A 144179-nucleotide genomic window follows, 5' to 3' on the forward strand; every position below is an offset into this window, starting at 1 on the left:
GAGAGTCTTTGTGCTGGGCTGCTTGAAACATGACATTAACTTTCAAGCTTTGCACATCCCTGGTGTGGACAATGACATAGCGGATGCTTTGTCTCGTTCGCAGTGGGGGAGATTCCGTGGACTGGCCAGGGAGGCGGACAGATCACCGACCCCGATGCCGATACATCTGTGGCACGTAGGCAACGTCGGGTCTTACAACTGGTGGTAGGTTCTTTATCTGTGTCTACGAGTTCTGCTTATTCTTTGGCTTGGAGGGAGTTTTTAGAATCTGGAGCCTGTAGGCGTGAGGAGGTTTGGCGCCTTTCGGAGGATGTAGTCAAATTCATCTTGGACCTCATGGACAAACGCCTGTCAAGAGTGACTATTTCAGGAAAGTTGGCGGGTGTTTCCTTCATGGGTAAATTATTTTGGGGTTATTCCCCCTCTGCTGGTGAGATTGGCAGGAGAATGCTTGAGGGTTGGGCCAGAGAACAGGGTAGTAATAGAAGGCTGCGGGCTCCACTACCTTAGCAGACACTAGCGCGTTTATTGTCGATTTTGCCCCCTCTGTTTGTACAGATGACTTTGAGGCTTGTTTGTTTGCCATGTTGATGGCATTCATGTTCTTCACTGCTTTTCGGGTTTCTGAGTTGTTGGGTTCTAAATCCAAGGGTGGGATTTAGTGGCGAGATGTTTTTTGCTCAGAGGAGGGTGTGCATGTGTGGCTGGCTAGCTCTAAAACTGATCAGAGGAAATTGGGTAAAGGAGTGTGGTTGGAGGCGAGTTCCCCCAGAGTTACATGTCCATTGCTGTTGGCTCGCCGCTGGCGTTCTTTATCTGGGGGTGGTGATGATGATCCTGTTTTTCAACATATTACTAAATCTCCTGTTACAGCCTATCAATTTCGCATGGTTTTGCGTAAGGCTTTACAGCGCATTGGTTTGGATGGGGAGCTATACGGTACGCACTCTTTTAGGATCGGCGCTGCGACTGAAGCGTTTAATAGGGGTTGGTTGCAGGGGGACATCATGAGGTTGGGGTGCTGGTCATCAAGGTGCTTTCAGCGATACGTGAGAGGTGACGCGGAGGAGGCGCATGCATCATCTTCCTTTACATGAGTATTTACTGTTTTTTCTTTTTCAGGTTCAGTTGCAGGGCCCCGATCTCAAGTGGTGACGGTGTGGATTGTGGGGCACTCGTTCGTGAAATGGGCCCGGGTTCAAGCGGCTCAAAGTTATTTTGGAGAAGCATTGGGTTTTAATGTCAGAATGTTTAATATTGTTTGGAAAGGTAAAGGGGGAATGCTCTGGAGGGAACTGATTCCATGTCTCAACAACGGTATGGTTGGGGGTTGCTGCCCGGATATCTTAGTGATCCATTTGGGTGAGAACTATCTTTGCGCAACTAAGGGTGTGGTTCTGTTGCGGGCCATCAAGAAGGATTTGGCGTTTATTAAGGAGCATTGGGCTGGTTGCCATGTTTTCTGGACGGAATTGGTTCCACGTAGGAGCGGTTGATCGAGGAAGAAGGTGAATGCTGAGGTTTCTAGATTTTGCCGTCAGCTTGGTTTTGGGAGTGTCTCATAGAGAGATACGTTTTGAGTCGGTAGAATTCTTCAGGGATGATGGGGTCCACCTTTCCAGAGTAGGCATGGATTTGTATCTGTTGGAGTTACGAGAAGTTTTAGCGAGGTCTTTGACTATGCAGCGGTGATTTCGCAGGTTTTTTCCCTTTCCTTTTTTCCTACTGGGGGGGCAGGAAGGGGAGGGGGTAGTTCCCCCCCCCCCCCCCCCCACCCACCTTCCTGGGTGGCGGGGTCTAGTTGTTTCAGGGCTGTTTGTGTCAGATTTTGGTGATTAATGGTCAGGTTTGTTTTATCGTCTGGGAAAGGATGAGTTGGTCATTGGTTGACCGTTTAGACGTTTTGGGGGGGTTTTGACAGGGGTGATGGGTCAGGCAGGTGATTGGTTATGGAGGGCCTGGTATTCATAATGTTATTGGGGTTGTTGATGACGTAATGTTTTATATGATGACGTATGTTTTATAATGATGACGTCAGGTTTTATAATAATGACGTAATGTTTATATGATGATGTAATGTTTTATAATGTTGATTGTAATGTTTGATATGTTGTATTGTATGGGTGGGGGAGGGGCCATGAAATTTTAGGGGAGGGGGTGGGGGGCGGGTTTAGGTTTATTTATTTATTTAGTGAGGTTTAGTTTTGGAAGGCTTTGCCAAGGTTTGTTAATTTGTGATGTGCACCTGTTCATAATAAAGCGGCCTTTTCCACATTCAGGATTCTTTTGGGCTGCTTTTACCCCCCCCCCCTCGCCCTCCCTCCCAATGAGTAGTAGCCGCTTGTTGCAGAGGGAGAGCAGGTGCAAGTTCTACCCACTTCCTGGTTGTCTGTTTACGGGCGCCATTTGGAAGTTAGCAGGTTAGTTGTTTTTCCAGTTCGGAGCAACTACTTAAGCCGCATGAGTGCGTGGACGTACAGCTAATTCTCGCTTACAATTCTGGGAACTGTGATTTTGCTCTGCTCCTGCGTCTGTGGGTAGGCATGCTCCAGAATCAAAGGCAGGTTTTGTTTACATGGCCGGGCTGACTGGAGATACCAAAAGGCCTGTTAGATTGGAAGCTGTGTAACTGTGGGTCCACCACAGTAGTCCTATCGATCCCTGCGTAAAAAGGCACTGGTCTCGGTGATCTGAGATACGCAATTGCGGTAACTACAGGGGGGCTTCGAGGCGTGTGTGACGACTCCGAGAGCCTTCGATACCTAAAAGGAAAGAAAGCGCCTAGAAGTCTCTACCTGTGCAGGGATCGGAAACACAGAGGGGGGAGGGGCGAGATGCCCAGATCTTTAATGTCGGATAGTCCGACTTACATTTTTTGAGGGGGTTTCTTATGAATAAATGTATTTTTTATTTAATACTTGTACTCAATCATGTCGGAGGATGATGATGAAGTTAAAATGTTGCCCCCCCCCGAAAGATTTCTGCGGTCGCCCATGCTACTACTATCCAGCTGTGGCAGGCCAAAGAGACGGAAAGCAATTTGAGTTTAAAACCAAAATTGCGGTGCAAAGCAAAAGTAACTAACTGCCTAACAGAGGAGTTTTTAAAACCATACAATAATTTCTCTCAGCACTCACACCGCTCTCCCTCCGCAACAACCCGCTACTATCCAGCTGTGGCAGACCAAGAAAACTGTAGGTGATTTAAGTTTTAAAAACAATAGTTGCGGCGCAAAACTACATTTTGGTCTGCATTCCTCAGGGGCGCTCTTCTAAGAACTGCTCCACTCACACTCTCATCCCTGCTTGATCGTCCGTGTTGCATTTTATTATTTCGATGGGTTCAAAGCCCCCCTGCCTTCCAGTGCGATTTCTTTGGACCAAAACATCACATTTTAGCATTGTGTGGTCACTTGGCAGAGTTGGAACCACTTCAAACTTGATTATGCACTCGAAGTGGGCTAGAAGCGCGAGCAGTGGGTGTAGCTAGCTGGTGTATCTGTTATAAACCTGCTGTTTAGAATGCGTAAGCCCAGGTTATTTAAGGTGTTGCTAGGACCCTGTGTGTCAGGCCTTTGATGCAGCTTATGGATCCGTGGGATGGCCCAGATTACATCTTCAAGATCCTGGTGCATATCATTTGTCCTGGCAACATTAGGTTGGTATGAAAAACTTCCATAATGAGCTACATTGATTCTGAGTGGGATGATTTTACCCTGCTTAATGCCAGGAGAAGTGATGCTAATGTTAAATCCCCTTTGTCCTTAGCGGGGTGTAGATAGATTCTCCCTATAATAAGTGATAAAATAGTACTCTCGTTCGATTTGACTTGGGTTGCCAAAACAATCATAAAGTCGCCCTTCCCTTTTGCGACTGCTGTTATTACAGCCAGCTCGTTTTTCACATATGTTGAAGCTCCCCCTGAGGCATGTCCCCCTGCCTATGATTCAATCGTGGGTGTTCCATAAGCTGTAAAGTCATGCCAGGGGGATGAGTCGAGGGTGCATATTTCTTGGAGAGCGATGATGTCAGTGACACTCAGTTGCACTATTAACCCCTTTATTTCAGAATCAATTGGGTCTCTTATGTTCCATGAGCATATTCTTAGAGTGGTCCTCATGGTGTTGCTCTGTGTGGGTATGCCCAGACGTGGGCCCCTTGCTCACTTTGCCACTGGATTCAAACTAGCCTGGCTGATGAGGGGTGTTACATCGAAACCGGTCCCAGGACGCTTGTTTCCGGTTCAGGGAAGACCTGGCTTGGCAGTTCTGGCTGGACTGTTCCCATGAGGCACAGGGTCAGACTGATTTGCCTTTAGCTGGGTCTGAACTGAGGTGGTGAAGTGAGCTAAAGAATGATGTTGGATTCAACCCAGATCTGTGACTGGGGGTGAGTGTTTGAAAAGTTTCAGCGCTCCGTCCATCATCTCGTGTTTGCTCGGTGTGCTAGGGCCACGCACCTAACACTCCTGGTACCATGCCCAGTGCGTGACCTTTGTTTGCTGGGTGACAAAGGAGTGGCCTTTCTCAAGGCGGCTCATGCTTATTATTAGCTCGCTTTCTGAGACCGCAGGGGATCTGCTTGCCGTTTTATCACCCTTTAATACTAATGCCTATGTGTTCTCTATTGAAACCATCTGCTGCTCTGCCTGATCTTTTGCTAGTTGTCGTCTCCTTGGAAATATACATTACCGGGTATTTTTACCAATACTGAATTTATTATTTGTATCCTCCATTGTTCAAGCTGGGCTTTATTCTCCTTCAAAGTCTGAACCAGGGCATGACTAGTGAAGGTGATTTGGGTGCATTCATTACCTTCCCACCAGCAGGAGGCAGGAAGGATACTGACTCAATATCCTTTGAGCTTATCATCTCCAGTCCCGGTAGGTTAACACAGAGCTTCAGGATATTCCCTCTATATAAGGCATCTCATTTGCCTCTGGAGATATATTCCGATAGAGCACAATCTTATTATTGGTTCCCGAGCCTTTTACTTTCCCATTGTTTTGGATCTTACTCCAGCTGACCTCCGGGCTTGTGCTACTTCGTAACGTATGCACATTTGCGGTTTGCTCAAGATCCCCCATAGTTGAGGGATATTTGCTTTCATCCCAGCCCTGACATTGATTCTGCCCAGGCTCCTTTCTTTAGCACTCAGCACTGTTGCACTTCCAATCCAAAGGTCAGAGATGCAGCTGTGAGTTCTTTTTTTGGATCCACTTTGAGGTGGCCATTCACTGGTGTGGGGGCCACAGAGGGCTCCTGGTCTAGGGGGTGTGGGCCGGCACAAATTAAGCACTGCATGTATCGCTTCAGGAGGTGGCTTGGAAATCGAGAATGAAGTTGGAACAAGGGGTCAGGTCCCAATCTCGCAGACCCTTGGGCGGGGTGCACTGTGCTCAACAGATCAGGTGGTCTTGGGCGGGGGTCAGTGTGGAAGGAGTTGAGTGTCTCTGTCGGACCAGATTGTGAATCACTCCCATATGTCTTCAGATGGGAGCAGTGGCATAAGGTCCCAGAAGGCAGGCAGTTGTTACTTGCAGAGAGTAACATCTTGTATTCAAGTCTTGATAGTGGGTGTGGGTTTCCTACCCCAGTTCACTGCCACCCTACGCATGGCGAGTAACAGCAGCATAGCGACGAGTCGACTGTCTGAGTAGGATATCCTTGACATACCCCAGTAGGCCAATCAAAGGAGAGGGAGCTGTTTTGTGACCAGTGATAGTTTTCACATGCGTTAGCACCTACCCCTAAAAAGAAGCCACCTTTGGGCACTGTCATGCAAGGTGAAGAAAGGAAGTTGTGTTGGTTTACAGCGTAAACATTTTGGATCAGAAACTAGACCCATTCGGAACAGTTGTTGGGGGGTGCAGTATATGCGATACAGGAATTTGAAGTGGATTAGCCACAATCAGTAGTTTGAGAAGAGAAACTATTATTGTCCACATCAATAGATACATTGTGCGTTAGTGATGGCAGTCAAAGTGTCAGGTTCCCAAAGTTCCCTATCTCCGGGTGTAGTGATGGGGGAAGAGCTTTGCATCATAGTATTGTAGAGGCGTGTTATCAATTTGTGTGGAGAAGGGGTAGTGAGTATGTTCTTGCCCTGGGAGTGCCAGGGGTGGAGTAGAAAAGGTGTTGTGTAGTGTGCGGCATGCAGCTCAGTTGATAGTATAGCAGGGTGTCTAAAAAAGTGGGAGGTGGGGTTGTGTTTGACCAGAAAGGTAAGAGGAAATGACCATCAGGGTAGAGGTCGGAGAATAATCTAAGCTTGTATCCGTGTGCACGTGTAGCAGATCCTTTATTCAGCAACAGCGGCAATGGGGGGGTTGTTAATCAGAGGCATGGAGGGAGCATAGAGAAGAGAGAGCTGCCTCCTGTTGAAAACGTTCCTGCTTGCACTATTACAATCTTTGGGCTGAGAGGGATTGTATTAAGTCTTAGTTGACAAATAGCTTTCATACTCTCTCACTCTATTGAGTGATTTACTTCATGCAGTAGCCCCTTGTTGTACGTGGTCCTATTGCTGCCTGAGTGACTAAATATAGGGGCCTTGGTGCTCCATTTGAGCTGGCTACATCGTTCTCACTCAACGTCCAAGCTATTCCAGTTCCTTATCTTGGTCTGGGCCCACTCTGGTCTATGCGTGATAATGGTTTACACTGGTTTTTATGCATGAAGCAAAGCACGCACCCTCCCATAACATTCTTCGGTTTATCGGGGGATAGAGATGCTTCCTATATGGGGGACTTCCTCTGCCAAGGTGACTCCCTCGTTGGTAAGGTCCAAGATATCCAGCATCTTCTGAGTGTGTACGTTCCCCCACTTACTAATATGGGTCTTTTTATATTTCTGTCTCTTTGCTAATTTTTGTGGCCATGGCTGCGCTTGAAGAACCAGTGCGCTTTGTGCCCTCATGCTCCGCGGGTAATTTCAGAGTAAATAGTGGTGTCAAGGCCCGCTGTTTTGAGAGTTTAGGGCTCAAGCTCAAATTCAAGGGTCCCATAGCACTTTGCGCCTGTTTCTTCTACTCCCTCAACCGCTACTTGTGGAATAGCGCAGTCGGCCCAGTAGCTGGATATTAATACCCCCAGCTCACCCGACTGAAGGAGAAAGAAGGATAAGAGATGCGGTCCTCTACTTCAGTACGCTGTCTGGGCTGATTAAACACAGTCCTGATAAAGGCGTTGTTGAGAAGCTGTTGTGTGTCATAGGACCAGCCACTCTGAAGGATGGCTCGGCGCCCCATGTCAAATTTCAGTGAGTCCCCCAAGAAGCCCTAAGAGCCCCCGGGAGGAAAGAAAGCAGGGTCTCGGGTTGGGGACCACCCCCTCCCGACTAATGGGGAGGCCCGCACTCCTCAGCCTTCCAGCACCACAGATGGCTACTGTTGTCCACAAGAGCCCACTGGTGTACATGAGCCTACAAGAGCAAGGAGGTGGATCAGAGGTAACCACAAGCCGCACTGAGTCCTAGTTTGGCTGCCTCCGCTGAAAACTGCTATCACCTACAGCCACCCCTGCAGCTAAGCTGCGAGGGGGCCTCACCCACCTTGTTTAATGCAGGGGGTTCCCACTGCCTGCACCCCAAGGCTCACCTGTTCCAACTCCACAGCTGCTTCACTCCTCTGCTTGGCAGTGGTGACCGGCACGGATCAGGGTGGTAAGGCGGAGGAGGAGGAAGGAAAATGATTTTAAAAAAAAGAAAAAACCTTATTGCTGCATCCCACATCTCTGCTCCTTCTCTCCTCCATTGGACTCAGGCCGAATAGCAACCAGGAAGCACACCCAGGCTCCCCTGACCAATCACATCGCTGCAGCTTTGTGATTGGTAAGCACCCAGGCTCCCCCGACCAATCACAAAACGGCGATGCAGCATTGTGATTAGTCTGAGCGCCGTGGTTCGGTGCTCAGACAGATTCTGGGGGCCGTCACATGTTGTCTACGCAGGCGGCAATGCAGCCTGCATAGAGAACAAGCAAAGTGCACAAGCATTCTTTTGTACTTGGAGTGGGCAAACCATTCCTCCCCTGATAATAACAAGTTATAATCATTTTATTTTTCCTTTGTCACACTGCTTAAAAGCAGTGGGGCGGTGCTCCTCTGCCTTAGCGGAAGAGCTGCCATTACTGCTTGGTCCTCTGACCGCATGCCGTTCTGACACTGATGCCGGGTGCTCAAAACTATCACAGAGCTGGCACCCCTCAGTGCAGGCAGGAGGCAGGTGAGGCAGACGGACACTAGGGGCGAAGCCAGCACCAGGGACGAGGTCAGTACCGGGGGCCGATCGCAGCAGCTGCAAGAATAAGACTGGATGGGAGGGGGAGGAAACAGGGTTGGATAAGAGTTGGCAGCCCCAGAGAGAGCCGGCTAGGAGCAGAGGGGGAGGAGAGCAATGGCACTGCTGTTTTGGATTGTTCATGGTTCCCTACGCACAGCAGCACTCAGCTCTTGGCGTCTTGAGCTCCCCCACTCAGTGTCTCACACTGCACCGCACCAGCTCTCGATGTTTGATGGCCCAATGTTCCGCTGCCCGCTTTTGGGCACCACCAAGCTTCCAGTTGCGGCTCATCCGCGAAGGTGTAGGAGTGTCGTCCCACTGCTCACAAAGAAATCGAAAATTATCATAACATATTGTTATTATCATTTTAGTATTCATATTGCAGTCAGTGGCTCTTAAGACGGGGTGTGATGGGGCTGATCAGAACAGGGAGAGGAGTGGGTTGCCCTCTTGAGCCGGCCAAACAGTCATGCGCCCTTTGCATCTTGCCCACCAGGCTGTAATGCACAGCCTGGTGACGAAAGTGCCCAGCCTCCCATTCCCCATCTGAGCGCCGAAACACGGTGCTCAGACCAATCACAATGCTTCCATGCAGGATTGTGTTTGGCTATGGGGAGCCTGGGTGCCTCCTGCTGTGGGACTGGAGACAACTAGAGGACGGAGGAGAGGTTGCGGCTGGCCGTTTTAAGGTACCTGTTTTTTTTTCTTTTTTAGTACCCCGCATCACCACCCGGGTCATGTAGCAGCCGCTACTGCAAGCTCCTCTTTTCCACTCCACCCACTCTCATCAGGAACGTTCAACATAATTGCAGTCTCATCTAGCCAAAGTATCGGCCCTTCTCAGCAACAAAGGTGGACTGATTAATATTAGTTGTGAAGGAGGGGTTACAAAACATGTCTCACCAATTAGGCCCTACGTTCCACTTGGAGACCAACATTTACATAAATACACTGTCAGCCCAACCTTCTCTAGCTTCAACTAAATTGACAGAGAGAATGAAAAATCACAAACACATGGTTGAGTTTCAAACCAGCTGAAATGAGATATATATTTCCTACCCATCAGTTGCTAAATTATTTAATTTGATGAAGGGGCAAACCTACAAATACACTGGGCCTATTCCATAAAAGTAAATTTACACGGGTAGATTATCTCGTGTAACATTACTTCTAGATGCAGATTCACGTGTCTCAACCCCCACAAAACGGGGTGAAACCTGCTAGTACAAGATTTATGAGTGTAAAGTTACTACTAGTAACTTTTCACACATAGGCAGCGGGCTCTGTTTGGGAGAGTATAAGGAAAAATAGTCAGATGTAATAATTATTTTAAAAATGCTAAAATTATTTTAATGTAAAATAAAAAAAAGTAAATTAACCTAATATATTTTATAAAATACCTTTACATTTTCTTTGTAAATATTGAAAGAAGGATGACAGGCATACAGCCCAGGGCTTGCTGTACGTTTAACAGCGACTACACTCCGCTATTACACAGAAGAGATTTGTTTGTGGATAGTCCTGCCTCTTAAAATTCATTGCTCTAATTACTAATCAGCAAAGTAGCAAATCAAACCATATAGGTCAGTCTATTACATACTCGAACACCACCAGTCCTCAAAATGGAAAGAGGTTTCAGTGGGTATGACAGCATTACACATAGCACCAGAACACACCCAGTTCAGAGGTCCTAATGGACACACTCGGTCACAAAGCACTAGCAGAATCATTCTTGATCCTAGAGAAACGTGTGAGCAGAGAGGCAAGTCTGTTGCAAAAGTATACTACACTGAGCCATCACCCCACAGAAACTTCTTAGTAAAGAAATGATTCATCACAAAGGAAACCGATCTGAGGATCTGGTAGTGTCATAAAACAGAACTATACTGAGCCACCACTACAGAGCGAAGTCTTAATGAACAGATGAGACTGTTGCAACGTGTCTACCATACATATAGATCACCAGGGGACACATGTCAGTGCACAGACTAGTCCACTGATAAATACTACACTCACTTTTAAGCAGAATTATACTTAATATACTACATGTCAAGAATACTAAAGCTCATTAGTACTACACAAAAATATTAATTTAATTATGCGCGCCAGGGAGGGGTGCAATGCTTACCTGAAGTAGGCGAATGACGGCGATGGTGCCGGGATAGGCCCTGCCGCGTGGATGACTCCACTGGAGAAGACCTGCGTCAGGAGGGGTCAGTTCGGGACATCCTGGCAGACAGCAGCTTCATGTGGCAAACGTCGCACTCCACTGAGTTATAGTGCTCTCCCAAGCACCATGTACAGAGTTCGTGAGGGCCGCCGCTGACATCTGTCGCGTGCCAGAGCCGGCACGGTTTGAAGCCCACAAGGGGCATCGAACACACTGTTCCTGGAAGCGAAAGGGCGTCGAAAAGGCCTGTAATAAACAACAGGCCTGAGGTATTACTTTCCTAGATCCGCGTTAGGACACGGAGAAGAAGAAAACTGACATCGCACGCCAGAAGGGGCTTGTATGGCTCAATTGACGTCTCTTCCGTGGACGACGTCAGGACGGAGCTGGGCGACGCCGCCTCCCGGCGTGCAGAGGTATTGCTGGGAAAAGAGATTTTCCGGTTTCAGTCTGGTGCCTGGGGGGGATATTCTAAGTTAAGGAATCTGCGGCTAGATGTCTCTATCAGATGCTAAAGTTAAATCCCCTTTGTCCTTAGTGTGGTGTAGAAAGATGCTCCCTATAATAAGTGATAAAATAGTACTCTGGTTTGATTTATTGACTTGGGGTATCAAAACAATAATAAAGCAGCCCTTCCCTTTTGCGGCAGCTCGTTTTTTCCCACATGTTGAAGCTCCCCGCTGAAGCATGTCCCCCTGCCTACGATTCAATCGCAGGTGTACCATAAGCTGTAAAGTCATGCCAGGGGGATGAGTCGAGGGCGCATATTTCTTGGAGAGCGATGATGTTGGCGCCACTCAGCTGCACTATTGCCCCCTATATTTCGGAATCAACTGGGTCTCTTAAGTTTCATGAGCATATTCTTAAAGTGGTCTGCATGGAGTGGCTCTCTGTGCTAGAGCCAAGCACTAAACACTCCTGGTACCCATGCCCAGTCCGTGACTTTTGTTTGCTGGGCGACACAGGAGCGGCCTTTCTCAAGGCGGCTCATGCTTATTATTAGCTCGCTTTCTGAGACCGCAGGGGATCTGCTTGGCGATTTATCACCCTTTAATACTAATGCCTATGTGTTCTCTATTGAAACCATCTGCTGCTCTGCCTGATCTTTTGCTAGTTGTCGTCTTCTTGGAAATAAACATTACCGGGTATTTTTACCAATACTGGATTTATTATTTTTATTCCCCATTGTTCCCAGGGGGGAAGAAAGCAGAGTCTTGGGCTGGGGAATCTCTCACACGCGGAGGGGAACTATTCCGTGATTGAGCGGAAGCCCTAGCTGCGGCCTGTGGTGCAGAATATTTTCCTGTGTACTTGTGGGGCGTGAGATTTGTTTTGAGGACAGATCATAATCCTTAGATCAAAATCTTATCTGCGGGGGTGTTGGCAAGGGGTCTGCGCGTTTGGCGAGATTCACAGACAAACTACAAGAATATCTGTACAACGTGGAGTTTAAACATGGGTGGAAGAATTTACAAGCAGACTGTCGCACATGTCTTTGAACTGGGGACAAGAATGCAGTGAAGAGTCTGGAGTCAGAATAGGCTGCTGCGTTGATGTGTGACGTGTTGGAGTGTGATCTTAGTACGTTTTCTAGGTCACAATGGGAGGAGGAAATGCATCCGGACACCGTCTTGAAGGAAGTAATTGCAATGATCAAGGAGAGAGCTCTTACAGAAAGTACGGTGTCTGTGGCTGCTAGGCCTTATTGGAAAGTATTGGATTAGTTGTCTATGATTGGGTTGGATGTGATCATGAGAGGCAATTGTTTTGTGCCTCCTGTTGGTTTAAGATTTCACATTTTTGGAATAGCTCATGAGGGGCATTTAGGCCAGGCCATGACCAGCAGGAAAATAAAGGAAGAGTTTTGGTGGCCTGTGATGGATGACCAGGTCAAAAGGTGGGTGGAAGGTTGTAGTCTTTTTAAAGAGAGTAAAAAAAAAAGTTTGAGGCTGGGCAGCCAGAGTGCCACTGCTCAGATCGTTGATCCTGGGAAGGCTTGGTGCACTACTAGTCTAGATTTTATAGGCCTTTTTCTGAACTTTCAGGTGCCATGCGATTTGCTGCTGCTATTGTGGACTTTCATTCCAGATGGATGATAGCTAAATTCATGAGAGATGTAATGACCAAGTCTACTTTTGCTGCTTTGAAGAATATCTTGGATGAGGTGGGCATTCCCCACACTTTGTTGACTGATAATGGCACACAATTGAATTCCAGTGAAATGCATTGTTTTCTCGAGACGTGTGGGACTAAACATTCTTGCGCCTCTTTACAATCCCATGGGCAAAGGAATGGTGGAGAGGGCCAACAGATTAGTAAAAGGCACAATTCAACTGGCGGTGTCGAATGGTCAATCTACCAAAAGACTTGTAGTAGAGAGGTTGTGGGCATATCGTTTTACCATTCATAGTGTCAATCGCAAATGCCCTTTTCAACTCATGAGAAGATGCCTGCCAGGTAATAGGCTGGTTCCTGCCTGGTTGAAAGATTGGATACTTCCCAATATTGGCTGGTATGCGGTTGCATTCCAATTTAAAGGAGTCCGGTTGATACTTATAAAACCAGAAGAGTCAGCGTGGGGAAGGCTGCTGGGCAAAATGGATATGATGGACAGCGGAGGAGGTGGAGACGCCTTTCTATAAAAGTTCGGGGCTCAGAGATATTTCAAACGAGTACACCTGAAGGTCCTTAGGGAAGGCTTGGAAACGTTGTATAAAGTGAGACGTTGATGGGGAAATCGGATACTATTCAAATTTTGCACATGGGATTCCCCTGGAACGCCTTTATGTCTCGGTGATAGCTTGGCTGTACCCATTAAGAAAGCGGGCATAACACCTGGTCTGACCTGGTAGATGCAGAGGGGGGATCTACCCTTGGGAGTTGCTAAGGGCCAAGATTGACACAGGGTTTTCCAGGTTTAAGTATTGACAACTGGTTTCCTGGTTGTAGGAAGGTGGATATCTGACTATATGGTTACCCCAACTTCTTGCCTAGTGTTTAGCTGGTTTTCGACTTAGTTGGCCTGGGATCCTGGTATTCAGGGCCCCAGGCTAACTGCTCTCTCTGTAAAATGGACTCCATGTACTTTAGGTACATATCTAAATGGGTATTGGGTCACCTTTGTGAGCCCCTGTATAGTGTACCATAGGTACCCAGGGCATAGGTGCATCCAAGGCCTACCAGGGGCTGCAGCATGTATTATGCCACCCCTGGCTGGCCATCCAAACTGACACCACAGGCTGATCACTCAGCTTGGGCAAGGTCGTGTAATCACCCCTTGCTTAGATATAGTATACCTATGTAAGTCACTCCTATGGCAGGCCTTAACAATCCTGGAGGCAGAGTGCTTGGTTTTATGTGAGATGGTGCTCTAGCATGAGCTGAGCCTGTCTGCAGCTTTTGGAACCATGTCCTTATAGCTGTTCTATGATATAGCCATACCATATACTCTTAAGTGCATTATATTCCTCGCGGTTATTGCTAACTTTGGTTTGGCTTTATCACAACATGTCGTGTAAGGTGTCATATGCTTTGGACTAACCCAGGAAGGGAGGCCTGGACAATAAGTTTCCTGCCTTGGGAGGTGCTGGCACCTCCCCAGACAGACTTTAGCGTATTGGGGCAGGGTGGGTTGAAAGAAATGAGACACTGCCTGGGGCACACAAGGTGTCCCATGCATAGTCCGGTTCAAACCGTTGCTGGGGCACTCCAGCCCCTGCTCTGGCGCGAAACTGCACAAAGGGAAAGGGGTGTAACCACCCCTTCGCAGGTTCCACCCACAGGAGGGACCTAGCAGGTAATCCAGCCCCTTAATTTGGTATAAAGATGGGAGCTGAGTCTAGAGACTTTAGATTTATCCTGGAAAGAAACTGACACAAACTCTTGGACCTTCGACATTCCATATCGACTAGAAGACTGAAGACATCTCCCTTGTGGTCAAGGAGTGACCACCCTGTGCAAACAGGTCCCAACAGTAACATTGACTAGAAGACTGAAGACATCTCCCTTGTGGTCAAGGAGTGACCACCCTGTGCAAACAGGTCCCAACAGTAACTTGCCGGTTTGCTTTGTCGACGCTCCAGCCGGATCCCGAAGACTTAGCAACGCAGCCTCTGGCCTTCCAGACTTCTGACTCCGATCCACATCCACAGCAAAGCTGAGACCCGTGGCGGACATGAGACACGTGGGACTGGACATCCTGCAGTACCTGCTTTTTACTACTTGTGCAGCTTCTGAGGCGTCCTCGAAGTTGTGCATTAGGGATTGAGAAGCCCCAGCCCCGAGCAGTAAGTGCACCGAAGCTCAGCCCTCCACGAGTGCCGCGTGGGGCCTGCGCCTGCATTTCTCTTAGACGCGTCTTCGCGGTTGCTAGTGGCCCTCCTGAAGACATCCTTTTGAAACCACAACGCTTGCCTGGTTGCTCCAGTCTTGCTCCTGCTTGCCTGTAAAGGGGAAGCTCCCCAGACCTTGCTGGTCTGAACAGAAGTCGATCTTACCTTCCTGCGTGGGTTGCCTTTGCCAAGGCTTGTTGGGTCCAATCTGGATACCGACACCGCCAACAGCTAGATCCTTCGTGGGATAGTCCGTATCCAGCTCCTAGTCATCTTCGACACCTCCTGGTCCACGTGGCTGCAGAGACAAGCTTCACATCCTCACCTGATTGCATCTAGACATCACCTGGATCCTTCCTGGTCACTGGCTAGTGACACAGACTCTGTCCCCTCTGCTTTCAGGTTCTTCACTGCTCGGATCCATCCGGACATCTTCCTCCTGGTCGCTTGCAGCACTTTCTTGCAGCTCTCCATAGGATTGATCGACGAAACCAGACACGAAAGAACACCTACGCACCCGGCTTCCCTGGGTGAGGTAACTCAAGTACTCCGGTGCTCCCGTGGGTAACCCAAGTGTCCTAGTTTAACAGGGTTTTCCCGTAGTCCACCCGGAAGTGTCTAAAATCAACTACTTTGTAACTTTTACATTCCCATTGATTCTCTATGGTAACTCGTGTGTGTTTACACACTGCACATGCATCCTGTGGGTCTCCTACTTCCAGTCCTTTGGTTGATCAGTGTAGCCCCAGGCCTACTCACCTTTCCCGAAGTGGTTCTTATACCACTTCTTTAGTATATAGTTCGTGAGGCCCCTAGGGAAGAATTGTATTTGTGCAACTTATAGTATGCTTATTGAGTAACTTGTGCTGTATCTCGAACTCTGACCTCAAAGAGTGCAGAGAGGTTGTGTTAGTAATACATATATATTTGATATATACCTTGTGTGGTGTCCTTTCATTTGGTATTCAAGGGATTATAATTGGTAAAACAATTGGCTTCACATGCTTTCTGAAGTATTAGCCTAAGACTGCTTTGTCCATGCTACCACTAGGATAGCTGGTCTATAAGGTTGACTTTACAACCATCACCATAAGGGTTGTTTGGACTGGTGCAAGGTGCTCACTAGAATAGTGAACATCATATACCAGGCCAACTTCTCACACTGGTTTGATGCAGAAAATTGAGATGCAAGAGGAAATTGGGAAATGGAGCGTTCTTTTCAATCAGTACACCCAATTAAGAAAGATAAGTTTTTAGAAGCTGAAGACTTGGAAATCCCACCACAATCCTCGGTTTGAAATCAATCCCCCCTTGAGCCCTCTATAGATGCCCTGTTCAAGCCTTCCCTGAAATTAATATACAAATTGATTAAACAAGCAAGTCTAAAAAAGTACAATTTTTTTGTCACCAACAGACTATACGCCAGCCAAGATCGCCCCACTACCTATCCCAAAATGCCCTAGATGCATGACCCCCAATGCCAACGATGTTCACATCTTCTTTGAGTGTCCCAAATTAAGAACTTTTTGGAAGAGGGTTGGTGATACTCTGTGGCATTTTTAAAGTTAACATCAAAGTCAAGCTGTCAGTGTTTTTTGCTGATGACGGTTTGGTCTGCCAGAATGCATCACAAATCCACACTGGGTTATTGTTATACTTGGTGCTACTTGCTTGCAGAGGTCTGTAAAAAGTGTAAAAACCCTCTACCCTCGAAGAGTGAGGATTGGCTTAAAGCCACTTGCTATGGCTCACTTAGACCAGGATGGAACAGGGGGAAGCTCGATAAACACCTGGCAGCCCCTTATGAGCTGGGTCCGTAACTTGATATTAGTTTAATCGGTCCTATGATTACACCAAGCCCCCATCAAATGGGGCTGTCTGGGCGACCTAAGCAAGTGCGGTAAGATGGAGGGCACACAGATCAAAACATCGGCTTCGTAAGATCCACAGAAGCTTATTGGTGCGATGAGGACAAAAAGATTGGATACTATTGGGTGGTGAGAATAGCTCTACCAAATTCAAGGTAGGTGATTGGGTCAAATTAAGATCTGGCATGGTGTTGGTGGATTAAGCAAATTCAAGAGACCTTTTCGTGTAGAGGGTAGGAAGGTATTTTGTGGTCATTGAAGGTGGGATTTGTGTAGAGTAGTTATGTATGGGAGGGGAGTGTGTTAAGAGTGAAAATGATGAAGGATGTTCTGGAGCCATGTTTATGCTGCATAATGAAGTTGCCTCCGATCCCAGCTCTGGGTATATAAATTTAGTGCAGGATCATCTGTCTGAGGGACGGGGAAGGTTACTGGAAAATGAGTGCGGATTGACAGTGATGTTCGAATCCGGAAGCCACCCTCTTATTTGCAGGATTATGTGAGAAGTGAAAGGTCTCCAGCCTGTGGTGCGTTAATGTTAACGATATGTTGCATGACATGCGTTTGTTTTATTGTATGTGAATATTTAAAACAAAATTGTTCTTTTTATGTGAAGGGAGAGTATGGGTTATGATGGAACTATACCGGTTTGCGTTTTTTTTTTTTAGAGCGCAAGGCTGATGACACTATTTGAGTCAGTTGCTGCTGGCTCCTCAAAGTGATCTGACGACAGGTTGTGCTTTGGCACAGGGGTGGGAGCTCACAGTTTCACCTCCCAGCAATGTTCGCCCCTGGCATTGTGGTAAATGCAGTTTTGGTTACTTGCTTAAAGAGTGTTTCACCACAGTTGGCGCAGATATTGTTGATCTCTAGACACGCGTTTCTGGTTCTTTAACTGTCAACAGTAGAGATTACAGGCTTTCAAATTTGGGGTTTGCCGAGTAGGCTGCCAACATCTTTCTCAGGTCCGGTACCTCTCACAGGTTGTGCTTTGACAGTAAATCTTAACTTTATTCTGAATCGTTGTCCTGTGGTCACTGGACAATTCATCACAATAAAGCACATGGGTGGAAAGAAACACTAGCTGACAAACACAAAAGGGCTTCATGGAAGAGGGAAGGGAGGAATCAAGGGCATCAGAAGTGAACACAAGCGAGAGCGGCAGCGAAGAGATGTAGACAAGGTAGGCAGCTGGAATATGCACTCTTGTAGAGTGCTTAAAAAAAACATAAAAGCAGCACCTCAGAGGAGAGGAAGGACATTAAGTAGTGGAAGGACACAATTAGTGGGTCCATGCTCCAGTTGAGGGACAAACCAAGAAGAGGAAGTAAGGTTGACACAGCTAACCATTTTCACCCAATTCAGTCCCTTGGGGTGAGGAGTCCAACAGGGAGGGGGAGTAAACAGCTCAATCGGCCCTCCTCATTGTCCAGTGGAAGAGAAAGGTTGTGGCCAGTGGAGTTCAGCGCTTTATAGATGACAAAGAGGGGGCACCGAATCACACTCTTCATAGTAGTGAGCTTTTTTTTTAAACTTTCCCTTGGTTGAGCTAGACTGTGGAGGGAAGGAGTCAAACCCAATTCCCAAGAGAAAGGCAAAAAAATGTGGGTGAAATCACTCATTCTGGGGTGAGAGCGCATTCCTCCCAACAAATCATTTGCGGGCTTCAGGTACTTGGGGTGCTCGATTCAGGGAGGTAACTGCCCCTTCAGGCAAAACCCAATTTTGCCAAAGAGAAAGAAAAAAAAATGAAATGGAAAAAAAAAAAGCTGCATGTGACCCTTCCCAAACAGTCTTAACCAACATTGCAATACGGACACAAATCAATGATAAATAATTCTTTCAAGAGAAGCACTGCTGGAAAAGGGAGTCCCTCTACCATTCCAAAAGCACCTGCTCCGTGCAAATCGGAGCCCAGAGAGGCCTCAAAGCCGTCAATGCGGGGACCATGATATCGAGGACCGCAAAATGTCCTCACTGGCCATCGACCTGCCAGAGAAGGCCATGGGACAGCAATGGAATTGAAAAAACAACTGTATTTTGAGGGTCAAGGGGACAATATTTACCGACCTCTCTAGTCAAAACCCCCACTAAGAACGTGAATAACAAGAAAAAAACTAGGAGGTCTTTTGAATGAAGGAAAGAGACCACAATGAATTGACCAACACTTCTATCACAACTAACGGTGAGGGTCCATCAGTGATGAAAGAGTCCTATCAGCCCACCCATTTGGCGGAACCTCGTCATCTAGGACCTTGTCAACAGGTGTTCATCTGGCCAAGCTCAGTTGTATTTGCTCGGTGCCAACAGTTCCCATGCTGAAAGAAGATGAGTCCTCACTGCGAGTGGTACTGATAGGGTGCAGTGCTCAAGAAAAAAGTGCATAGTTAAAATGGCGGTCAAGGTAGACAAAATTGTTTATTGGTATCTCCCTGGACGCCAGATTAAAACAGATGTGGCAACAGTGTGACAATATCACTGTCAAGGAAGCATCTATAAATAGGCCAACATGTTTCTGCCTTTCATGTATTGTTTTACAGGCATTCGTCAGGGCCAAGCTGTGAAATAGGCTACTGCAACATCTAGTAAATTCTCATTATGAAAAATTTAGAGAAAACAAAACAAGCTATAAAGCATGGTTGGGATGGTAAGTTTAGTCGTGTGGCCAAGTCAGCCATTTTTTAGTTGGGGCTTTAAGCCAGTAAGATTTAAAACCAAGTTTTGTGTGTGTTTGCACTACAATAGATACATTGAGCATGACATTTATCATTGCCAAAATTGTCTTTCTCTGTATGTTTCATAGAGCGGGGCCTCTCTATCCGAGCCGTTGCCGGGTGAGGTGAGGCTTGACTCGCACACAGTGTTGGGTGAGTTGTTATCCTTTTCCAATATTACATGATTTATCAGATTATCTGGTTTTTTACTCTCCTATAGTCATGATATTGTCTGGCTCTCGTTAGAGCAGTCACTAGAAGTGTTAGTAGACCACTAGAATTTTGACCTTCACAACATGTTGATATTCACAATTGTATAATGGATGCGATATCAGTGTGTTCCTTCTTTCTTTATTATTTTTTTTCAGGAAAGGATTGTACTCTGCATGGTTGCCTGACCTGAGACGGTAGGGTGGCTGACTTGGCCACACGACTAAACTTACCATCCCAACCATGCTTTATACCTTGTTTTGTTTTCTCTAAATTTTTCATAATGAGAATTTACTAGATGTTGCAGTAGCCTATTTCACAGCTTGGCCCTGACGAATGCCTGTAAAACAATACATGAAAGGCAAAAACATGTTGGCCTATTTATAGATGCTTCCTTGACAGTGATATTGTCACACTGTTGCCACATCTGTTTTAATCTGGCGTCCAGGGAGATACCAATAAACAATTTTGTCTACCTTGACCGCCATTTTAACTATGCACTTTTTTCTTGAGCACTGCACCCTATCAGTACCACTCGCAGTGAGGACTCATCTTCTTTCAGCATGGGAACTGTTGGCACCGAGCAAATACAACTGAGCTTGGCCAGATGAACACCTGCTGACAAGGTCCTAGATGACGAGGTTCCGCCAAATGGGTGGGCTGATAGGACTCTTTCATCACTGATGGACCCTCACCGTTAGTTGTGATAGAAGTGTTGGTCAATTCATTGTGGTCTCTTTCCTTCATTCAAAAGACCTCCTAGTTTTTTTCTTGTTATTCACAGCAATGGAATTACTTCCTTCAATACCAAGCAGGGAGAGAACGCTCTGAACAGCCTAGCGAGAGCTGCAGGTTTCCAGGTTCTTAGCTAAAAGGTGACGGTTACGTTAGATTGTACAAAAAAAAAAAAAAAAAACGCAGTGGCGTGGCATCAGTCTATGTCACTACAGATGTTGAATTATTACTGGGCACATGGGTTTTAAAAAACAGCCTTTCTACTTTGATATAAATAACCTCAATAGCACCCAAAATGGCCTTTTAACTTCGTACATCTGCCCTGTTCCAATCGGACAGTGGATTAACAGAGATATAGGGCTTTCTAGAGTAGGGTTGCTAAACACACTTTCAGGTCTGCCTTTCTAAAGGAAACACAGACAGGAGGAAAGTTCTCTCGATAAAGAACAATCGGCAGAAGGGTGACCCACCTCCAAACGTATCACACCTCCATTAACCGAAAGTAGCAAAATGGTAAGCTTCCTTCACGAAGCTGCTCAAGCAACAGCGCTATATTCTTTCACACACGCAGGAGACAACACAAAGGACCACCAGAGTAAGAGCCCAAATAGGGAGCCGGCGTCTGGCGTTGGCTGCGTTCGGTCTTGTAAGTTATTGGGATATTAGAGTAAAATGTGCACCCACAACAGAGACTGGACTAAACCTTCAGAGGCAATACATAAATAAGCATGCCCCTCTACGTGGAAGCATTTGGAGCCGGAAAGTTACGGTACTCTGATGACACGTCCTACTCTTAAGGACCCCCTTTACAGTTAGAGCCGAAGGTATTCGAGGACGGTGGATGGAGTGGTTGAATTGAACATGTACCGCTATCTCTTCTACAGTTACTTAAGGGAGTTTATAAAAACACTGCTTCAAAGTGTAGAAGTTAATTTCAAGTTACATTGGTGCGTTTTATTTGGTTTTAAATGGGTAACAAGCACACCTTTCAGGGAGGTCACCCTTTAGACATGAGGCATACTTTATGCACTCCGGAGAGGAGGCTCGACTACTGATAATGCTACAAGTGACTAGTAGCTACATGGTCCTATTTTTTTCCTTCATGAAATCCGCCATTCATGCTCAACGAAAGTCAGTTTGGTTTGCAGTATGTGCTTCCCATAGAGTAAGAAACAATAATACATATTTTTGATTAAATGGCAGTTTTTATTACTTGAATTGTGACACGCTTCCTTTATTTTCGACATGCAGTACCTAAGAAGAAACTTGTTAGAATGCTTTGAAGTCTTCTGTTCTAAACCTGCTACAATAAGAATTAAACAAACTCTTGGTTGTTCTGTTCAGGTTTAAATGGCTTCGCTGCTTAGGATAGTTGTACTCCATCCAAGTTGAAACTTACCACACAAGGAAGACCACAAAAACCATATATGAAAGGATGACTTCGTTTGAAAACATAGGCTACTGCCCAACACATTTGATTTTTTGGAATCTTAGAAAAAGCATTGGTCAACCACCAACAGGAAATTGCGTTATTTTTCACTTAGTGCATGTCCATGCATTTTTTTGAAAAGGTTGGTACTTGTCCACATTATTCCAAAAATGTTCACTTCAAACAAATGTGGGTAAATTGGCCCCAGATAAGACAAGCAACCTAATGCCCAGAAGGGCCTGTTGCATTCCTTGATCCAGCATTAGTGGTCTGAAGGTCACCATTAAGTGTTTCGACATAACAGTATTCTTGCTCCCGATGTACATGGCAAAGTTAACAATAATTCTCCAGAAGTTTGTCAACCATACAAACTAACCCTTTTCACTAATAGGTCAAAACCATTCCTAACACATAAGAGAAATAGCTGGCATGAAGTTCTACAATGCACTGGGCCAGTCTTGTAAGATCCAAACATCTAGAAAGCCTTCAGTTTTATGTTCTCTGTTTACTGTGTTACAGACCAGGCTGGCCAGAGACCCGAAAAGCCTTTTTAGCACACAGAATTGGTTAACTGCACTGAAGGTGTGTGTTTTTGATTTGTTTAACTGCAGCTGAACCCCCAATACCCCCTAGTTTAGTACTGCATAAAGAGTACTGTTCAATATACCACCTCAAGTAAGAGTTGGACATGTGAACTCTGGCTCTCCATCCAACTTCTCAAAGTGTGGGTCAGAGACGGTCAACAAATTAAACTTCTACGCCATTACCTAAAGCAAAGACGCAGTCTCCTACTCCACCACCATCCAGTAGCAGTTCTAGGGATACGCAAAACAAGTAAGTCTACCTGATCACTCCAGATCACCACCTATAACTATACAGGTAGAGTGATCACATTTTCCAGATTCTATATCAGTCAACTTTTTTTTTCCCCCTTAAAAACTGACCACAATACTTATTCCAGTAACTAATACTATTGCACCAGTAACTGGAGTGAATAAAATTATTATACCTATAAAAACAGTTATTAAAATAACAGATCAACAGCCGAACAGTTGCCCCAAAAACTGAGATCATGTAGTTGGAGTCAATATTGGAGGGCTTAGGTGGAGTTTCACAGGTCACATATGTACAAGTGCTTCGGCCGCCATTTCCTCAGTCTACAGCTGTTAAAGATACATCGATCTCAGGAGGGCAGAATCCCAAAGTGACAGAAAATGGAAACCGGGCCGCATGGCAATCAGGCAACTGTACAGATTAAAACAGTTCAAACGTCCTTGCCAAACAGTACAGAAACACGCAGCAGCAGGAATGGAAGCTTGGTACTACTGCCAGATCAGAGGTTGGTAACAGTCTGGCAACCTTCCGTATCTGCTGGCCACCTCTTTCACTCTGTCAAATGAAGTCAATCCATGCCTCGTCACCCGCAAATGTATGGGAACTCAGTCTTTGTACTCTGTGTACTTCTTGGCCGAGCCATTTACTTTGCCAGCTGGGTACTTTTGGGCATTAAGCGCCATCTTGATCAGAACAGCCCTAGGCAAGTCCACATGGCACTTCTCAGCAAGCTCCACAAGGTAGATGAGAACATCACTTAACTCGTGGGAGAGATCTTCCCTCTCCTTTTCTGTCCAGTCAGGGAGGCCTTCAGCAACCTCCCCTCTCCACTGGCTGCAAGAGAGGAAAAAACAACGAGTTAGCCAGGCCGTGAAGCATTAGCAAAACTGGTTACTCCCAGGTACCGAGATGGCCATTGCAGATTTATGCATGACGCTACAGCAGCAAACGTCCCTCTGCCCAAATAGTGGATAAAAGGAAAGAAGTGGAAAATACGTGATGGGAGAAAGAATAGAAAAAACTAAGTTTTGTAAAAGCAACTTTTATTTCTTTCAAAAATGAAATACTATACACAACCATGACAATAAATTGAGGGAATTTCCAAGCACGTCAGTTCAACATGAAGAACACAACTCATCTTTATCTGCAGTTAAGTGTCAGTGAGGAGACCGGTTTAATGGCCCACTGCAGATCACTCGCACGTTTTCATTCAATTGTAGGTACGCATGGCAAGAATCTATGAGGTTATCCAGCCCATAAGTGTTCCTGAGGCCCCAAAGTTTTCAGGCTCACCACACTACCTTAGGAATCTCTTTCCTCTTCAATGCACTAATGTATTCCCAATGACCACTTCGATTTAGTTGGGCACACAACAAACCCTTACACACCATTCAAAATGTACAATGGGGCACAAGGCCACCTGTTTAAAAAAAACACAACGGTCAAGACCATGATTAATTTAAACAGGCATGCACCTCAAAGGTTAAGCCAAGGGATTAGGCAACACCCACAGTCCAACTGGGATCCCAGTAACGGACAGTAAAATGTATGGTCAGTTTCAAGGGTGATTGTGTTTCCCTCGAGCATGGTTCCCGGCAATTCAAGTTTTACAAACCGGCAGTTTCAAACTTGCTCTTTACTCAGTAGAATCTGAAACCACGGCTGAAATAATTACTCAAATGTAAGTAAAATCATTGATACAAAAAAAAAAAAGTTAAATGTTTACAAAAAAAAACACACATTTCTATAAATACTAGTGGCATTAAAAATAATTTGGGCAACTGCCCCCAACACCCCCATTCAATATGAACAGTTCCAGTGGAAACTTTCAACATGCAGCCCATTAAACCCAAATTAAATTATGGAATATTTATCACAGTTGGAAATCCAGGTAAGACTGGTTCAAGCCTTTGCAACGCTTAGTGATTTATCCAAGATCTTGTTTTTACTTAAATTACTAACTAAAATGCCATTTGTGTTACAAAAAAAAAAAAAAAAAAAAGGCAGCTATTGCTGCTCTTCGGAAATTTATGTTCGATGATGATAACATGGGTTAGAGTTTCAGTCATGTAACTGCAGAGTCTGCAGCTTGCCATTGAGCCTCCTATACTTCAATTTTTACAGATGTTCTTCCAAGTCAAACAGTCTTAAGTGAATATAGTTCACCTTAATGTCTCACAAGTTCGAAAAAGCTTGGCACAGCTGGGGCTTTTTTTCTTCGTAGCTTTCAGAGACTAGCTATTAGGTCAGTCTAAAAGTTTAAGATCTTTTTCGTTGCATTTTAGATGAGCATACGCCTACATTTTTTTTTTTTTTTACTTTGATGGTTGTAATTCCACGGTGGCTCGATGCCAAGATCCTTCAGCATTAGGTCAATAATTCCCTACCATGATGTTTTAATGACGTGATTTAACAGTTTAATTACTTCTGGAGCCCTTCGAAAGCGGGTTTCATCATCGTTTTTCCAGTTTTAAACAACATCTTACTTAGTTCAGTTGTAAACTGTGCCAGAGACTATTTGGTGAGTTACAAATCCAGACAAACGTGTCTCGTGTGGGTAATCGAGAACTTAGCTAAATAGCTTGGTTTGAACCTGGTGAAGCAAGCTGTCATGGACTCCTAGAAATGCCTCTAAACATAGATTAAGGTAGGAAGAAATACTGTTCTTATTACATTAAGGAGTGAACTTCATGATGGGCATAAAGATGTCTGGATAGTTCCAAGACATACTTTAGCAGTTCGTTTTTTCCCCCCAAAGAATTTTGGATTAGTTGTAATATTCTTTTAACTTATAACCCTGGAAGGGCGAGATTTTGATCGATACCTTAGCACTATTGATCTAAACCTCGATCTGGTCGACTGAACCTTTGTTGCCTGTCTTTAAGGTACAAAGTACATCCATTTCCAAGTTAGTTCACCCAATAAAGGACTCTACTCCCAATGATCACAAACAACTTCTAGCTTTCAAAAGTTTATTGTAAGGATATGATAAGCTGCAAATACAGGCATCTCAGAATGAGATTCACGAGATACACAGGTCCAATTACATACATGTGCTCTCGGAAAGCCCTCAGACGAGCAACAGAAATCACTAACACAAGTTCTAAGAATAATAAAGCTATCAGCATTGACGCATATCTCTCCTTCATTTAAGTTGGAGGAAAACGCACAGGTTAGGCTGTCCCTACCCTGCTCTAGATGGTATCCCTACTTAACCAAGCCCCAACCTAACAAAGGTGTCAGCAGTGAATGACCCCCAAGGGAAGTCACTCACTCTAAGTCTCTTGGTGAAAACCTATAGTTCTCCAGTCATGACCCCTCTCTGCCTACCCAACCGCTCTCTAAAGGGTCCTCAGGTATCTGCTCTAACTCCACCCAGGGGTGCTGTCCCTAATACAAAACAGTCAACAACATTTGAGACGCCCCTTGCGAGACGCCCCTCACGTGGTGTAGCTTCTGGCTTTTTCCATGATGCCTTGTATTGGGCCTCGTACGTTAGAGTTGACCTTGCTTCTCAGACTCTTCTCCGGCCCGCTGATACCCCTCAAACATTCCGGAACCCTCCTCCATGTCTGGGCCGTCTACTGAACAGACCTCTATTCATTCATTTATAATTGGATCCCCCCTTTTTCCTTTGCAGACAGATATCTGCCGCCAAGAACCCAACTCTCATAGACTTCCAAAAAGAAAGGCTTGCAACATTTCTCAGCCCAGACATGTACGTGTAAATCAACGTTAAAGCATTTCAGGCCTACAATATTTCTCATAATGATTATAGCATTCAACTTCTTCCTTAATTAAAGCATGTTAATACTCTTATTCTATTATTCAGTAAACATTTTTATAAATCCTGGCCCATTAATGCAATGACCAAAACATTAATACAATCTGTGTCGTGTAAAGAAACACCTTCCCTTTTAGCTCCAGCTCTGGCCCTGAGGCCTACCACATTCTGCGTTTAACCACCTACCATCGTACATTTTAACAGTTACACGACATGGATTCCGAAATAATCACATCTAATAAAATCATATAGTGTCACACATTTCTGTATTAGTTCCACTTCTACTTAAATCTCTATATTAGCTATACATTTAGAATATAATTGCAGGTACTATTAGCACTCATGGCATTTCTCCTCATGATTTGTGCTTACTACAGGTAAGTGTGATGCACTCATACATTTAGGTCAGTTTGCGCTCTCTCAGTTCCCCCCTTTGATGACCTCTCGGGGTCATCACTAACATTTAAACTGCAGTTATTGGTATCATAACTTGTCTCTGCGCTTCCAGAGCCCTCAGACTCCTGTACTGATTATCTTGTATGGCAGCCAATCTCTGCAGCTGCTCTCTTTGGGCCCTTTCCGACCTTCTTGCTCTGTACCATTTGAATACCCTCACCAATCCCCACAATATGATCCCACAGATCAATATTATGATGACAGGTTTTAGAATATACCACACAAAGCTTTTGCCTAAGGTGGAAAACCACCCACCAACTGCACTCATTCCGTGGCCCACCTTTTCCCAGACATTTTCTCTACTCAAGTCTTCGATCTCCTTGTGAATATTAGTTATGTTCCTAATAACCTTCTCAAGGGGTTTTGAATTGTCTGGAATGTAAGTGCAACATTCCTGAACCTTCAAAGCCTTACAGACTCCGCCCTCTTTTGCTAATAGGACATCTAATGCAAGACGGTTCTGAAGAACCATAGCCCTTATCGATTGCATCTCTCCTTCTACCAGCATTAAGGACTGAGCAGTACTGGCAGACAACCTGTCGACGACTGTTGCCAGCCGTCTAATTTTAACATCATTAAGGATTAGACCTAAAAGAGGGAACATAGCTCCTAAGACATCTCCAACCATTTCTGCATCGCCTACATCCCTCTTTCCCCTCGATGATGTCTTGCCCTCAATGATCACTAAGTCTTGTGCATGATATATTTTGGGGAAGACAATTGCTAAGTAACATGATCCATACCAGTTGTCAGGTAGTCTCACGTAGGCATTTCTTCCACATACAAAATACACATTTGGAATCACTTGCATTCCCTTCAGAAAATCTTTAGTATAGTACTCTATATTGAAAGCATGTTCACAGTCGACTTCTCCAACGTATACATTTTCATAATACGTTTTGGCTCGGTGAAGACATAGCTTTCCTCTCTGCGTTTTATCTAAAGCTATTGGACCACTACTACCCTCTCTCTTGTGTGCCTTCTCTTCCTCGGTCCAATCTGTTTTCCATTGTCCTGATTTTTTCAAAATCTTTTGTCTCCTGTAACGATCATCCACCTGCCCTATGAACTTCTTCTCGACTTCTGACACCTTGCATGTCAGGTTATTTCTACGGGCATGTGAAGTATCTAAGGTAATCCAAGGAATGAAGAACTTGGCCAATCTGTCTTCACTCTTCCAGTAATCCCATTTGTTCATCTGCTTATAATTTGGGACTTCTGGCAACACTGAATCATAATTGGAGAAATAGTATTCAAAACTATCTCTCTCATAAAATATACTAAGCAATAAGCTACATGTAATGCCATATGTCAGAGGGAGGTGGTGATATCGAATTCCCTCATCTACAGACGCCGGCAACTGCATGCAGACGTAGCAATCCTTAACCTCCATGGCATCCACGTATTCATATAAGAGTTTAGCATAAGCATTAGACCTAAAGTCTCCTTGGGACTCATCTACGTGTAACCTGCGGGCTTCTGCAGCTAATAACGCTTTCTCTTGAGTGTTTTCCCCTTTTTCACCAGCAACAGTAGGTGTAAGCGTTTCTACAGATTTCACATCAGTTACCTTTGCCTCTTCCTCATGTCCCTTTACATAAGAAATTGTTACCACTAAAGCTATTAACATTATCACTCCTACTATTAGTGTACCTATTATACATTTAGCTCTGCGGTTCGGGGTGCCGGCCTCCATTTCGTCAGACAATATGGCTCTCTCTTATCTTAGCAAAAAGTTCTTTTCCTCTCGTTCCTTTACAGTCTCTTTTTAATCCTTTTGTCTTTAGAATCCACACAACTGGAGGCTGACAACCTTCTTCGCAAAAGTCCTTTAACAGTTCAAAAAGACAACCCTAGCCCTTCTCCATCAACTCAAGGGAAGTTCCCTAAAATTCTCTGCTTCCTGGGCGCTAGGTAATCTTCTTTTTCTGCTTGCTTTATTTACAAAGTCCTTAACAGTCTACTATCAGGTTTGTTGTTGCCGCTTCAATAGCATAGTTCAATATTTCCAAACGAAGATTGTGCTCTTCATGTGCTGTTATCGTTGTACCAAAGTCGGGGAATTGCAATTCTGAAAGAAACATGTGTTTTAACTTGCTGAGGCGGGGAGGTCTGGGGAGCATGAATGTTAGTGACCCTTCTTGTTCGACACCGGGTACCAACAGTCGTATTTCCACGGTGATAATGGGCTCAGAACTGGACACCACCACCGCTCGGATCCTCCCTGTCTCCGGTTTCACAGACATTTGTCGCCAGATATGTCCACTCAGGTGTGGAGTATCTTCTGTTAGGCACACGCACTCTTCTTGACCTTCTTCGGTCTGGTGCTTCAGCGCCCTGAGCACCTTCTTCCGGATCTGAGTCTTCTGATATCGGAGGAAGGGTTGCTTCTGGAGTTGACCTCAGGCTAGAGCTCCTTCTTTGCGGCCAATTAGCTTCTCCACGTGCCCTTCTACTCCTTCTCCTTCTTGTCTGTTCTCGCTCTCTCTCAGACCTGTCAGGGTCTGACTCGTACTCCCAGCTACTTTCTCCTTCTGTAGCGTCTTCTGTTTCGCTGTTGTACTGACCGTCCTCAGCTTGGTCAGACTCTTCCCCTGCTTCCGCTGGCACCTCTACAGCTTGGCTAGCCCCCTCTATGGCTTCTCGGTCCTCTGCTGGACGTCTATCCGAGAGAGGAGCTGTTTCTTCCAGAGGTGCTGGAACCCTTCGCGTATGTGACGCGTGGATCCAATTGGGCAGGCCTCCCACCTTCACAGCTGTGTTCGTGATCAGGATGATCTGGAAGGGCCCACGCCAACGAACATCCAGACAGCTTCTTCTCACGTGTTTTTTCACCAGGACCCAGTCCCCAGGATACAGGTCATGGCACGGGCCCTGGCACGATGGAACCTCGGCAGCCTGCACCTGAAGGGACACAGAACGAATGGCGTCAGACAGCCCCTTACAATAGTCCAGGATCATATCATCTGTGATATTTAACAGTGCAGCAGTTGGGACAGATGGCAGCCTCATCGCTCTCCCCATTAACACCTCATGTGGTGACAACCCTGTTCTTCTGTCTGGGGTACTACGAAGACTCATGAGGACCAATGGCAGAGCGTCAGGCCAACTCAGGGTCGTTGAGGAGCACACTTTCGCTATCCTGGCCTTGATTGTGCCATTGATCTGCTCCACAATCCCTGAAGCTTCTGGTCGGTAACTGCAATGCAACTTTTGATCTATGTTTAGTGCTACACAAATCATCTTCACAAGCTCGCTGTTAAAATGCGTTCCCCTATCTGATTCCAAAAAGGCCGGCACCCCGAAGCGAGGAATGAGTTCTCTAAGCAGTATCTTGGCCACTGTGAGGGTGTCGCACCTACGTGTAGGGTATGCCTCAACCCATCTGGAGAACACACAAACAACCACCAGGACATAGCGGAGGCGGTTGCATCTTGGCATTTCAATGAAATCTATCTGCATTCTGTTGAATGGACCTCCAGACCTTCCTATGTGACTCAGTGTAACTGGTGTTCTTTTTCCTACGTTCAGCTGCTGACAGGTCACACAACGCTGGCACACTGCTTCTGCTGCTATTCTAAACTTAGGATTGTACCAAGTCTGTCTAAACACTCTCAGCATAGCATCTCTCCCTAAGTGTACGGGACCATGTATGAGTCTGGCCATTGGACTCACCATCTCATTGGGCAACACTGCTCTGCCGTCTGCTGAGACCCAAAAATGGGACTCACCCATTACACATCCTGCCTTTTCCCATGTTTCCTTTTCAGAATCAGGAGCATTTTCTTGCATGTTTGACAGTTCATCCCAAGTATCAACAGTTTCCAATATCATGGCTAATTCAGTTCTTACATTTATTCCGCCCACTTCCACCTCTGTGAAAGAGTACCCTTGTTCCGCGCAATACCGCGCAACTTCATCTGCATATCTATTGCCTTTTGAAACAAAGTCCTCATTTCTGGTATGTGCGGTGCACTTTACAACTGCGATACCTGCTGGGCATTGCAACGCCTCTAACAACAGGCGCACAAACTCTCCATTGCGAATGGGAGAGCCTGAAGAGGTCATGAATCCTCTTTGAGACCATAACTGCCCGTAATCATGAACTACCCCATAACCATATTGGCTGTCGGTGTATATGGTGACTCGAATTCCATTGCTTGCCAAGCAAGCACGTGTCAGGGCAATAATCTCGGCTACCTGAGCGGAGTGTACTCCTTCCAGGCACCCAGCTTCCACAACTCCAGCAATTGTACAAACAGCGTAAGCCGCTCTCAACTGCCCAACTTCGTCTCTTACACATGAGCCATCGACAAAGAAAATTTCGTCTGGGTCGGTCAGTGGCTCATCTACGATGTCGGGTCTGGGTTTGGTGCATAGTTCAGTCACATCGAGACAGTCATGGTCTGTACATTCATCATCATCATCGATATCATTTGGAAGTGGCATCAATGTGGCAGGGTTCAAAACAGAGCATCTCTTGAGGGTCACATTCTCTGCAGCAAGAATAACTTGCTCATATCGCGTGAGCCTGCTGTTGGTCAGATGCTGTGTTTTGGTCCTGGTCATCAACAGTTCAACAGAATGGGGCACGCACACCTCTAACGGGTGCCCCATGACGATATTTTCACATCTCTCAATGCTGACACCCGTTGCAGCAACGGATTTGAGACATCCGGGCAACGCTGCGGCTACTGGGTCTAAAGTAGCCGAGAAATAAGCAACTGGTCTACGGGCATTCCCATGGATTTGGACCAACACAGACAACGCACAACCTTCCCTCTCACAACAGTAAAGAAAAAATTGTTTATTGTAATCAGGCATTCCCAATGCCGGAGCACGACACAGGTCCTCTCGCAGCTGTAAGAATGCCATCAAACAGTCTTTGTCCCATGGTACCGGATCGCTCACCTCCTTGTGCGTCAGTTTTTGCAAGGGTTTTGCTTTCAGTGAAAAGTTCGCGATCCACTGTCGGCAATAACCCACCATCCCTAGAAACATCCTGACCTCTCTCTGTGTCTTAGGCGCATTCATTTTCATGATCGCCTCTATCCTGTCTGGTGACACCTTTCGTTTGCCTTTCTCGATTCTGTGTCCTAAGTACTGCACTTCTGTCAGGCAGTACTGCAATTTTCCCGGGGACACCTTGTGCCCATTGGCAGCTAGGTGATTTAACAAAGCAATGGAGTCCTCCCTGCAAGCTTCTTCTGTTTGACGCCACGAGGAGGTCGTCTATGTACTGGACCAGAACTGACTTCTGGGGCAGCACTAGACTTTCAAGATTTTTCTTCAAAAGCTGGTTAAAGATCGATGGACTCTCTGTATACCCTTGAGGGATACGACACCATGTTAGGACGCGATTTTCCAGCTTAAATGCGAAAAGAAAATGGCTTTCTTCGTCCAGAGGGATCGAAAAGAAAGCCTGACAAAGATCGATCACTGTGAACCACTCTGCTTGGAATGGAATCTGAAACAGTATCACTGATGGATTCGGTACCACTGGACAACACGAAACGACTATGTTATTAATCTTTCGAAGGTCCTGCACTATCCGAAATTTCCCATTTGGTTTCTGCAGACCCATAATCGGGGAGTTGCATGGACTACCCACGATTTCTTTCAGTATTCCCTGTTTAATCATGGACTCGATCACGGGTTTTATGCCTGCAATCGTTTCTGGAGTCAATTTATATTGGGGTGTTCTTGGGAACTCAGCATGCGGTTTCACTACAATTTTCACTGGGTCCACCCCTTTGACCAAACCTATCTCTTCCCCAGTGAAATCCCATACTTCTGGTGCCACTGTCTCCCTCAAGTCCCAGGGGAGCTCATCTACTGTCAAAGTAGGGTACAGCTCCACGCATATTCTTGAGTTTGCAACCTTGAAATCTGCGTCATCATCATTGGTCAATACCTCCACTCCCTGAGGTGTACAATATATAGTACAATTCAATTTACACAACAGGTCTCTCCCTAGCAGACACACAGGGCTTGAATCGCAAACCACAAATTGGTGCTCATCGCTGTACTTCCCTATTTTCACCTGTACTGGTTCTGTCAACTGGCTGGTTATTCTCCTATTTGCGACCCCTACCACTTGTATGGTCTCTCCAGACATGGGCAGGTCTGGAACTGCAGCTGATCTGATCGTGGACCTAGTGGCTCCTGTGTCCACCAGAAATGTCGTAGGGCACCCTGCTACTTCTGCTTCGACATAGGGTCCCCTCTGATCCACCTCTAAGGCTGCCCCAAGGGTGCAGTCTTCTCTTTCCACTCTCTGTCCGGTTAATGGGTCCACATAATAGCACTCTTCACCTTCCACAAACAGGGGCATTTGTCTATAGGTCTTACCCACAGTCCCTACTCGAGGAGGCTGCGGGAACTGGGCTCGGGGAGGAGCCCCCCCCCCTTTGAGCACCTTTCCTTGGTATGGCGTCACCCCTCTTGTAGGTGTGCTCTGTACCTCTTCCTCCTCTATCTCTTGTTCTCCTATCTCTACATTGTAGGGACACTCGCGTTTCCAATGCCCCACCTCGTTACACTGGTGGCACCTAGTCGTTTTCTTTAAGGCAGCTATGTCTATTCTGGGTCTAAAGGTAGAACTCTCCTCATTGCCCTTGTTCTGACTGTACTGCTTCTTTCCTCCTGTACCTGTTCCTTGCTGCTGTTGCTGTTGTCCCCCCTTTCCTGCTGCCTGCATCTGTACCACCATCAACTTTTCTTTTAGTTTCTTAGCCTTGGAGTCTCTCATCACAGCAGTACCTGGCATATCTCAGTATTTCATCTAGGGGTTTACTTTGCCAACATATCGAGTGTTGCTGAATCATTAAACTAATATCCGGTCTCAGTCCCAGGACGAACTTGGACACAAATTGCCCTATGTCCTTTGGATCCATTACATCCAAGCCGCTATACTGTTTAAACGCCTTCAGCAATCTCTCGTAATATTCGTGGACTGTCTCTTTGGGTTCCTGTCTGGTTCGGTCTATTCTGACCCAATCTATGTCTTGCATTGGCACTTTCTCTTTCAGCCAAGTCATCACTCTCTCGAATTTTGCCATCACAATCTCGGACGGCCCATTAGTCTTAGCATCTCTCTCTGGCTCCGTTGTGGGCCACTCAGCGCTAACCTTGCATGCTGTCCACAGATCTCCTGGTACTACAATGTCAAACAGCGTGTTCAGATCTATCCATAGGACCTTTGAGATTTTTACAAACCTCTCGACTTGCTTGTACCACTCCACAGGGTTTTCCCGCAATTTGGGGAAGGAGGTGGTAAAAGCAGCTAAATCTCCCCTACTCCAAGGGACATGCACATAGTTCCCATTTGCGACTTCCCGCAAAGGGTATGCTTCTATTCCCTGCAGTCCTGGTGTCATACCAAGCGTGCTTCTCCTGCCGGTCCCTTTCTTGGACCACCTCTCTTCCCACTTATCTAGTGCCCTCCATGTCCTTATTCCAGCGATCAGTTCCCTTATGTGTGTTTTCAGCCCAATCGTTCTCCTCTCATCTAGGTCTCGATCTGTGTAATGTAGCCTGTGGTTACCCTGTAATGCTTTGGTTCTTGACAGATCCACCATATATTTGCCTGCTAGTTCGACTAACTTCTCATGGACTGCTCTCGCCTTTCGAGTGATGTCCTTTGCCATATACAGTATTTCATCCTGCTCATACATTTCCATTCTTTCTAAAGGCAGGGTACCATCTACCATGTCATCCAGGTCTGACCTTAAGCTGGCGACATCAAGTCTCTTGGCTTTTATTTCAGCTCGCAATATGTCTTTCGAAGGGGGCTCACTGGTCTCCCTACCATCCCAACTTCGAGCTCTGCGTTTGGGCTCGGGAGAGTTAATGGGTGCCCTCCCTTGCTCCCATCTCTCCAGGTCCCATGCTCGGCCATCCGATCTTGGAAGGTGATGGAACACGGGCCTGTTACCCCTACTCTTGCTCTGCCCACTCTCTTCTTCTTCTCTCCTCTCACCGTACACCTCTCTGTTATTTTCCCTCTGGTCGCTACTCTCCCTTTGCCTCGTATCGCTCAGTATCCGATACGATCCTTCCTGGTTCCCCATATTCCCTGGGCTGCGCTCATTTCCGTCATCACAGGGACTATGGTGCGACCTCTCACAACTCCCATTCAGTTCTCTGGTGCCAGGCACACAGTGGACACTTAAAGCTGTTTCTGTACTCTTGCGCTCTCTTCTCTTCTTCACTGAGTATTGGGCGCGCCACCCTCCCATTCCCGGGGCCCCCGTTTTCCAGGTCTGTTCTACCTCCACTCCGGGCCCAATGGGTGACTCCCCTACTCTCTCTCTCTCTACAGTCCCACTCCGGGCTGCTCTCCCCAGCCCCGCAGTGAGTCCGAGCTCGGCTGTCCTGACTTTCCCTTTCAGCTTCCGCAGCTATGATGCACTTTTGAGCCTTCACTGCCTCATCCCACTGCTTCATGTACTCATTTAGCTCTTGAAAGGATTTTCGTCCAGATCCCCTCAGATCCATTGGCCATCTAGGGCCCCCAGGATCTCCTCCTGGGTCCCCTGCTGTGTGCATCGGGGTACTCCACTCTCTGGGTATCGGCATCTGACTTGGGGAATTAATCGTATCGTTCCTCCTTGCCTTCTCTGCTCTTTCTCTGTCCTTCCGTACCCGTTCTTCCCCTCTTGCTCTCTTGGTCATATATCGATATTATAGGACCTATGGTAACAGGTACCTGTAGTGCATCTGGTAATGGGTAGGATGTGGCGCTTTCCGTTTCCGGCGCTCTTTGTACCACAAACCTCCCAACTACCTGTTGCACCTGACTAGGCTGGGACAGCTCTTTCTTTGCCTCAGGATCCCACTCTGAACTGGGAAGCGGTCTATGCTCTCCTGCATTGCCCCCCTTTTCTCCTTCTGTATTCTCGACCTCTCCCCCTGCTCTATTATACGGGGGTGGCCTGTCTGTCAATAATCTGTTTATCAGGCTGTCCTCTGTTTCGCTCTCATCATCTTCTTCTAGGGGGCTTTTATTTACGGGCACCTCTAACACTGGGTACAGTTTATTTACTTCCAAGTTATGCACTCTCCATCTTTTAGCATCCGCATCCCACCTGGCATCCTGCACTGCCCTTACCGATCGTTTCACCCTTTCTTGTCGTCTGTTCATATTCTTTTCATGCGCTGCCCTAATCCATGCTTCAAGGGCTTCAAACTGGGTCGGTCTAGGCAAGGGTCTAATTGAGGTCATGACTGATTTTAATCGATGTAACACCTCTAATCTGAACGTCCCGTACTTCGGGAACGTCAGTTCCTCATTTCCTTCCGTAATCTTACTCCACTCTGATATCCAGAGGATCGTATGCAACCCAACATTCACTGCCATGTAACGAGCTGGCGTACCCTCCGGCGGGGCTTCTTCCCCTTCATACGATCCCCGCTTCTCTTTTTTAAACACCGCTTTCAACCATTTAAAACACTTCATAATTATGCGCACAATATCCAGCCTCGCTACTCTGTTTACTTCCTGATGACAATCCACCAATCCTGTCGCGGCTTTGCTAGCTTGGCCTATCGCAGCGCGGTCTTTCTCCGGTCGGCCAATCACGTCGCGACCCTGTCTGACGTCTTTGCTAGCTGGCCTATCACAGCGCGGTCTTTCTCCGGTCGGCCAATCACGTCGCGACACTTTCTGACGTCACTTTTCTCCGCTTCGCAGCAGCACCCCTCCTTTCTCAACTCGTCTCCCGGTTATGCATGCGTCCCATTCATACACCGAAAAATGACTACTTCCGACCAAGCGGTCACTTCTCTCGACTGTACGTCCACAGTCTATCTGTAATTGTCAACACAACTGACGAAATGTCTATCGTCTCTGATAGGTTGCTTACACACACAGTAACTTCCGACCAGCGTCCGTTACTCACGCACTCACTCTTACGGTCCCCCTATCTCGGTCTTTCGGGTGATCAATGGTACCTCATGACCCCCTTCACACTAGTTGACAATTACTCTGGGTGTCCGATACACCCGAACCACTTAAGCTCTCCTTGAACTTAAGATTTCCACCGGTTGCGCGCGCTCACAACCTGTTCCAGTCACTCTACAGACATTCAACTCCGCCAGACATTACAACATAGATACAATACAAAACACCGCAATCTAACACGCATAACCCTTTATACTCACTCTCGACCGATACTGCTGCTGTTTCTGTCTCACGTCATCCGGATCTTCTTCGGCGGGCTGTTCTTCCGATCATCGATTTCTAGGGGCCTTGGGGTAAGCTAACCTGGCCTAGGTTACCGTCCTCAAGAAGGCAACCATCCTCTATAGCTACCAACTGGAAGGGCGAGATTTTGATCGATACCTTAGCACTATTGATCTAAACCTCGATCTGGTCGACTGAACCTTTGTTGCCTGTCTTTAAGGTACAAAGTACATCCATTTCCAAGTTAGTTCACCCAATAAAGGACTCTACTCCCAATGATCACAAACAACTTCTAGCTTTCAAAAGTTTATTGTAAGGATATGATAAGCTGCAAATACAGGCATCTCAGAATGAGATTCACGAGATACACAGGTCCAATTACATACATGTGCTCTCGGAAAGCCCTCAGACGAGCAACAGAAATCACTAACACAAGTTCTAAGAATAATAAAGCTATCAGCATTGACGCATATCTCTCCTTCATTTAAGTTGGAGGAAAACGCACAGGTTAGGCTGTCCCTACCCTGCTCTAGATGGTATCCCTACTTAACCAAGCCCCAACCTAACAAAGGTGTCAGCAGTGAATGACCCCCAAGGGAAGTCACTCACTCTAAGTCTCTTGGTGAAAACCTATAGTTCTCCAGTCATGACCCCTCTCTGCCTACCCAACCGCTCTCTAAAGGGTCCTCAGGTATCTGCTCTAACTCCACCCAGGGGTGCTGTCCCTAATACAAAACAGTCAACAACATTTGAGACGCCCCTTGCGAGACGCCCCTCACGTGGTGTAGCTTCTGGCTTTTTCCATGATGCCTTGTATTGGGCCTCGTACGTTAGAGTTGACCTTGCTTCTCAGACTCTTCTCCGGCCCGCTGATACCCCTCAAACATTCCGGAACCCTCCTCCATGTCTGGGCCGTCTACTGAACAGACCTCTATTCATTCATTTATAATTGGATCCCCCCTTTTTCCTTTGCAGACAGATATCTGCCGCCAAGAACCCAACTCTCATAGACTTCCAAAAAGAAAGGCTTGCAACATTTCTCAGCCCAGACATGTACGTGTAAATCAACGTTAAAGCATTTCAGGCCTACAATATTTCTCATAATGATTATAGCATTCAACTTCTTCCTTAATTAAAGCATGTTAATACTCTTATTCTATTATTCAGTAAACATTTTTATAAATCCTGGCCCATTAATGCAATGACCAAAACATTAATACAATCTGTGTCGTGTAAAGAAACACCTTCCCTTTTAGCTCCAGCTCTGGCCCTGAGGCCTACCACATTCTGCGTTTAACCACCTACCATCGTACATTTTAACAGTTACACGACATGGATTCCGAAATAATCACATCTAATAAAATCATATAGTGTCACACATTTCTGTATTAGTTCCACTTCTACTTAAATCTCTATATTAGCTATACATTTAGAATATAATTGCAGGTACTATTAGCACTCATGGCATTTCTCCTCATGATTTGTGCTTACTACAGGTAAGTGTGATGCACTCATACATTTAGGTCAGTTTGCGCTCTCTCAACCCCAAGTATTATATGATTGAGCGATCTCAATTGGTTTCCTTATAAAAACTAGTTGCATTTTGGCTTTTTAGAGCCAGAAAAGACAAATACTTGACTTTTCACAGTTAGCCTCTAGGTGGTTTAACCTTCAGTAGGAGTTAAACATCGTGTGTGTTGTTAAACGAATGCTGTTATGGTGTTACCGGTTTACGTAACACAGATAAGGCACACCTGACTAATTTTGGGGGCGGGACAAGACCTATAAACCATAGGTTAAGGTCACTCAAAGGCACATGGAAGCGGGTAATACATGTGTGGAATGATGCAGTTTTCAAGCTACAGTAACCCTCATTTCACCCCACAAGGATGCTACCGCCCTCAATGCCTTAAACACAAGACGGGTGGTATTACAATACTATTTCTTGAGTGTCATATGACCCAAATAAGGTAGCCAATCAAAGATTCAATAAAGCAAAAGGGAGAACAAGGGGCCTCATATATATGTCAATCCTCAACATAAAGACCAATCTTCATCCTTCATGAAGATGTAGGGAATGTATAGTATATTTTATTAGTTTAATATCATGTCAATTAGGTAATACAAACCACACATCTCATATCAAAAATAAATTAGTCAAGAAAATTCATAAAACATCAAAACAACTCATGCTCACATACAAATCAATACTTACAATGAAGGAGCTGCGAACCAGCACTCCAGAATTAAAAAATTGGAGTGCACACAAACCTTGAACAGGTATTTGCTATACCAACCCCATCCCCGGTATCGGTCACATGGCTGAATAAGCCACCCAGACCAAAAACCGAGAAATACAGGATATTATATAGATAAATTTGGCAATGATAAATATTGGACTTCTAAAAACAAGTTGTGCAAACGAGGCAAAGTGTGCAAATCGGCATAAAAATTCATGCTTCTGGATTTAAATTTTAGCAACAGAATAAAATGCTTAAATACCAACAGTCGGCAAAGAGCAAATCATTTTTTTTTAATGAGGACATAGTAGATAGCACCCAGCCTGACCATCAGGGCCCACCGCATAACAGATCTGCTCTTAACCCTCAGTAGGCTAGATTAGACCCTGTAATCTGCCTCCCATAGATGCTGCAAGTTTATTCTCTTACGAAGATCAGCAAAGTAGCTATTTAGAAAAACACTTACTACGCATTTTAGTGCTCGTTTCTGTTGGAGCGCTGAAATGTTTATTTAATGCGATTTTATATAGCGCAAACTTTACCCGAAGGTGTCAGAGCGCTTTACATAAGAACCAGTTGCAAAACATAAGGACTAAGGATTACATACGTTGCATAAAAGATACAAACAGAAACAATTGCAAATGTACAAGATGTAAAGTCACACAAAGAAGAGACTATTGGAGTTCTCTATATACATAGGGAAGGGCTATGGATGGATATACTACAACAGTCACATAGGAATGTTAGAGAGTACAAGGTCTACTGCATATACTAGTGATTAGAGTTCTCTATATATAGAAAAGCAGAGTTCCATTAAGTGGGGTCGGCGGGGGGATGCAGTCACAGCACCAAGGGAGGGTGGGATATAAGGGTATGGGGAAAAGGCAAATCAGAAAAAAAGGGAAGAAACATTTGAGTATCGTCAAGGGGGAAACGAGGGAAGAGGGTTAGAGGAAGAGGGAATGGGCAAGATGGCGGGTCAGGGCCCAGAGAAAAGTGGCCTAGAGCAGCAGCAAAATGGCGGCCAGGACAAAAGAAATAGTAAAGAAGTCCAGGAGAGTCCTTTGCGGGACAGGCCGCTCTCAGTTACTTGGCTACTTGGTGCCCTCTCTCCCCATATGGACGCTGAGGGTGAAGTACCCGTTGGGGCTCAGCCTGTAGGTCTGCACGGAGTTAACCCCCACATCAGGGTCCTGCGCGCTCTCGAGCAGGAAGCGCACCCCAGGGGCCACGGACTCGCTGATTGATGTCCAGCTGCATGTCCCCGGCCAGGAAGGCGGGGTCATTGTCGTCGATGTCCTGCACCTCCACCACGGCACTGTACAGCTCCAGGGGGTTCTCGGCCACCACCTGGGGTGGGTATGTTCCGGAAGGGGTTGCAGTGAGCCAAGCAATATAGGTCGGGACTGGAGGGTAGACTTGTCCAGGGTTAAAACGCAGGGCCGCCATCACTCACTGCAGGCTCCGGTTTCTGGAGTGTATGCTCAGAGTCCGGTGGCCATCTTGGGGTCAGGCAGCACTGGTAGAGGAGCAGCTGCAGCAAAGGAGAAGGCTTGGTGAATTCTGCCCCTGGCTGGGTGGCAAGTCAGTGCATAGGAACCTTGCTCACCTACTCCCCCACTGCCAGCAAAGCATAATCAGGGCCGGTTTCAGTAGCTCACCGAGGTGTGGGCGCCATTTTGAAGTCAGGCACCGCTATTCCAGACAGACCTCCCCGGATGAGTATGCTCACCGTGGCTCAGATCCCAACAGAAGGGCCGCTTCTTCCATGGACAACAAGCAGCATGTGTCCCCTATAAGTACTCACTGTTCCACAGGTAGCACCAATCGGCCTGCCTCTGATGGGTTAACTTCCCCGTAGCTCCTATGTATCGCCGCCGGGCACGACACGCGCTCCCCTCAAGGCATCAATCTGCGCGGCGATCATCAGGGGGTCTTCTCCCTGCACCCTCCGCACCGCCGCTCAAGCCGGCTAGGGAGCCTCGGGACTGGTCGCTGGCCCGCGCCCCTGCCTCGGTGGATGTGTTCACCCCACGCCTGGCGCCGGATCAGTCCTGCACCCTCCGATCAGTAGAGTGGTTCTAGGGGGAGCCGCCGCCCAGTCTCAGATGCAACTGACGTAGGTTTCTTCAGGGACTGAACCTGCTGTGATGCCTGACTAGCCTAAGTATGTCGTTTGAAATACTCCAGAAACCCTCTACGATGCCAGTGCACAAGGCAAAGACTCCCTTGTCCATAGCTTCACTCTTTGCCTCCACTTGATTTGCCACATGTCTTTCCTATGCTGCCTTATCAGACGGCCTTTTTGTTCCCCAATTAGTATAAACGCCTTTCTTAATGAGCGCCGCAATAGGCTTTGATTTTTCAAAACTCAGAGGGTCCTTTCCGACTGTTGGACCTGGCCCTTTTGGCAGGTTCACCCCTAAACTTTTTGCTTTTTCCTAGCCTGTTTCTGGAACCTGGTGTTGGTGATTTTAGGCCTCTGCGCACTTTTTCACTGTGGTACAGTGTAAAGTGCGTGAGCTCTGTGTATGTGTGGTGAGTGACCTGCCCTCCCATAGGAATGAATCGGGAATATGTATGCCCATGGTAGTTCCTGATGTGTGGGGAGTGCAGGGTCGAGTTTGATATGTGTGAACTCGTGAGATTGAATGCTGCGTAATGGTGTATGCGGCATGGTTGTGTCTAGTCTAGAAGTGCCACTTTTAGAAGTTGGCATATTTGTGTAGTGAGTCTGCTGGCACGGGATTGGCTGGTGAGCCTGGCCCAGGAGTGCCTGGGCCTGCTTGTGGATTGACTGTCTGGCTTGAGTGTGACAGGGGCTGCAGAGCCCCCAGGAGGTTGTCCGAGTCAGCCCGTGGATGAAAGGCAGCATCTGCTGCCAGGGAAGTGGGAGGAGATAGCACCTGATAGTGAAGGGCTGTGCCTGCCTGCCACAATGCTGGCTCCACCCCCCCCGCTGGGCAACTGTCACCTCTGTCCCTGATACTGACAGGACATCCCTATAACCAGTTCTAGCTGGTTCTCACACTGCCTGCACAAAGACTTCAAAGACTTTTCTGTGTATAAGAAGGGGCTGTGTCCCCTTCCAAAATGTTCTTGTTTCTAACTTGAATCTGCCAGGGGCGTGCTGCTGCTTGGGCCCAGGGGAATCCCTGGGCCCTGCCCAGCCCCTGATGGACTTTCCTGCTCTGGGAGCTGCTGGGCTCCACCTTATGCCCTGGACTATTGAGGTCCTGGACCCCTGAAGGACTTTGCAGGACTTTGTGTGCCTTTAGCGCTGGGAGCGCTTTATCCCTGCACTAAGCGCCTGGGAGCGCTTTTATTTCCACTGGGACCTTGTTGGTCCTCTAGCGCTTTTATTTTCGTTTATTTAGTTAATTTACGGGTGACACCCCGTTTTTATTTAATTATTTGGAGCCGGTGCCCACCCGGCATTTGCTTCCCATTCACCGCCGCTGCCCGGGGCTTGAAATCACCGAGAACCGAAGTAGCAGAGCCCTGATTGGTCAGAGCGACGAGCCCCCCTCAACAAATGCCGCGGTGTGATTGGCAGGCCGCGGGAGGCTCGCCCTCAAGGCCGCGCTGTGGTTGGTGCAGCGCTGGAGGCTGCACCGACTAGCCGCGCTGGGATTGGCCAGCGCCCGGTGATATCGGAAGAAGATGGCGGCCGTTGCGGGGCTCCCGTGACCGAGAGGGAGCCCAGAGAGAAGAAGCGTGGCCGGCTGCAGGGGCTCCCGTGTGCTGAGGGAGCCCCAAGTGAGGAGAGCGCGAGCCAGTGAAGGCCCGGTCCCAAGATGGGGGACCGGGTGTAGAGCGAAGCGGGCGTTCGTAAAGGCGGGGCTCCCATGAGGAGAGAGAGCCCCGCCGAGGAGAGATGCCTGCCTGCCCGCCTGAACCGAGGAGCCCCCGGTGAGTGAAGCCCGTAGTTGGGCATCAGTGAGGAGGGCGTCAGGGCACATTGCCGGTGCCCCCCCCCTCTACAGTGTGGAAAGCCTGGTGAGGCTCAGGGGGGCAGTGTGGTGATCGAGTCCCGAGAGGCTCAGGGCCCGGATTGTGTTTAGAGCCACGGAGGATCTAGGGGGCACATGGTTATTTAGAGCCCAGTGAGGCTCTTGAGGGCAGTTGTATTTACGAGCCCAGCGAGGCTCGAGAGGCCATGGTTTGCAGAGCCTGAGGGCCCCATGGGCCATAATTGTTTAAGAGTCTGTGAGGCTCTTGGGGGACACAAGTGTTATGCCAGAGCCTGTGTGGCTCCAACGCGTGTAGAGTGTTTGCAGAGCCTGTGTGGCTCCAGCAGTGGGCGCAGTTTGCGCCAAAGGGTCAGTGAGGGCCCTGCCACAGTTTTGCTGAGGATTCCCAGCTGCCCAGCAATTAGTGGGCAGCTGCACCGTTTAGGCGCTTGGGATTGCTCACAGGTGCCCAGCAAGTAGTGGGCACCTGCACCGTTTAGGCCCCCGACATTGAGACACAGGGCGTCTCAGCCCCAACAAGGCCAGTTGGCCTAGGGACTGCCACAGGTGGTGGCTTATGTAGGTTTTGCGCAATTGTGTGTTTTTTCCTTGCACCTCTGAATGTTTTAGGCATCATGTGTCTTTGCGCTATTGAGTTGTGTCCCTTTCCCTGCGCTGCACCTCTGAATGTTTTAGGCGTCATGTGTCTCCTAGCGCTGCACCTCTGAATGTGTTTGTGATGCATCATGTGCTTTGTTCTTAACACCGCTGAATGTGTAGGTTTATGCATCATGTGTTTCTTTACTACTCCTCTGAATGAGTTTCATGCATCATGGGTAATGTGTTCTTGTTTGTACCCCTAAAAGTATTTTATTCTTAGGTGGTTGTTCTTTCTAATATAGGTGGTCCTAGTGAGGCCCTGGTTCCCTGCGAGACATTCTCCTAAGGTGTTTAGGGTTGCGTAGGTGGTCCTTACCTGTTCCCAGTAGTTACTGGATGTGATTTATAACGGTTTTGTGCTTTACTGTTATTTTGTGCTATACTTATTCTAAGTTCTGACAGTAAAGTGTTGATGCTGACAGTGGCCCATGTGGCCCGGTCCTGTAAATAATCCCTTATGAATGTTGCCCGTGCCAGTTGGCACAATGTACATGTGTTATTTCTATCTGATGGGTGTTTACAATACAAAAGTTATTTTTAATATAATCTTGTGTGGAGTTTCTTTTGTGGTGTGCCTAGGATGTTGTTGCTGTTGTGTGCTGGCGCAAATGCTTAACACATTGCCTCAGAGTTTTTAGCCTCACTGCTCGTGCCAAGCTACCAAGGGGGTGAGCAGGGGTTATCATGGCGTGTGACTCCCTCGCCCTGACTAGGATGGTGGTATCTGCCTGGCTTTGGCGTCAGCCTTAGCCTACCAGAAATAGCCAGTTCTAACATTGTTGGCCAGCGGTGCGGATTAGGACTTGTGTTTGCGCAGTGCCACAGCGACAACTGGCTACATTACAAAACTCTGCAATCTTTTTCAGATAGTCACATGTTTGGGATTATTGTTTATGATTTTGTTTTTCCTCAAGAGTGTCATTTTCAGAAGGTGTTCCTGCGCTTTATGTTTAGTGGCAGATGAGAAAATGACAGGGCGGGACGCCAGTAGAGGGGGAGGTTCCCATAGATTAGGAATCCCTTGCTGGGTCCAGTGGCCAATCCTGTTCCTGTCCATGTGTGGGTAGATGGAAGAAAGGGAGTATGGAGGAGAAATGACTTGCTTGGGAGGGTGGTTATCCCCTGAGTGTAGTGTGCGTGTCTGGATTCCCCAGTATGGTGTGATCCAGTGGTGGCAGCTTAAATGTGTCCAGTGCGTGAAGTCCCATTTCCAGTTCCCAGAGTATGGTGCCTGGTGCTCAGTAAGAGGGTGACAGGTTGAGAGTCAGGGGCAGTGAGGAACTGTCTCACCAGTCTGGAGGGGGAGTGTGTGGATGAGTGTTGTGTTGAACTGGAGGAATTGGTGTGAGTTTTTTTTTTTAAGGAGCTTGCTCGTGAGGTGTACCTCTGGTGGTGTGCAGGAGGTCCTGCAGAGGCACTGGACAAGAAGGTGGATGTCTGGCGGTGTGCTAGATGTCTTGCAGAGGCATTAGGGAGTGATTGTAAAAGTAGTGGCTTGTGTATCTGATGATCCTGTGTAGGTGAAGAGGTTCATGTGTAGCCCAGCTAGGTCCCATTAGGATGGTAGGGGTGTAGGGGCTCACGTCCTGTCTCAGTGGAGGCGGAGTGAGTGTGGGACGCTGTGTCCCACGTTGGCCCGAAACCCTGTCTCAGGGCCTGGAGGGTTCCCTAAGGAGCGCCAGGTCAGGGGCCTAGGCTGTATTACAAGTCATTTGAGGAGGATCTTCCTGTGTCTAGAGGACGGGGAGTGTCTAATCAGAACTCCGGCGGTCCTGGTTCGTTGGGCATTTGACCGTCCAGAGTGCTTGACCATTTTTGGGGCCTCTGGAGGTCGTTCCCCGATGAGGGGAGGGGGGGGGGGGGGGGGGGGGAGGCCAGGTTCAGGTTCAGCCTGACCTGGAGGGAAGGGCATCTGTAATCAGTGTCCTGACCGGGTGTTTGGCTTTCAGGGGTGTAGGAAGGTGGATATCTGACTATGGTTGCCCCCCACCGTTTTGCCTAGTGTTTTGCTGGTTTCTGACTTAGTTGGCCTGGGATCCTGCTATTCCGGACCCCAGGCTTCCTGCTCTCTCTGTAAAATGGACTCCATGTACCGTAGGTACATATCTAATTGGATGCTGGGTCACCTTATCAGTCCCTGTACAAGTGTACCTTAGGTACCCAGGGCATAGGTGTACTCAGGGCCTACCAGGGGATGCAGCATGTATTATGCCACCCCTGGATGGCCATCCAAATCTGACAACTGGCTGCACGACAGCTGGGGCAAGGTGGTGTAATCACCCTTTGCTATAGATATAGTATACCTATATCTAAACCTAAAATGGACACATGTATTCCTATCAGTCACTCATATGGAAGGCCTTATCAATCCTGAGGCAGAGTGCTTGGAATTATGTGAGATGGCGCTCTGGCATGAGCTGAGCCCGTTTGCAGCTTGCGGAACCAAGTCCTAATAGCTGTTCCATGATAACGCTATACCATATACTCTTAACCCCTTCAACGCTCATGACGAGCTCAGCTCGTCCTGGAGTTTCCATTGACTTCAATGGAAATTACATTGGAGCACAAGCACAGGCTCAGCATCCAAGTGGTTAAGTGCATTATAATCCTCGCGGTTAAATGCTAACTCTGGTATAACATTATCAAAACATGTCGAGTAAGGTGTCATACGAATTGGAATACTACCCCCTCGCCAATTCTGGCGACGGGGGTAGCATGCCACCCTTCTAGAGGGACACGACATGTATGTAACTGAGAACCCCGGTTAAAGTTAACTCGAGCCTTGGCATCACAAAATGGATGCTGCCACCACAAACACAAGTCTGACCCCCTGCTGCTGGGAGTCCTTCCAGCGAGGGCGGCCTGGACAAAGGGTTTCCTGCCTCGGGAGGTGCTAGCACCACCGCAGACAGGATTTTGAGTATTGGGTAGGATAGGCCTGAAAGGAATGAGACATGCCCGGGGCACACAAGGTGTCCTGTGCATACACCGGTTCCAACCAGTTGCTGGGGCATCCCTGCCCCAGCTCTGGCGGGAAACCGGACAAAGGAGAGGGGGTGTAGCCACCCCCCTTCCTGGTCCCACCCAGGGGAGGGACCTAGTCAGTAGTGCAGCCCCCTTTAGCAGGATAAAGGTAGGAGCTGGTCCCATTCCAAATTTAGATTATCCTGAACTATTCAACAAGAAGAAACTCTGGCCTTCGACGTTCTGCTCCACAGAAGACTGAAGAATCTCCCTTGTGGAGAAGGAGTGTCCAACCTGCACAAGCAGGCACCACCAAGCGTCCAGCGGCTTCCCTTTGTCGTCTTCCCTCGAGGATCCAGACTTCAGAGCCCGACGAGACCCGGATTCCCAGACCTCAACTCACATCTGCCGCAAAGCTGAGACCCATGGGTGCGACGAGACACGTGGGACCGGCCATCTTGGAAGAAACTGCACTTTGCTTCCAGCACGACTCCCGAGGTAAACTCGACCAAGTGCTTTGGGGACTGAGAAGCCCCAGCCCCGAGCAGCCCCTGCACCGAAGATCAGCCCTCCAGCATCCACGAGATCTGCGTGGGGCCCTTCTGCTTGGTTCCTGCTCTACGCATTGTCTGGTCACTGCCGGCTGGCTAGTGGCCTCCTAGACGACGAACCGTTGAAACTTTTCTGCTGGTCTGGTTGCTTCAGACTGGCCCTTGCTCCCTTCCAAGAGGGGCACCCCGGACTCTCCTAGTCCGCACCAGACGCTTTCTTCACTCACCGCGTGGGTTGCCTTTGCCAAGGCCTGTTGACGCCGATTCTGGATCCAACACCGCCGACAGCAAGAGCCTGCGTGGGACAGCTCGTGCCTCCATCCTGGTCGTCGAAGACGCCTCCTGGTCCACGTGGCTGCAGAGTCAAGCGTCCACTCTTCACCTGATCGCGACAACGACATCTGGTTCCTTCCTGGTTCCACTCCAGTCACTGGCTAGTGACTGAACATTGTCCCCTCTGCTTTCAGGTCTCCTTCACCAATCCACCCTTGGATTGCACCGGACATCTTCCTCCTGGTCGCCTGCAGCATCTTTTCTTTCAGGCTCCATAGACTTCAACGCTAGAACCTGACACGACTTCGCACCTATGCACTCGCAGCCCGTGGGTGAGGTAACGAGAGCATTTCGGTGCTCAAGGGTAGTTTAACTGTCCAAGTGTCCAGTTCCACAGTCGTTTTAGTCCTACCTAGTCAGGATTGTCCGTACTCACCTTTAACTTGAACTGTACTGTCCATAGACGTTGTTACGCCTGGGAGCGCTTTTATTTCCACTGGGACCTTGTTGGTCCTCTAGCGCTTGGTAGCGCTTTTATTTTCATTTATTTAGTTAATTTACGGGTGCCACCCCGTTTTTATTTAATTATTTGGAGCCGGTGCCCACCCGGCATTCGCTTCCCATTCACCGCCGCTGCCAGGGGCTTGAAATCACCGAGAACCGAAGTAGCAGAGCCCTGATTGGTCAGAGCGACGAGCCCCCCTCAGCAAATGCCGCGCTGTGATTGGCGGGCCGCGGGAGGCTCGCCCTGAAGGCCGTGGTTGGTGCAGCACTGGAGGCTGCACCGACTAGCCACGCTGGGATTGGCCAGCGCCCGGTGATAGAGGAAGAAGATGGCGGCCGTTGCGGAGCTCCCGTGACCGTGAGGGAGCCCAGAGAGAAGAAGAGCGCAAGCCAGTGAAGGCCCGGTCCCGAGATGGGGGACCGGGTGTAGAGCGAAGCGGGCGTTCGTAAAGGCAGGGCTCCCATGAGGAGAGAGAGCCCCGCCGAGGAGAGATGCCTGCCTGACTACCCGCCTGCACCGAGGAGCCCCCGGTGAGTGAAGCCTGTAGTTGGGCATCGGTGAGGAGGGCGTCGGGGCACATTGCCGGTGCCCGCCCCTCCTCTACAGTGTGGAAAGCCTGGTGAGGCTCAGGGGGGCAGTGTGGTGATCGAGTCCCGAGAGGCTCAGGGCCCGGATTGTGTTTAGAGCCACGGAGGCTCTAGGGGGCACATCGTTATTTAGAGCCCTGTGAGGCTCTTGAGGGCAGTTGTATTTACGAGCCCAGCGAGGCTCGAGGGGCCATGGTTTGCAGAGCCTGAGGGCTCCATGGGTCATAATTGTTTTTAAGAGTCTGTGAGGCTCTTGGGGGACACAAGTGTTATGCCAGAGCCTGTGTGGCTCCAACGCGTGTAGAGTGTTTCCAGAGCCTGTGTGGCTCCAGCAGTGGGCGCAGTTTGCGCCAAAGGGTCAGTGAGGGCCCTGCCACAGTTTTGCTGATGATTCCCAGCTGCCCAGCAATTAGTGGGCAGCTGCACCGTTTAGGCCCCTGACATTGAGACACAGGGCATCTCAGCCCCAACAAGGCCAGTTGGCCTAGGGACTGCCACAGGTGGTGGCTTATGTAGGTTTTGCGCAATTGTGTGGTTTTTCCTTGCACCTCTGAATGTTTCAGGCATCATGTGTCTTTGCGCTATGGAGTTGTCTTTCTTTCCCTGCGCTGCACCTCTGAATGTTTTAGGCGTCATGTGTCTCCTAGCGCTGCACCTCTGAATGTGTTTGTGATGCATCATGTGCTTTGTTCTTAACACCGCTGAATGTGTAGGTTTATGCATCATGTGTTTTCCTTTACTACTCCTCTGAATGCGTTTCATGCATCATGGGTAATGTGTTCTTGTTTGTACCCCTAAAAGTATTTTATTCTTAGGTGGTTGTTCTTTCTAATACAGGTGGTCCTAGTGACGTCCTGGTTCCCTGCGTGACATTCTCCTAAGGTGTTTAGGGTTGCGTAGGTGGTCCTTACCTGTTCCCAGTAGTTACTGGATGTGATTTATAACTGTTATTTTGTGCTATACTTATTCTAAGTTCTGACAGTATTTCTATTTCTAAAAGTGTTGATGCTGACAGTGGCCCATGTGGCCCTGTCCTGTAAATAATCCCTTATGAATGTTGCCCGTGCCAGTTGGCACAATGTACATGTGTGATTTCAATCTGATGTGTGTTTACAATACAAAAGTTATTTTTAATATAACTGTGTGGAGTTTCTTTTGTGGTGTGCCTAGGATGTTGTTGCCGTTGTGTGCTGGCGCAAATGCTTAACACATTGCCTCAGAGTTTAGCATCATTGCTCGTGCCAAGCTACCAAGGGGGTGAGCAGGGGTTATCATGGCGTGTGACTCCCTCGCCCTGACTAGGATGGTGGTTTTTGCCTGGCTTTGGCGTCAGCCTTAGCCTACCAGAAATAGCCAGTTCTAACACCGACCCTACCCCTTTCCAGCCTGTGTAGGGAAGAACCAGTTGGAATACAAATTGCTTAACCTCTACCGCGTTTTCCCGCTGTGCGCTGGAATTTCGAAAATGCGCGGTTTGTGACAAAGCCAGCTCGTCATCCGCGTAGCGCAGGTAACGCCCATGACGAGCTGGCTTTGTCATCAGCGCTGAAGGGGTTAAAAGCCTATGCAAATCCTACTTAACCTAAAGATGAAAATTTTGGATTTCAGGTACCATTGTGGTACAAGCAGCCCACGATATACAGAAAAGTATTTGGGCCAAAAGAAGATCTGATTAAGACCACATGAAGTCATATGCCTAAACATGGCACAGGACACACTTTCCACTGATTTCATTCTAGTCCTTATGATATTCCACATACATCAATTTGTTTGACCTCAAACTTTTGCCGTGGTGGACCACAAGTATTCTTTTACTAGAGGATAGCCAAGCCATTTCGCCTCACAAGCTTCTGGGCTGCCACTACATAACAGACTCATTGTCCCAGTCTGTGCCAGACGCACCTTTTCAAAAGGTGCAACTGGTGCAGACCCGGACAATGTGCATTATTTTAATGAATTTGCTGCCCACAATGGTAGCCATGAACTCTGCTGTCATAGGGGTAGCGCATTCAGTGAAATACAGAGCAAGTGCTTACAATCGGTTCTACGTTTCTCTGCACAGGAACCAGCCCCCTGCACTTTAAAGGGAAGGCAAGAGATTCCTACCCTACAATATGGTGCTGTGACTAACTGCACTCATCTGAAGGGCGTCCCAGGGACCTGCTTTATACCCTCCAGAGGGCTTCCCTTAGACAGCACACTAACAATGCTCCATCTTTTTGTGGTGCACTGTCACTGTGCCTCCCAAACGCCAGTTTGCTGCTGCACTGTAGTTGTAATAGGGAACAGGTGCAGAGGCAAGGTAATATCCTAATTTGCCTCTGGTCCACACCCCCATGCAAAAGAGTAAACGTCCTTTCAAGACCGTGCTGGCACAACATGTGTCAGCACTATCAGTATTGCAGATGGGGCTGCACAAGCATCTACGACTCCCTCTATAGTACCAAAGGGACTCATAGGCAGTAAAAACCTGTGCACACACCCGCTGTGCCCCAATGCATAGCACTGACTCAGTTTTATCACTTCTTCAAAACATTGTTTACTAAAAGGGTCTGCTCAGTGGACAAAGTATGCAAGATGATTCGGGTTAACTTTCACCATAAGAACTACACAAGTAAAATAAATACATATTTAAGAAATACAGCAGAAATGTACTCACAAGTGCTCAGCACACTCTCCTACTTCACCCACCAGGGCGAGCAGCAGGTTTCGGGGCTTGTGAAACTGGTTCCAATCCCGTTCATCTGTGAAGGAGGCTTGTCGCTGTCTGCTGCAATAAGATACAAGGATTTGTTTTTAAATAGACCATATCCCTGCCTTTTTCTCATGCAAGCCCTCATTCCCAACCCCACATTTACTCTAGATTTTTCATGCTACTTTGCCTCTTATGGTGCTGGTCACTTTTTCCCCTCTAATGATGCCTTGTCAAAAGCCTTCAACTTATTTCATCACATACCTACAAACATAACTACCAGACCTGCAAAACCTGCCCCAACAGACATATCTACTTTGTTAGGAACATTACCGCACATTTGCTTCAAGTTGCCAAAAACGTTGTGTACTATGGCAAATTTCAGTGACATTGTCAAGAAGAAAAAAGAAAAAAAAAAAAAAAAAAAAGTTATTTGATGTCGCACTACAATTTTTAAAATGAAAGCTTCACTGGACGAAAACAATTAGAAACATTTTTGACTAGGCACATTATTGAGGAGGAAATACATCAACATTTAGGGGTCGCAGCTGCTACCCCTGGCTTGACTCCAGCGACCCTTGGTACTGTCCTTGCGACCCGGGGCCACAGAGGTGGGAAGGGCAGTTTCAGCAATAAACGTTAAACAAAGCTCTACTGAGCCTTGCTTCGTTTTGGAGTCCCTCAGCTACAATGTGCATCTGTGTCTCCTGGACCCCGAGGATGTGATTTGAGCACGAAATACGGGCTAACGAAAGATGGAGGAAAGGAAAAAGACAAAAAGGGTAAAATAATTAACGGAAAAACAGGAAGACAAACGTTTTTGTGTGTGAGAGAGGGATTAAAGAGGCACTGGAGAGATGACAGGTGTGGGAGATATAGAAAGGTGTGGAAGAAAGCGAGACAAGTAGGAGTATTAGGCACATCGACAGGTGACAGCTGAGAGGCAGAGAAAAGAGGACCAATGAGCAGGAATTCCTGTATGAGAGGTATAATGCAAATAGAGAAAAAGATTGCAAAGAGGGAGAGACCGGTGGTGATAAGATTACTGAGAGGCAAAGGGTGGGGGAGAGAGAAGAAAACATGGTGATATGACTAAGGATTACAATAGAAACAACGAAATGTGGGGAGATATGGAGACTATATTGAGACAGGACAGTGAGAACGATAGACAAGGGAGCAAAAGGGGTGGTAGACAGGTGAAAAAGCCGACAAGTAGACAGAGCAGGTGAGAAATGTAGGTGGAAAGGGGTAAGACCAGAGATATTAAAAAGAGATCAGTGAGAAAAAGGAGGAGACAGGAGGGGAGAAAAAGCGACAACAGGGGAGCGAAAATAAATATCATCATATGAGAAATTGACAGCTATGTCAAAGGTGATTTTATATAACTTCCTATGATCTCATTGGGGTAAAATGGCATAGGATGTCACATCTGCCACCCCTGACATTTTTGTGAATTGACGACCATGGGGAAATGTGGTGGTTTGATAATTTGCAAGAATGCTCACATTTCCTCCAAAGAGGGGGAGTCGCTGAAGGTGAATCGGTCTCGTCTAGGCTCCGTAGTATCATTCAGAGTTTCAGCTCCCTTTTCAATAACATCTCCATTCTGCATTATTCCGTTCAAGGATGTTTCTTTGTCCATTGTGCGGTACGCTTCCACTGCAATAAATACTACAATGCAAACCTGAAAATAAAAGGTTGAAGAGAAGTCACTGCATGGTCGTGGCACAACGCTGAAATGTGACTGAGGGAGCAAGGCTTTTTCCACATACTATTCGAGGAAAAGTCCCTTGAAAATGCAATTTTCCATCTGTGAAGCGATTCAGAAAAAAAAATAATCAACCTGCCATCACAGGTTCTACCGCCAATGTAGACCAGATATATGGGTTACAACCAAGTATGAAATGCAAACCTCTGTTGGATACACAGAATAAAGCCTACAACAACAGCATTCTGTGGTGTGAAGTTACAGAAATTGCAAAACAGAACGTTGAACTTTATGTCTTAGTAAACTTCTACTATATTCTGTTTAAACAGTTTTCCAGAAGACTTCTCAAACTGGACATTTCTATTTGGTGTGGGGTTTACATCCAATGTCCTACTCTGGACAACTGTTTAGGAACATAAACCCTAGCATGTGCTGGAAAATATGTGTTGCCACTTATCCCTTAAGAAGAATCTCAGCTGAGAACCATGGGCGGAATGAGCACATTAAGTCCCCATACTAGTGAGAGGAATGAACGCATAGCTCTACACTCACTATCTTTTGATTTGTCATCCTCCTAGCATTTACCTTAATTTAAAAAAAAGATTCCCACATACTTGAAGGTTAGTCAATCCGTTCCCCAAGCCACAAAAGAAAGATGCAACGATATAGCATCCTTCTTCCACAAAAAGTGACCGATATTTATGATAAATTCAGATCAATCCCGAAACCGGCGCTAGGGGAGGTAACTAAGGGCAGGGATCTGCCACCGCCTCCAATTCTAGTAAAATTCCATACACTTGACAAAGAGACAATCCATAATCTTATAAAGGCAACCAAATACGGCACTCCATTAGATCCAGCTCCCCCATGTACCCTATCCAAAGTGGCAGACGTCATATTACCGTCACTTATGGAGCTTTTTAATTTCTTAATAAATAAAGGCAGGCTTGGTCCCTAAGTAATGGAAGCACAGTAATTAGCCACTATTGAAAAAAAACATCAGCTAGATACAGAAATCCTTGCCAATCTACGATCCATCTCATTACTCTCTTTTCTAGGAAAAGTACTAGAGAAACACGTCAATCGGACATTAGCAAACTTTCTGGAAAATAAAAAAATCTTCATCCAACCCAGATTGGCTTCCGTACCCACCATAGCACAGAAGTAACACTTCTGGTGATCACAGAGGTGCTCAACGCTATACTGGATAACAGAGGCTCAGCTGCCATTCTACTACTGGATTTAAGTGCGGCATTCAACAAAGTGGATCACAAGATCCCAAGAGATAGACTTTGTGAGGTGGGAACTGAGGGCAAAGTATTAGATTGGCTCACCTTGTATCTGGAAAACAGATCCTACCCAGTCATAGACAAAGACTGCCTCTGAAAGCTTTCCAACGATTAGTTGTGTCCCTCCGGGATTGTCTCTCAGCCCTACATTGTTCAATATATATGTGGGCCAGCTTGCCACCTTAGTACAGGACTTTAACCGGTCAGCAGTCTCCTATGCAGATGGCACTAAAATGACTGCTTCTCCTACAGAAGGCCCTAATCCAGGAAATACACATTTGCCACCCTGTTTGGATAAACTGCCCCGTTGGGAATCTGGTTGGGCAATTGGTTAGCAATGGACCACCAAGCAAATAAACTGGCATCTGTTTCTCTTTACTTCGAATGCTCAGGAAGATACTGGTATTGATCCCAGAGCATCTAAGGAAACCCTCATTTTCCCCATCTGGATTATGGCAACTCGCTTTAAGTGGGCACACCCAAATACATAATAAAGAGCCTTCAGACTGTGAAATGCGGCAGCAAGGGTCCTTCTAAAGGTTCCTAGTTATGTCTCCGCAGGAGAACCTCTCAAACGGCTGCATTGGCTCCCAATTGAGGCATGGATTACGTTGAAATCCCTCTGTATTGCTCATAGGTCCATAAACGACAAGGGCCCAGTAATGCTCAGAGAGCTGGTAACCACTTATGTTCCAACTAAAAACCAGAGATCCTCACATCTTCCTTTCCTCAGTACAACCAAAGTAAAACAAGCATTGAAAATGCAATAGGTCTCGCAATAGAAGAGTTTAACATTTTTCGTTTTGCAAATGGATGAGTGGCGTTGCGTGGCTGAGTGGCGTTGCGTGGCTGAGTGGCGGTGCGTGGGTGAGTGGCGGTGCGTGGGTGAGTGGCGGTGCGTGGGTGAGTGGCGGTGCGTGGGTGAGTGTCTCGTCTTCATAAACGTTGGACAGAGTAGCGGATTGCCTCGTTGACAAAGGCCACATAAATTAGACAAACGGAAATCCAGGTAAGCACACACTGACACGGGAACTGAACAGAAAAAGACAAGCATGCACATGCATTAAAGGACATACACACAAGCCTATGAAAACACATACAATGCTAAACTAAAGCACTAGTTAGTCAGATGAGACGTTATGCAAACCTTCTTTACACAGTAATCCCGCACCAAAATTAAATAGCAGGGCTAGATTTTCCTAGAGGTTAGAGAAGCCATGTGGCCTTTAATTGAGATAGATGGCCGCGTATGACAACTCCATGTTTGTTCTGGAGTGGTTTATTGTCCCAGGAGAGCCGCAGTCTCATGTGAAGCAGAGGGTTGAGGAGTGTCCGCATTTTGGCAGCCCCTTTATAACAAGCATGAGATGGGACCCGAAAACACTGGAACGAGAAGGGGCTGAAAGGAGCTAGTAACAAGAGTTCAACTGGAGGAGAGGTGGGCAAAAACAATGAAAAGGTGGACAAGGGAGGAGAGAAGGAAAGGTGACAGAACTGCTGGAGGAGCAAAGAGGAGAAAAGAAATGCGACACGGCGGGCAGGGGAGGGGGCGGAGCGGGTAAAAAAACAAGTGGGAGGGAATAGCTCTCGGCATTGCTGGGTGGGCGGGGGAGCAGGAGTCTGTGGTGTGAGGCTGCCTTTCAAGTCGAGTGGGGGAGAAGGTAGTCTAAATGCGACAAATGGTAGTCTGGTGCGAGGAGGGGGAGCAGGGTAGCAAGCGGGAGTGGGAGAAATAAGTAGGGTCGGGGAGTTTGTTCGCATATTTGCAAAGGAAACTGCAATAATATATTTTCAGTAGTTTAATGTGAAAACAAAAATGGAGAAGAGAGAACAGAAATCATAGTTAGCTGCCCTATGGAAACAGATGGGCTTTCAGGTTGCATCAGAACACTGATAAACTACTTTCCTCGTGAAGAACAGAAGGGAGTTCATTCCATAATTTGGGGGTCCAAGAAGAATAAGTCACGACCTCTTACTCTAGTCCTGAGAATTTCAAGGAATAGATGAAAATTCTGAGCAGGTAAGCGTAATAATGCACACAGAAGAGTAGATCTGAAGTTTGTCTGGAATGTAATTCGGTCTAGTGCCATAGAAAGCTCGATGAGAGAATCAGAGGCCTTTAAATACAAACAGCAGCTAAAGCGGAAGCCAATGTAAGCAAGAAAAGACGTGCAGATGCTGGAGAATAACAAGGAAGTTTAAGCAGAAAGGCTGTTGTGCTCTGCGCAATTTGAAACTGTTTTACAACATAAGGAAGAGCACCCAAGTAAAGAGTTGCCATAGTCCAGGCCACGTGATAAACTAAGTGCGTTGACCACTGTTTTCTGACAGCTGAGAGGAAGGAGATGAGGGTTTTCGGAGGACCGGAACACAACAACAAGAATGGCAAAGAACAAATAAAGCAAAAAATAAAACGGACCCGACCAAGCTAAGATTTATGGAGGTAAATCTTTCGCGTCGTCAGTGATGAGGGAGGGAGGCGAGGGAGGGAGGAGAAATACGAGACGGCCTGCTGGCCGTGAGACGTGTGAAGCAGGGGGCGGGGGGAGCGGCGTTGGCTCAACAAGCTGTGATTATGGGCAAATCACTCAATCTCCGGAGAGAGAAAAAAAATAAACTCGTCTTTCTGTAATGTAACTGGTGCTCAGGTAAAGCGCCCCAATACCTTCGAGTCAGTTTCACGCTATATAAAAGGTCCCCAAAAAAGTCACATATTCTTATAATTCTTCAATGTCTTCTTTTCATCAAGTAACCTAAAGTCAAAAACTGCTTTTACGCCGACATCAATACAGCATTTCCACTACACTTAGAGTGCTGTTTACGGCGCTATTCCAGGTGTCGTTAAATCAAGCGGCAGCTATGGGAATATAAAACTACAGGCGATTAGAGCAGTCTCAAGCATTTGAAGCAGGACGCTTTAAAGTCAGCGGAGTTCACTTTTGCGTCTCTATGTACTTGCTCTAAAAAGACCAGGGGCTGAGCAAAAGTAAAATTACGCCGGTGTAATTTGGAAAAAATTGTAAAACTATACCATGTTGAGTAATTATGCAGCAGTTCGCTACAAAATTATATCACAGGAACAACATGAACAAACAGAACGCAAGCAGCTGTTCGCACCAAATTTATTTTTTCATCTTTTTTGTGCAAAATGTGTTCTTTCGCCAGAATTGACACCGGGATGCATTATGCAATAAAATAAAGCATCTGCATTTTGTGTAATCACGTATGGCTTTCTCAAAGTTTAGATTTCGAAACAAATATTCGGAATTGAATTAGTCCACTGACTACCATTAAAGTGGTTGATTTTGTAACAAGTGAAAGCACTGCCATTGCTAGAGTGAAGGCTAGCATACGAAGTGGGGAGAGGAAGGGCTCCTAATGGGAAGTGGAGACGGGGAGAAATTGAGAAGAAAGCTGAGCAGGGAGGGTGTTATTGCGGCTATCTGCTTGCCCGAGGGGAGGAGAAATGCCGTCCTGAGGCAGAGCACACGCCGAGAAATAATGTGATGGGGACCGAAAATAATGACCATAACCCTGCGATGAGGACAAGTACCCTTTACGACGAAGGAAGTCGGCAAAGCAATTCACCGGCCACAGTGTGTGACATGTGCCTTCATCCCGACATACACTGAGAGTGCAAGCGCTCGTGTATAGAGTAGCGGATGGTGTATGAATATGATAAAAGCGGATATGGAAGAACGCTACATCAAACAAGACGGAGGGATTAAACAAGACGGAGGGAGAGAAGGGGAGGGGGGAGGAGAAATGAGACACGGCGGGCAGGGGAGGGGGCGGAGCGGGGAGAGGGTGTTAAAGCAGCCGGCTGAGGGAACTGATGTGCACGAGCTTTTAAGCTCAATGCACATGCGCATTGAGCTTAAAAGTCACGGGCACTGCAAGGAATCGCCACGATTCCTTGCAAGTTAGTTAAAGAGTGGTTAAGCCCCAATAGTCTCGCAAGCTGCATGCGCATCGACAGGCGAGACCTAAAAAGATGAGATGGGGAGGAAGATCGTTTGCACACGTAGTACTGAAGTTGTGGAACGATCTTCCACACAGTCTCAGAACACTGGAAAATGAACTTTCCTTCAGGAAGAAACTAAAGACGTGGCTGTTTATCCATTAATGTACCAGAGGCCCTACTCTCAGCATAGTACTCACCAGCGCTGGGAAGCCTTTGGGTAGCCATGCGCTTTACAAAACAAACCTTCGCCCTGAAAACCTCCCTCACACTCTACAGAAGCCATCTCCATTTACTAAAACGGGATCCAAAGCCACTAGGCTTCACCCACTATCCGTTAAGACTCGAGAAGCTGAGAAGCTTGACCTCCTAGATTTACTCCCCAATGTCTCACCAGGAGGTGGGGGGGGGGGGCGGACTGTTACGAGTACCCAAGTATGCGTGAACACAAACTCCACCAAAACACTCAACAGCGAATGTGAATACCGCTCCAGAAGGCTGCAACGTCAGCCACACGTGCGCATGGATTCGTTAGAAATCCGTTTATATTTTATTCAGCTCCTAATGTTTTCGCATTGTCTGAGACGGGTATCAGCAATTTGTATAAGTCTACCTCGGCGAGCTATGTAGAACCCCACGTGCGACAAGCCCCTCCACTCAGGGCGGCGAAGCGAGTGACCCGTCCGCGTAAACAGACACTGAGATCTACCTTCTACAAATCATTTCGTTTGCCAGATCTACCTCAGTATTCCGCGACGTCGACAGCAAAATAACGGCCCTTTCCCGGTTCCAGAGAGGTACTCGCTGCCTCAATCACTTCTGCGCTTCTCTTATACTGCTTCGACCTGAAACGCTAGTGCGCGCCACTCTCTCGATTGCAGGATGTGACAAGTTTTTGGGCCAATCAGTGACAAAGCCGGGTACCCTGATGGCCAATCAGTAACTAGAAGTGGGAGTGACAAGTTGGCCACGTCCCCGCTGCCAAGAAACCAGCCAATACATTTAAGGCACCGTGATACCGGTTTTAAACCAACCAGAAATCAGAAGAGAAAACAGTTATCCATTCGAAGGCAATAGAAAAGTTCTGGTTGGGTACCATTTTTTTGGGACACCCAATACAGTTGGAGTAATGTGGACGTAGTGAGAACACCCTGTCTCCTATTTTCCAAACCTGTCTGTGTACAAAGTCCCTGGCGGACAAACTTTGAGCTCATGGCAGCCAACCAGAACCCGAGGCCAGTAAAATGGAGGGAGGGGGGAAGGAAATACCTGTGCCTAGCCCGTCCCCCAGGTTCCGTCTAGCTGTCTGGGAACTGGTTAATTTAGAGCCTACCTGGGTAGAGGCAGACGCAGGGGAATAGTGGGGTAAGAGTACCGTGTCTTAATGGGTACCGAGCTTTGGTAGTGGAGCTTTCTTAGTGAGGTTTGGTGATATTTTAATTAAACTATATCTCACTGCACGTTTTTGACTGGATTATGACGAACAAGGAGAAAAGGAACATTAACTAATAGTAGTGCAGTGAGAGCGCAGGTCTTTGTAGAGGTCTTACTTTTTATAGTTCTATGATAGAGTAGTTCCTCTACTCCATTACTTTTCTTTTAATTCTAGGACTTGTCCTGGTTTTATAGCTGGTGAGCGAGAACTACAAATCCAAGCGTGCAACGGAAAAAACCTCGACCGGGTGAGTTACTTGCGCACGGAACTGTTTTAACTGGACATCCATGCCTGTGTGCGGGCTGTAAAGGCCTTAACATAAGTGTAGGGGCGTTGTGGTGGTGTGTGGATGATTTGAAGGCTTGTTGATAATGTTGGAGCCATGTAGATGCATGGTGTTGAGCAGCCCTTAATTTGAACTGATGGGTACAGGTAGAGCCCACCAGCACTTCTTCAGACTTTGACTCAAAGCAAGAGAGTGAAAACAACCAAGAAAGAAAGGAGGGAGAGAAATACGGACAAAATCATATCAGAGGCAGAAAGCAGAAGCATGTGTGATAGAAAGGGCAGGGAGTGTCTGGTGGTGGATTAAAGAGACATGATGTGTAATCAAGACTACACACCTTTGGCTTTCGGCACGGCCACATTCATTAATGCCAGACGTGGGCTTCTTAGCAAAACTTTGGACTCTGGCATTTAAACCTTTATAAATTGAATCACTGGTCTTGGGATGCCAGGCAAGGGTGTAAGTAGACCTAGACTTTGGGGTGAGAGGGGGATAATATTTATTGTGAATCGTAGGGGGCAGAGTGATCTTCAGAGCCCGTGTCACAATTACTCATAGGGAACCCCCAATTAACACTGTAAAATGTTGCATTGTAATGCACATTGGGGCAGTAGAAGCCAGGATAGAGAATGCTGTGTTCTATTTGCTAGGATAGTCAATGGCAAATTAAATATTCAAAAACACACTTGGGTCATTTTGAACGAGTCTCCACATAATCCAGTATTTGTTTAGCAATTGCTCTTTCATACTGTGTTTCCAAGCATGCAATATTTGGAGGAGAGTATGTCAGTACACCAGACAACTCTATTGCTGTCAAGGGGAGACGGCTAATTTCCAGGCACTATTAGCACACTGGATACTTAAGCTGCAGTCCTTGGTAATGCACAGTAACCCTGAGTTCCAGCTCCTCAAGTAGTCTTGATTTTGACTCTCCCATGGTCTAAAATGCGACCCTCTATTTTATGCTCTCCTTCTTTCCCCTCTCAATGTATTGAGACTGAACTATTTTGTCTGACGTCCGATGGAGCTACCTGGTTTAGCTATAGAGGAGATGGGCCGTGGATTCCCTCCTTGGTCGTCACCTACCCAGTCGGTCTTTAGACAGACTTCTTTTCATCTCTCCTTATTGCCTCTTCCCTTATCCTCCCTTTCTCACCTCCCCTGCCCCCTCTACTATTTCTCCCTTTCCTTTCTTTCCCCTCCTAATTGTTTTGCTTATTTTTTGATGTATTGTGTAATTTGTTGAACTTGTTCTGTTACATTGTTAATTCTCATGTAAAGCGCTCTGATACCTTTGGGTCTAGCCAGCGCTATATAAAACTCTTTTAAATAAAAATAAAAGTAGTACAGTAACACGAAACACCCCCCAAAAAAGCAGAACATGTACGTATCCATGGTACTGGCACAGCAAAGAGCAGGTAGCCAAACGTGTAGCAAAACAATGAACATTAGAAGGAGCACAATATAAAATAGTAACACCTTTTGTGAAAATATCTGCCATCCTTCTGCTAACCTTTCCTTCTGCCTATGGCCTCCTCAAACCTGACATTTCAAACCCTGATGGTCTCTGGCCTTCCAACAGCTCCACTATCCCTCTCTCTCTAGCTGTCCCTCAGTAACTGTGGGCACAGCAAAATGTCCTAGGGAGGATTATGATGGGTCTCATTTTTGACACTCTGGGGAAGCAACTACAAAGCAAAATACATGAGACCCCGAGTACTTGAATGTCAGCTGGGACTCTCGGGACAACACTAGCAAAAACCAACCCTCGGAACAAGGAAAGAAGGTGTCACCTGCCAAAGGATACTTGTAGGACGTAACTACACCACAAACTGATAAGGGGGAAGTTTGAATCACCCAGGAAAGAAAAAATACGATTTATAAGATCCAGACAGCAGTGGATGCACAAGGAAAAATGAGGATAGCTATTTGTTTGGAAGTATAAACGTGGTTCAAAGATGTGGAATACAAATAATTTTTATTATATTTATTAGTCTTTTTTTACTTCTCATTACTGAGCACGGAGCAAAGGGAATAAAATACAAAATACACAATAATCAATTGAGCAAAGAATAATCGGGTAAAAAAGCATAACGTACATTTGTAAAGCGCACGTATCACCCGAAGGTCTCAAGGCGCTGAATAACAGATGTATATAGGTACATAAACATCAATTAAGAATCACCCACCCCACTGACATAGAGCTCTATTAAAACCATAGACTCAACAACATGAATATGTACTTCCAACAGTAAAACCTTCTCACACATTCCACATTCTCACATATCCAATAAAACAGATTACACACACAGATAATAAGAATAAGACAGAAACCAAATCAGGATTATGCAGTAGTAGTTGTAGATTGGCAAGAGTGCTTCCAGTTAGTACTTTCAGGAATATACCACCCTGTGGTTTCTGTCTTACACGGTATAATCCTGATTTGGTTTCTGTCTTATTCTTATTATCTGTGTGTGTCTCTCTTCAGGCCTTACCCTTACACAACCCATGTTTAATCTGTGCCAGTGGTAGCCGGTGGTGGGCACCATTCACTAAGATTCTGTGACGGGATTTATTTTTCATCACCAGACTTTGACTTCGAGCAAGAGACACCTAAGCAGAAAATGGAGAGCGAGCATAAGATAGGAAAAGAGTCACAAAAGGAGTACACAAGAATCAGGATTGCAGTGTGCAGTGCCACAGGTTACTAGGTGTCTCTCTGGAGTTCTAAAGGGACCTCTATTAGCCATATAAGGGACTGCACCCTACAATCCTGAAGAATCTGAAAGGAGGAACAGCGATGATTAAAAAGCCATGCAGTCTAAAACGAAATATAGATACTGTCTGGTGAGCCTTGTGTCAGGAAAAGAGAAACTCTTCTCGTTTTGTCATGGTTTTTTGTACAACTTTATTTTTGGGAGAGCCGCGTGGCAGTCTCCAATATATAACCAGCAATAGCCTAAGCAACAATAGAAAATCCATGAAGCAGGAAATTAGTGCCGGACCTTATGTGGCTAATAGAGGTCCCTTTAAAACTCCAGAGGGACACCTAGTAACAACCAGTGGTACTGCACTATTTCCCTGCTTTGTGGATTTTCTATTATTGCTTAGGATACGGCTGGTTATATATTGGCGATTGCCATGCATCTGTCCCAACAATAAAGTTTTACAAAACATCATAAGAAAGCAAAAGAAGCCTTGCCAAACGTCAGTGGAGACCGACAGACCTATTGGACTGATCTTGGTGCATTTTCCACACTATTAGGATATTTATCTTTACTCTATGGAGAGATGTGATAGTAAACCATGCCGGTGCATTATTTGGCTAAATAGGGCAACATGTGAACTGTAGAGGTGATTCTGTGTACACAGTTGGCTTTGCAATTCGAAACCAGTCGATGGCTTTCTTTGTTTCCATGAACAACACCTGCTCAGTCCCATACATGCCCCCTCCTTGTGAGCGCACACACAATGGGTAAGTCTTGAAAATACCATCATTCAAGAAAATAATGCACCGTGGGCCCCATGACCATGTCCCTCTTCGCAGGACTTGCTAAGCGAGTGGAACACCTGCGGACCGTTTCACGAGTTTCAAAACAAACCCACAGAAAAACCAGATGCAGCTGGAAAGTAAGCAAAACCTGTTAATGCCAAAAGTACTTCATATGCAGCTTGGAAACATCAATTACAGATATAGAGCTGGGTTTGTTGACAAGATAAAGGTAAAGTGCTCCCTATAAAGTGCATCCAAGAAGTCGTTTGGTACAGATGGCACCGGCCCCCATTAGCATCTGCCAAGCAAAAGGTGGCTGAAGGGCGACACCCTAAATTACTCACTAACAACTTATAGGAAGGGATGGCGCACCAAGCCATGAATGTACAAGTATGGAAATGAGTTCTGTGCCCAGATATCCTTATATAGCCCAATACAGGCATTTTAAACACATAAACTGGGGGTACTGCAATACCTGGTTGATTCTTAGAGTGGAACATGTTTAATGTGATTCTTATCAGCTGTTTTCCTTATTTTAGTTTATAAAATGTGACTGCAGCTCTGTGTTCTGGGATGTGGTTTTTTAAACCATTCTTATGTTTTAGTAAGGATTTAAGCAATTGACATTGAAGCGGGTCCCTTCCAGGCCCTGTAGTCATGTTCTTAACTTTAAAGGCAAAAACACTGATTGATTTCTTAATAAGTGTAAAAGCGTTAAAGTACCTATGTTGTGCTGCTTGTATTTCACATGCGTTACTTAACCTTGAGTGTTACTTTTTCCAGGATGATGTTACTTTTTTATTTTTCAGGCAGCATGTTACTCCTGTCTTCCCCTTCCTCATAACCTATTTCCCATTTTCTGGTTCTCCAGCGCAGTAAAGTCATACAAATGGCAATAGTGTCATACAAATATGATCACTCCACTGCAAATAAAAAAACAAAATGAAAAAACATTGTCATTTTCAACGCCAAGAGCTATAATTTTCCACAGATTCGAGACTGATTGCTTTGTAAATGCTTGCTGTGGTGTTTGTGCCCTGATGCGTTATGCCCGCTATTCCGCAGAAATGGGGATGTTTTGTTAAATAATTGTTATTCATATAGGGTGCAGCTAATAAGTGACCTCTTTTAGTGGCAGGCTGTCTAGGTGTTCTTGTCTGTCTGGTTGTGCCTTACTGCATAGTCTTGGGAGGTTTGCCTGATCTCTGAGGGGAGGTGGCTTAGCTATTTTTCCAAGGGTATGCCAGCGAAAATGCTGCTTACCGTGGTGGTTTGGAGGGAGGCAGTACAAGCACAGCAGAATAAATGTCTCCGGGGTGTTGAGAGTAACACTTTGATGGTTAAATGGTGTTATTTGCACTGTGTTGGTTGTACGCATAGAAGGGAATGCGATGGTGGTAGTCGAACCAGTTGCTTCATGCAGGTTTGATGGTAATAGGGCCACTGAATTATGTGGGAGAGGAGGCGCAAGTAATGCTTCAGAGTTGACTAAATTATGCGGTAAGAAATGCAAATCATACAACCTAACACAGCACATTTTGTGATAGTGTTACTTCATAATTCGTTTTTTTTGTGTGCATGTTATCACTGGGCAAAGTTTTCTCTTATTAGTACCAGTTTAACATTTAAATACAGTAATGAGCAACGGAAAGATGGTCTTAGACACAGCACAACAGTTCCTTGATGATCTGCCAGCACTGCTTACTTTCTTAAGGGGCAAAAGAGAAGTTACAGTTGATTGCATGATAGATTATTTAGCTTTCGGTAGGTATCATTAGATTTCTGTAATGCCTTGAACTGCTAGCGATTATTTGATAGCTGTAGTTTTCATGAGTTAAGGTGAGTGAGAATCTCTCTTGTTTAAGTTCTATGTTTTTGTGTGTAACAGTAAGAAAATCTAATATCTGTGAGGTGAGAGATTATATCGGAGAAATACAGTTGCTAAGATTAATGCTTTCTGAACTAGCACCATTCTATCGCCCATAAGAGTTATTTTGAAAATACACTGGCATGGTTTCCACAAACTCAATTTTTATGTACGCTTGCACTAAAAATGCGCTAACCAGCCTGTCCTCTTTTCTTTTCTCTCTTTTCCCACTTCCGTTTCCTCCCTTTGAGGGTAATACATAAGACCACCAATGGCAACATATGCCAAGATCGTGATTACCTACTCAAATGTACGTGTGACCAACCTTGCTAAAGATATGCCTACTGTAACCCCAACGGCATATAACGACACCAGTATTGCCTTCACTATATCTGTACTGTATATAAAAAAATTCTCTAATAAAATCTTTTGAAATAAAAAAAACAAAAAAAAACAAGGGGGATATTTACTTTGATCAGAAGTGTTCACAGATTGGTAACAGTTTACACCAGGACCATGGGAAATTCCTTATTAACCATGCCCCTGTAAGAATGGCACGTTAAAACCTTAAAAAATATATGGTGCTACTCAAGCGGGAAAAAAGGCAAGCAAGCCTAAAGTATGTATATTAATAGAAAGTCCAGTTACCTCAAAGCACACTAATTTATCGTAGTCTCTAGTTGCTATGGGTGCTGTTTAAATTAGCCATGGGCCCAATAAGCACATTTCTGAGCTAAATTGTTGCACATTTCTTATCAAACGTTATCGGGCTCCTACCCCTGAATATGTTGAAGTTAAAGTTTGATGAGGTGAAATTTAATTTTAAAAGTAACCAAACACTGCTGTTAATTTGATTCAGATCATCAATGTATTGAAGAACATTAGAGTGCCTTGCCCAGGTGGTTTTCCAGACTTAGTCATTGAAAACTTTCCAGAATTTTTAAGCACCCTTTATATTCTGCTGTTCAAGCATGTGGCATGCTGTGGAGAAGTTTCTTTTAGTTAGGGGCTTATAGTAAACCTATTCATAACCAGCATTGGCAAAACCAGTAGGTATTGCCTTTGGGACATACTGGGTTTGCCAATGCAGTCTGGTGATGCTCTATAGTATCTGGGTGGGGTTTTTTCCTGACTATGTTCAGCATCGTGATAAATAAAAAAACTTGCAATGGTGTGACTGCTGATAGTAGTCTTTTCATTTCACTGATGCACGTGTCAGTGGAATGTCGTGAGTGCCATTTGCTTTAATTTTTTAATTACTGATCCAATATGGTGGACACCACTTGGATTGGGAAACATTTATTTTTTGCATGAAAGTACAAAAAAAAATACCACAGGGGTGTGGAGGTTAAGGTTGGGAAAAGTGGAGGTAGCAGGTAGTAGCATGGAGGTGAAAGGCTGCGGATGTGGGAGAAAGCAACATGGAGAGCTGGAGAAGAAGTGCATACTGAAAAAAGGATCATTGGTTGAAGAATGAGGGGAAAACACTGGGCAGGGGGGAAGCGTGAGAGCAAGCAGTACACAAAAGCAACAGCAATAGAAAGAGGGGGGGGCACCAGAGGGTGGGAATAACACAAAGTGTGAGGGGACTCATATCGAGCATTTAAAGAAATAGAAAAAGATCATTAAAAATGAGCAGTGGAAGGATAGAAGCCATCCAGTCATAGAGATGGAAAGAAGTCATTGCTCTGGGGGAGGGACAAGCACAAGATGGTCAAGGTGGGACTAGGAAAGCCATTTAATAAGAAGCAAGCAAATGAAAGTGATAAGCTAACCAGTGATAAGCAAAGGGTGGGCGGTAAGCCCCTGTAATTTCCTAGTAACCCACAATAGGTCTTTGGCAACTGACGCTGTCCGTCAAGACCTAAAATAGTGGTAGAGGTGGCCCGTGCTCATATTGTTTTGTTATGTGGTCACATTAGGCCCTGGTGAAAACACCGCCCTTTTTCATGTTCATGTTTAGAGTTGACACCTTTTCTTGAACGTTGACATTTAACACACACTTGTTTGCTTGGTTGTATGGATAATGTTCCATCCATGAAATAACTTTGCTTACATTAACACATCTTTGTAGGCATATTATCAGTGCATTGAATATTATGTATGACAGCTAAAGTTCCCTGTGCAAAATGTTGTTGTTTGCTCAGACAGCTTTGTCAAGATAGAATCAATAATGACAGCCTGACTGGGATTTTGGCATGGCAACATGGGTGAAGGTAATTTATATGAACAACGTCACTCATTTGTTTAGTTAGAGGAACATTTCGCTGACACTGTCGAGGTCGCCCTATGCCAGTTTTCTAGCCCAGCTGAATCCGGTTTACCTCCTACGAGGGATGGTTCCCACCTCTACACCATGACAAGCTCCCGGGTGAAACATACCACAGTTACTGGGGAGTTAGATCACCCTACAGGGATTCTGGCAGATTTACCCACCCTAGACACTCTAGGAAAGGGAGCGCTAGGTAGGAGCATAACTATAACTGTACACTTATATGCAAGCATATGTTCTACGTACCAGCGCAATGGCGAACTAGTTAATTTTCTTTACCATTCTTGTGATTGATGCTGATTACTGTGTTCTGTTTCTTCCCATTGATAAGTGCAACGCACATATTTTATTCAAGAATCTTATTGTTTCAATTAATATTTGAAATCCCAATTTGAGTAATTCTTGTGCCTCCCTTTGGGCATGCATGAGTTAACAAAGGAAAGGGCTCTAGACCCGTTTTCATGATTTCCATGGTGAGTCAGGGTTGTCATGTTCTTAAGTTTCACGTACTATCTGTTAGCTTGCTAGGGGAGGGGTACAGATGGTGCTCTGTGAGCTAGCAGGACTAAGGCCGACATATCCTGATTGTGTGCCCGTGGTTCATCGCTCAGCCCCACGCTCTTCAACATCTACATAGCCCCCCTTGCCGCCATCATCAGACAGCATGGACTCAGCATTGTATCCTTCGCCGACGACACCCATCTGATCCTGTCCCTCACAAAGGAACCCGACATCACCAGACTCAGCTTCCAAGAAGTAATGAAAGACGTTGCATCCTGGATGAGCAGCAGCTGCCTGAAGCTGAACTTCGAGAAGACGGAAGTCCTCGTCCTCGGACCCTCCCCATGCGTCAACACCTGGTGGCCCACCGCCCTCGGTAACCCCCATCACACCCACAGACCATGCCTGCAACCTCGGCATCATATTCAACTCCTCTCTCACCATGACCCGAGAGATCAATGTCGTCATCTCCACGTTCTTAAACACCCTCCATACCCTCCGCAAGACCTTCAAATGGATCCCCCCAAACTCAGAAAGACTGTCACCCACGCACTCATAACCAGCAGATTGGACTACGGAAACACCCCCCACCATCCAGACACCGCTGCCAGACGCTTCCTCGGCATCCCACGACATGACCACATCACCAGCACGTAAGAGACCTCCACTGGCTCCCCTTCGGGAATAGAGTAACCTTCAAGCTACTCACTCACGGCTACAAATCCCTCCACAACACCAGACCCCAATACCTCAATGAAAGTCTCCTTCCACGCAACCAAGAGAAGCCTCCGATCCGCCGACCTCGCCCTTGCCGAAACCCCCTATATCTGTAGAGCGGGTGGAAAAGCGAACTCCTACATTGGGGCAAATGCCTGGAACGAACTCCCGCTCAACATCAGACGTTGCCCCACTCTGCATACCTTCAGGAAGAGCCTCAAGACCTGGCTCTTTGGATGAGCCGGAGCTGCACGACCCCCCCACCCCCCCGCCCACTCCCAGCGCCTTGAGACCCGCACTGGTGAGTAGCGTGCTTCACAAATCCATGATTGATTGATTGTGCGTGGACTCAATCTCGTTTATGTTGTCCAACAAGCACAGTTTTACTGAGAAAGTATGAACCGTATGACAGTTTAATCTTCCTCTTGGACACTGTTTTGAAGATCTTTGTGATGTTATTGTTTCAGTGTAATGCAGAAGGACGTATTCCTCCCAAATAGGCCTGGTTCCATCACAGAATAGGACTTTCTCACTAGGTACTCGCCCTAAGGAGTGTTGTGCAAATGTTGTTTATTGAGGGCTGTGTGTTAGCTTGTTTTACCAAATTCCATGTGGTATCTGACAGAGTGGAGTTGTATCTTTTGTGTATAAAGTTGCTTAACTTGAGTATCTCTCAATCACTTTTATCTTTCAAAAGGCTCTTCCTATGTCCTCCTGGGCTAAGTTTCTGGTAGACAAATAATGGTTTATGACAGCGAACGTCCTCATTAGGCACTGATTAAAGCAAGACTGCGTCCTTGCACCTCTTCTTTTCTCTTTGCTTTGTTTCTTAATGGGTTGTAAGGGATTTCTCGCAAAGGTGTTGTATTGCACTTAATATTTTTGTTATACACAGATTATGTGCTGTTATTAAACCAAAAAGCTGTCGATCTGCAGCAGCAGCATAATTTACTTGGGAATTGTTGTGAAGTTAATTGTTTAAGAAATTGTACCCAAAAACTCATATTTTGGTATTTGGAGGTACCAGTTGTTGGGTAATTCTAAGCTTTCTGTACTGGGATGGTACAAATGCCCGAACGTGGTGCTCACAAATAAACCGGGCTCAAAGTATTTTTAGGGATTTGACGGCACACAGTGCTATTAGTTCCACTAATGGTTTATGGCGATTTAGTTGGGTATATGGGGTGTTCCCCCTCATGCCATTACTCAGTTTACAGGCGGAAAAAAATCTTATTCCTTTGTATGGCTCCTTTGCTTTGGTTTTAGAGCAGTTACCAAAATTCAAGCAACTCGAGTGGATATGTTTCTCAAAAGTTGTACTCTCTTCCTCGTTTAGCATCGAGGGCATTCGAGTGGAACTCCTTATACAAGGTCTTACATTTGAGACAGATTTAATTAGACTGAAATTCAGAAATAATTTTCTGAAAGAAGCTAAACCTTTATTTGCGGGTTTTGTTTAAAGGCTATGTTGAAAAGTAGATCGCAATGGACAGTAGCCAAGAAACACTTATTTTATGTGCTGTTTGGAAACTGTGACTTTTGTCTCGTTATCTGTTGCTGCTATGAACCTTTCAGTCACGCAGCTGTGAAAATGAATGAATATTTGGAAAACTATCTTGCTTTTCTACTGGATAAAATATTGTCGCTTATTGTTAAATTTGGCCTAAACAGAATAAAATACTAAAATTACACTCTGATTTTTATTAAATCTATGTCCAAAAGTAGCTGCTCAATCTATCTATAATTTTTTTTTAAATTTGTAATCTCCTCAATGAATCCACATAAAAGGCTGCGCTTTGCTTCGTTTTCATACTAATTCATTGGGAATCTGTGATTTGATTGGTGGGAACGCATTCCTTCTGTATGGAGTTCTTCCTGGTGGAGAACTTTCCTCCGGGCGAATGGATTCGCTAATGCAATTTTTTGGTTTGTAATGGGTCAGTGGCATTCCACTAGAAAACATATTTTCCCAGTGGAGAAACCCACTTCATGTACACTGTCACCAAATGTGGAGGGGGGGGGGTTATTGATGTCCCTTCCTAGACTGGAAACAGTACTGGCTCCATCAGTAGGTTGAAGAACATATACAACTCTATCTGTAAAGAGTAGCGATAGCAGCTTGTGGGTGCCCACAAACATACCTGTTTGTTCGCATTCAGAAACTGGCAAAGCTAGCCATGCCCTGGAGCGCCCTCAATTCCACCCCTTGAGTGGGATCTACAGGGTATGGAGATCTATGTACCTCTAAACGGGCTTACACCTGCCAGAAATCCCTTTGTCCGTTGCTGGAAGGCATAACCGAGGTAAATGCAGACAGAAACTTTAGTTTGCACCCCAATATACCTTTGAGAATAAGCCCTTAGTTTGGACCTTGTGCTTCACAGACTTGCAAGTTCTCGAAAGTTACTTGGGTATATAGGGAGGTTTGTAATTGTTCATAATTCCCAATCATCTAGGTCATTTGCTTGAGTAGTGGGCACATTTTCAGAAACTCTCCACCTTGTATTTTCACACTTTGTAGGAAAATGATGGCGTTATGTCTGGCTTGAATGCTTTTCAATATTGATGGGCTTGCAACATCCTGATGTAGCATCTCTTGGCTGTCTTTTTATTTTAAAGTCTAATGTAGTAGGCATGAGATGATCTACTGTTTCAGTTATGGGCGTTATAATCTTTTTAATATATATGGCATGTTTTTAAGTTCTTTGCCGAATGTTTAAATGGACAGTAATCTAGCTACTAAACTTTCTGTTAAACAGACACCTAGAAAGCTACATCATTAAGGGTGCTGGCTTTTGTGGAAGGCTTCGGCATTGTGTGCTCGTTTGAAGTTAAAGCACTTTGTTCTACTAAACTTAAACATAAAGGCGTCTCAGTCACTGCCTGTTTGTCAGCCAGGCGTTTCTTCTGATAGCCGATTCAGTGAGAGGGTACATGCTCAGTGAACTGACATACTTCAACCTTTTGAAGCAGCACAGTTAAAAATAAAAAAAAATCTTGACCAGCATTACCGGCAGACTGTGTATCACTGTTATGGCATCCACTTCTGATGCCATCTTTTAACTCTTCTGTGATGGTATTTACAAAACTGTATTCCCTGTGGTTACTGTTGCCGGAGGTCTACCAAGTTATAGTTTACTGACAAGACCTAACATGGTCTGGGGTTGCTTGTGTACGCTTGTGGAAGGAGCCTCGCTCGCCTAGCAGTTCAGACTGAACCATCAACCAACCAACATACAACTATCTGAGTATATAGAGACACACAAAATGCTAGATGACACCCAGTACGGTTTTCGGAAATACCATGGGACCGAAACCGCCCTCATCAAAGCATCAGATGATGTTAGACTAATAAGAGATCAGGGCGGGACAGCAGTTCTGGTATTGCTGGACCTTTCAGCGGCCTTCGACACGGTCGACCATAGCATTTTGGTCGACCGTGTCGGGACGATGGGCATCTCCTCCACGGCAAGAGATCTCCTCGCCTCATTTCTCACTGAGAGAACGCAGGCCGTCACTCTTGGCCCCTACCAATCTGTCAAATTGTCACAGCCGTGTGGTGTACCTCAAGGCTCATCCCTAAGTCCGACACTTTTTAATATCTATGTGTCGGACCTGGCCAAAGTCATCAAGGCACATGGGATGAGCCTAACTTCCTACGCGGACGACACTCAATTGGTTATGGCAATAAGAGGCGACGGAGAAGAGGTCGCCAAACGATTTCAGAGAGGACTGACTGAGATAGGTGAGTGGATGGCCGTAAATTGCCTAAAACTCAACTCAGAAAAAACCGAGGTAATGATCTTTGGACAACTTTCACCGGATTGGCCCTCCTCTTGGTGGCCCCAAACATTCGGTGCCCCTCCTAAACCGGTGACCAAAGTAAGAAACCTAGGAGTAATCTTTGATGATCGTTTAAACTTCATGGATCATGCCATTAAAGTGGCTTCTACAGCCCACCACAAACTACGCATGATTCGGAAAATAAGCCCTTACCTCCCAACAACTGCCATTAAAACACTGGTGAGCTCACTAGTCCTGACATCATTGGACTATTGTAATGGGCTCTTCATTAACTCACAAGTCAGAGTTATAAAAAAATTACAGACCATACAAAATGCGGCAGCTCGCCTGCTCCTTGGAATCCCTAAGTTTGCACCTCTCTCAGACGCAATAATAAAACTACACTGGCTGACGATTCAGAACAGAGCCAGATTTAAATCACAGTGCATAGTTTACAAAGCACTAAATAAACAGGGCTTGCAGTTCTTAATAGACCATCTGCGTCCTTACCAACCAACACGTCAGCTACGTTCCGCCAACAGCAACCAACTATCGGTGCCTCGTACCAGGACAGTCATGTGGGGAGATCGACGTTTTTTGGTAGCCGCTTCCAAACTCTGGAATACTCTGCCTCAGGACATCAGATCATGTCCCACATTGCTCCAATTTCGCAAAAAACGGAAAACCTGGTTGTTCAATAAATAAATTTCATGGTATGGAGCATGAGGTCAGAGCAACTAGCTTAATAACACCTAGCTGGCAAATTAATCAGCGCCAAGACACCTTCGGGTATATGTTGCGCTTTACAAGTGTCAAAAAATAAATAAATAAATAAATTCCCATGAGGGGGACCTCTGTCAAGAGTGGGATAGTGTGTGAAATGTATGTTGGGTTGAAATGCTACCTAGAGCGAGTGTCAGTAGTTAAGACTATTTCCAACCATTCCAGGCATCCCCTTTAGTGTGTTTTCGGGAATTTCCAGCCTGCGTTCCTTAAGCCTCCCCTCCATGCTTTTCTGTTGAGTATTTGCTAGTGTCTGAACCCACACAGTTTTTTAGGTCTCGCTAGAGCCAGCGCATGCGCTGGTCTGGCTAGACATTTAGTTAGTGGCTTTTCAAAGTGCTACCACAATCTCTTACTGGCCTCAAGCTTGCGTTCACGATCGTTCATGTGACTTTCATGGCTCAGTAAGCCTTGCTCTCCCAAGTGCCTCGCTCTGCCCCTCCCCCACCACAGAGAGCGTCCCTGCTATCACTTTTGCTTTCACGGCCGCGTTACTGTCACAGCTGCGCGGCCAATGCTTGTTAAATTTCCTCAGTGATTGGAAGTTGAGCAGCCAATAAAGCTGTTCATTGTAGTGCATGTTATATAAATGTCTTTTAGATACTTCCTCCCTGCAAGCGCATTCCTTGTAGGTAAACGACCATGGAGAACATTGGTGCTCAATAGGCACATACATAGCTTGGGAATTTCGAGCAGAAGAGTGAAAACCTCGAAGAGCTCTCCCCGCTTGTAGCTGCCCCTGTCTTGTGATGTGTAACTCACGCTGTGCACGGGGTGAACTCTATGTAAACTGCGTTATTATCAAATTCCCCCTGTTTTACCCCTCTCACTCACCACCTTCAATTGTTATCGTTCTCCCCCTCCCTCCCTCTGAATGACACGTTCCCTTTCCTCTTAAACATTCCCTAACTTCCTCTGTCCTTTCCTCGTTCCTTTTGCCTCATTTGCTTGCGCGCATCCCCTTCATTTCCTCCAACCCCCCAGCCAACAATGTCTTCATACTTTTTCGCTGTACCAATAACCTTGAAAAGAAATGAAGACTAGATTTTTGCTACACGGACTTTATGTATCTCGATGAACCGTCACAACCCATGGACAAACCTGCCTTCTGCAGACTCTGAGAAACCCATGTCAAGCCCCATGCCTCCGCTATCCTTAGCTCGGGACTCAGTGACATTTATAATACACAGGAGAATGTAATTGCTTTTTTAATAAGAGAATTACGTCACCAGTAACATCACTGTTCCCTGCACCAGTCAGTGATTTGGAATAGCCAGTTCGCTTGTGAAGGTGCTTTCTCCATACTTAATGTGGTTTTGTATGGCAGAGGGCATTTTATTTGTTAAAATGCATGGTCACACGGTCTCCCTGCGTCCTGCTCCGCCAACAACTTAAGTCCTTGGTGTATTGCTGTTTCAACTCAGAGATACCATGCATGAAGGAAAAAGGCGGAATGCAGTGCGAAATTAAACACACCAAAATGCAGTACTTTTTTGCTGAAAAAAAATGGAATCCTTTAAAATGCAAGGCAGTTTAAACAAGCATTAGCATAGCCAATTGGTGCAACAACATCGTGTTGCATGGCTAAACACTTATAAGGTCCCAAAGGCGAGACCTATTGGCTATGTCAATGCATGTTCCTTACTGCTACTACTTTATGAATACATTGAGTTTGCAGTTGTTGAAATAATGCAATACAGCTGAAGCTGTGCTGGTTCTGACTCTCTCTTCCGCAGTAGATCCCCTAGTCCACAGGGAGCCCTGGTAACGGGAATAGTGGGCAGATTTGCAAGGGATGCCCCATGACATAGTGTGTGGTGCAGCGTTCGTGCTGCTGCTATGGAGATTCATCTCGCCTTTGGGTGCTTGCTGTCGTACCTTCGGATGAGGCAGTTGAGACGGTGGTGTTAGCCAGGGACAGCGCCCGACGCTCGTCCATGGATAGTGCACTGACTGGTTTTACTGTGGCCCTTCTTGCTCAGGGTGTGGCATAGCTTAGCTGAGCTCCATGTTGATTATGACAGGAGGGCAGATGTTTACCTGAGCCTTGGGCAGCAGTTCTTCTTTGGCTGGGAACAGGGGGCAGAGAAGCAGTAGCAGGCATTCAGTGTCGCAAGCTATCCTCAGCTGGGTAAGGAAAACAGCTCCGTTCCGCGTTTCAAGTTGGGAGGCCTTTTCGGAATGGGTGACCTTTTCCAAGGATGTAACGGATAAGAGGCCCTGTAATTATAGGAAATTCGAAGCTGCCAAGCGGTCAAACCACAGGTGATTATAATGTGTATTTTAAAACAAAAGTGGCTTGACATCAAAAGATGAAATGCATCTGAATTAAATTTTCCAATGCCAACTTAATATTGGTTTTTTGGACAAAGGGTTTCTGCATTCACTTAGGTTTCCTACGATATTCCATACAGAGCCTTTTCTTTACTTCTATAGTTAGGCCAGGCTCCGCATTGCCTCCTCGGATAGAAGGCTGCAAAAGGGCTGCTATGCTATGCCATGGTGAGCAAGGGTTCCTACAGGCAAACGGATCTCTCTAATCAGTCAGAGGTGTAGTAACATGCAGAAGTCATTGTGTGGTACACGGTCTCGATCTTCGGAGAATCCTTGGAATTCAGTTCAGTGACTGGTTGGCATCACCCCGGATACTCAGTGTTGTACTCTTAAAATGAATCATCTGCCAACTAGGTGATCTGTTTACAGCACTTCGTGGAGAAAGAGCTGCTTTGCTGTACTTATTATGAATTGCCATCTCTTCAACTTAAAGCGTGTTTTGCGAGGGTCCAAATCAGAAAAATCAAATGGGGGGTGGGGGTGGGGGACAGGGGAGGTGAAATCTGGCCTATTGTAAGCTTCACCCCATTTAAGACTTTCAGTAGCACTCCCAAGCATCAAAACGTGACAGAAAGTGCCAATCCAGAATAATTGAACCCTAGTGGTGCAAACAAACACTTCTACAGCTTTTACACCCCATTCCCTAGGACAAAGCTTTAGGCCAAGGTTTGCGGATAGTACCATTAAGAAGACGGATGTCTGACCGAACCTCTGCGAGGGTAGATGGTTTAATCATTCAACTACCAATACAGATGATATATGCAAGTATAACTGAGTCCATGTAAAATATATTTCCAGTAGTATGTTCTGACACGTCACTGAGCGGACTCGGGCTACATACATTCAACTTGAACATACCGGTGCTCGCCTCCAAGCAACACTTCAGCATGCCCAATCAAAAACACCCACACCATGGAGAGGGACCAGTGTTCCATATTCATTGACTTGTTTCAACACCACTCCTTTGTGGTAGACCTGAATCACTGATACATCAGACTAGGAAATGCATCATTTATCCCTGGTCAATGGGCTCACTGTCCGGCTCAGGAAAACAGGATTAGTTAAAGGTGGTACTGGCACAATTGAGTGCCCCACTGGTGCTTCTCAGGTGGTTGCATGGGTGGGAGGCAAAGTTCTGGATCTGCCATCCTTACTGTTCACATTTCTGTAGCTTTCCTGCCGTCGTTTGCCTCCTGACTGGCCGGTAAACCTAATGTTATCATCACTATAAGCTAACAACATTGGAGTTGTGGTATGGCGCTACAGCTTCAACTCTATATTTGTGAGTGAAGGGATAACCAAAGTACCTCTTGGCTTCAACTGGGCGTCAGTCACTCTAGACAAACCATGATTGTCTCAGTCGCCTTTATACTCCTTCACACATCAGTTAGCCAGTCTTGATGTGTAGGGAGCATCTCATCCTCTCTCACTTTCATAGACGGGGGTGGCACTGTGTTGGGATTGGAATGTCCCCTCCCTTGTTACGGTGGTTTTTGATTCTTGACTCTAGACCTACAACAGTCTGCTATGTGTGTTGAGGCCTAGACTTGCTTCTTGATGTGTGAGATCCTGATCAGTCCTGGAGGTGTGCACCAAGCGTCCCTCATCGCCCTGACCATGGACTACCAACCCTTTCTTTGATTTAGTACATAGAGTGGTGTTTGCAGCGTTCGTGTTTTGTGAATCGATAGTTGTGGCAAGGCCTTTTATCTGTGTCACTGAAGTGTAGACTTACTGGCCCACTTCTGTAAAGTGCTGGTACTGTGCTAACTCAGATCCTAGTGCTACTATCCCAAGTGTATGTTCTGCGTAAGCGTGCATGTGGCCTGCATGGTACCTGCATTTCATGTCTGAGTGAACAAGAGTAATGGAGACTTGTGGGATCCGTTTTAGGATGCCCCAAGCCTGGTTTTGTGTACAAGATGGAGGTGAAGTTGTTTTCACAGACGGTGAAAGTTTATTATTGACTTTTGTGGCCAGTGGCTGCTGGTGTCAAACAAATTAGTCATTTTGACACACTGACACGTTGAGAATGCCTTTAGAGTCAACGGCAAAGCTCTCAGTCATGGCTTGTTATAAACGGTGTTTATAACGGATCACAACTGAGAGCTCTGGAGTTGAGGCTGAATGAAGTGTGAGTTTCTTACAGTGCCTGTAAGTGGGTCCGACATTAAAAATGAAACATATACTTACTCACTGGCTCTCCTACTCCTCCTGTCCTCCTCTCTACTCTTCAGTCTGTCGAGGAGCACAAGGTTTCGAAGCCAGGACGCTAACCACTCCAGATGCTGCTCACATGCTGCTAAGTAGCATGAAAGAAGCACGAGGATTAGTTGGAGCATTCTGGCTCCACACTCCTTCTTGCACTAGAGGCCTGTGAGTGCTTTCCACCCAGCTCAGATTGGAGATCCTTAAAGTGTGTATGTCAGGCTGGCCATCGCAAGACAGCCAAACCAAAGTGACATGCGCACTTTAAACTAAAGTGCCCACCTCTCCTCCCTGCTGCTCCCACTCAGCAGCAATGGCCCCACCTTACGCTCATCTCCAGTGTAGTGAATAATAAAATGGTGATTTATTAACTTTATTACCATTACATTTTCCCACTTTGGAGCCTTTTAATTAGTGGGGCGAACTGGTGGGAGGAGACCTGTACACTGAAGGGGAGAGAGAGGAGCCTAGGCTAGAAATTCAATCAGGCCTTTTGCGGAGAGGAGCTGCTGATTAGTCTTCCAGTAGCAGTGCCATTAGATAGGTGGTGTGAGAGAATGGTTGTACTGTGGTCTCTGTGGTTTAGGGTTAAAGGGACCCTTTAGTTGAGACCACCTTTTTGCTTTTCGATGATCACTCTTCAGCGATGATCACTCTTCAGTGTAGACGATGACCGCCCAGTGCAGAAAGTCCAGAGTGAGGTGCAGTAAGACCGCTTTGCTGGTGGAGTCTGCCTGAGGAAGAGGACAGAAGAGAGAGAACTCAATGCCAAGGTGTGTTCGGGTAGCGGACACTCCAGTTCAAGGTTCCAGACAGGAAATATGGCTTGGCCTGTGCCACTGTGGCCAAGAAGAGGATTGCAAAAACAACAATTGATGGACAGAATGCAGAACAATGTCATACATTCACCCCAGTACAGAGATCTGGGCCTAAATCCATCGTTTTTTTGCACTCCACACCACCCCAGGTCAGGCATGGCCATATGCAAATCAGCCTTGACCCTGTGCCTCATGGGAACAGTCCAGCCCAAACTGCCAAGCCATGTATTTCCTGGACCGGAATCAAGCATCCAAGGACCGGTTTCTGGCTATCAGCCTTCATCAGCCTGGATAGCTTGACTCCAGTGGTGTGGAGAGCATGAGACTCACGTCTGAGCATACCCATCCCACTCGGGTGACAAATGCAAAAACAACAAGAAGAGGATTGCAGCATGCCCTGTGCTGCTGTGACCCAAAAAGAACATTGAGTCTTTTCCTTGCGCTGCGGCATGCAGCGCAGCCAAGCAAATCCACTGCAGTGCAAGTCTGAACGCCTTTAGTCCATATTTTTCCTGAGAACAAATCATTTTGAGAAGATGCCCTTTTCACTCTTAACTTTTGCTTTTTTCACTACATCACACCCTTGTAGCTATCTCACTAATATGTAAAAATTTCAGAACAGAAGTATGTACAATTTTCGCATCCTATGAAGTTCTTCCTTTTGAACTGGGTTGTTCCTTGTATGAATTAATGAGATTTGTGAGGATACACCCTATTCCCACTGTTTCCTCTAACTTCCCTTCAGTTGTGTCATTGATTAAAGTAGTGACGAGAAGCCCAGGAGAAGTTTAGTCCTGTAAAGTTAGTTTGTATGTTTGTGATTAAGAAGTTGGCAGGGTCTTGTTCTCTCACGATCCAACAAGGTTTGCCTTCAGCATGCACCAGAGAGCTCGGAGTTTTTTTTAAAAGTCCAGCATCAAACTGTCTCTGGGAGCACAGACTTAAGCAGAAGCTGTTGGGGTGCATGTTCTGCGGGATGCCATGTGAGTGCTGGCAGAGATAGAGATGTTGCAGCACAGGGACTAATAAGAGCGCATGGGAATCCTTTAGGACTGCAGAAGGGTCTCTGGGCGATGCTTTAGCAGCAATGGGGATTGTGGTAGGGTGCTTGTGGGTGATTGTGATCTAGAAGCACTAGTTATCTTGTATGGATGTTTGAAGATGATGCACATTCTCTTTGGTTCCTTGTACATGTAATCTCCTTTGGTCCAACTGCAGGTGCCATGACAACTCGACCCGACTTCAGTCATCTGCTTCATCCAGTGACGCTCAAGAAGCTTGCATGTGACTGGTTACAGGAGGACACTCCTGGCTTCGACTATGGTGGCTTTGTGGTGGGCGAGCGAGAGGAGCTTGCTGTCCTGCTCTGCAAGTCACCAGGCGTGCTTGCCGGGGCACCTTTCTTTGATGCCATCTTCAATGAATTGGGCTGCACAGTGGAATGGTCCCACCCAGACGGCACCTGGCTTGAACCCATAACCCGGGTGGCTTCAGTCCGGGGAAAGGTGCGCCACTTGCTACTGGGGGAGCGGGTGGCACTCAACTGCCTGGCCCGTTGCAGTGGAATTGCCACCTCTGCACAAAAGGTGACAGGGCTGGCCAAGGTTGCCAAGTGGCATGGCCAGGTTGCAGGCACCCGAAAGACAACACCTGGATTCAGACTGGTGGAGAAGTATGCCATGCTGGTGGGGGGCTGTTCCACTCACCGCTACGACCTCAGCAGCCTCGTCATGTTAAAGGACAACCACATCTGGTCTGCTGGGAACATCACTCAGGTATGTGGAGTGGGGGAGAAGATCACCTCCATGGATGATGGAGACAAACATTCAGTGCTAGGAAACTTTCCCTGCTCTGACAGTAGTTGTTGCCTGTAGGATAACAGCAGAGCTGTTCATCGAAGGCACAGCAGAGCAGTCTTTTGGGGGTGACTCTTTTGGGGGTGACAGCCTGTCTAGCCCAGGGTAACAACAAATGCCAGCAGACCTGTTCACGGTAGCCCACAACTCTCCCTCAGCAAACAGCACGGTGATCTGTCCTGCATCAGCAAGGCTATCTTGGGATGACAACTGAGTGGTCACTGCTGGGATCCCTGGGCTTAGAGGAGAGTGGTCCCTGAACGATGACACAGCTTTCTGTGCAGTCATTGCAGACCTAGCTGATGGGCAAGCAGTAGGGTCATTTCTGGTGTTATGGAAGAATTTTATTCCTCTGGTTACGGCAGAGCTGTCCTTGGGGTTATGGAAAACCGTCTTTGTGTTTAGAGCATGGTTCTCTATGGGGTTAAGGGACTTCCTTCACTGTTACAGAAAAGCTATTTTAAGGTTACAACAGAGTTATCCTATTGGTAAAAGCAGAGCCATCCTTGGGGGTGAAAGTAGGACCTCCTCATGGTGACAGCAAACTGCCCTTGGAGAGCCAGTAGAGATAGCTGACCCATTACTGATGTTGTGCACATCTTATAGACCTGTTTTTCAGCCCAGCTGATCTTTACAGGGCAGACCGACTGTGAATTCTTGCATGGAATTTGCTGGTGGTTAACACAATGCGAATAGGAACTCCAGGGTAGATAAAATGTGCCCTATGGTAAGCCATCAGAAGCCTATTCCAAGACCATGGGCAAAATTAGGTTTTCCCTCACGTTCCACACGTTACTGAGCTCTGTTTCCTATGTATAGCCTTCATTACGCGTGGGCTCTCCCTCTAGCCCATTCTCAACTTTGTGTTCCCTACTATTTTTTTGTTTAAATTTTTTTCCATGGTACATCATTATACATTTTCAAGTAAGACGTGATGTCAGGTGTACACAGGCAGTCAGACAATATAAGCACATTATAGAGTAACCATCTCATAGTTCAAGTAAGAAACAGCAAATTGGACCTGGATATTACCCCTCTAGTGATCTGATGTGAGATGTGTTAGGCTGACTAATGCCAGGTGCCTGTATATGTGGGTTTGTGCAAGGGTGCGGGTTGATATGTAGTGCCCCACTCTATCCTGGTGTACCTCTTTGATTAATGCCCATGGTTGCGCTCCCAATATATAGGAGCCTACTCTGTGGTGCCAGGGGGTAAACATTAAACTGTGAACTGAGTGGGGGGGGGGGGGGGGGGTCCAGGGAGCCTAAAAAAATATTTTGTGGTAGGTATCTGTTTTGTGGTTGGTTCCAGTTTGTCTACGAAATATCTGCGGCATCAGAATCGGGGATAGAGGGAAGTGCAAAGGGGGCTGTATCTCCCATCAGTAGTCGGGGTACAAGTGTGGTGGGACCCTGTTATATGATCGGCCTTTCATTTGATACAGCTATTGGGTAGTGGCACTTGTTTGCACTATCGAGTACAGGGGTGGAGTTTGGGATTGGGATGGTGTAGCCCTGAGTGAGTCTTCTTGTGTTGTCTCTTGTGTGAACTGGAACAGGAGTTGTGCCCATTCCATAGAGATGGGATGGTTTCGAATCCCCTTCACCTCCTCATCTCTCAATGTTGCTTCCTCCACTGCCACCCATTTTTTAACGGCGCCTTTCCAGGCTGCCTCAGGGGGTCCTGCCGGTGCTCTCCAATACATCGCTATTCCCAATTTTGCCAGGAGTATGGCTAAGGATGCAAACCTGCCCCGCACCTTTTCTGTCTTCGGCCTGCGGAAGACATCCAGGGCACATGCCTCCCATGAGGTAATGTGCATGAGTTGGACCGTCGCCCCTGGAACCCGTGTATCCTACCCCAATTTGGCTGGATTACGGGACAGTCCCAGAACATGTGTTTGAAGTTCGCTTCGGGTGTTTGGCATCTGGGGCATGCAAATGTGTGTCAAGGTAAAATCGGTGGAGCTTATGTGGTGTTAAGTGGAAGAGGTGTGGCGCCGCGGCCAGGGCGACTGACGCTGGAATCTGGGGACCACGGTTCGATCCCCGGCTCCGGCGGCAGGTCAGCCCAGCACCATGTGACTCTGGGCAATAGCTCGCTTAATCTTCCCGACGGCCCCCCAGCGCCTAGAGACCCTTACGGGTGATTGTGCGCTTTACAAATGTGGACTTTACTTTACTTTACTTTTAAGCATGCGCGGTGAAGAATATTGAATTGAATGTTTTTGAACCGCGCGTTCCGTGAAACTTTCTTTGGGTACTCGAGAGCCTCTTCCCATTCTTGGTCATTAAGCACTCGTCCTATCTCGTCTTCCCATTTTTGGCGTAGGGTCAGTAGTGGGGCCGTGATCAGTTCCCTTATTGCCTTATAATGAGAAGTGACTAAGTGTCTGCCCCTGCCCAAACGTAGGATTGTATGTAGCACTGGGTATGTCTGTGGTTCCCCCTCAGTGAGATCCCAACATTGTCATGCACTGTCTACTAATCGTCTGTGCACCAGGAATTGTCCCGGAGTTGGATCGTAGCTATCCCGCATTTGGGCATATGTTTTCAGCTGCCCATTTTCAAACAGTGCCTCAATCTCCGTCACCTTGTGCTCCGTCCATTTCCGGAGGGCTCCAGATGTGTAATAGTTCTCCTTCTGTGGGAATCCCACTAATAGGAGCAATGGGGAGTAAAGGGGTAGACCCCTTGATATAGGGTGTATGCGCATCATGCATTTGCGGGCAATCGACACCTGTATGGGGTGTGTACGCGTCTGTTTGGTTCCTGGCATCAGCAGTCTCCGGATGGCCGGGAGAAGTATCCGACCGTTGTTAGTAAATGCCTCCTCTATGTGGCGTTCTGCTGTCCAATGGGTCAGCCACTGAATCTGTGCCACCAAGAAATAAGCTACGAAGGAGGGGGCCCCTAAACCCCCTTGTGTTGTAGGTAAGTAGAGGGTTCGTAAGGCTACTCTATGTCTACCACCTCCCCATATCAATGTCGTGAGTAGTGTCTAGTTTTTGAAAAAAGGAGTGACGTGGTATCACCGGGAGATTGGTAAAGGAGTAGAGTAGTCTGGGCACCATAATCATCTTCACTAAGTCTACACGCCCTATGGGAGCCACGGGCAGAGTCTTCCAGAAGGTAACTGCCGCTCGAAGCCCTGCTAATGTTTTGCAGTGGTTCCCCTCGTAGAGGTTTTCAGGCGAGTGGTATAGTCTCACTCCCAGGTATCTGGGTGCCGCAGCACTCCAACCAAGTGTCTGGGGTCCTATCATGATCTCCGAGGGAGCTAGGTGAGGGCTGAGAGGAAAGATAGTCGATTTTTCCCAATTCACTTTAAGTCCGGAGACCTCTGCGAAGTTATGCAATATTGTCCATATTGGCGTAAGATCGCTTGTGACATTCCGCACATAGATCAAGAGATCATGGGCATATAACGATACACAATGACCGTGTCTGCAATTGGAATACCCCAGGCGTCGCCCTCCTGCCGCAAACGAATGACCAGCGGTTCCACTGCCAAGGTGAAAAGTAGGGGGGACAAGGGGCACCCGTGTCTCGTTCCCCGCTCCACCGGAAGCGGAGCTGAAATGCACTTTCCTAGTGGTGAGGCCCTTATAGAGGAGTTGTGTGTGGGCCAATAAGGTCGGGCCGATACGTACTTTGCGGAGGGTTGCGAATAGATATGGCCATGAGAGTGTATCGAAGGCCTTTTCAAGGTCTAAAATGAGGCATGCGGCTTGTGGGAAGTGGTCCTGTGCTCTATCTTGTACATGGAAGAGTCTACGTATGTTCTGTGACACGTTGCATTTGGGGAGAAAGCCATTTTGGTTTGAGTGGATCAATTGTGGGAGAACCTGAATGTATCGATCTGCCAGTTTTTTCCCTAAAATTTTACTGTCCGCGTTGAGTAAAGTTATGGGCCTGTATAAGGACTGGAGAGTGGGATCTCTGTTCGGTTTGAGGAAGGTTACCAGGGTAGATTCCCTGAGGGAACTGGGGAGTTCACCTCTCTTTAGTGCATCGTTGTACTTGGTCACAAGGCGCGGAGACAGCTACCCCAAAAAGGTGGTATAGTATTAGAGGGGAAAGCCGTCTATTCCCGGTGCTTTACGTCGCGCCAGTGCCCTGATTGCTTGGGTGATGTCCAGGGAGGTTATCTTTGTGTCTAGCGTCTTTCCGTCCGGCGTTGTGTTCCCTACTATATAGTAGACTGAAACACAAACTGCATCCGAAGCTGTCCATTCCAAGAGTATGCTCTATAGAACCAGGCATGTCTACATCACTCATCTTCCTGGCCACATCCCTTCAGCTCCCATTTTTCTGCCTAATGGAGAAGATCAGAACTTGTCTCATGTTATCAGAAAATTCCTGATGTGAGACCTAGAACACTAAAGCATTTGGATCTTTTTGACAATTGTTAACCCTCTGTCTTCTTCCTTCAACTTATGTAGCTTATATCGCAGCACTCTGGCTTTAAGCCACACGCACCTTGCCACTGACTGTTTGCAGCAGATGAGTCACATAGCTTCAGATCCTCTTGCTTGGGCAACAGTTGTCTGGAACATGGATGGGCTATGTACACTTCCATCAACACAACGCCCCTCTAGAATCTGCTTGCCTCCTAGCAGAGTAAGGGTGCATGGGTAAGGAAAGTCCTGTGTATAGCAAGAAAAGGGCAATGGCACCGCATTGAAGAACCCTGCTCCCGACTCCTGTCACTGTTTCAGGACTGTTACCCAGCTTTGCTCTTTACCTCTTCTGACCCCTCTCTCACACAAGGCCAGTTCATGACTTGTATTCTCTAGTCACTCTCTGAAACCTCAGTCCCCTCTTCATGCCAAAAATCTCCATTACCGGCCCCAATAGTTGCTCCCTCAGGTTGACCAGCCCCTGGTCCTTACTCCCCTGTACAGGCCCTGGCTCTCCCTGACCTCTGTGTTTCTGCCACAGGCTGTTGAAGATGCCCGAATGGTTGCAGGGTTCTCCCTGAAAATCGAGGTGGAGTGTCGCTCACAGGAGGAAGCTAGAGAAGCAGCCCGGGCTGGGGCGGACATCGTGATGTTGGACAACTTTAAAGCACAGGTGAGTAAGGCACAAAGGGTGTGTGGCAAAGCGTAAGATCTGGCATGACAGCATCAGACCCGGGGTTCTTGATTTTCGAGTGGGGAATGTGCAGCTGTAATGTCTGGGTTGCAGGTTAAACTGACACATTTAGGTGTAACAGCTGAGCTGTGGAAAATACAAGATATGCGCTGGCTGACCTCTATGAAAACGCCTTGTATGGGAGTGCCTAAGTTCCTTATTTTTCTGTTATGAATCATGCAGGAAGTACATACAGCCGCCGAAGCCCTAAAATCAGAGTTCCCCCAGATCACTGTGGAGGCAAGCGGTGGCATCACAGAGGAGAATGTAACTCGGTTCTTTGGTCCCCATGTGGATGTGGTGTCGCTTGGCTCCCTCACTCAGGCCTTCAAAGCTGTGGACTTCTCCCTGAAGATTACCAGAAACCACAGAGAGGAGGTAGTTAGCAACATGAATAACAACAACAGTGGTCATGTCGGCGGAGGGACTGAGACAGCACCTGAAGCTTCACCAACAGCGCCTTCCAGTCTTCCAGAGACACCAGAAAGACGCAACTTTGCTTTTTAGAGACCTGCAATAGATATCTAGAAAAATAAGCATTTGAAGTTTTATGGGAGATGTGAAATTCCGACTGGAATGTTGACTTTAAAATATTCTCTGTAAATCATAGTTTGTTAGGAGTTCTATACATCAATTCTAAGGTTTTTTCTGTTTATTGAAGTCTAATTTTACATCTGTAGTTAAGCATCCTGAAAATTTGAGGGAGACCTTGTTGGACTCAACTTTTAAATTAAGTATTTTACAAGGCTATTTCTACAGTATGGAAGATGTGCTTTGCAGTCACTGTGGTTATGACCCACACACTGGGCAAGTAGTGTATGAGGACTGCTGTGGGCAAGTAAATATGCTCATGATTTCTCTGCCTTACATGATGCTCGGATTTCCTTAGTGTCAAATTCTAGTGTGCCAGTGCAAGTATGTTGTCACTTCGTCTGTGTCAAGAGAAAAATTTGCCAAAGAGAGTCCACAAAACAAAGATGATATGCCATACACGAGAGGGAACCACTGGTCTTCATTTTTTAGTGTTAGAGGGCAAATCTTATTTTGTTCAGGTTTGCAAGATGAAACCGTTTGCATGTAGAAGACTTGTTGAAATTGTAAGAATGCAGCGATTAATATAAAAGACTTGTACGTTTGTGAAACTTGGGTCAAGGTGAATCTTTGGAGAATTCGATATTGCTGCAAATAGGAAGACTGATTGACTGCTTGAATTGAAGTGTTTTCAACCAAAGTAGTATATTGAATATTGGTTATAATAATTCTAAGTAAGACATTGAATACATATTTTTCTTTAAGCATAGAGCAGACTTAATTTGGGGAATTTTATAGGATGATAGTATTTTGCAATCTAGTAATTTAGCAATAATAAGTGTGACAGCAGGATTGATATCTGACAGTGAAATATTAGATGTGTGGAGATGTTGTGTCTTTGAAAGAGTTGTAATTTGGTTTATAGTTTCTCTTTACTGTATTTCGAATATATGAAAAGGCAGCTGATTACTGAAACTAGTTCAGTGCTAATACCTTTAAGAATGAAATTTCTTACAAAGAAGAATGAAAAGGAAGCTATATTTGCTATAGGATAAAAGGAAAGATGTTCTACATTGTTGATTCAAAAGTAACAAGAGTATTAGGATTTGATTTTAAGTTAGTTGATGCTGGTTGCAACATACAACTAATCACATTTTTACAATCCCTTAAGAACCAATGGTGCATTTATCAGCATTGATGTTGATCTGTCTGTCCTCCTCTTGACGCTATATAATAGCGAGGTTAAAAATAAAAAAAGAAGCAAATTCTCGTATTTTTTGTCAATGGAGTTTTCAAGAATATCAAAAAGTTAACCTTAGAAAAAGCAATAGCATGTAGATTAAACTTGGAGCTACGGCATGCAGTCACAATTAAAAAAAGTAATTGATTGAGTTTAAATACAATAGAACTAAAGTACACTGGCAAGTAATAAGTATGTACAACTAGGTTGTAGGAGGAGGAGAAACGCTTAGTATTGAGAGATTATCACTGTTGCTGTATATAACCTCAGACAATTCGGTCAATCAACTCTCAAAGACTTTTAAATTCATCCATGCCAAATATGCTTATGCTATGGGTTTAAAATGTATAGAATGAAAATCACTCATAATGTACTATTACTTGTGCAAAATGTGAATGGAACAGTTTGGGAATATTTTAGATGCTTTGAATATTTATCAACACATGTCTGATAGAGAAAATACAGAGTAAATATTATATTCTGTAAATATTGTAGGCGTCTAAGGATATTTGATGTAATAGAATGCTATCTATGTCTCTGTTTGTTTTCTTTGTAGCTCTAAGACAGCGGTTCTCAACCACGAAATCAGTGTTTGCCGTGTTCTGTGAGAACTAGGAACTTTATATAAAGATTGTTCATCTGGAGGGCGAAAGAATGCCATAATAAATGCTGAAATAGATGAACTACATGATTGTATAATGGATTAAGATTGTAATGTTGTAACTGTTCAGCATTAAGAGTTTGAAATTGTTTTTATTTTTGCACTTTATGTACAAAGATGTTTTATGAACTTTTAATTTTGTTATAAACGAATCGAAGAAAGAGTGCTAAGAAAAGTTGTGCAGGAGGTCCTTATACTACTGATAAAACAGTTGAATTTACATAGCAGTGAACAGTTCCCCACAAAAATACATTGTATCACTTTAAAATATAAGCCAGAAGGGTTATTGACTAAGGGGTGGAAGCTGTGCAGGGCTGTTAGTGTCAGTTAACCCGTAAGTATAAAACCCAGTTAAAGGGTCAGGGGATTCAAAAAAGGTGTTAATTTACTAATAACTGATACCGTTTGAGGAATCACAAGTAATTAACAGTCCTCTAGCATGTTTAGTTTTCTGTTGATCTGACGAGGCTTATGGAGCTCATTCGAGTGGGGGGGGGGGGGAGTATTTCATTTGCTAGTATCTTTGGTGCTTTATGATAGATCTGTACAGAAGTTGGCAAACCTTTATCGTGTTCAACTTACTCTTGATTTATTAAGATTGATGCAGATCCATCAAAGAGTGGCACAGTTACATTTTGCTAATACCTTTGTTGGGAAACGAAGCAGCCTCATATTTGACAGGATGTTGGCAAAGGTAAGCAATCTTTGGAATTGGCAGATGTGGCGTGGTGCAAAGTTAGAGGAGGTATATCTTTAGTTGCTAATATATTTGGTGGCATATCACAGTCATCTATGAACCTTGGTATATCCTTAGCACTTTTAACTTACTCTTCATATCTTGAGTTTCATGCTAATCTGGCAAAACGTGGCACAGTTACCAGGGAGCATGGGGGGGGGGTTAGAAGTGTTGATTTGCTGATAACTTTGGCACTGGTTAATGAATCTGCATTGCATTTGTCATGCTTTTAGCTGGTTAAGCCTAGTGTTGAGATCTCATGTTTCAACAAGATCTGACAAGGGGCTGACCATGCCCTGTGGGGCAAAAGTCAATGTGCTGTGGATGTTGGCCAGTCATTTGTAGGGTGTCTATGGGGCAAAAGGCTGTGAACAGTAGGAGGTGGCCATAGGGCATGTCCTATGGCCTGGACAAGTTTTTAAAATATATTTGGAAGGGTTCACAGACACTGTTCTGAGGTTCACAGACGTAACATTGCTAGCCCAAATCCGAAATGGACAGCAGGAGTACAAAGGTTTTTCATCCAATGTGGGCCTTTAAACTTTAGATCTGTGAACAGTCTTGAAACCTGGGTTTGAGGATTGTCCACGGACTTAGGGTTTAGATATCTGTAACTTTTAATATTTTCCAGTCCACTAACACATTATCTTAATGCTCATATCTCAAACTACCGATTTACACCAGACCACACAAAAAGCACGTCCCGGAGTACATTTTTAGGTAATGCCAAGTTTGTTGTAATTCTGTTCTGCATTTGTTTTTTGTAACAAAGTGAAAAGATTCCTATGAGGGCTAAAATAGGAGATGCTGCTTTTTGACGGCACTATTAAGTGTTTCACCCCTCCGATGAATTTGCAAGTAATCCAAATATCAAGATTAAGCTAAACATGGTACGAGTCAGCCCGGTGTTGTTCAAATCCGTAACACTGAACCAGTTTTATTAGAATATAAATTATTTGTTGACCCTCATTTAACTTTGTCTTCCTTGTTGGATTTCCATTAGATCTTAAACTCCTACACTGGACTTAACATGCTAACAGCCTGCCAAATTTCATGAAGGTTTATTAAAGAGGACAAAAGGCGTTAACGCATGAAAAAAGGTTTTAACCTCGCACCACCCTTTCATCTAAGCTCCATCTTGGTGGGTTTGCTCGAAAATTGTCAAGCACAAAAGACACTGTATATGCCAAATGCCTGCAGTTTCATGTGGATTTATCAATTGGTGCCTAATTATTAGCAAATGCACACTTTTTTGACCCCCCCCTCAATCTGTGCCCCCTTTGACAAATCAGCACACCTTAAAAATTCCAAGAGTTATTGGCAAATCAAAAATACACCTTTCCCATTGTCCAAATATTTCAAAAATGTAACCTCTTTTATGCCCTTTTAAATGCTAATTTCTCAAACTGCTGTATAGATTTACACCAAACCAATGTTCCCTCTAATTTTTCTTCTGTATGTGCGGCAGTGAAGGTTCTCTGTGCGCTACAACTAGCTTGTGTGCACTGAGGACATGAAATGATTTACTATACAAGTGTGCAAGCTATGAAAATAAGTGGCAGCATGAGAGAGATATTCCTTCTTTTCTCTCCAGCCCCTTTACACATCTCCTACTTTGTGTCTCCAGTGTCTCCTTTGTTCATGGTTCTGCTTCCTTCCTGACTATACTCTGTTCCATCCTTTACACATCTCACAGAATTCTGCTGCTTCCCTCACTCTTTGTCCGCTTTCCTTTCCATCTTTGTACACATCTCCTACTATCCTGCTCCTCTGTCTTACCCACTATCCCTTTCTCTACGACCTGCATCCTTTTCCCTCACCTTTTACACGGCTATTACTAGTCTTTTCGTCATAAATGCTGTCCCCTCTTGTGTTCTCTCTGCTATTCTTTCTATCCCCTCTAAATGCCTTCCACTATCATGCTCCTCTGTCAAGCACACTGTCCCCCCAACAAATTGCATCACCTCTGGGCAGTTCTGTAAATTTAGAGTATAAATGCCATTGTGCACAAAAATGCGCTGGAAAGGAACTATTCAAAAGCCATCCTCATTCAGGGCTTGGCTTCTTAGCTATGAGAAGGCAACAGTAATATTGAATGCAAGGCTTCAGAAGTAGGTAAAACGAAGGTAGCAATGGTCTGTAATTCTGACTCAAGAAAGCAGTGAGCATCAGCCACAAGGTATTGGGAAAGGCAGGGTGTGCCAGGGCTGCCTAGCCCAGTTGGTACAATCGCTGAAGTTTGGCCGTGTCGTCTCTCCCAGGAGTACAAGGTGCACCTTTGGTAATGGGACAGGTAGTGTATAGCTGCTTGCTCCACGTTTCTGTTGCTGATAGTCCACACCTGTATGTCCACCCCGACTGGTCCTTTGAAGAGCCTACATGTCCATCTCAACAGGATCGCATATGAAGCCAGGGCCCCACCCAAACAGGTCCATGGAAGAGGAAAACTGACATGTTTGCCTGGTTGTTTTTTTCTGTAGTGTAGAATTCATACCGTGCTTCATACCCTTGAAATGGATGCAAAGCACCTAGATTTTCAGTGGATTTCTTTTTTTACGCAAATAGCTGAATAAAGTATTAGAAATAGTTTGGCCTAGGTGTTGAGTGAGGTGTGTGAGATTGGTAGACATACTTTAAACATGATTTAGAAGATGCTGCTGTTTCTAAGCAGGAGGTAATGCTGAGAGTGTGAGTTGTTCCAAACACTGACTAACACAAAAGTGCAAAGTCCTCAACAATGTAGCTAGAAACCATATCGTATTACATGGTATGGTAGTAGGTGAGGGTGGGAATGTAAATCAGAAGCATACAAAACACAAACACAAAAACAAATCAAGAAGAGTATTGTAACCATATCAGCAACACAATAAGCCATGCTAACTATACATCTTAGAAATGCTGAGATTGTGGTAGCATCGATTCAACCATGAAGTCTAAGAATTCCTCTATTATATGTAATGAACACACTTAAAAAGCAAAAGGATGAACACAAAATTCTTCATTACTGAATGGTCTGTGGTTAGTAAAGCGTTAAACATACATTAGGCACAACACAAAGAAGTATGTGTTTCCACACTATAGTTGTCACTTAGATTATTAGTGACATTACTGCACTTCACATTTGTGCCTAGAGGTATGTTAGCATAACACACGTTATATGAAAGGGGCAACTGCATGGTTATTCAAATGTACATGTTTATGATCAAAGTGAGAATATGTTGTACAAAGATGGTACATTCATTTCCTGAAAACACATGTTGCTTTATAATGCTTGCAAAGAAATTCACTGACAATAAAAAAAAAAAAGCAGAAAACATCAAATGAAAAAGTGGGTTCATGGCTTCCAAAACTGGATTTATTTTCCAGGTAAAGCCACTGGGGTTGTTTGTGCTGCATCCATGCAAGCAGGTGCAGACCCTGCTGTGGGTGGCTGTAAACAAATCTCCCACATTCACAAAAGTGGGTTGCAGCCATTGTATCCAATATGATATACAGAATTGTGTGGATATAGATAGCGCCAACCCTACTAGACCTAAAGCATTATATGCAGCAATATGGCTCAAAGCTTTATTTTTGAGCAGCAGTTTTTGTTTGTCTCATTATGTTAGATAAGCCTCCTGCTTCTCTTCATATACAAATACATTGTTTAAATTAGTAAATAAACCGGAAGCATCCTTAGTCAGGTAAAAAAAAAACTGGGACGCCTATTCACAACCTGAGCCTGCTGAAAACTAAATGTAGGATTTGAAAGTAAGCACTTTCCATTTAGTGTAAAGCTTTCAGCCAACAAAGGAATCACTTTTCTTTGCTGCCATCCATGACCTCTTAATGTGGCGCCAGCTATGCTCCAAAGGCAGAGACCAGTTTTCACGCTGGTCTAGTCTTTTAGGGCATGTAACAGCGTGCTTGCTGCCTCTGACTTTGTGTGTGATGGAAGAGAGAAGCTACACAAGTGCAGCTTATAGGGTACCATGCACCAAACCAAGCAAAGGACCTTCCTTGAGTAAAGCTCTACTTTACTGCCAAGTTAGGTGTAATTTCATTGAGTTGTTCTTTCTGTGTCAAGGAGTAAACACTGCTATAGGAGTTGAAATAGGAAATGTCACTTTTGAGAATTCCCCCTTTTTTTATTGAGTCCACACCTAACATATCTGCATTAACCTTAGAACGAAGAACCCAAAGTAGATTAACTTTTTAAAGATTCGAGCAAATTCACCGAACGGTGTCAGTTGCTATCAAAATTAAAAATACTAACAAGCATCTTCAGAGTATAGACGCCTTTACACATTGAGATCACTGAACCACGATTACGATTCACCTTGAGCCTGCAACACATATATTGACGTAGTGGTTCCCAAATGACTGGGTTTGGAGGACGATGGAATTACCTCTGCGTATAGTTCGAGATTTTCTTTGCAATACACCATATCTTGAACCCAGTGATCAACACGGGGCAGGGAGCTTTCCCATGTTAGTACTATTCGTCGTTTTGCTAATAAAAAAGCAATTCTCACAAATTTACCAATTGTCCCTTTTAGCTGAGGTACATGGCATAGCAAACAAATCACAGGTATACATTGCAATGGATTACCGGACATGTCTCGCAAACACTCCACCACCCCCTCCCAGAACTTAAAGACTAGTTTGCAGTGCCATGCTAGGTGCCAGAAGTCTTGTAACAAAAAACAGGAGCGTAACCCGTCAACCGTGTTGGGATTGGGGTGAAGTGTAATACAAACAAGGGATGTCCCAACTGGTATTATTCATAGGCAATTAGTAAGGATATGCATACAACATTATCCACAAGGAAACAAGGAGACTCTATTTGGTTATAGTATGTGCTCATGGCATCATTTATATAAACAGTTTGTTGTAAATTGGAGAGAAATAGAGTAATACAGTTGTAACAGCACTGTACTAATAAATGAAGACAATTGTATCAACCCAAATTGCACGTGGTGCTCGTGGTTTGTGTGTGAAAACCAAAGTAGCGACGCAGGTGACAATGTGAACAGCGTGGGTGGCGCAACGTGACTGGTCCAGGAATATATACAGTGAATAATCGTCACAGTATGGTTCCGGATGACTGAGGGAGTATGTTTCTGCTTCAATTCAATTTCATTCTTCGTGAACCACTCTGTGAAAGGCGCCTATGGCTGCGCTGGTATGTCGACGGCGTTTCGATCCACATAAATCGGGATCATCTTCAGGACTAGGATGGGATGAAGACAGTGCTGTACATGGGGGTAAAGGAGAGGAATGAGGCTGGGGCACGAGGTCAGGGGGTACGCAGGCATGGATGTCTGTGAGTGTGGGAATGGAACAGCAGCGTGGCGCACTGTCAATGGACCAGACAGTGGGCCAGGGACTGCTGGGACGGAGGCCCGGGGGACCTACAGGGCTACTGTGAGGGTAGCAGGGGGGGGGGAGGGCGCGGCAATTAGTCTGCAGCAGGAAGGGCGAAAAAGGAGAGCTGTGAGCTTGGGTGTCGATGTAAGGCAAGGGGTCAAGTGGCAAGGTGCAGACGCGCAGTATCACGGGCCATATTGGGCGAAGGACTGTGTGATAGAGGCTGGCTGAATGGTCAATCGCGGGGAGAAGCTGGACAGGTTCCTGTGGGGAAGGTTGGGCTAGCTACCCATGAAGGAGTAGCGACAACCAGTGGCTAAAGGGGGGCCAAGAACCGGGTAAAGGGTGGCGGGTACCACAAGCGTGGTGTAAGAATAGCCTGGGGCCTGGAGCTGGCAGGAGAGTCGAGCGAGAGGGGGGCAGGGTGTGGCTAGGGGCGGGGGAAAGTAGCAGGCACTATTGGACTGCGGCTTACCGGTGGCAGCAGAGGCTCAGCTGGAATCGGCCGGGGAGTCGTCATGCACCGGTTCGGCTGTGGGGATGAAAGGAGGGCGTGGAATGAGGCTACGGACTGAGTGTGGCGAGGACCCACTAATTAAGGAAATCCGGTGTGACTTACCCGGTAGTGCGGAACAGGGCGCTTGGAAGTACTGGGCGGACGATGTCCGTGGGGTCCAGTGTGCTGATCCCAAAATGATCGGTCTTGAAGGATTGAATCTGTGGGGTCAGGGGATACGGAGGGGTTAGAGACTGGAATGAGAGAGGGGTAGCATGGAGTCAAATGGTCTAGGCAGGGGACATACCTCTCGTGGCGTGGAGTCGGCACGAAGCTCGAGCACGGCTGGCGTTTCCTAGGAGACGCTTGGGATAGTCGATCCCTACATGCGGAAGTGGGAGGGGGCGTGCTCACAGAGGGGGAGGAGCAATTGGGCAGGGCTCAGTCAGTGATGGGGTGGGGGCGAGGGGAGGGGAGGCTGCGTGAGTGTGGGAGTCTGTGGCTCGATGATGACAGAGTGATCGAGACGCGCCTGGTGCAGATAGAATGACATGGGGAGAACAGTTGGCAAGCTTCACGTGACAATTAGTGGCCTCTAAGCTATCAATTAAAATGCAGACAATTCAAGTAAATCGAATTCGGAAATATAAATACTCAATGATATTCGGACAATAGAAATGCGATACAGTAAGAAAAGATACAGTGAGAAAACACAGCGTATGAATGTGTTGGTTCATTGGTCAATGAATCAATACTTGCAAAGTTTTGGTGGCGCCCTGAATCAAGTGAGAGAACAGTTTGGCGGATAAAACATGTTCACACAAATGTCATGAGGCGACACAAGGTCATTAGGAGGGAGTGGGCCCATAAACAAAACCAATTCGATACAGTAGTGGAGACCGAGTACCATACAAGGAGACACAAATCAATAGCCTGGCAGAAAAGGCAGTGGTTAGTACCAGGAATTTATGTGGGTTCCTCGGGCAATTGCTCGTGTAGGGCCTTGGATGTGGGACAGTGAGAGGGAGAATGTAAGAAAACCTGGCAGGGTCAAAATCCCAGGGTGTGTAAATGCGGTAGGCTAAGGACAGGGAGGAAGATTAGACAGAAGGAATTAAATAGCAATGGTGTTATTCCACTCATCAATAGTGTTTAGTCCATTGTTGACAGAGTCGCAAAATGTCATCCACTTGCACTCACACCTGTTGAGGAGGGATCTGATATCTCAGCCTCTCGGGGGTAGGGTGACTTGTTCAATCACCTGCCACATGATGTCTGTGTCCAAGTGATTTTTCTCCAGAAAGTGTGAGACCAGAGGGGCCGTTAGGATTTTACAGTTAATCCGGCTTTTGTGTTGGATAATCCTGTTTTTGATGGTTTGGGTTGTCTGGCCGATGTACAGCAAAGCACAGGGGCATTGGATGGCATAAATTACATTAGTAGACCTGCAATTAGTGTGGTTCTTCAAGGTGTATGTTCTGTCTTTGTAGAGGAATGTTTTGGTATTGGTTGTCCGTTCACAGACGGAGCAGTTCTGGCACTTGAAATGTCCCACTACTGGCGGGAGTCCCCATGCCGCAGTAATGGTGTGTTTTTCTTTTGTTTTTTTCTGGCCAGGTGATAGCATGTACTAGATGAGATGCTATGTTATCTCCGCGTTGGTAGGAGAACAAAGGTTCCTCTTTGAATGGTTCGAAGGGACGGAGTATGGCCTAATTCTTCCTGATAATCTTGGCCACTTTGTTACTGTTCGGGCTGAATCTGGATACGAACGGTATTCTCTTTAGTGGTTTCTTGGTTTGAGTGGTTAGTAGATGTTCCCTGTGACAGTACCACGCCCTTTTTCGCGCTCTGGATAGGAGCCGTTTGGGGTAACCTCTTGCAACCAGTTTTTTCGCTAAGACATCAGCTTCTCGAAAGTAGTCTTTCCGCCACTTACAGTTTCTCCTAATTCGAAGAAATTGGCCGTATGGCAGGCCATCCCTCAGTGATCGTGGGTGGTAGCTTGTGTACTGTAGTAGTGTGTTCCTTTCCGTTGGCTTTCGGAAGAGGCAGGTGCCCAACTTACCCTCCTGGGCATGAATGGTTACGTCTAGGAAGGGCAGGTCATTGCTTCTACAGTCACATGTGAAGCGTAGGTGTTCTTGGGAGTGGTTGAGCCAATCCATAAAAGACATCAGGGTGTCCTCCCTTCCATTGCAGATCAGCAGGATGTCATCTATATAGCACCGCCATAGGTCGATATTGTTGAAGAAGGGATTGTTCATGTGTAGGATGTGTGTTTTTTCTAAGTGGTGTACAAAGAGAATGGCAAAATTTGGGGCAAAACATGCGCCCATAGATACTCCTTTAATCTGCAGGTAAAAGGTCTCACGGTAAAGGAAGTAATTATTCTGTAACGCAATCTTGAGAAGGTCCATGATGAAATCCGTGGGTATTCTGGTGGGTATTGGTCTTTGCATGAAGAGTGATTTGATCACAAGAAGTCCTTCAGAGTGCGGAATGTTGGTATATAAGGATTCGATGTCCAGTCCGGCCATGAAGTTGGTTTCAATGTTGTACGGTTTGTCATCTATGGTGTTGATAAGGTCAGAAGTGTTCCTGATGAATGTGTCTGTGAAGGGTACAAATTCCTTGAGGATGGCATCAAGATATTTACCAATAGGCTCGAGGATAGGGCTGTCAGACTCCGCAAACTATCGCGCCTGCCACGCTAAAAACTACATTTCCCATGAGCCTTGCGGCTCCACACAGGAAGTACATCTGGGGAAGAGATGCGCTTCCGGTTGCGCGTTATTCAGTACTGTGTTTGCCTTCGGCGTGAGAGCGGCTGCTCTGCACGCCAGTTTCATGTTTCCTGAACCGCCCAACGGAGTAGTGGCGAAACGGGACCTTCCGAGATCCGCTGTGTTGTCTGGCCTTCGTGCGGACCCATCCTTCTCAGCCATGCAGTAAGACTGGGCAGTGACCGCAGGTATTGTTGAACTGAGTCTTCAGCCGCGCCTCACGGCCAGCAGTGTGCTTGTGTTTATTCTCTGGATTGTACCTATTTGAATAAGCAATCGTTTGCCCTTCTAAGGCTCCTTGGTTTCGGGTGTTGCGGAACACGGTGGCGGTCGAAACCACGTGTTACCGTGCATCCCTGTATATCCCTGATTATCTTTGTAGCGGGGCGCTGTAGTGAGGTTAACTACGCGTCACCGTTACTTTCCTGGCATTTGTGTGGAATGAATATAGAGCGGGGCGTGGTAGTGAGAACAACTACGCGTTCCCGGGACTTATGATCTTGTCATCCAGTGGGTGAACTGTGACAGAATTCAGTGGTGGACGCAACTACGTTTTTCTGTTGAAAGCCTATTTATCTTTTGGGTCATTGTTGGGGAGTTCTCTGAAGAGAAGGGAGCGGAGTGTTGTAGTTTTTGCTTCCTACACACTGCCGTATCTCACGTACTGTGTATGGAACAAATATACATTACTTTCGGATTTCTTGGACCCCCATTGATACATTAAGTCCTCTGAACAGTCTGTGGTATGTAGTGTGTGGTTGGTTACGAGTCTCCAGTAGAGTGTGAATGCGTCTGTTAGGTGAGGACCTTCATTCACCTTGTGTCTATGTGTTCCTTAGGATATCCTCACAGGCTGTGGCAGAAGGGCTGTGTTGGTTTACTATCAAAGGCCTTGTTTCCCTTGTCCTCGGGTATATATATATATACAAGTATTCATAGCGAGACTTTATGAGAGTAGACCTGTATGGCATTGAGCACTTATTTGATACATGTCTTGTTTTTTGTTACAGGCATCCTTTCCCTGCTGACCCTAACCTTTTCCCTTCCCTCGTTTTTTATTTTAGTTTGTTATTTTTCTCCCTCGCCTAATGGCTCGAACACCCTGTGTATACCTTTCAGGGTGTTGGTGACATTTGGAGGTGGAACCATTGTTGCAGCGACTGGATCCCGTGGAGATAACCTGACAGAATAACGCGCCCACGAACGTTGCTCTGCCTGGTCCAGTTGTTGCAAAATGGCCACCATGGATGATGTTATGCAGGCTCTGCTTTTGGTTCAGCTGGAGCTTGCCTCCTCGAAAGCGGAAGCCACTGCTTTAAAAGAAAAAGTAGATAGGTTGTCGAGGAATCCCTTTTCTTCATCCGCACCTCAGGTACAAGTGACGGTTCCCCCCCCTATCCCTCTGGCTAGTCCGGAGAGGTATTCAGGGGATCCGGCTAAAACTCAGGTGTTCTTAACTCAAGTTATGTTACATTTTTCGTGTAAGCCTGCTTCATTCCCTAACAACCATTCTAGAGTGGCATTTGCGATATCCTATTTGATAGGGGACGCAGCAAATTGGGCTGTACCATTGGTAAGGAAAGACGACCCCATTCTCTCGGATTGGTCGGCTTTTCGAACCGAATTTGAGAAGGTGTTCGATCGAAGGGCCACCACCCTTAGCGCAGATAGAGAACTCCTAGAATTAAGACAAGATAGGTCAGACTTGATAACTTACCTTACTAAGTTCAACCGGTTGGTGGCAGAAACCTCGTGGCCTGAGGAAAAAAGAATGTCCCTATACTATCAAGGCTTAAGGGATGGCCTTAAAGATGTCATTGCCCAGATAGATCCCCAACCAGTCACTTGTGTTGATATGGTGAACTTGACCCTGAGACTGGATGGTAGAATGACAGATAGAGGAGGGGACAGGAGAAGATGGGATAGGGGCCCTCCCAGATCAGAATGGACTCCACGCAGGGCTTTGCCTTCTCCAGACGCTAACCCTGAACCGATGGAAATCGGGGCGGTCCGGGCCCCTTTAACCAGAGAAGAAAAAGAAAGTCGTAGGGTATCCGGCCTATGCCTGTATTGTGGCAAGAAAGGCCACTACGTAAGGGACTGTCCTTCCAAACCCAGAAATTCAGGTACATGGAATCGAAATAAAAGAGTAGCTATCGCAGCAGGTAGCGCTCCGGAGGAGGCCTGTGGAGGGGTGGAAGGTAACCAGAGGGAACCACAACCCTGGAAAGTACCATCGTTAACTGTGTTAACGCTGCATGAATCCGAATCCCATATCTTATTGCCCATGAGATTAGAGTGTCAACTGCAGGTATATGCTGTAACTGTTATGATTGACTCAGGGGCTACTGGGAATTTCATCAATAGTGGTCTTGTAACCTCTTTGTCATTAGACAGAGTACCCAGAGACACTCCTGAGGAAGTCTTGGCGGTAGATGGGAAACCATTATTATCCGGCCTCATAACAGAACAAACAGAAAGAGTAACACTTTCTGTTGATGTGAAGGAAGGCAGGCATAGGGAAGAGCTGGTGCTTAACATCATTGAAGCCCCTCAATATGAGGTGATCCTCGGGATGCCCTGGCTCAGCCATCATAATCCCTCCATCAACTGGAAGGAGAAATCGTTACAGTTCATGTCCGAGGAATGTAAAACCCACATGGAAGAAAGGGATGTCACATGTTTTTCACCAGCAGTTCTTCCATTGATGGTGGCTACTGCTGCTGAGAAGGAGGTGTGTTTACCAGTGGAATATCAGGCCTATAGGGATGTCTTTAGCGAAAGTAAGGCCGAGCAACTCCCCCCGCATAGGCTGTATGATTGTAGAATAGATCTGGTGGAGGGAGCCACAATACCATCCTGTAGGGTTTATGCACTATCTGACCCTGAAACGACTCATTTGAAGGAGTATTTGGATCATTATGTGGATATAGGCTTTATTCGCCCATCCAGGTCTCCTGCAGCATCCCCCCTGTTTTTCATCAAAAAAGCGAACGGGGATTTGAGGGCATGTGTCAATTATCGGATGCTGAATAAGAACACCATCAGAAACCGATATCCACTGCCGCTTATCTCTGTTTTGTTGGACCAGGTACGGTATGCCAAGGTGTTTACCAGATTAGATCTCAGGGGGGCGTACCACCTGGTCCGCGTCCGAGAGGGGGACGAATGGAAAACCGCGTTCAAAACAAGATACGGCTTGTATGAATATACTGTAATGCCGTTCGGGCTGTGCAACGCTCCGGCGGCTTTTCAGTACTTTTTGAATGACGTTTTGAAGGAAGTGGTGGACGTCAGTGCGGTGGTATACATCGATGATATCCTGATTTACTCAGAAGACACCACAGAACACACACGGCATGTAATTGAAGTGCTACAAAAGTTAAGAGATCACAGGTTGTTTTGCAAATTAAGCAAATGTGAATTTGGTGTGGACAAGGTTGAGTTCTTAGGGGTCATGTTAAGCCATGAGGGGCTACAAATGTCTGATAGGAAGATACAGGCAGTACAAGAGTGGTCCACACCCACATGTGTGAAAGACGTGCAAAGGTTCTTAGGCTTTGCGAACTATTACCGCCGGTTTATTTTGCGGTTTTCTCAAGTGGCTGTTCCTTTGACTAAACTGCTTCGGAAAGGAGTAAGGTTTACGTGGTCCCCTGAAGCCGCTGAGGCATTCGAGTACTTAAAAGAAGCTTTCACTACTGCCCCGATTCTCGCTCATCCAAGACCGGAATATCCTTACGTCGTAGAAGCAGATGCTTCCGACGAAGCCATAGGAGCAGTGCTGTCTCAGAGAGATAAGGATACCGGACAGCTCCACCCTGTGGCATATCTGTCCAGGAAATTAAACCTCCCCGAACAGAATTACACCATCGCTGAGAAGGAGTTGTTAGCGATCAAAAGAGCATTCCAAGAATGGCGGCAGTACCTTTGGGGGGCCAGATACCCTGTCACCGTTTATACAGATCACCGAAATCTTCAGTACATGAAGACAGCTAAGCACTTAACGCAAAGACAGATGAGGTGGATGCTCTTTTTCGCAGAGTACGATTTCACCATCACCTTTAGACCAGGGGCAGAAAACTTGAAAGCAGATTCCCTATCCCGCCGATATCAGTTGGAAGACAATGGAAGCGGGGAAGCGGAAATGGCCATAGTAAGTCCTGACAAAGTGATCTGTGCTATACAGGCCAACACCTTTTTGGACGTTGTACGGAAAGCAAAGGATCATAACGCATGGGTCCTTTGGGTCACGAAGGGTGCCAATCGCAACCTGGTGAATGGTTTGCCCTTTCAGGACAATAGATTGTTTCTCCCCACTCCAGAATTGCGAAAAAAGGCATTTATGTGGTGTCATGATTCTCCATTGGCAGGACATCAGGGGGTACAAAAGACTGTACACCTTATGAAACGACATTTCTGGTGGGAGACCGAAAAAACCGATATCCCTGTTTGGATAGGTCAGTGTGAGACCTGTGCTAGGGCTAAATCCTTCCCGGGAAAGAAGAAAGGGATGTTGATGCCCTTGCCTTCACCAAGGAAGCCGTGGCAGAACATTAGCCTAGACTTCGTCACAGGACTACCTCTTGATCAGGGTAAATCGGCAGTTTTGGTGGTCATCGACAGCCTCACTAAATTGGGACATTTTATACCTTGTGTCAACTTGCCAACCGCTGGACAGACGGCTCAACTATTGCTTACCAATGTTATACGATTGCATGGCGTCCCAGAGGTTATTGTGTCTGACAGAGGCCCTCAATTCGTAGCAAGGTTCTGGAAGGTGTGGTGTCAGGCGTTGCATATCCAATCCTCGCTCTCAACCAGTTTTCACCCGCAGACAGACGGGCAAACAGAGCGGTTAAATCAGACACTGAAAAAATACCTTCGGTGTTTTGCTGAGGATGCTCAGGAATCGTGGGTTTCCCTGTTGTGGATGGCTGAAATAGCGTATAACAACGCTTGGGATAGTTCCGTGGGTGTCTCGCCATTTCTTGCTACTTATGGGTTCGATGCACGTATCCTTCCCGTGCATATCCCGGAGGAGGTGTCTCGACAGCCTACGGTTCTGGGACAGATGCGGAAGGTCCGTGCCCTACACAAGAAGGTCCGGGTACATTTGGAGAGGGCTAAGGCTGTTTACAAGAAATGGGAGGATAAACACCGTGTGGAGGGCCCCTCGTTCCAAGTTGGTGATAGGGTCTGGTTATCGACTCGCAACATTAGGTTTAAGTTGCGTAGTGTGTTCCATCCCCGTTACATTGGGCCCTATACCATCGTGAAAAGAATCAATCCGGTGGCGTTTAAACTGAAACTGCCTGGTTCGTTGCGTATACATCCGGTGTTCCATTGCAACCTTTTGAAACCGGCTCACTCAGCGAGGAGGAGGGCCCCACCTCCGGTGCTCCGGGAGGTCGGAAATGAGTATGAGGTTCGGCGTATTAAAGACTCTAAATGGTGTAGGGGCGTTCTGTGGTACCTAGTGTCCTGGAAAGGCTACTCGGTGGAGGACGATACCTGGGAGCATGTAGGGAACGTTCACGCCCCTGATGCTGTTCGTGCTTTCCATCATAGATGCCCCTTGCGGCCTGGTCCTAGGAGGCGCTAGGGAGGGGGGATGTACTGTCAGACTCCGCAAACTATCGCGCCTGCCACGCTAAAAACTACATTTCCCATGAGCCTTGCGGCTCCACACAGGAAGTACATCTGGGGAAGAGATGCGCTTCCGGTTGCGCGTTATTCAGTACTGTGTTTGCCTTCGGCGTGAGAGTGGCTGCTCTGCACGCCAGATTCATGTTTCCTGAACCGCCCAACGGAGTAGTGGCGAAACGGGACCTTCCGAGATCCGCTGTGTTGTCTGGCCTTCGTGCGGACCCATCCTTCTCAGCCATGCAGTAAGACTGGGCAGTGACCGCAGGTATTGTTGAACTGAGTCTTCAGCCGCGCCTCGCGGCCAGCAGTGTGCTTGTGTTTATTCTCTGGATTGTACCTATTTGAATAAGCAATCGTTTGCCCTTCTAAGGCTCCTTGGTTTCGGGTGTTGCGGAACACGGTGGCGGTCGAAACCACGTGTTACCGTGCATCCCTGTATATCCCTGATTATCTTTGTAGCGGGCGCTGTAGTGAGGTTAACTACGCGTCACCGTTACTTTCCTGGCATTTGTGTGGAATGAATAAAGAGCGGGGCGTGGTAGTGAGAACAACTACGCGTTCCCGGGACTTATGATCTTGTCATCCAGTGGGTGAACTGTGACAGAATTCAGTGGTGGACGCAACTACGTTTTTCTGTTGAAAGCCTATTTATCTTTTGGGTCATTGTTGGGGAGTTCTCTGAAGAGAAGGGAGCGGAGTGTTGTAGTTATTGCTTCCTACACACTGCCGTATCTCACGTACTGTGTATGGAACAAATATACATTACTTTCGGATTTCTTGGACCCCCATTGATACACTGAGGGAGCACCATTCTGGCAGTGTCTTGCGGAGCATTGAAGGAAGCAGTCACCTACCTTGCCTGAGGAGACCAGCAGCACGAGTGGCACGCAGTGGGAGCAAACGACCGCGCACACCAGGCACGCCACCGCCGCTCCGGGACTACAGATCCCGGCAGCCTTTGCGGCGGAGGCGCGTTCCCTGACGCGTCACCAACGCGCCAGGAGGGGCTGTTAAAATCAGGAAGCCCTCGGTGAAGCGGGGGGAGCACCATTCTGGCAGTGTCTTGCGGAGCATTGAAGGAAGCAGTCACCTACCTTGCCTGAGGAGACCAGCAGCACGAGTGGCACGCAGTGGGAGCAAACGACCGCGCACACCAGGCACGCCACCGCCGCTCCGGGACTACAGATCCCGGCAGCCTTTGCGGCGGAGGCGCGTTCCCTGACGCGTCACCAACGCGCCAGGAGGGGCTGTTAAAATCAGGAAGCCCTCGGTGAAGCGGGGGGAGCACCATTCTGGCAGTGTCTTGCGGAGCATTGAAGGAAGCAGTCACCTACCTTGCCTGAGGAGACCAGCAGCACGAGTGGCACGCAGTGGGAGCAAACGACCGCGCACACCAGGCACGCCACCGCCGCTCCGGGACTACAGATCCCGGCAGCCTTTGCGGCGGAGGCGCGTTCCCTGACGCGTCACCAACGCGCCAGGAGGGGCTGTTAAAATCAGGAAGCCCACAGCTACGCTGGACGCGAGCGGGACGCCCGGGGCTAAGCCCGGGCAAAGGACGGGCCCTCTGAGGCCCTCCGAGGCACGGAAAGGCCAGGAAAGGCTATCTCCCGGAAAATAATCGTGTGGATTCAAGGTACTGTTTCCGGCTTGTTACTTGGCACTTAATATATAACAGATGACACTTATTAACTATTACTTCTTAGCCGGTCCAAACCTATAGTATTTCTTGCTACGATCAGCTATTGACCTGGTCTAACACTAACACTAGTTTTGATTGTGTGACCCGTTAGATCAAGAGTCTAAAGTATGGGGAAAAAATTGGTACCACCCCCTATTGATACCGTGAATACTATTGACTCATATCTTGTCCAAGTGGTGAGCAGTATTAATAGCAAACGAAGGCAATCCTTGGGCCTAAGCCAATCACCTGTGTTGCTTGCCGAAAGCCCACCTACAAGTACTGCAAGCACAGCCATGTCCGATTCCCTGATAGGAAGTGTACAGCATAACCCAGCTGATTCTGACTCTAATCCTTTAGCCAACCATATGGAGGCCACCACTGGCTCTGATTCCGTCATGGATAGAGATGATCTTATCGATCTATCTGACAACGCCATTACTGAAACAAGCACTCAGATAGAAGCCACAGAAGAGGACCTCCAGTTCCAGCCGCCACCTATTCGTGCTGTTAGAGCATGTAGGAAACAAACAGCAAAACGAGGGGGGAAACAATTGGGAAGGAAGAAGCCTGCCACCCCTCCTTCCAGGCGGTTGGGCAAATATGTAGATCCCGAGGCCGATCTTGAGTCCAAGCGCATTATCGATGATGACCTCTTCAACAGGTTCCAAGATATGATAGATATTAAAATTAAGACCATTATTAAACCTCTGATCGGGAAAGTGGACAAATTAACTGCCGAAGTCAGGAAGTTGGGGGGGGTTCATAGTAACTTGACCAAGGAGCTAGAGAATTTATCTTCCCTCGTCGCGGATTTAATATCCACGGATGAGGAGGCCCCTTCTACTGATAGTAACTTACAGCCCACTCAACAAGGGTTGTTACCCCTACCCTCACCATTAACATTAACTGTCCCGGATCAGAATGGCGTAACTGGGGACCCTCATACCACCTCCACTGATGCAACAGTGGTAAGTCATCAAGAGGACAGCCCAGTTCAATTTATCGTGGAAGCCTCACCGGTAGTCTTGGTGCTGGCTAATGTTCCAGTTCTGCCAAAAGACAAAACAGAGTCAAGTCAGGGTCTTAAAGATAAAGCCTTACATTGGCTCTCGAATAATATGTACATGGCTCAAGAAGGGCTTGACAAATTGGCAGGAGATATAGTTTCGACCAGGAGGGTACCCTGGATTGGCAGCAAGCCGAAAAAGTTCCAAGGCGATTGCGTTATTTTAAATTTCACAAACGCCGAGGTCCTTCCTGAAATTCTGAGTAATGTTTTCCCACCTCAGCGGCGCAATGGCTCTATAGTTCCACTAACTCTTAAATTTTTCTATAACGAGCCTCAACCCGCTACCTTATTTAAAACCAATAGGCATAATAAGTATAGTAACAACAGTAGTTGGGGAGGGGCCATGGGCTTGCGATATGCAAATGACCGGTTCCTGCCTGCAGTACAGCGAGAGTCAGGAAGACCCTTTTACTCGCATGAGCAAAATATCCAGCCGGTTCACCCGTATGGGATGGGAACTAATGGGTGGGGGCCTGGCGCACCGGGGTATGATCACAGTGCACGGGGTATCAGGCCAACACTGTGGCAGAGAATGGACCCTTCTTTGATTCATCCAATTACTCCACACCCTTTGTGGAATTTAGCTCATAACGGTCAGGCTCAGTTAGCTACCCCATCTGCTTGGGGCTTTACTACAGGTAATAGGTTTGGCCCCCTATCCGACCTTAATACTTGCGACTGACTTGAACCAGGAATTGACCAAAATAATGTGGGTTCGATCAATTTAAATTCTCGCAGCGATGGTTTAGGCATCGATGATCTCCCTAGTTTTCCTATGCCTAACGTAGCCACTAAGCCCCAACCATCCACTACTCTAGGTCAGCAAACAATCTCATCTGGGGGCGAGGCTGGCCTTAATCAGGGTTTGGGTGGAGAGGGCATACAGAGCTGCTGTCATGCGAAAATTACCGAGGCTCCACTATCGCAAGCAACAGCGGTTGGAGACTCAAAGAGTGGTAGTAAGTCATGGACTAGTAGGGAGTCATGTAAGATTATAAGCTGGAACGTGGCAGGTTTAAATACCAAACGCAAGGACCCTGTATGGTGGAGCTTTATTTCAAAGCACCACATTATTGCCCTACAAGAAACTTGGGACACATCTAGTAATATCTGGTGGGACGGATATACTAGCTTTATAAGACCTGCTGTCCCAAGCAGAATGGGTAGGGCTAAAGGTGGGTTGGCGCTTTTATTCGCCTTGGACTTAAAAGGAAGTTATAGGCAGATTAGGTCCGAATCCGACAATATACTGATTGTCGAAAGGGTCATTAATAATACCAGTAGGACCTTATATGTTAACTTCTATAACTCTGGGAACAGCGTATATGACGGTCGTAATATTGCCAGTTTGGATAGTATTTTAAATTCAGTCCTACAGAATATCTCTTTTGCATCTGAGTTAATTTTACTAGGTGATTTTAATATACACTTATGCAATTTAGTCTGTAAGGGAAGAGGAGTTAGCGAAGATGATGATGCTGCCCCAGTAGTGCCTCATTTTGAACACTCAGTAGAGGGTCTGGAGCTTGAAGACCTACTTGCAAACTTTAACCTCTATGAACCCAATTTCGGTCTGAGAACGCCAACCTTCACCGGCAGCCACCATGGGTCTGTGATAGATTATATCTTTGTTTCTCTTGGAATCCTAACTCTGACTGCCGCATATAGTACGGTAGCAACCCACTTCAGTGATCACAATCCAGTACTACTTGAAGTGGCGTGGGGCAGCCAGATGGGCGCATCACCATCAACTGTAAAACCAGCCCATTCCTTGAGGACTACAGATCAAGACAGAAGAGTTAAATGGGCGAATGTGATCCCGGAAAATTTCTACAAAAAATGCTTCCCTAAGATCAAAACCCAGGTTGAGCTCTGTCAGAACCCTGACACCCAAGGGAGCCTCATGGTATCAGCCTATGAGGAAATATGTGGCCAGGTTTCTGACGAACTTCTAGCTAAACCCTTTCAGGGAGCTCAGGGACACAAGCGATGGTTTGATTCTGCATGCTCGAAGGCCCATAGAGATTTGTTGGTGGCGCTAAAAATTGTTCCGAGAGTAAAAGAGGAAATTGCGAGGCTAAGGAAAATTTATAAGTCTGCCGTAAAGAACCGCAAAGAATCCATTAAACGCGAAACATGGGATAACCTCCTCTCGGCGGCGGTGTTGAAGGATAGCAGGAGATTCTGGGAACTTATTAAGCAGCCCCTTTTCTCGGAGGACAGCAATTTACCAACGGATTGTGTGATTACTGAAGAAAAATGGTTGTCTTTCTTCAAAAATGTATATGGGGGTGACACAGTTGATGAGCACATTGACAGGGGTTCATTGCCCAACGGGCCCGTACATCCTATTGTCTTTAACCCCCAAGAAGTAGAAAAGGCACTTGCGGAAACCACTAAACACAAGGCACCTGGCCCCGACGGAGTTCCGGCCGACTTTTTTATGTTTTCACCTAAAATGTGGTCGAGGGTGTTGTCCAACGTGTTTAATGCAGTTAACGGTAATACAGCTCCTGCATCATGGGCTACATCCACCATCGTTCCTATTTATAAAAATAAAGGGCAGCGGGACGACCCAGCATTCTACAGGCCCATATCCCTTCTGGACTCAACCGTAAAGATTCTGGGGAGAGTCCTTTTATCAAGATTGAGGGAGAATGTTGAGGGGTGCGGTGGGCTGTGTGAACTGCAATATGGTTTCAGAGAGAGTAAAGGTACAATTGAGCAATGCATTAATTTGTATCTACTCATCTCTAAGTACACGATGGCTAAGGAGGGTTCAGTGTATTTGGCTTTTATGGACCTCTCCTCGGCCTTCGACCTCGTTAATAGGTCCAAACTATGGTCGATCCTCCTGGACTTGGGAATCGATGAAGCCCTGGTTACGTTTATGGCCACACTGCACCAGGAGCTTTTTGCAGCCGTTCGAGTTTCTAACAATGGCAGGCGTACCCCTTTATTTAAATCCTTGAAAGGGGTACGGCAAGGTTGCATCTTGGCCCCTACGCTTTTCACCATCTATATTAATGGTCTGGGGGCTCACCTGCGAGGCCTGGGCACGGATGTCCCACGTGCAGGAGATGCCCACATCCCGGCACTCCTGTACGCGGATGACGCCGTGTTGATCGCCCGCACGGGTATTGGGCTACAGGTTCTTCTTAACTCCTTTGGCTCTTTTATGGAAAATCTGGACCTTAAGGTCAACGCGTCCAAATCGCACACAATGGTCATGGGCCGAGAGTGTACGAAGAGAAGACATAAATCATTCTTCTGTAGTGGGATCCCAGTTTCGGAGGTAACCACATTCCCGTATCTGGGAGTCTTGTTCGACCAAAAAGGCACTTGGGGTCCACAGATAAGTGCAAAGAGGCTGGCAGTCACTAGATCTGCTTCTGCACTTTTGGGTTTTGCTGGCAAGTTGGGTGCCAGGCCCATGGAAGCGATGCTGAAGATCTATAAGAGTAAACCTGTTGCTATCGCCTCATACGGATCTCCTCTGTGGGGGTATGTAAATCTTGACCCCATTCAGAGGGCAGAAAATAGATTTATAAGATCCCTCCTCTCTGTGCCCCAGTCAACCCCAACTTATTCCATCCATAAGGAGGTTGGCTTGCCATATTTGTCGGACTCACTGAGCGTGGCACCTTTGATCATGTGGTTGAAAATGTGGTTAAACGTCGATCTTCCACTGAATCACAAAATTTTGAGGGACGTTCAATCATTGGATAACTATAGTAAAATCCCATGGCTGGCCTATTTAAGTAAATCATTTAAAGATTTGGGTCGCCCAGAACTGTTCCTCTGTCCAGAGAATATTAGGGCTCAGGATATAGCCTTTATAAAAAAGGCATTCAAAGAAGGGAAGGAAGCCTGCCGCGAGGTAGTTGAGCTGCAGAAACCAGCAGTTAGGGCTCACTATCTATTGGTTAGCGTTCCTTATTTGGCACCTTATCTCCGCGTTGTAACAATCCCTTACCATAGGTTTTTATTAACTAAACTTAGGTTTAATCTTATTCATTTTCACCTAGGCTCTTTTAAGGGATGGCAGAAGCCAGAACTAGCCGCCCCTTGCAGTTGCGACAATTTCTCTGAGCAGGATACAATGCACTTTGTCATGTTTTGTAGTCTATATCATGAGCAGAGGAAAAAATATTTGCTCCCCTTACTAAAAGAAGCAGGGTTCACACAGGTGCGCCCTGCGCTGCTCTATTTACAGCTCATGACAAACCCACGCACAATGTTTAGTTTAGCAAATTTTTTAGTCGCGGCATCGAGGGCGAAAGCTGTTGGCCAATCTCCGATTTAAAAGATTTTTTATCTTAATGAGATTATGTGTATTGTTTTAATTATACATGTATCTTTTTTTAAATTTGTGTAAATAGTATTTATAATGTATATCGAGTATGATGTTTGTTAGATGTTAGGAAACTTAATTATGCTTCTTATGTCATGTTTTATTGCTTCTGTTTCTTTGTATGACTTTGAATAAGTCGAATAAAGATATTCTGACTGACATTGAGTCCTCTGAACAGTCTGTGGTATGTAGTGTGTGGTTGGTTACGAGTCTCCAGTAGAGTGTGAATGCGTCTGTTAGGTGAGGACCTTCATTCACCTTGTGTCTATGTGTTCCTTAGGATATCCTCACAGGCTGTGGCAGAAGGGCTGTGTTGGTTTACTATCAAAGGCCTTGTTTCCCTTGTCCTCAGGTATATATATATATATATACAAGTATTCATAGCGAGACTTTATGAGAGTAGAACTGTATGGCATTGAGCACTTATTTGATACATGTCTTGTTTTTTGTTACAGGCATCCTTTCCCTGCTGACCTAACCTTTTCCCTGCTGACCCTAACCTTTTCCCTTCCCTCGTTTTTTATTTTAGTTTGTTATTTTTCTCCCTCGCCTAATGGCTCGAACACCCTGTGTATACCTTTCAGGGTGTTGGTGACATTTGGAGGTGGAACCATTGTTGCAGCGACTGGATCCCGTGGAGATAACCTGACAAGGGCGCCCGGGGTGCCAGAAGTCAGCATCCGGCCGACCACAGCGCTTGTAGTTACTAGTATCTCGGAAACCAAATTTGTGTAACTTAATAGGTGTGTGATAGATTTGGTGTATATACTTAAAGTGGATGATTCTCAGATTACCATTGGGGGTGAGCTTGCTGGTGAGTGTGCAGCTATGCTCCCATTCCGATGGTGTCAACGGAGGATCAAGCTTATCATTCCATTGAGCTAGACTGTTGTCAGACACGCGTACTGTCTCATCCCTCACCGCACAATATAATTTAGTAACCAGCTGGCACCTCGAGGGTGCTACCAATAAAAGCTGCAGAGCGTCTAGAGGGGGTGGTTCAGCAGGAAATGGCATGTAGTGTGACCTGATCGCAAGTTTCCAGCGGTGCACAGTAAATTGAAAGAGTGGCGATTGATTAGTGATGTATTGGAGCTCTGCGGGTGAAAGGAAATTCCCCTCGGGATAAAGATCTTGCATATTGTCTATGCCAGCTTCTGTAAGTGCGCGTATTGGACCCGATTCCTGTGTCACGGAGAGTGCCACATGGTGTGCCAGTGGCAAGGCCGGAGCGTATATTGGGTGTTAGGCCGCAAGTCTGCCAATGGCCTGCCAGGCAGCGATTGTAACGTCTAGGGTATTAATTTCTAGTTTGGGCGTGCCACTGTGAGTGTGAGTTAGTATACCAGCTAACGGGACCGGGTGTGCCTCTCCGTCTTCCATTGCAACATGGGGCGTAAAGGTGTGTGGATGATACCAGTAATATGCATATTGCGCTTGTGCACACAAATAGTAGATGTAAAGGTCTGGCGTGCAAAACCCACCTTTGGCATAGTCCAATGTAAGTGTATTCCAACCCACTCTAGCCTGCTTGCCCCTCCATATCAGTTTGAGCAATAGGGTTTGCACAGTGTTAAAAAAATGTTGAGATAGTTTTATAGGAATATTGCAAAATAGATATAAAAAACGTGGTAATACCACCATCTTTATAACAGCGATGCAATCCGCCAGGGGCAATGGCAATGTCTACCACCTGTCCACTTGGCGCTCCAGTGACACGCAGGCTTTTCCATAGTTTTCTGTTATATCAATCTCAGGATCACTATGCACTCATACTCCTAAATATTTAGCTGGTTCTGTTGATCAAACCAATGGATATTCCATAGGCGAAGGGGCAGTTATCGTTGTCAAGGGTATTATCACTGATTTGTTCCAGTTAATCGTGAGACCGGAGAAAAAACCAAATTGAATATATTCCCGCAGGACAGGGGAAAGATACCTTTGTGGTTCACGAATAAAGAGCACCATGTCATCGGCGTAAAGGGATATGCCAACCGGACGATGCCTAAAGTTTAGTGCTGACTCCCTATGCCGCTGCTGAATCACACACGCTAGTAGCTCAAGCAAGAGAGAGAATATAAGTGGCGAAAGTGGAAAGCCCTGACAGGTGCCTCTTTCTATCCGGAAGGGCTCGGAGGTGAATCCTCGCACCCGCGCCAAAGGATCAGAGTACAGCAAATGTACCCAGCCCAAGAACACACCAGGGAACCCCATAAGTTGCAGAATGTGAAACATGTTCCTCCATTCGATCGAATCGAATGCTTTTGCTGCATCCAACATAACAGCGGCGGGAAGCTCTGGATCCAGCACATGAAACATGGCAAAGATAGTTCTCAAATTATGGGACGTGGATCGGTCTGGAATAAAAACCAGAATGATCCGGCAGTGCCAGAAGGGGCATCAAAGCTTGGGTAGCAAAAATTTTAGCCAGTATTTTTGCGTCTAGATTAATTAGTGATAGAGGACGGTATGATTCACAAAGGATTTCTTTTTTTTGAGTAGTATAATAATCAGTGCCTGCCGGAGAGAGGGCGGCAATGTACCAGTTTCGTGGGCCTCCGCATACATTTTTAGCAAATAGGGCGTTAAGAGGTCAACATATGCTTTGTAGAATTCTGCTGTTAGGCCATCCGGCATCGGAGCCTTTTTGTTCGGCAGGGAAAGAATCGCTGCCTTGATATCGGCAGCGTCGATGGGTTGGCTAAGATATTCGCGGTGACCATCTGATAGTCAGTCAAGGGCAATGTCAGAGAGATAGTCAGTCAAGGGCAATGTCAGAGAGATAATCATCAAGGGCCACTCCATCCAAGCGCCCCCTGGATGTGTACATATCTCCATTGCAGTCCCGAAATTGATCAACTATGCCTTGAGGCATGAAATGTTCTTCTACCTGTGTGTCTACTATTTTGGTAATGTGGTGATGTTTGGCGCAGTATTTGATCTTAGCAGCTAACTGTCGACCCGGTCTGCCCCCCTCACCATATGTCCTGGCGACATGCCTACGAGATAGGTAACGTGTTTCTGTTTCTGCCAGTGTGTCATATTCCGGGAGCAGCTCATGTGTGGTTTGATTGTGTATTGTTTTTCCAATTCTGCTAGTGCAGCTTCATTCTTAGCAAGCTGCCCCTAATATCACGCAGAATGCCTGCCACTGTGCTAATACAGACCCCCTTCACAGTTACCTTGAAGGCTTCCCACAAAGTGGCCGCGCTTTCTACTGTAGCCACATTTAATTCAAAGTATTGCACTATCGCTTCCCAGACAGTGTCAGCATAAGTAGGGTCCAGTAAGGCCTCAGCGCGGAAGCGCCAGATGAACGGACTATGGGTATTAGGAGGCATAGTGAGGACCAGTCCCACAGGATTGTGATCAGACAACATGCGCAGAAGGGGAGCAACTTCCGAGACCCACTCATTTGATCCTTCACTTAGAAGCCAATAGTCCAAGCAGGATCAACTATTATGACCTGGCGTCGCAAATGTACCACCTCGTGTCGCAGTATTGCTTAATCGCCAGGCATCCACCAAACCCAATTCTAGCTTGGCATCTCTTATACATTGAGCCACTTTAAGTGCACATGCACCCTGTGGACTAGATCTGTCTTTGCTGGAATCCAGATGGGTATTTAGGTCTCCGCCCCATAAAATGACTGCATCTGGCCAGGTACGTAAAATATGGAGCATTCGAATAAATACCTGAGGGTCATCCACTACAGGACCATACACATTAACAATAGTGATCAGCGTCATCCCTTGTTTACCATGTACCATAGCACAACGCCCCTCCTCATCTGTAAATTTTGAATGGCATACCTCTTCTGAACAAGATAAGGACTCCCCTAGCATATGTAGAATAAAACGAGGCTAGCTTGTACCCAGCCCATCTAAGCGCATTCCTAGCCTCCGTTATCTTGGTCAGGTGTGTCTCCTGTAGTAGGGCAATCTGAAACCATGTCTATCTAGATAGGCAAACACCTGCCAAATCGTTTTGGGGGAGTTTAGCCCTCGGACGTTCCACGTCAAGGAGGTTTACTTATCGCCCATGACTCAATTGAGCTAAATGGAGCAGCAGCACCCTGTGAATCGAAGTTAGTACAAGTGTAGAAGCATGTAACAATCGTGGACAGTATGGCGGTATAATCGCAAGAAACAATCCCCACTGCAAAACATTGAAACCCCCCCACCCACTTTAGCAACCCCAATTTGCCAAAGCCATACCCTAGAATCAAAAACATACCCCAACAAATGGAAAGAAGTACAAAACAGAGTATGGGGTACAGCCAGTGGGGGACGCCGAGGCACATATAACTCCCAGAAGAATCAGGGAGGTGGCAACCGGCTATAATCGTTTATTCCCTTGAGCATACATCAAGTACCTGTAGAGGAAAACAGTTAAACCATGGGCAACAGTGCAATAATACTGGGTTATAAACATATTATCACCAAGTCGATGTACATATAATAATGTAGGTGCATACTCACAGTCCGCAATATCAATTAGCTATGGCAATACAGTTTTCAAGTCCCAAATAGGTATCAGTGCCATGCCATGTTGTGAACTATAATAGCACCAACAGGATACCACACCGCATCGGGGCACTTACAGTTACCTTCGGATACTGGTGCGATTTCACAGGACCCGGGCATTAATCCTTGTTGTCCGACGTATCGGGAGGAGCCTGTTTTTGGCGGCGGAGAGATTTGGCAAAGTCCATGGCCTGCTTGGGGCTGGTGAAGATCTTGGCCTTGTCATCTGTGCCTATCCGAAGATGAGCCGGGTAGAGCATGGCGTATGAGATACTCTCATTAAGCAGTAGTTTTTCACATTCTGAAATTCCTTCCTTGCTGACTGATCGGTGGCAGTAAAGTCTGGGGACAAAAGTAATGTATTACCTTGATAGGTGATGGTGCCTTTCTGACATGTAATGTGAAGGACTGCATCCGGTCTCTAAAGTTTAATAAACGTGCGATGATTGGCCTGGGTGGAGTCCCCGGAGGTGGCAAGTCGCAAAGGATTGGTGAGCTCTCTCTCTACAACAAGCAGAGCAGAGCAGAGAGATTTTCGGCACTGCATATGTCACGAAGCATATTTTCCACGTATGTTTCCAGCCTGCCAACATTTGTGGATTCTGGAAGCCCAGAATGCGCACGTTATTACGTCGCGAGCGTGCCTCAAGGTCCTCGTTTTTAGCCTGAATGACTGCCAGAATCTTTTCGATGTCGTGGTTTTGGCAGTCATCTATTATAACCCATCCTCAGTATTGGAAATGCGATGCTATGTCTCGCCAATCCTAGCCACCTGCTTGTCCAACTTAGCTGTCATGTGGTCCATTTGGCCTTTAAGGGCTTCAATGTTACCGTAGATTGACTGCAGACTAGCCTGGATGGCGGTCAGAGTCTTCTCCAAAGCGGTTGGTGGCTCGGTGGCGGTGTCCAGCTCTGAGTCAGAGGCAGTGGTCTGTGGTGGCTTCCCCGATTTGCGCAGTTCAAAATTGAAACTAGGCTGGTTTTTATCTGCTTTGCCCATTATTGCAGGTAGGCAACAGTACCAGCGTTTATATATGAAAGTAATGGCTTGTGTAGCAGACGGTACACCTGCAGAGGACTGGACTGAACTAGAGCAAACAAAGATGCCACGGAAGGGATGTGAGCGCATGTGAGCCCTCCACACCCGCCAGAGAGCAAGGAAATAATAGCTGCAACTAACCAGTAACAAGGCACGATGCACAGAGAAGTTTGTTGGGACCCAAGCTGGTTCACAGTCCAGGGGAAAGCCTTATGGGGAGGCGCAACTGAGTTTCTAACTACAATACGAGTGGGCGCCGTGAGTCACCAAAGGCCCATTGTGCCTCTTAGCACCAGTAGACAAGGGCACGTTCAGCAGCTAAGGAATTTGCAATGAGGCCCAAACACTGCAACTTGAGTCCAGACACTCCACCGTAATGCAGGAGGCCACCAGCGTATGACACTGGGGAATTATTGTACTTTAGGCCATCAGGGAGAGCAAGGGGTCCGGTGGCCGAAGGAGCCAATCCTCTAGACCCAGCAGAGATATAGAAGGCACAGGCCCGTCCACTGAGCCACCCAGCGAGCACACCCTGGGAACCCACCATGGCCGAGCTGGGCTCCCCTCGGTCCCAAACGCGCACCCGGCCCTCTCTCCGCCAGAAATGCAGGTCCGGCTTGATCCTCTCGGGCAGGGGGACAGACCGTCAGCTGCGGCCTCACCGTTGCGTCGACATCTCCGCCACAGGAGTCAGGCCTCGGTTTCACGGCACGCCGGCGCGGGCCCCACCCCGGTCCCAACTCTTGAGATGCAGAGATGCTTCTGCGTGTAGTGCCGGCCCGTTTAGTAGGATTCGCGTGCAGCGCAGTCCCCAAGCGAGACAGCCAGGTGGGTAGATCTCGCTAGCCACCCGGGCCACAGGCGGACACAGCGGGACTTTCGTAGCTCTGCGCGCACTCCATCCCCACCGGGCGTCTGTCTCTGGTACTCAGGCCCTCAGGGAAGGGATGAACAAGCGAGTCCTCACCAGTATCAGTTGCTCCAGCTACTGGGGGTCAATGTGGTGTCAGATGAGGGCTCAGGAGGGGGCCTTGAGGCACTCGGAGACCCAGTCACTGCCGCTGGCTTGCAGAAAGCCGCCAAGTTGCCTCGAGGCCCGTGTGCCGATGTTCGCCCCTCGTGAGTAGCAGGGGTCCCAGCTACCGTCGGACAGCCTCAATTTGTTGCACAGCAATTAAGAATGTGCCACCTTGTAAAAAATGGCTCTGATGCCACTCAGGGAGCAGGATATTGAAAGGATGATGGCGGCGGCGGAGCTGCAGTAAGGGGCGGCCATCTTGCCGTGCGCCCTCTAGCTCCCCCAACACCCTAACAGTTTACTACCTATGGTAGTACACTCCACACTACTGCATTCTATTTTACTTTACTTTGCACCACTCCCCTCGACTTTACTCCACTGTGCAAGACTTTACCTCACCCTATGCTACTATACAACAATGCACTCTACACAACTCCACTGTTTCACACAGTACTGTACTCTATGTAACTACACTCCACTACAATGTATGCCACTCTGCAACACTTTACTTCTGTCTATACCCTTCACTCCACTGTACAATACTGTATACCACTGTACAACACTACTCCACTCTGCGATACTCTAGTCCACTATACAACACTAAGCAACTCTTTTATGTAACTGTACCCCACTTTACTACACTCTGACAAGGTATTCCACTCCACTGTATGCCACTTCACAACACTGTACTCTATAACACCATATGCCAATCCGCTCTACTACACCGTACTGTACACCAGTCCTCAAAAATCAACTAGACTGTATACCACTCTACTGTTGTCTACATCACTTTCCAATACTGTACAACACACCACTACATTCTACAATACAGTACTCCAATTTATGACACTTTGCTCCACTGTGTGCCATGCAAACAACTAACCAGGTACTTACGTCTAATAACGTTCCCATCTAAAACTTAAGAAGCACATGCAGCAAATCACTACCGCCCCTGCAAGGTCCCTTACATCCACCGCGGGGCCTCAGGTGTCTGTTCCACATCCGTGACTGGAGCTGGCTTCCAAGCACTTTGAATCAATCGACAAGCCATTTATGAACTGGCCTATCAGCTCCAGCACCCCCAGCCTTCTTTGGGAAGCTTCACATCCTGGAACATCAACGGCCTGCTTGGCAAATTGGCAGATCATGAGACACTGAATTATTTCCTTTCCTTTCAAATAATCATGCTGCAGGAAACATAGGATGAAACACTCCAGCGATACCAGGATTCATGAACTATTCTGTACTGGCCACAAAAAATGCCTCTATGGCTGCCCAAGCGGGGGACTAGCTATCTACACTCAGGCTGCCATCCAAGGCAGTCACGTGGCACAACCTACTGTTTGGAACAGCTTACAAACAGTCCTACTCACCCAGAATAGGGGTTCTCGGAGTTTCAAGCTGGCCTATATGAACATACATTCTGCCAAAAAAACGAACAAAAACAGGCGGCAGTAAAACACCTGACCAAGAAAATTACAGAGCTGCACGGAGGCTTCTCCACCGTCGAAATAATACTTTCTGGGGATTTGAATATGAACCACTTGGGTACTGGTCATGGAAAAGAGGCCCAGGCTGCTCACAACGCTTACTGGCAAATCCCTAACCAGGTTCTAAATCAACCTTTCAAACAGGATAAACATGGTAGAACATTGATCAACGAACTAGAGTCAATGGACCTGTGAATTGTCAATGGCCGCTTCCACACTGATCAGCTGACCTTATTCTCCTTTCACAACCATAAGGTGCGAACGCTAATAGACTTTACTGTGCTTTCGATCCCCCTATTTCACCTGGTTTCCAGCTTCCAAATCATATCAAAAAGCAAAAGCGACCACCTACCTCAAGAGCTACATCTTGCCTTAATCATGGACCGCCACCAACCGATCGACTCATTTCAAGGCTTTACTCACGCAATAACTGGCAGGAAACTTAAATGGTCATCATGTAAAATTACCAGCCTATCTGAGGAGAGAAAGGGCAAGTGGACAACAAAGCAGCATGGAGTAAGCACACCCCATATAGCATGAGAGCAATTTGTGGAAGACTTTGTGTCCAACCACACACGTCAAGGAGGTAAGCCTAGAAACAACCACAGCATCCTTCAGCCACCAGTAAACAAACAAACCAAGACATTAAAAAGGAACCTGAATTATGCCCTATGACTACCAAAAAGGCCTCAGGAATGACATATCAAGAGAATTCCTGACTAAGTCCCTATCAGCAGACAGGCAGCACCTGGGGGATCTGGAAAAAGAAGCTTCCACTAATTTATCAGCCAAGCTCCTGTACGACCTTAAGAAAAACAGACACAAGATTTTGGAAACAGTTGATCAACTTAAACAACCTACTGCAAAAAGAGCCTCAGTCATCCTCTCTGAAGAGAGTTGATATCAGTTCCTTGTCCAGCACTTAGGTCACTCCAGCATCTTAACAAGCCAGGGGATGAGACTTACTAACTTGACGGCCATAGCTAGTCCAGCAGGAGCAGTAACATTGTGCCCGTTATTAACCCGAGCAAAAGCTGGAGAGAAGGGCTCCAGGGCCAAATGGGATACTGGTGTCCCTATTTAAAGAAGACAGATCATTCTGGGCAGCTCACTTGGAAATAGTATATGAAAGCATAACATTACCCAACTCCGTTCCCCACACATGGGCAGGCTCAGGTATTATGCCGATCTAGAAAGGGGGTCCCACGAGTGATCCAGCTAACTATCTGCTCATAGCTCTCCTGGACATCAAATCAAAGTATTTCGCTGGCTGCCTCCGGGAGGAATTAGAGGCCTGGGCACCAGATATCAACCTTTCCAAAGCAGCAGGAGTATCTGCCAACCTCCTGGCCATATATCTCTTTTGTTTGACCATGCAGGGTCACTAAGCAACCTCTACACCTTTCATTTGTAGACTACAGCACAGCTTTTGACCGAGTAGATAGGAGGAAACTATGGAGCAAGCTAGCCATCTGGCACATACTGAGCCATCAGCTGAGAGCAATAATTCTTCTTCATACTGTAGGAACCTGGGTTTCTGTTGCAGTAACCCCCCCCCCACACTTTTTGCCAGACTACTGATGCACTTTGACTTGATGTGCCCTAGGTCCCTGCCAATCAGGTTCCCAGGGCCTGTTTTCTATACCCAAAACTGTACCTTGTACCCCCCGATTTGGACCTCTGGCCACATGTCCGTCCCTTGTAAAAGGTAGCATGGGTACCAATGGCACTGTGGCCAGGGAAGGCGCCTAAGGGCTGCAGCACTTATTGTGCCACCCTTAGAGGCCCTGTACCTTTACACACACACACACTGCCATTGCAGGCTGCATGTTTTGGTGCAGAACAAAGTGAAGAGTCGATATGGCACACATCCCTTTGTGCCATGCCTACAACCCACTGCCCTAGCATAGGTAAGCCACCCCTTTAGCTGGGACCAGTGCTGAGGGTACGGGTGCATGAGCCCTGTGCCCCTACAGTGTCTAAGCAAATTCTTAGGCATTGTAAGTGCAGTAATGCCGTTAAGAGTATATGGTGCTGGGTGTTTGTCATTATGAACTCCACAGCACCATAATGGGTTTACTGAAAACTGGGAAGTTTGATATCAAACTTCTCAGCACATTAAACCCATACTGATGCCAGTGTGGGATTTAATGAAAACTGCACTCAGAGGGCATCTTAGAGATACCCCCTGAAAAACGACCAGCCTCTGGTGGGTTCCCTGACTGGTACACACCAACCTGCCACCACGAGACATGTTTCTGGACCCCTAGGGTGGGAGCCTTCGCTCCCTGAGCCTAGAAACAAAGCCTTTCCTGGGCAGAGGTGTTCACACCTCCCCCAGGCCAGGAAGAGCCATCTGTGGCAGGGAAGCTTCAAAGGCCTTCCAGCCTTTGTGATGTGACCCCCCGCATCTGCTGCTATCAGGAGCAGGCCCCCTTCCTGTCTCTCCTCCTTTTCGTCGGGAAGACAGGCGCAAAAAATGTGCCAGCCCAGAAGGTGTGCCCACCTCTGCCAACCCCACCCCTCAGGTGGGGGAGGCGAGGTGAAGCCAACTCTTCAGTGCCTGCCATCTTGCAGATGGCAGGCACTCCTCAATCAGGATTAGGGATTGTGCTCACTCCCCCAAGTGGGGTGAGCACACCAAGGGTGTAGTCACCCTAAGGTCAGTGGCCCTTTGGCTACTGACCTTGAGACCCTAAAACGCCCCTTAGATACAGTCTTTAGGGAGCAGACCTGAACCAAGAAGTCAGACAAGAAACCAGAAGAAGAAGGACCAAACAGCCTTGCCGAAGCTAACAAGAGGAGTACGGCTACTGACTTGGTCCCAGCCCTACTGGCCTTTACCCACCTCAAACCTGCAGAAGCGAAACCCCAGTGTGTCCTGCAGCCAGCAGCCTCAAGAACCCCCAGGACCTGCTCTGCCTTCAAAAGAAAAGACTCTGTCTCCCGTGTACAAAGGATTTGTTCACCAACAGACTCCAGCTCCTGCAGGATCCGCGAGTATATGTACAGTACATCAAAAGCATTTCATTACCAGTAACTCAACTGTAATCAAATCCAAGTGCATATACAATTGCAATTCAAAATGTTGACAAACTGCATTACTACTGTAAAGTATCTATTGCTTACCTGTCCCAGGCTTGCTTGTTTCTAGAAAATAAAATAACTAAAAGAATATTTTTATACAAAACCAATTGGTCTGAAGTTCAGTCTTTGAGTGTGTGATATCATTTGCTGATTGAGTGTGTACAACAAATGCTTAACACTACCCTCTGATACAGCCTTACTCCTCGACCACACTACCACAAATAGAGTGTAAGGTTCTATCTACTTTTACCTCTGCCTACTTTTGGGGTTCCCCTGGGCTCTGTAAACACTATACCTTACTTTGGTATAGTATATACAGAGCCATCTTCCTACACATACTAACACTTGGGTGAGGATCAAGATCGGGGATGGTGCCTACCTATCAAGAGAGATTCCAACTTATCTAGGACTGAGACACGGGTGTGGGCTAGCCCTAACTCTTTTTAGTCTCTTTTTAGCCGACTTACCAGCCAGTCTAGAACAAGTGAACTCCCAAGCCCCAAAATTGGGAAACACCATATTACTCTGCTTGATGTATGTTGACAATCTGATCCTGCTTAGCAGAAAAAAAATCAGCCTTCAAAGGATTTAAGACACTACAGCTCAATATGCTGCTGTTAATGCCATGATGTCAACTTAAAAAAGTCAAAAACATTTTCACTCGGAATGTCTGCGTGATACTCAAATCACTGGCACATGGGCGATGATAAAATTGAGAATGTGTAGGAATGCAGGTACCAGGGGGTGCTTCTGGGCAATAAAGGCACGTTGAAACCACTCCTAGAGCAGATATAGCAGAAATCGATCTCCCTCGTAGCTGTATTTAAGCGCATCACAGCCGGATCCTCTACCTATCTGCCCATGCTCAAAACAATTCACAAAAAAAGAATATCACCTTGGTATATGGAAGTGAGATCTTCAGGGACGGCACCAAATCATTACCAGGCTCTCCAAATCACTGTTCTCCCTACCGGCATATATATCTCAAGCCCAGCTATGCCTCGGGGTTGGCCTACTCAAACAATCAGTACCAAGGGAGGGCCCTGTCGTCATTTTTTGTTACAAACTAAAGAGGGCTAATTTAGGCACACTTTGCTCCCTCCTCTGGACAGAAATGAATAGAGGGACCCACTCCTTAGCCAGGTCATACCTCAACAGCTTATTGGCATCGTTAGTCCTAATTGACCAGTGGTAATCCTTCAGCACTTACCCTCAATTCAAAGCAATGGTGAACAGACCAGTGAAGATTTGTTCGCTGTTTGTAGTCAAGGAGCTCTTTGCTAGTAGAAGTCATGCTTGGTTTACACTGTCGCCATACACTGAATTAGCCCCTCAGTCAAACTTAGGCACAGCCGTTAAAGCGCAACTTAAAAGGGCCTTCATGAAATACCGAATGGGTTGCCTGCCAACACATCTGCATCTCCCCCCATGGAAGTGCACAAACATGACTGGGCTCTGTGGGTCTGCCCCTGAGACATTGAGCCACCAGATATGTATCTGCAGAGGCCACATGGAAGACCGAAAAAGCATGCTGCAACCCATGTGGAATCAGAGAGGCCTTCGCAGCTGCAGGCCTACAATTTTAGCTGGCTTTAATGGGGAGGACATCCAGCTCAGCTGCAGGCTCGCAAAATATATAATTAAACTTGACCAGAAAATCGCAAGCGCTGCAGGGGCCCTCACCATCACAGATTGCGTCATCTCAGCACGATCGCCCAGTGCCACCGACGCAAAAGCGACCAGCCGTTACGGAAAACACAAAAGACTGTAGCTGAACTCCATGGAAAGGACATACAGCCTTTTAGACTTTAGTATCCATTCATCCTTTTAATGTGCTATCCGGTTTACAATTTCCTATTTATAACTTTCATGAAATTCTTTTTATATCACTTGATTTTAAACTGAAGTTTTTCCTTGAGGTCTTGCAAGCACTCAAAATCTCAGCACTTTATTGTATTGCCTCTTTTTTTATAACTCACTTTTTGATCTTATTCTTATGAGAACCTACTTTCTAACTAATCGCACTTGGTGGAAAGGTTTTAATTAACTGTGCACTTATAAAAAATAAATTGTGTGCTATTTCATTCTACTGCACTCCGCTATAGTCTATGACACTCCACTCTGACACTTTACTCGACTCTACTCTACTCCACTCCACTCTACTCCCCTTTATCCCACTCTACGTCACTGTACTATACTCCACTCAATACCTCTCCACTGTCCGACACTACTCCACTGTAGGCAACTCCACTCCACAACACTGTACTACATTTCTATGACACCTTATGGCACTCTACACCATGGGTACTCACAAACATTTCCTCTAGGGCCGAAATGCACAGTCTGGGTAATCACCGGGGGCCGCACAGATTACCTGGAATGTGTGGGCGGGGCAATTCAGGGCGGGTCTTAGTTGGGTGGGGCATGGTGGGGAGTTTGGTGAACAAATTGTACTACGTGGAGTAAAACCCTGCATGGAATTCACAAATTAATTCTTTAAACAAACTGTTCAAAAGATAGAGAAAATGCTGCAATTTGAAATAGACATGTGGATAGGTTTGAAATCAAACTATTCCAAAGGATGTTAAACTAATAGGTGCCCAAGACGTTTGCTGAGGGCACATACCACGTGGTCTAGGTAGAGCACACTCTAAGAGGCTGGGTTTTCCCAGGGCAGAGTGCAGTGACTACCTAGGTGAGACTACTGGCAGAGCTGTATCGATGTGCCCTGCTCCTACAACAAGCTCAACTACCTACCTACTAAAAAAAAGCCTGTACTTAAAAAAGAAAAAAAACACACTGATGTTGCTGGTTTAATTACATTATCTACTGAAAATGAGGCAGAAAAATACAATGAATTCCCTTTATCATTAAAAGAAAGCACAGCATTCCTTCCTGCCAACGGCAAACATTTTTTTTTATTGGCCTCACAATAATAAATGACCAGACGTTTTATCTTTTATGTGGATTTTTAAAACAGCCAAAACTTACACGAGGACAATGCTACACCGTATCTCCCGGGCACAGCACCCCTATTGCCTTCGGGGATGTGGGGAGGAGGGAACGTTCTTCCACACCATATGGGACTGCCCCCGGATCCAGGAATACTGGAGACAAATAATGCGAACGATCTCACAAACACTAGAATTATCCCTAGTGCCAGAACCAAAGAGATGCCTGTTAAACGTGTGGGCACCTACAGATATTAATAGATATGGGCGAATTTGGGCCACGGTGGGATTGAGTATAGCGAAACGTGATATTGCACAAAGATGGGGAGTGGCGGAAGTACCAACCAAATCGTCCTGGTGTCTAAACATGGACAAAGTGATGATAACCGAGAGGGCGGTATACTCCAACCGAGCCTGCCCGGGGAAATGGAATAAAATCTGGACCAAATGGAATGTTTACAGAGGGGACATTTGGGAGCCCTTGCCAGAAGACGATCTAACAGAATCAGATGAGGAAGGGGAGGAGGGCTAAATTCCTGGGAACCATGTGAGGAAGGGGTGAATGAAGGAAAGGATGCATTGCCACATACACGTGCAGGGGGTTGGCAGGGGGGAGCTATGAACCATTGCTTGGAAAAGATACATACTCCAACACATGCATGGTAGTCGGGGGCGGTGGGGGGGCACGAGAAAGAATTCAATTAGAGATAAGTAGATGCGAGGGCCACAATGATTCAGTGATACCACTTATACGACCACATTACTATTCCTGACTGTTTTCTTAAGTTTTTGTTGTTTACGGGGGGGGGGAGAAAAATATGTAAAATCAAAAACCAATACTCACTGGGAAAATTTCGCTTATACTACACACTTTCCTTTTAGCAGCGGACATAATGAAGGCAAGTTAATGAATGTTACATTAAATGTGTACTGTTATCATGTGTCATACAAACTGTTATAGCGGCCAGCCCACTGGGATGTAGGCATTTCGCTGTGTAAATTGAAAGTGCAATAAAGGTTTTTGCAAAAAAAAAAAAAACAGCCAAAACTAATATTTACCTCTTCTATGCCCATCATAGTTTATGTAAATCTGGGGAAACCTGCTACAGAACACCATCATGCTTCTAAAAAGCAGAGTCGGACTGAATGCATGTGTATGTTGAAGATGAGCCCTATTCCTAAAACAACCCGCACTTCCTTTAAAAACAAGCCCCCCCCCATCCCCCCAAAAAACGATGTTTGGTGGCTACAAAAAGTATTGTTTAAAAAACAGGCCACGTTAATGCATTTAATCCCTCGCTAATACTAAAAATATTGAAATGTAAAACTGATCATGGTAGAAATCGTGCATATGGCTTCTTAAAATCACCATCTCAGCACACTTGGAGCTACCACCCTTGCTTCACCAAACCTTCCCTGCCCCCTCCTCACTGTTCTCTGGGCGCCTCCAAATTCTGGCCAATACCGTGAGCGATGTGAGGCAGGGCCGGCAATGATACACAGCTGGGAGCTAAATACGGGTGGCTGGGAAAGGCTAGGGCAGGTAAGAAAGGACTGCTGGGCTGGCAAAGAAAGCAAGAAACCTGCATGCCCTTTTAAAAATCCATGTGCAAGTGAAGTAGATGAGCAAGGGGGTGGGGGGCACAAGCGAGATAGTCATTTTCTGTACATTCCATTTAGATGCTTTTGTTTTACTGTGAATGCCCCGAGGAACGAACAACAGGCACAATAATGACCGGTGATCCTGTCTGCTGTTATTTTCCCCACAAGGTACCTAGGCTCTACACTATGCCCATCCACTCTACACCACTGTACTACACTGTATGACACTCGATGATACGCCGTTCAACTTCTCTCTACTGCCACTCTAGTATATGACACATCACTCCACTCTATTACACTCTCCTCTACTGTACTCTACGACACTCCACTTGATGATACTCCACTCTGACACTCTATTTCACCCTACTCTATTCTATAATACTTCACTCTGTGACAGTCAATGACACCCTACTCTTCTGCATGCCATTCCATGGTACAACTCTCTGCTCCAGTCTACAATACTTGATTCCACTATATAACACTTTAATACACTGTATAATACGCAAATACATTTTACTCGATCCCAATCTAAAATACTCCCGTCTATGACAATAGACTTTACAACACTCTCCTCCACTGTACAATTTGCCGCAAAACAACTCCCCACTTGTGAAACTAAACTCTACGATTTGAAACACATTTTTATTAAAATTGTAAAAAAAATCATTGAAATTCAATAAAAAAAACAAAGGTTAGAGCTTAGTTATAGTTAGACAATTTTATTTTCTCATACAAACACAGTTAAACTACACACACTTTAAAAATGCAAAAGTAAGTGTTGTAACTTTCATATACAATTTAACCCCACCTTCAAATTATTATAGGCAGTGGACCTTATTACAAACTTTTTTCAGCTTACTAACCAGACAACACTAACTGTAACTTGCCACACTTCCATGCACAGTGTTCTCACAAATAATGATACTCCACTGTACTACACTACACTGTACGAGATTCTCTGCCACTACTGCACAACACTACAATTGACAGTACTGAACTATACAACACTCTACTGCAGTACAATCTACAACCATCTGCTCCACTCTACAATCACTCTACTTGATGACACTTCACTGTACTCTATTTCAAGACAATCCAGTCAATGACACTACACTGTACGACACATCTATACTGTTCGACACGCCACTACACTGCACAGCATGCTGCTCCACTCTACAATACTCCACAATATGACACACCATACCACTGTATAACACCTTACCCCACTGTATGCCATGTCACTCTACTCCACTCTGCAACACTAGACTCTTTGGCACTCTCCTTCACTGACTGCACTACACTCCACTTTACGACACTCCTATCAATGATACTCCACACTGCAATTTGAAACACATTTTTATCAAAAAATATAATAACCATTTACAGACAATAAAAAAACAAAGCTTTCTATACAACCCAACTTAAAATACAGAAACCTTACAAATTGTAAAGTTATAATGATAACTTCAATTTATAATTTACGCAGCACCTTCACATCACTATAAATCATGCACCTCCGACCACAGTCTTGTCACCTCACTCGCCTCACTACATTAACTATGTCTTTTCCATGCACTGTTTATATCCCTTATTACTAAATCACTTATAGCATGTGAACTCATAGCATTCATAACAACACATTACATTGTAACAACACAGTGCAAGGGAGATGGTGAGTTATAGTTAGTGTTGTCTGGTTAGCGAGCTGCAAAGAGTGTGTAACAAGGCCCGCTACCTATAATAATTTGAAAGTGGTGGATAAATGGTACATGAAAGTTATAACTATAACTTTAGAATTTTTAAGCTTTGTGTAGTTTAAACTTAGTTTGTATAGGAAAAATAAGGTTTCCTAACTATATCTAAACTATTTTTCATTGAATATATATGTATATAATAAATGTAATCAATGTATTATGTTAATCCTCCACAAAGTATTATGCAGTGGGCTCATCGAGGCCTGGAATTGTAAATATCAGCTGCCTGGTCCCACAAATCAGGGATAAATAGCTGGCATGACAGAGATGGCTGAGACATGAGGGTTAGAATATGATCACCAACCTATACACAAGGGTACAGAGGGCAGCAATGGCCAACACCATCATCCGGGGAGAGTCAGAGGGTCCTTGTGTCAAAAGGACCAGCGGTACTTCCGAAATATAGGGAGCACCACAGAACACCGAGCAAACAGCCTGATGTCCCCTGAGCAGGGCATGAGAAAGGCGGACGTCCAGGGCAGCAGAACAAAGCAAGAGTAGAGAGAGGTACTTTTATTCGGGTCCCACAAAGGGTACAGCAATTACCCTGCTCTGTGGCGTGTTTACTTTTCAGCTCTTTCATTGTAGCATATTTACCTTTAGGCTAAAACTCAATATGGGCTGTGTGCCCAATCACACATGAATACTTCAGGTGGTGAAGCTGCAGTGTCTTAGAGGTAGACATAGCTGTCAGCTGTAAACTCAAAGAATCCAGAAAAAATATATAAATAGGTGTCTGTTTTTACAGTTTTCCAGGTTCCATTTTGCATAGCAATGTTACTATTGGAGCATACATTTATCTGAATATAAAACGTGTTGCTGGTGCTTTTTACAGTTTATATTCTAATAGAAGCCTAAGGCGTGTTCACATTATTCCACCTATAGTGAATTTTTTTGTGTTTTCTTTGTATTTGTAGTGTCATTCTTGCATTACCTGGATTTCAGTAGTGGTTCGCAAACTTAAAGTAAAGCAACAAATAATGCTATTTATCCGCAATACTGTACCTGCTACTTTTTTCACATTTTACTCAAAATGAGTTTGAAATTAAATTAGACTGGCTTTCGCAGGGCTCGTTCAAATTAGCATTTCAGATATTGTTTTGGAAAAGATTAGTAAGAATTCAAGGGCACTGAACACCTCCCATAACTTTGAACTTGTTGGGACCTTAATGTAAATATTCTTTCCTGGCTGTTTTGGAGACACACACTTTGTGTAGTGATTCCCCTCACAGCAGGGTAGTTACCGGCCTAGAGAATGTACGAAGAGGTGTGAGGTGTTTGCATTTGCCTGTGATCAAGAAAGACCAACGCTGGGTTTCACCTAGAGTCCCCTTCACCTTGAACAAGCAGACTCCACAGTCCCATCCTGCCTTTTACCATTCACCAAGGGCAATGTTTCAGGAAGTTTAATCAACAGACCCTTACTAACAAAGTCCTCATTTAATTCCAGAAGGGAGCCTAGTCACCATCCTCCTCACCTCAATGTCTGTCCCTTCACTCCCCAGCCACAGCAATGAAGGCAGCACACTTCTGGAGAAGTTGTCCTCCCCCTTCCATTTTGTGCCATGCTACAACCAGGGGCAACAAAAGGGATCCCACTTCACTTTTTATGTTCAATACTGTGAGCCAACCTTGAAGATGAACATCAGCAGTCATGCACTCCAGCGTTTGCAGAATCTCCATCTCAATGTTAGCATTATTTACCAATGTATCTTCTCACATTACTACGATCATGAGGTCACTGCTTTCTTCAAGCAGAGACTAAAGCTCTTGATATTTCCGTGTATATGTGTCCAACCATTCATTTATGGTTCCAACCCCTGAGTTGGTAGCCTCACAGTAGACAGACTGTTCATCTGATTCTAGTGCATATCAGAAGTGCCTAACATATTGCTACCTTAACATACAAATTATGGTGTTTCTACAGACTTGCAGCCTCGGATTGCATGCTATCTCAAAATGTAACCTCTGTATTTCTAAATACTGCATGAGAAACTGATTTACTCTCCCTTTTTTCATCCAAATGGCTCGCTGTTTCTTTCCTGTTCAAAAAGATTTTATTGAATTTTTTGACATAGGAAAAACATGGAAATACATACAGAAAATTGATAAGATAATTCATTAAATTACATGAAGCGAATAAGAGTATTCATAAATAAATATTCATAAATAAATCACATCGCATAAGAACCAATCGTCAATGAAAGGATAAATAAAAACAGAAGGGAGGAGGGTAAGGGAGGAAGGAAGGGAAAAGGGGAAATATACAATTCATATCATAATAAATTAATCAAATAGAGTTACCAATAAATAATTACTAAAACAATATGGTAATCAATAAATAACATATTAATATGGCAAGAACAGGAATTATAACCGTACATATGAATCTATAGGTGACCAAAAAAATTGAAAATGCAAAGAATTATGATGAACACCACGTAAAGATAATTGAGCACCTCTTCTTGTAAAGATAATCCAAGACCACCAAGCATGAACTGAGAGAGAAGTAGCATCCTTCCAACAAAAAGTAATTGATTTGAACGCAGCCGAAACCAAAAAATTAAATAACTTTGCTTTAGCATCTTCAAGAGGAGTAATTAAGGCAATTGATTTACATATTAACAATTTATAAGAAAGCACATCAGAAATAGGCAAAATTTTCAATATCACATTCCATACTTCAGACCAAAATTTCATAATAATAGGACAATCAAATAACATGTGACGTAAAGAGCCAGGATGCAAATTACAATGCCAACATAGATTTGATGGTAATAATTTAGCTTTAAATAAACGTAATGGAGTCCATAAAGAATTAAACAAAATATAAGCATTGGTTTGATAAAGAGACACTGGCAACCATCCAGAAATACTATTAGTCCAAATTAATGACCATGAATCATTGGAAAGGGAAATGGAGAGTTCAGCGTTCCAAAAAGTGTAAATTATATCAACGTTTGAGCCTAATGAAGTAATACATTTTTTATAAAACACAGAAACTGCCTTTGAAGACACAGAAACAGTATTGATATAAATTAAAAAATCAGCTGAGAATACAGACGGAATACCTTCTGGGAAAGAATCTAAAATAGAATTACATAGAAATTGGTATTTTATCAAATCTGACATTGGCAGATTGAATTTTAATTGGAGTTGAGCAAAAGGAATAAATGCACCATCTAAGAAAACATCTTTAAGATAGAAAATACCTTTAGCAATCCATGAAGACCAAAAAGAAACATTTCTGTTTCATTTTATTAAAGCACTATGCCATAAAGACAAATGCACCGTAGAGAGTAAAGGTAATGCAAAATTAGAGTCCAAATCGTTAAAAAATAATCTTGAAGATTTGATTATGGACGAGGAATGAATAATCTTAGAGGTAGGAGACATAGTTAATAGGGACGGCAAAGGAAAAGGTTTAGCAAGGGATGTTTCAATATGAAACCAAATCGGAGGGCTAACAATAGGTAAAATATTAAACCATAATGAGCTCTGTTTTAAGATGAAAGCCTTATGATATAAATAAAAATCAGGTAAGGCAAAACCAACTTGACATTTAGGAATTTTTAATTTTTTATAAGCAATACGAGAAGGTTTATTAATCCAGAGAAATTTAGATAACAATTTATCAATTTCTTTATAAACTTTGAGTGGGAATTGTGTAGGTATCATTGCAAGAGAATAAAATATTTTTGGGGCAATATTCATTTTAATAGATTCCATTCTTCCCCACCAGGAAAGATGAAGGGTAGACCACTTGGAGGTTTTTTGTTTAATATAATCAAGAATGAAATCACTATTCAATTTCAAGGTAGCAGGTAAGGAGGTTGAAAATAATATACCAAGGTACTTCAACTTACTCTTTTGCCAAACAATATCTTGTGAAGGTAACATATCAGGAGTACAGAGCATATTTAAAGGGAAAAATTCAGTTTTACTAACATTTAATTTATATCCTGATACAGTTGAATATTTAGAAATAATATCAAGCAAAAATGGAACAGACGATGCAGGATTACTAATAAATAATAACACATCATCAGCATATGCCAAAGTTTTGACCGTAACATTTTTAATAGTGATACCCTGAATATTGTCAGATTGACGAATAAAATTAAGAAATGGTTCAATTCCCAGTAAAAATAAAAGAGGGGATAAGGGACAACCCTGACGTGTACCTCTAAAAAGGGAAAATTGGCTAGAAATCTGACCATTAATAAACAATCGAGAAGTGGGAGCATAGTATAGAGCAGAAATCATACGAATAAAGGATGGGCCAAAATTAAAAGATAATAAAGTTTTAAATAAAAACTGCCAATGGATTTTATCGAAAGCTTTTTCGGCATCTAATGCCATAACACCAGCAGGGACAAGGAGAGCGGAGATTTGTTCACTAACATGCAATAAAGTTCTAGTATTGTTATCAGAATATCTATTTTTCATAAAACCAGATTGGTCAGGGTGTATAATGGAATGAAGGACAGGGGCTAGTCTAGAGGCTAGGATTTTAGCATATAATTTACAGTCTTGATTAATCAAAGAAATGGGACGGTAATTAGAGACAAGGGTAGGATCTTTGTCAGGTTTGGGAAGTACAACAATTAAGGCTTCTGAAAAAGAGCCCGAAATGGTACCAGAGGAACAAAAGTGGGAAAAAATCTGGTGTAAATAAGGTAAAAGATGATTTTGAAATTCTTTATAAAATTCGGCAGGAATGCCATCAGGACCAGGGGATTTATTTTGTGGAAGCGATTTAATAGCATCCAATATTTCATCAGTAGTAATAGGGGAATCCAATTCAAGTTTATCAGAAGAAGAAATATGAGGTAAATTAGAATAATTTAAAAAAGCATCAATTAGAGAATCATCACAAAAATCTGGTTTATTATACAAGGTGGAATAAAAATGTAAGAATTCTTGCACAATATCGTTGTGGGAAAGTGCAATTTTACCTTGAGGACCTCGAATAGAGGTAATCTGCGTTTTATCCCTTTTAATACGCAAATAATTAGCAAGGAGCTTACCGGACCTATTGGAATTAAAACGAAATCTAGCATTAGAATTAGAAAGCTGAACCCCAGCCCTAGTACTAAGAATAGCATTAAAATCATATCTCAGCTTTTGTAATTTAAGTTTATATTGAGGATCACTAGAAGTAATAAATAAACGCTCAAAATGAGCTATTTGTTTTTCTAAGGATTTGATATTAGAATTAAATTTCTTATTCTCATGTGCCATAATAGAAATTGTAGAACCTCTGATATAAGCTTTGAATGCATCCCACCGATTAGTAACAGAGGTAGAGTTCTCCGGATTAAAAGTAAAATAATCTTGAATTGCTTGCAACAACTTGGGTTTATGAGTGTCATTAAGGACAATGTCAGCATTCATACGCCATCTAGATTGCTTAACAAAAGGAGAAGAGACATTTAAAACAAAAGAAATCAGGGCATGGTCAGATATATCAATAGTACCAATGGTAGGATTATTTGCCAATTGAATGAGAGAGGGGGAAAGCAAAAAATAATCAATTCTGGAATGGGAATTATGAGGATTGGAGAAAAAAGAAAATTCCTTACCAGTGGGATAATGTAATCTCCAAATGTCAGCTAACTTGGTAGTAGAAAGAAAAGTCTTAAAGGCATGAAAAGTCTTAGATGGCCGAAACCTAGAGGTAGATAACCTATCTAGGAGGGGGGCAGCAAAAACATTAAAATCTCCCCCAAAAATCAGAGGAACTTTGCCCAGCTTTAAAACTTCAGTTGTAACAGTAGCCCAAAAAGCAGGATCATCTGCGGTAGGGCCATAAACATTAAACAAAAAGAAGACAGAATCATGTATTTTGACCTTAACTATAATATATCTGCCTTCAGAATCTGAAATCTTATTAAGAATTTGACAATGCAATCTCTTAGCAAAGAAAATAGCGACCCCATTCTTTTTACCTGTAGCAGGTGAGGAAACAATATAATCTACCCATTTTTTGTTCATGTATTGTAACACTTTATCTTCAACATGCGTTTCTTGAACAAAACAAATATCAGCTTTAGAACTACCTAAATAATCCAGAATTTTTTTACGTTTTACAGGATGTCTTAATCCTTTTACATTTAAAGAAACAACCTTAATATTATGAAAATTAGCCATTAAAATTTAAGAGAAAAGAAAGAAGGGAATCAGAACAAGAAGAAGGAAGAAAAATACAGGTGAAAATAGTAACTCTGTGCAGAAAATAGGAAGGGAAGAAACAAAAGCGAGAGAGAAAGGAACAAACAAGAAACATGAATAGAGACAAAGAAACGCACACACGTTCCTCAAGCATGGCCATTAACCGTTGGAGCCCATGAAGAAAATTATGCAGAGAGGTGACACATGAAGTCAGACGACACCAATTCAAGAATTAGGGTCCTGAGTATCCATGGAGGGAGGAGCTTGTTGATCAAGAAATAACCGGAGATCTTCTGGGCGCTGAAAGGATTTGGAGACATTATCTTTCCACACACGCATCGTAGAAGGATCAAAAAGTCCATACTTGAAACCAAGGCTCCTCAGCTGCGGACGAAGGGAAGAAAACTCTTTACGAATAGCTACCGTTTCTTTAGCAAAGTCCTGGTGAATAAAGATTTTGGTACCATTCACCAACAACGATGGAATTTCTCTGGCAGCTTTTCGAATAAGAACCAAATGATGATGGCGCAGCACCTTAAATATCATTTGCCGAGGCTTAGTATGTCGAGGGTTCCGGTGAGATGGGACTCTATGGGCTTTGTCGATCTCAAATTTTTCAGAGAATTTAATATTCAAAAGACCCGGTAGAAGAGATTCTAGATAGAGTCGGCAATTGGTCCCCTCAACATCTTCAGGCAAATTAAAAATGCGAAGATTATATTGCCTATTGCGATTTTCCAAGTCCAACAGTTGAGTATGCATTGGAACAATTTTGGCCATTAAAGGAGTAAAGGCGTCCAATTTATTTTTATTATCTTGAATTTTAAGGACATTGTCAGAAACCTTCATTGAAATGGAAGCCATATCTTTCCGAACATTTTTGACTTCTGAGGCAATAGTGTCAGTGTTCAAACGTAATGCCTTAATTTCCTCCAAAATTAGCGCAAGAGAAGGTTCTGAGGATTCCACCATCTTAGATTTAGTTGGAGGAGGAGAAACCTGCTGCTTCCTTTTATTAGTAGTGGATTGCTTGGAATCCATTCTGAGGTGAAAAAATATTCACTACCACGTAGAAATAATAAAAGATAGAAAAACCACCTCAAAAAGTGAAATAAGTGACGTAAATAAGAACAAAAACGTCAAAAATCTCTCTAAAACAAGAGGTGCAGCAGCTACACTAGGCTGTAGGCGTGGCTAGGCCCAAGCCAGGCTCTGTCATAGATTATACTCCGCCCCCAGGCATTCAAAGCCGGCAGTACCTGGAATTGAAGCTGCGAGCAGGAACCATGAAGCCAGCAAATACACTTCCGTCGAAGAAATTCGTCAAGAAAAGACTTCACAGGTGAGGAATGGAATAGGGAGGCAAGCGCCGGTATTTTTGCCGACTTTCTGTGGCAGAATCGTCGTAAATAAGAAGTTACAGTCTGTGGTGCTCACGGAGCTCCGGTGGCGGCGGCCATCTTGGTTGACGCGCTCGCGCGTCTTCGCTGTTTCTTTCCATTGCCTGCATAGATCCTCTCGCTCTCTGAGCACAACTTTCCCAAAGGCACTTGCTTGTTTGCCTCACTATCTATGATTGTGTTTATGAATTGTGTCCACAACTCGTATCAAAGATCAGGACGTCTCCTTCTTCGAAAGTTATACCCCTGAGCTGGTAAATAGGATTTTTCGAAATAGGGGGTTTCCAGTGGACCCAATTTTACAAGGTAATAAGACATCTGCAGAGCGCTCCATCTTCTAGCTTCTTCCTGCATCAATAAGATTGAAAGAGAATGGAAAGATCCAGGTAGGATTAAATTCTCCAGATTTATACCTAAACTATATCCCTTCAAATAAGCATGTACCAAAGTCATTCTCATTAGTGACCATTCTGGTTGGAATAATAGGCATTTCGGAAGAGAGCATTCTTAAGGATCAAACAAGAAAATAGACTTAGCCCATAAGAAAAGCTATGTGGGAGTATATTTAACTATGAGAGGAGGGATCTGTGGACCCTTCACAAGTAAAACCTTAAGATCAGATTTCAAAAAACTGTTTAAGGCTATTTAAGAGCTATTAAGATTGTCCAGCATTAGAATCGAAGGAGAGATAAGTCAAACTGTTATCTGACATTTCTTTCGATGTAGTCCGTGGAGGAAATGTGCTCCCGCATTACCTAGAAGAAATGTATGTTTGAGAGCCATAGATTGAGATTCTGAACAAAAGTACAGCATTACCTCTGCCTTTAATGGATACAAGTTGTGTGTGTCTCTTTAATGAAAACATTCCTCTTTATTTCGACAACCTGCCTGTTTCTTCTATTCTTCCATGCGAATATTCTCTCAAGCTCCATTTTGGTCCCCATCAAGAAGATCATCAGGTCACCAACAATTATCTTTTTGTAGGGGCAAAGGAGTAAAATGTATAAATCCAAGGTGATCAAAAGGAGAAACCTCAAAGCTGAGCCACATGGCTTCCTTGGAAACACCCACCAGGGCCCCACACCAGTGGGGCCCTGGTGGGTGAAGCTGGGTCCCAACTTCCCACACACACCACAATCAGCCCAACAGATTCAAATCCAACAAGGTGGGAGTGGGGGAAGAGGGGAACAAAACAAGGAAAGGGAGAAAGAGATGTGTCACAGTGATACGTCTTGCAAGGCTTCTGGATGGGGCTGATTGTATACACCTCCTAGGTAAGAATAAAATATAAGAGTTATCCTAAACCTATATGTCTGGAGGTCCTAATGTATTTATGGATGTGAAAGAAAAATAACTACACAAAAAGTGCAGGGCCAGAATTTTATCTTCTGTATCTCCTTGTAAATTCAGGAAACTAATATGTGTAACTTTGTCAGTAAATTAATACATGTAGTATTTTTTCCTACCGTCGTGCCAGGGAGAATGTGCATTCTTTAAAATGGCGATTTCTTCCTCTCATTGCTTTTTAGACAGAACGAGAGGCAGTGGATGACAGACACGAGGAGAAAGTGCAAGAGATGCGCACATCCGGAGAGCGAAAGCAGAGCTCGCCGGAAACTAGGAAGGAGAGCTCAAGGAAGTGCCGGGAGCCGGAAGAGGATGCTCCAAGCATCCCGAGTTAGGAACTCGTCAGCCCGACAATCAAGAAACAGAGAACACCTGGCTAGCAGGAAACGAAGATCGAGTCAGGTAAGTACAAAGGTGCGCGGCGAGGCTAGGCAGATCTGTAACTGAACCCGAAGCTCGCACATGGGCCCTCTGTGGGTCGATTTTGACCCTCGGGTCCCCATCCCTCGAAGCCTAGCCAATCATTAAAGGGGAAAGGGCATGCAGCCCCCCTCCCAGGCTGGGGACCCCGTTCTCCGGGTCTGGCCAATTTAGGGTGGGTGCATTGGTGCCCACCCAGGGCACCCACCATCTACTTAATCGGGGCCACAGGGGGAGTCCCCAGACCCCTGCGGACCCAGCTGGCTCCCCGCATCCAGTGGGAGCCGGCACAGCTCCCGCCCAGAGGGAGCAGCAAAAAATGCTGCTCCCTGCTGGCGGAAGCAATATTTTCATCAGTTTCCCTGCCCACTTCAGTGCGAGCAGGGAAACAGATGAAATGTCCACTTCCAGAGGGCAGGAGCATTTTTCAGGCTCCTTCCCACTATGAGCGGACTTAGTTTTTGCTCTTGCTTGGAGGGAGCTTTGAAATTGCTCCCACCAAGCAAGAGCAAACACAGGTTCCCCCACAGTACAGGCAGGGAAACCGCTATATCCTGGGGGTAGACACTCTGGAACATAGCTGGATCCAGCCAAGGAAGACGGTGTCCCCAGGGCCATTAATGGCTCTAGGAGGGGGCTTGCGTTGCCCCCTTTTCTTTTGAAAATGTGGCTGGGCTGTGTGGTTCCCCTCCCTGTTACTAACCTGGCTGGCCCTGGGTGATGGGGTCACAGGGGCCATATTACGCCTGGGGAGGGGGGGTTGCATGCCCACTTCTCAGTTTTTGTTTTAGAAACGCCGAGCCCCGGGGTATGGGTCCTTGATGCCAAAACCAGCCTGGGAGAGGGGCCACATGCCCCCCTCCCAATTAAGAATAAGGCCAGACCCTGTGGATGGGTCCCCAGGGGAACATTCGGCCTGGGGAGGGGAGCCACGCGCACTCCCCTCTTCCAATCATACTGGCAGCTATCCCCCAGGACCTGGCCGGCCTGGGTGGCATTAAAAAAAATACACTTTTTAAAAAATGTTACAGTGGTTTCGCTGTAAAACTAAAATAAAACCTAGACGGTGATCCCTATGGAACCCCACCACCATCCTAGGGCATCAGGGTATTCTTACCCTGCCCCCTTGTCTTTTTTCCAAATGTTTTTTCTTGAGCCTCAGATTCGCGTCTCCAGGTCTACATAAATCTTTTTTCTTTACTAAATCCAAAACTAGTGAACAGAGGCACACCAAATTACTACAAGCATTTACATTGCAATGGTCTCGGCATTATCAAAGGTAGAGCTATTGGCATTGCTTATGACTTTTTTTTTTTAATCATAAATAAATAGCATTGTCATTTACATTGCCAATAGCTTAATCGTTAAATAAATGGCATTCTCATTTACAATGCCAATAGCTTAATCGCTCGTACATGCATGACCTATTGTATTTACACCCACACAGAGCCACACACACATATACAGAGCCACCCACACAGAGTCATTTACATAGAGCCACCCACACACACAGAGCCACCTACACAGAGCCACCCTCACACAGACAGAGCCACCCACACATAGAGCCACCTAGAAAAAAAGCTTTCTACACAGAGCCACACACACACACAGAGCCACACACACACACACACACAGGCACACACACACACAGACACACACACACACACAGCCACACACATACGCAACACACACACAGAGCAACACACACACACATACACACAGAACCACACACACAGAGCCACACACACACACAGTGCCACACACACACAAAGCTATACACACACACAGAGGTACACACACACACACACACACAGAAAACACACAGAGCCACACACACACACACAGACAGAGCCACACACACAGACAGAGCCACACACACAGACAGAGCTACACACAGGCAGAGCCACACATACAGACAGAGCCACACACACACAGACAGAGCCACGCAAACACACACACAGACAGAGCCACGCACACACACACAGACAGAGCCACACACACAGACAGAGCCATGCACACACACAGACAGAGCCACGCACACCCAGGCACAGAAAAACCGGGATGACAAGCAGGGAACAGAGGCACAGAAAACACCAGAGACACCAAGAGGGAAGACACAAGCACACACCGCCCCCGCAAGCACTGACTCATAACAGTGGCGCCGACCCCGCGCCCCCTGTACTCCCGATGGAGACGCTGACCTTGCGCAGGGCGCGGTTCTCTTCCTGCAGGGCTTTGCACTTGAGCTTGTAGGGACTTAACTAAAATTCAGAGGGATGTAGGGAACCACCTGGGCCCAAAGTCCATGAGGACTTTGGGCCCAGGACACATGTAGCACACACCCGATGGCTGGGAGTGGCCAAGGGGATAAATAAAGGGGAACACAGGTGCTCGGGTCTCACTCTCAGCGGGCTCAGGTGTAAGTTGATGGGTGCCTACACAGCAGCCCTCCACCTATGGTAACTTTACAGCTAGATCTGAATCTAAAATTAGTCCCCAGTAAGGGATTAAAACATGATGAAAGTTGGGCATGAGGTGCAGTCGTAAAGCTGGGAGTGCTTGTCAGTGCGGAGAGCATGGCTAAAGTCAGTGGCTGGTTTTCATTAAGCTAAGAATGTTTTCCTGCACATCGTGGCTCCCGTAGGGGACTCTGAGTTGTGATATACGTGCCTGCATGTAGTGAATGCTCCCAGAACTCCCATGGTGCAGTAGGCCAGATATGCAGAATAGTGTTAGACCTGTGTGTTAGTAGCAGCAGGACTGCGCCACACCTCCAAGAGGAGACACACGTCAGGACCAAAATACACCGAAGAGTTCTTAGGATGCCCGGAACTGCAGTGCAATTTTACTTTTATGTAAAGGCTTCTGTGCTGTGACAGCACAGTGTTGTAGACCGTGATTAATAAATAGTGCATTGACTGAGTTGTGTAAAACAGCAGGATACTGTCGGCTACGATATCGGTACTGTGTCCGAGCTGTGTAAGGCCCCTCAGTACTCTACTACCAAGTTACTGAACACCAGCATGCATTGGCAGAGCTGAGTAGTGTGAGTGTCGTCTATGGTATAATAATGGGGAGCTGCAGGGCACGGTCATAGTATACTGCTGCATAAGAACCTTTGAGGTGTGTTGCAACTTGGAATGATCCCCTCGCCCTTTTTCCCGTTCCCCCCTATCCTCCCCCACACCTTGGTATAGTCCTCTCTGACAGCTCGGCGCTCGCTATGGAATGTTGACATAGCAGCCGAGTTCCTTGATGACAAGCTGACGGCATCTGAAGGTTTCTACTTCATGAATAAAGTATTCTAATTACCCACATCGTTTCATCTTTACTACATTTTTATGGCGACGAGGTGAGGAGACTGTGCCAGGGACAGTGGATGCCGTTCCCCTGGAGTGAATTGATTACTTGTCAACGGAAGTATCTCGGAGTCCATGGTGATGAGCAGAAAGAGATAAGTGATTTTTTGCTGTGGTCTGACTAGTGTATCATCAGTGTGAAAAGTAACGCTGTGAAGGAGTTACCGTGAACTGATTGCTAAGCATGCCTGCGTCAGGCGAAAGCAAGTCATTGTGAGGAGCTGTGCTTAAGCACTAGGTTCTGTGTGGATGGAAGTTCATTCGTGTGCCAGGTCGGGCACAGGGGGTGCTGTTTGACTCGTGTGAAAGCGAGTCCATGAGAGGAGCTGCGTTCAAGCTCAAAGGTTTTGTGAGCAAGGAGGTTCACTCGTGTGTCAGGTCGGGCACAGGGGGTATTCTGTCGTTTATTGGAGAGTGACGTCGTGGGAACAGTGAAAAACGAACTGTTGAGGCGCTATTCTGGCAAAATTGAGTGACGAGTAAAGGGGCTGATTGCGGACCCATTGACAAACGTTCTACACGCGCAGTGCTTCTGTCACCTCACGACGCGCAGATCTGTTGTCTGCGCTCGCTCGGGAGACACGTCACCTTAGTATAAACAGCGGCGCAGGGCAAGCGCGATAACCAGCAGGGTCCCAGGCGAAGGAATCGCGGTTCCTCCGCGTAATTTCCCCCAATCCGAGCAGCCACGGCATTTCATCAGAGATCCAGGCTGAACTTTTCTAGTGTGAAGGAAATTAGGAGTCAGCAGTACGCATTTACCAGAGCAGCTCATCCCTTCTTCAAGCAGCTCCGTCCTGACAGGAACTTCTTCAAAAGAGACTTCTCCACAGGAAGTTCCCGCCAGCAAGGGGAGGGGGCTTGCACTTCCATTGGTTGCTCTGACTACATTCAGTGGTAAAAGAAAGGGGACTTTCGAAACAACTTTGGGTCTTGTGGAAATCACCTTGTAATGTAGGATATCTTGCTTTTGTTGGGAAAAAAATGTTGTATTACTAGCTTGTTCACTGAGGAAACTTTATTCTTAGTACACCTCTTCAGTTTCACCATTCATCCCTCTTCTTCCTTTCCTTTGAAAGGTGAATTAGGAACTTTTGGGTAATTTATGGCAATGGCAGGCGCAGGAATGAGTCAGCCTCCACCTTTCCTGAATGGGTTAGGAGAACCCGTTATTCCCTGGAGGAGGTGGGAAGGCATATTTAAATCGTATCTCATTGCCATAGGAGGTAGCAATTATTCAAATATACGGAAACAACACATACTACTCCACAATTTAGGCACACATGGGAGGAAAATCTATGAAGATATTACAGGGAGGTTGGTGGAGGATGATCAAGAGGAAGTTGGGGAGGGTATCAATGTCTATGAGAGCACATTAAGGGAGTTGGAGTCTCACTTCAAAGAAAAAATAAATGTGGTGATGGAAAGACATAAGTTTTTTAAGAGGGTGCAGAAGAGTGAGGAGAGGGTGAGTGCTTATATAGCAGTGTTGAGGGGTTTATCAGCCACATGTGAATTTGGGCAACTCACAGACTCGTTGATTAGAGACCAACTCGTGAGATGCACAAATGATACCAAAACACAAGAGGAATTACTCACCAAGAACCCTAACTTAGAGGAAGCCATAAATATAGCCAAGGGCCTAGAACACACCGCGCGATGTATGAGAGAAATTAAATCACAGGAGGGGACAAACAAGGAGAGAGCAGAAAACAAGTCCCACACTGAGGGAGAAACCATTTGTAAAGTAGGGGATAAGAGTAAGGAGATGATTCGCAGTAAGACCAGTACTATGGTGTGTTTTAAATGTGGTAGTCCCAATCACTTGGCCAACAATTGGAAGTGCCCGGCGAGAAATGTACAATGTAGGAAGTGTAACAGGTGGGGGCACTACTCCAAGGTGTGTAAGGCTCCCAGCAAAGCGGTGCATGCCATAGAGGAGTCTCCCCAGGAAGAGGCGGGGGAGAAATCTTATATTTTCCAAGTGGGGGATGAGGATGAAAATAATGATGACACCTATCCCAAATGTGATGTTTTACTTGATGGTGTAAAGTTCAGTATGTATGCTGATTCATGTTCACCCTACACATTGGTAGATAAAAGTGTGTTTGAGGATAAATTTGCAAACCATCCTGTCAAAATGATGCAAGCTGATATCAGTCCCAAGGGGTACAACAAAGGAAGAATCCCGTTAGAGGGCATGGTGACAATGAGAATCTCATTTAAGGACAGGCATACAGTGGGGAAAGTGTATGTATCCACTAGTGGCTCGACCCTATTGGGCTGGAAACACCAGAAGGAGTTGGGGATGAAACTAGACCCGAACAACAAAGAGCAGGTGTTACTTATCAACCCGGTAGGCATAGCGGGGGACCTCACCGAGGAGTTTAAGGAGGTATTTAGTGAAAGGTTGGGAGTATTTAAGAACTATATGCACAGGATCATTCTAAAGGAAGGGGCAGTACCCGTAGTGCACAAGACTAGATCGATACCATTGCGCATGAGAGAGCCCCTCCAGCAGGAACTTCAAAGGTTGGTTAGTCAAGGAGTTATCACTGAAATTGAGAGTTCAGCATGGTTGGCCCCAATTGTGATCACGGCAAAAGATGGAGGGAGCAGCATAAGACTCTGTGTGGACCTGAGAGATCTAAATGCAAATATCCTGGTGGACAGGTTTCCCCTTCCCAGGATAGGTGAAATGTTAAGCACGATCCGGGGGGCCAGGTATTTTAGTGTTTTAGACCTGTGCTCTGCATATTACCAAATCAAGCTTCATCCTGATTCACAAATACTAACGGCATTCACCACCCCTTTTGGCAACTTCAAATTTCAGCGAATGCCATTTGGTTTGGCGTCAGCGGCCGCGGCCTTCCAAAGAGTCATGCAACATGTGCTGAAAGACTGCAGGAACACGATCTGTTTCCAAGATGACATTCTGATCTATGGTGGTAGCGAGTGAGAACACAATGAGATGGCAAAGAAGGTGTTGGAGAAGTTGAAAGAAGTTGGGTTCACCACCAAACCTAGCAAGTGCAAGCTAGGAGTAAGCTCGGTGGACTACCTTGGACACACCTTATCGGAGGAAGGCATCAAGCCTAAGTACGACTTGGTCAGAGCAGTGAGAGACGCTCCCACTCCCAATAGCAAAGAGGACATACTATCGTTCTTAGGGCTTGCTGAATACATGGCTACGTTCATCAAGGACTTTGCCATGGTGTCACAGCCGCTAAGAGAATTGATCAGGAAAGACAGTGTCTTTGCTTGGGGGAAGGAACAAGACATGTCCATGAAGAGCATAAAGAAGGCAATCATTGAAGCCCCGTTTATTGGGAAGTTCGACCCGAATGGAGCCACCATCATCTCGACTGATGCCAGCAACAGAGGAATTGGGGCGACATTGGCGCAAAGAGAGGGGAGTAAAGTCAAAGTCGTGGCTTTTGCATCAAGAACCCTCACTTCATCAGAAAAAAACTATTCGACCATCGAAAAAGAGGCACTTGCGGTCTATTGGGCCATCCGTCACTACAAGTTTTTCATCTGGGGTATTCCATTTGAAGTACAGACGGACCATAAACCTCTGGTCTCACTTTT

At 45.9% G+C, this 144179-nt stretch overlaps 2 protein-coding genes across 3 annotated transcripts; one reads left to right on the forward strand and one right to left on the reverse strand.

Moving 5' to 3' along the window:
* Positions 1-21491: 21491 nt before the first annotated feature.
* On the reverse strand, positions 21492-59264 carry DCTPP1 (dCTP pyrophosphatase 1). Its single transcript, XM_078652858.1, has 4 exons — positions 59120-59264; positions 52926-53104; positions 51388-51498; positions 21492-23403 (listed from the first exon to the last, which is right to left on the reverse strand). The coding sequence occupies exons 2-4, from the start codon at positions 53060-53062 to the stop codon at positions 23175-23177; spliced, it is 477 nt and encodes a 158-aa protein (XP_078508984.1). The 5' UTR covers positions 53063-53104; positions 59120-59264; the 3' UTR covers positions 21492-23174.
* Positions 59265-59663: 399 nt separating this feature from the next.
* Positions 59664-88323, forward strand: QPRT (quinolinate phosphoribosyltransferase). 2 transcript variants are annotated; one of them, XM_078652859.1, is made up of 5 exons: positions 59664-59743; positions 59988-60060; positions 80094-80650; positions 85675-85806; positions 86050-88323. In XM_078652859.1, the coding sequence occupies exons 3-5, from the start codon at positions 80099-80101 to the stop codon at positions 86371-86373; spliced, it is 1008 nt and encodes a 335-aa protein (XP_078508985.1). In that variant the 5' UTR covers positions 59664-59743; positions 59988-60060; positions 80094-80098; the 3' UTR covers positions 86374-88323. The 2 variants fall into 2 exon arrangements, with proteins under 2 accessions (XP_078508985.1, XP_078508986.1); XM_078652860.1 differs by having other exon boundaries at positions 59691-59743; positions 60008-60060.
* The last annotated feature ends 55856 nt before the right edge of the window (positions 88324-144179 follow it).

This window comes from Lissotriton helveticus, chromosome 7 (assembly GCF_964261635.1).
Source record: "Lissotriton helveticus chromosome 7, aLisHel1.1, whole genome shotgun sequence".
Taxonomy (NCBI): domain Eukaryota; kingdom Metazoa; phylum Chordata; class Amphibia; order Caudata; family Salamandridae; genus Lissotriton; species Lissotriton helveticus.

Bases quoted from the DNA above. Each gene is read 5' to 3' on its own strand.
- DCTPP1 (XM_078652858.1), bottom strand. From the start codon at position 53,062: ATGGACAAAGAAACATCCTTGAACGGAATAATGCAGAATGGAGATGTT. The intron at 51,499-52,925 runs GTGAGCATTCTT...ATCTTATTGCAG, and splicing joins TCCCCCTCTTTGGAGGAAAT to CAGACAGCGACAAGCCTCCT. The intron at 23,404-51,387 runs GTGAGTACATTT...CCTCTCTTGCAG, and splicing joins GGAGAGTGTGCTGAGCACTT to CCAGTGGAGAGGGGAGGTTG.
- QPRT (XM_078652859.1), top strand. From the start codon at position 80,099: ATGACAACTCGACCCGACTTCAGTCATCTGCTTCATCCAGTGACGCTC. The intron at 80,651-85,674 runs GTATGTGGAGTG...TTTCTGCCACAG, and splicing joins CTGCTGGGAACATCACTCAG to GCTGTTGAAGATGCCCGAAT. The intron at 85,807-86,049 runs GTGAGTAAGGCA...TGAATCATGCAG, and splicing joins TGGACAACTTTAAAGCACAG to GAAGTACATACAGCCGCCGA.